The sequence below is a fragment of the Myotis daubentonii genome, chromosome 12, assembly GCF_963259705.1.
Source record: "Myotis daubentonii chromosome 12, mMyoDau2.1, whole genome shotgun sequence".
NCBI classification, from domain to species: Eukaryota; Metazoa; Chordata; class Mammalia; order Chiroptera; family Vespertilionidae; genus Myotis; species Myotis daubentonii.
The window spans coordinates 12,696,378-12,840,556 of record NC_081851.1 but is presented as its reverse complement, the minus strand read 5'-3'; the positions used below and the strand labels follow the sequence as shown (position 1 = coordinate 12,840,556).

At 46.3% G+C, this 144,179-nt stretch overlaps 1 protein-coding gene across 1 annotated transcript; it reads right to left on the bottom strand.

Annotated features, from left to right (window-relative positions):
• Window positions 1-41,333: 41,333 nt before the first annotated feature.
• On the bottom strand, window positions 41,334-90,123 carry LOC132213896 (protein Daple-like). The gene is given in 23 exon segments (XM_059660777.1): window positions 41,334-41,510; window positions 41,676-41,680; window positions 43,733-43,933; window positions 55,568-55,806; window positions 57,508-57,597; window positions 62,333-62,478; window positions 64,108-64,455; window positions 65,794-65,890; window positions 68,110-68,253; window positions 71,127-71,368; window positions 71,851-72,075; window positions 72,127-72,312; window positions 73,867-74,004; window positions 78,647-78,792; window positions 81,107-81,227; window positions 81,869-82,009; window positions 85,354-85,407; window positions 87,091-87,194; window positions 87,197-87,233; window positions 87,547-87,628; window positions 88,328-88,446; window positions 88,883-89,023; window positions 90,040-90,123. Coding segments are annotated over 23 exon segments (3,267 nt in total).
• Between the last annotated feature and the right edge of the window lie 54,056 nt (window positions 90,124-144,179).

Genomic DNA, 144,179 nt, shown 5'->3' with positions numbered 1-144,179 from the left:
TGTTGATTTTTTAAATCATGCCTCCTTGTAATTAGGGGGGTGGGAGTGATCAAGGAGGGGTTGATGGGGGAAAAGGAGACATATGTAATACTTTAAACCAGTGTTAAACTCAACCTTCCTAATGCTGTGACCCTTTAATATAGTTCCTTATGTTATGTTGACCCCCAATTTCACTGTTACAAATTAAACATAATTAAAGCAGAGTGACTAATCACAAAAACAATATGTAATTATATATGTGTTTTCCCATGGTATTAGGCGACCCCTGTGAAAGGATCATTCGACCACTAAAGGGCTCACGACCTACAGGTTGAGAACTGCTGCTTTAAACAATAAGAAAAATTCATTTAAAGCAATTCAAGGGAGCAAATGGAGTGAGCAGCTGAAACTAATAAAACCCACCCCGAATTGGCGAAATTTCTCAGCTGGTGAGACCATTTGCAGCCGGGAAGGGCAGAACTCCCCTGGAAAGGTAAAAAAAAAAAAACACACAGGGATTTGGGCAGGAAAGATTGCCAGACCTCTGAGCCCAGAGGGTCAAAGGGAGATAGCGTGGCAGACAGCCACGTCCCTTGGGACAGGCAAAGCCCCTGACTGGGGAAAGGAGATCCGCGGGATTCCTGGCACAGCCAGGGGATTTGAGAGATGGGTTCTGTGTTCACGGAGGACTGAGCCTAAAGGGGGCAGCCTGAAGAGCTGACCAGACCATGCCGTGCCGGTAAGAAAAGAGCTTACAGAAACCAAGCCTTCCCCGTTTCCGCAGCCAGCATTTGTTTGTTTGTTTTCACTGAATCCTGTTCATAAGATATTTCGGGTACAGACACTCACCTGTGCTGAGGAGAGGGAGAGGGTGCGGAGGAGTGGAATCTGGGGAGAGACTGAGGAGAGAAGGGGAGCTGGGAGAGGTGGCAGCGAATTGAGTGCTGAGATACCCCTTAGCCCAAGACTGGGGCAGCCATTCTCTCTGAAGAGTGAGACTCCTCCCCCCAGCCCCCGGACAAGGAGCACAGCCACACACAGATTCCACCCTGAATGAGATTAAGGATTAAAATAATCTGATCAGTCCCTGGGACTTAACAGTGTCTGGCCTATAGAGGGATTTTCAATCCCAGCAAGAACACAGAGCAGATAACTATTAAGGAACCAGCTCTGGATAGTTGACCTATCCAAATCAGTTTTAAATGCGATAGAGAAGCCTTATAACCTCAGAGGCCAACCCGAGAACACTGTCACCCAGAGGATGAGCCACAAACTGAGTCTTTGCTAAACACAAAATAAGGCAGTCTGGGAAACAAATACGGCCTGCTTTAAAATAAGGACTGTGGTTTACAACACAGAGGAACAGTGTATCGCAGGGAAACTCAACACATTCCTGAATAACTGGCAGGACTAAAGGCGAGCCAGACTGAAGAACAGAAGAACCGAAGGACCTTCACTACTGCAAATTTTTTTTTTCTCTTTTCACCTTTTAACTAAGAAACCATTTTTTTTCTTTTTTTCCTTTTTTTTTTCTTCTTTTTCCATCACCTGATTTTACGCTTTTAATTACTACCTTCTTATTTTTAACCAGTATTATTACTGCTACTATTTTACCATTTTTTAAAGTGCCATTTTATTTTTTCTTTATTTTATTTTGGGATTAGTGTCCTCCATTCTATTTTCAGTGGTATATTATCAGTTGTTTCTAGTTTGCATCCATCTCTAGGGAGCTGTTGCTGGAATTTGTTGGGATTAGTGGCGGTTCTATAGGAGTATTCTCCTCATATAAAAAGTCTCTTCCCCTCTTCCACTTCATTCTCTCTTTTCGCTCTTTTTTTTTCTTTTCTATTCTCGCTTTTATTTCCCCCCCTCCTTTTTCCCAATTTCATTTTTGCACTCTTTTGGTCCCTACTTTTCTTTTCTTTTTTCTCTTTTATCTTTTTCTCTTCCTTCTTCCTTATCCCCTAATTCTCTTAATTCAGGTGGTCACCTTTATTTGGGGTTATTAATATCGTGAATATATTTGTGTTTAGTGCCTGGTACGTGGTGCCTTGTGTTGTATTTTGTGCCTTTAAATCAACGCAGCAGATCCGAGGAACAACAGCCTCCTGAGCACCACACCCTCTGCTGAGGAACAGCAGCTGTACGTGAAGCCTCCCCCACCATCCAGAAGAGCCACCACAGCTGTAAACAGCACCCACCAGAGGAGCTGCTGCCAACTGAGGAGCAGCTGCTACCGCAACCGCCCGAAGAGCAACCACAGACCAAGGAGTCACTGCCACCCAGGGAGCAGCCACTGAACGACACAACGTTTAGATATGTCAGTGAGATCAAACATGGGTAGACAAAGAAACCCCCAAAGGAAAGAGAAGGACTCTCCTGAAAAGCAGCTAAGTAATACAGAGGCATGCAACATGACAGAAAAAGAATTCAGAATAAGGGTCCTTGAGTGCATAAACTGGATGGCAGAAAAAAATCAACAACTTCTACAAGAAGCAAGAAGAAACAGATGAAAAAGTCAACTAACTATGCAAGAAGCAAGAAGAAACAGATGAAAAAATCAATAACATATGGAAGAAGCTAGAAGAAACAGATGAAAAAATCAACACCTTAAGTAAGACCCAAGAAGAAATGAAGAGTGATATCGCTGCAATAAAAAACACCATTGAAAGTATCAACAGTAGACTAGGAGAAGCGGAGGACCGACTTAGTGAATTAGAAGACAAGGAAGCAAAGCACACCCAAACTGTACTGCAATTGGAGAAAAAAATTAAAAGACAGGAGGTGAGCCTAAGGGAGCTTTGGGACAACATGAAACGATACGACGTACGATTAATAGGAGTACCAGAACAACAGAAAGATGAACAGGGATTAGAAAACCTATTCGAAGAAATAATATCAGAAAACTTCCCTGAGGTGGGGAAGAAAAAAGTCACACAAGCCCAGAGAGTCCCAAACAAGGTGAACCCAAAGAGACCCACACCAAGACACATCATAATTACCATGGGAAATGTTCAGGACAAAGAGAGAATCTTACAGGCTCCAAGAGAGAGAGAGAAAGTCACATACAAGGGATCTCCCATTAGATTGTCAAATGATTTCTCAACAGAAACACATCAGGCCAAAATGAATGGACAGACATTTACAAAGTGATGCAAAGCAAAGGACTGAATCCAAGAATACTCTATCCAGCAAGGCTATCATTCAAACTTGAAGGGGAAATAAGAAGCTTCACAGACAAAAAAAGGCTAAGGGAGTTTCTCACCACCAAGCCAGCAATGCAAGGAATGCTAAAGGGACTGGTATAAAAAGAAGAACTAAAAAGCTCAGAAAGAAAACAGCCACACAAAAAAAGAAATGGCTACAAACAAGTACCTTTCAATAATAACTTTAAATGTAAACCGACTAAATGCTCCAACCAAAAGACATCAAGTGGCTGAATGGATAAAAAAACATGACCCATACATCTGCTATCTACAAGAAACCCACCTCTTTAGAAGGGACTCACACAGACTGAAAGTGAAAGGATGGAAAAATATCTTTCAGGCAAATGGAAAGGAAACGAAAGCTGGGGTAGCAATACTTATATCGGAAAAAATAGACCTCAAAGTGAAGGCCATAACAAGAGATAAGGAAGGCCACTTCATAATACTAAAGGGATCAATACAACAAGAAGATATTACCCTGCTAAACATATATGCACCCAATGCAGGAGCACCCAAATTCATAAAAAATCTCCTGGAAGATATCAAAGGAGAGATCAACAACAATACAATCATAGTAGGGGACTTTAATACACCACTGACAGCACTGGATAAGTCCTCTAGACAAACAATCAGCAAAGAAACAGCAATCCTAAATGACTCACTAGATCAGATGGACTTAATAGACATCTTCAGAACACTTCACCCCAAAGCCTGGGAATATACATTCTACTCATGTGCTCATAAGACATATTCTAAAATAGACCATATATTGGGTCACAAGCAAAGTCTCCCCAAATTCAAGAAGATTGAAATCATAAAAAGCATATTTGCAGACCACGAAGGCATAATATTAGAAATAAACTACAATGAAAACAACCCAAAATACTCAAACACCTGGAAGCTGAATAGCATGCTATTCAATATTGATTGGGTTACCAATGAGATCAAAGAAGAAATTAAAAACATCCTGGAAACTAATAGAAATGAAAACACAACAATCCAAAACCTATGGGACACAATGAAAGCAGTCCTGAGAGGGAACTTTATAGCTCTACAGGCCTACCTCAAAAAACAAGAAAAAATGGTAGTAAATCATCTAACTCTACACCTCAAAGAATTAGAAAGAGAGCAACAAAAAAACCCCAGAGTGAGCAGAAGGAAGGAGATAATAAAGATTAGAGGAGAACCAAGATGGCAGCATAGGTTAACGCCGGAGTTTGCTGCTTTGAACAACTACTTCAAAAGTGAAACCAAAAAACGGAAGGGACATCACCCAGAACCACAGGAACGCTGGCTGAGTGGAAGTCCTACAACTAGGAGGAAAGAGAAACGCATACGGACACTCAGAGGAGGCGCAGTGCTGAAGTCAAATTCTGAGGTGCGGAGTGCGCGGAGCAGGCTGGCGGCAGAGGGCGCGGTTGTTGTTTTCAATCGGGAGGGAGTCGCGCACTCTGAGCACCAGATCCAGGCGAGTCTTTAGGGACCCAGACTCAAACGGGAGAAGCGGGACTGTCTGGCTTCGGTCAGAGCCAGTGCAGCTTTCTCTCCCAGCTTTGCAGCGGGTGCTGGGACTCAGAGAGGCAGAGCCCCTGGGGACAGGACTGAGAGCCGCCATAACTGCTCTCTCCGGCCCACCCTGTTGATCCTGTGCGACCCGCCCTGCCCAAGCCCTGCACACAGGCATTTGCCGGATAGCCTCAGGCAAAGGCTAGATTAGCACCTCCCTAGAGGACAGAAGTTCTCTCACTGCTGACACAACTGATTCTCATAGCCACTTGGCCTGGAGGTCAAACCCTCCCTGGAATTAGCTACAACAATCAAGATTTATCTATAAGACTGCAAACAAAGACCACTAGGGGGTGCACCAAGGAAGCATAACAAAATGCGGAGACAAAGAAACAGGACAAAATTGTCAATGGAAGAAATAGAGTTCAGAACCACACTTTTAAGGTCTCTCAACAACTGTTTAGAAGCTGCCGATAAACTTAATGAGATCTACACGAAAACTAATAAGACCCTCGATCGTATATTGGGGAACCAACTAGAAATTAAGCATACACGGACTGAAATAACGAATATTATACAGACGCCCGACAGCAGACCAGAGGAGCGCAAGAATCAAGTCAATGATTTGAAATGCGAGGAAGCAAAAAACATCCAACCGGAAAAGCAAAATGAAAAAAGAATCCAAAAATGCGAGGATAGTGTAAGGAGCCTCTGGGACAGCTTCAAGCGTACCAACATCAGAATTATAGGGGTGCCAGAAGATGAGAGAGAGCAAGATATTGAAAACCTATTTGAAGAAATAATGACAGAAAACTTCCCCCACCTGCTGAAAGAAATGGACTTACAGGTCCAAGAAGCTCGGAGAACCCCAAACAAAAGGAATCCAAAGAGAACCACACCAAGACACATCATAATTAAAATGCCAAGAGCAAAAGATAAAGAGAGAATCTTAAAAACAGCAAGAGAAAGAAACTCAGTTACCTACAAGGGAATACCCATACAACTGTCAGCTGATTTCTCAACAGAAATTTTGCAAGCCAGAAGGGAGTGGCAAGAAATATTCAAAGTGATGAATACCAAGAACCTACAACCAAGATTACTTTATCCAGCAAAGCTATCATTCAGAATTGAAGGTCAGATAAAGAGCTTCACAGATAAGGAAAAGCTAAAGGAGTTCATCACCACCAAACCAGGATTATATGAAATGCTGAAAGATATCCTTTAAGAAGAGGAAGAGGAAGAAAAAGGTAAAGATACAAATTATGAACAACAAATATGCATCTATCAACAAGTGAATCTAAGAATCAAGTGAATAAATAATCTGATGAACAGAATAAACTGGTGATTATAATAGAATCAGGGACATAGAAAGGGAAGGGACTGACTATTCTTGGGGGGGAAAGGGGTGTGGGAGATGTGGGAAGAGACTGGACAAAAATCGTGCACCTATGGATGAGGACAGTGGGTGGGGAGTGAGGGCGGAGGGTGGGGCGGGAACTGGGAGGAGGGGAGTTATGGGGGGGGGAAAAAAGGAACAAATGTAATAATCTGAACAATAAAGATTTAATTTAAAAAAAAAAGATTAGAGCATAAATATATGACATAGAGACCAAAAAAACAATACAGAAAATCAATGAAACCAAGAGCTGGTTCTTTGAAAGGATCAACAAGATTGACAAACCTCTAGCCAGACTCACCAAGAAGCAAAGAGAGAGGACCCAAATAAACAAAATCAGAAATGATAGAGGCGAAAGAACAACAGACCCCACAGAAATACAAACGATTGTTAAAAATACTATGGACAGCTCTACTCCAACAAACTAGACAACCTGGAGGAAATGGACTAATTCCCAGAAAAATACAACATTCCAAAACTCAATCAGGAGAATCTAAAAATCTCAATAGGCCAATAACTATGGAAGAAATTGAAGTAGTCATCAAAAAGCTTCCATCAAACAAAAGCCCAGGACCAGACGGCTTCACAGGGGAGTTTTACCAAACATTCAAGGAAGAACTAAAACCTATCCTCCTCAGACTACTACAAAAAAATCAAGAGGAAGGAACACTTCCAAGCTCATTCTATGAAGCCAGCATCACCCTAATACCAAAACCAGGTAAAGACAACACGATGAAAGAGAATTACAGGCCAATATCCCTCATGAACATAGATGCCAAAATCTTAGCGCATCGGACCCAGCAGTACATCAGAGAGATCATACACCAGGACCAAGTAGGATTTATCCCAGGAAAGCAAGGATGGTACAATATCCTCAAATCAATAAACACATAAACAAATTGAAAGAAAAAAAACCACATGGTCATATCAATTGATGCAGAAAAAGCATTTAACAAAATTCAACACCCATTTTTGATAAAAACTCTCAGTAAGGCGGGAGTAGAAGGATCATACCTCAACATAATAAAAGCCATATATGACAGGCCCACAGCCAACAGCATACTCAATGGACTGTTCTCAAAAACTAACACCATTTCCCCTAAGAACAGGAACAAGACAGGGATGCCCCCTCTCTCCACTCCTGTTCAACATAGTACTGGAAGTGTTAGCCATTGTAATTAGGCAAGAAGGAATAAAAGGCATCCAAATTGGAAAAGAGGAAGTAAAACTGTCCTTATTTGCAGATGACATGATATTATACATACAAAACCCTAGAGACTCCATCAAAAAGCTACTAGACTTAATACATGAATTTGGCAATGTAGCAGGATACAAAATTAACCCCAAGAAATCTGAGGCATTTCTATACACCAATAGTGAACTTTCAGAAAGAGAGATTATAAAAACAATCCCGTTTACAATCGCTCCAAAAAAATTAAGCTACCTAGGAATAAACTTAACTAAAGAGGTAAAAGACCTCTACTCACAAAACTACAGGACGTTGAAAAAAGATATAGAGGAAGCCATAAACAGATGGAAGAACATACCGTGTTCATGGATTTGTAGAATCAACATCATTAAAATGTCCATACTACCCAAAGCAATCTATAAATTCAACGCACTTCCCATTAAAATACCAACGGCATACTTCATAGATCCAGAATGAACTCTCCAAAATTTCACCTGGAACAAAGAAAGACCCTGAATAGCTGCAGCAATCCTGAAAAAGAACAAAGTAGGTGGGATCTCAATACCAGACATCAAGATGTATTACAAAGCCACTGTTCTCAAAACTGCTTGGTACTGGCAAAAGAATAGGCATATAGATCAATGGAATAGAATAGAGAGCCCAGAAATTGGCCCGTACCAATATGCTCAATTAATATTTGACAAAGGAGGCAAGAACATACAATGGAGCCAAGATAGTCTCTTCAATAAATGGTGTTGGGAAAATTGGACAGATATATGTAAGAAAATGAAACTAGACCAACAACTTACACCATACACAAAAATAAACTCAAAATGGATAAAGGACTTAAATGTACGACAGAAAACCATAAAAATTCTAGAAGAATCCAAAGGCAACAAAATCTCAGACATATGCCGAAGCAATTTCTTCACTGATACAGCTCCTAGGGCACTGGAAACTAAAGAGAAAATGAACAAATGGGACTACATCAAAATAAAGAGCTTCTGCACAGCAAAAGAAACCATCAACAAAACAATGAGAAAACCCACTGTGTGGGAAAACATATCTGCCAATGTCATATCTGATAAGGGCCTAATCTCCAAAATTTGTAGGGAACTCATACAACTTAACAGAAGAAAGATAAACAATCCAATCAAATAATGGGCAAAGCACCTAAATAGACACCTTTCAAAAGAGGACATTCAGAAAGCCAACAGACATATGAAAACATGCTCAAGGTCACTAATCATCTGAAAGATGCAAATCAAAACAACAATGAGGTACCATCTCACACCTGTCAGACTGGCTATCATCAACAAATCAACAAAAGACAAGTGCTGGAGACAATGTGGAGAAAAAGGAACACTTGTGCACTGCTGGTGGGAATGCAGACTGGTGCAGCCACTATGGAAGACAGTATGGAGTTTCCTCAAAAAACTGAAAATGGAACTCCCATTTGACCCTGTGATCCCACTTCTAGGAATATATCCCAAGAAACCAGAAACACCAATCACAAAGGATATATGCACCGCTCTGTTCATAGCAGCACAATTCACCATAGCTAGGATCTGGAAACAGCCTAAGTGCCCATCAGTAGATGAATGGATTAGAAAACTGTGGTACATCTACACAATGGAATACTATGCTGCTCTAAAAAGGAAGGAACTCTTACCATTTGCAAGGCATGGATGGAACTGGAGAGCATTATGCTAAGTGAAATAAGCCAGTCAATGAAGGAAAAATACCACATGATCTCACTCATTCATGGATAATAGAGACCATTATAAACTTTTGAAAAATAATAGGTACAGAGGCAGAGCATCCTCAAACAGATTGTCAAACTGCAGCGGGAAGGCCGGGGGAGGGTTGGGGGGCAGGAGGGAGGGGGGTAAGAGATCAACCAAAGGACTTGTATGCATGCATATAAGCATAACCAATGGACATAAGACACTGGGGGATAGGGGAGGCTAGGGGACTGTCTAGGGCGGGGGGCAAAAAATGGACACATATGTAATACCCTTTGTATTATTTAAGCAATAAAAAAAAAGAATCAGATATTATGAATGAGAGAGGAACCTTTAAGATCCTCCAGTCCAGAGTCCTCATTTTAACCTGTTATCTTCCCTGAGTCCATGTATAGTGCCCTTTTATTAAAAATACTGCTAAATACTACAAAATAAAAATCATGTCCTACACTGTGGGCTCCTTGAAGTCAAGGGCAGTATATAAAAAAAATAAAAAAATAAAGCAATTCAAGTTCCATTTTCACATTAAGTTGATCTAAGAATATGAAAAAAAAAATCCCAATGCTGGCCCAGCAGGTGTGGATCAGTGGTTGAGCATCAATCCATGAACCAAGAGGTCATGGTTCAATTCCTGACCAGGGCACATGCCCAGGTTTCTGGTTTTATTCCCAGGAGGGAGTTTGCAGGAGGCAGCCAACTGATGATTCTCTCTCATCAAGGATATTTCTATCTCTCTCCCTCCCCCTTCCTGTCCCTAAAATCAATTAAAACATTTTAAAAATTAAGTAATCACAATGCTGGAAAATGAAAGGAATATCAAAACACCTAAATGACTTTAGTGATCTTCTAAATCCTCTGTTGTCATTTCCAGTCTACAAAGCACTTTCTCCACGATATTTGAGGCTCTTTGTTGTCATTTCCACAGTCTCCACAGCACCTTCTCCAGAAAGAGACGTGGGACTCTTCCTTTAATGAATAATATAAAAATGCTTAGACAAAACCACAATTATTCATTTTGTTTTGAACAAGAAAAAAAGAGGTATACATTTGGAATCAAAAAGTTCAATAAAATTCCAAAAAGAAACTTATTGTAGGCTTTTTCCCACTTACCCTGTGATATGATAAATGCCTAAAATTAGAACAAAATGCTTATCTAAGAATTGCATCTAAATAATAGCCTATTAACAAATAATATCTAAATAAGAATTGTGGTGAGCTAGAAGGGGACAATAAAAAAGGGGGGACATCTATAATACTTTCGAAAGGAAAGATTTTAAAAAAATAATAATTATGACATATAGCTATATACTATCTTCTCACCAGCTCAACCCATGCACCATGGGAACTAAAAAAGGTAAAATAAAATTAAACAAATGAATGATAAATATTATAAGAAAAGATAAACTATGTGTGTAAATAAATTTTAAGAAAAGAGTAGACAAAAATTTAAAAATCTACTAGATAGAAGCCTTGCCACAAAAGTGACATCAAACCGTGGCTCAACCAGTATTGACCTTATGTCCTTTATAAAACTAGAGATTACCAGAAGAGCTATTCAGAACCTACAGGTTTGAATGATGTTATCATTTTTAGACAGTCAGAAAAAAATCTTTAGAAAAACTAAACTTTCCCTTTCATCTTGCAAAACAAAAACTCGGAAATGCCATTCAACTTTCACTAGCATGCCTAACAATCACTTGAAATTATTTAATGGTATTTTATGGGTTTTTTAATTGTGGTTAAATATACATAATGTAAAATTTACCATTTTAACCATTTTGTGGTCTACAAATTCAGTACCATTAAATACATTCATTCATAAAGTTGTGTAACCTCAATGCTATGCATTTTCAGAATTTTTCCATTATCCCAAACAGAAACTGCCAATTCAACAACTCCCCCTTTCTCCCTCCCTCAGCTTCTATTATATTTTCTGTCCTTATGAATTTACCTATTCAAAGCAAAGTACCCCATGAAGGTGGAATTATACAGTATTTATGTTATGTTGGGTATAACATCCTCAAGGTTCATCCATGTTGTAGCACATCTCAGAATTTCCTTCATTTTAAAGGCTAAATATTTCATTGTAGGCATATACCACATATTGTATATCCAGTCATCTCTCCATACACACTGGGGTTGTTTCCAATTTCAACTATTGTGAATAATGCTGCTATGAACACTGGTGTTCGACTGAGTCCTTGCTTTCAAATCTTTTCATTTCAACATTTTTTTATTAAGCTATTACATATGTCCTTATCCCCCCCATTGCCCCCCACCCAACTCCCGTTCATGACCTCACTCCCCTGGGTCTGCGTCCATTGGTTATGCTTATATGCATGTATACAAGTCCTTTGGTTGACCTCTATCCCTTACCCACACCCTCCCCTATGTTCCCTCTGAGGGTTGAGCATCTGATCAATGCTTCTGTCTTTTGTGTATATATACTCAAAAGGGAAATTGTTGGATCATATGGTAATTCTAGGTTTAACTCCCCCCCCTCGCTAATTTATCTTGAAATTTATTGTTGAAATTATTATAGATGTCCCTTTCTATCCCCCATTGATCCCCTCCACCCTGCCTAGGTTTAATATTTTGAGAAACAGCAAATGGTTTCCCGTAGTGGCATTTTTTTTACTTTTCCACCAGTAATCACAGGGTTCCAGTTTCAACATCCTCACTTATTTTTTTCATTGTTTAATATATCAGTCCTCTCAGTAGGTATGACATGGTATCTCACTGTGGTTTTGATTTGCATTTGCCTAATGATTAAACATGCTGAGCACTGTTTCATGTGCTCATTGGCCATTTAGAGAAATGTCCGTTCAAGCCCTCTGTCCAGTTTTAAATTGAATTGTCTGACCTGTGGTTGTTGAATTTAGGAAAAACCGGCATTAGAGCTGCACTCCCACCTGAAATGTCCCAAATCTACGCTGTACCTATTATTGACTCAGCTTCCTTTTATGAAATCCCATCCTCCCAGTCTCTAAAAGCAGATAGTATTTTATTTTTATTTTTTAAATCTATATTGTTGAAAGTATTACATAGGTCCTCCTTTCCCCGCATTAATCTCTTCCGGGCCACTCCCATCCCCACCCCAATAGTATTTTCATACTCTCCCTTACTCCTGATGTCTCAGGACTTGCACATTCCCTCAGCTCTGTCTCTCATCTCTGTCTTCTCTCTTCAGAGCCAATCTTTTTCCCCTGAACTATCATAGAACAGTATCCTTGACAACATTCTCTCTACTCTCCAGCCAATCCTACACACTGCCACCAAAGTCATATCTTCTCAAAATACAGAACTGAAGATGTACTTTCCATTTTAACATCCTTGACAGGCTCCTTCTGTATACAGTTTAAATTTCAAGTTCCCAGGTACAAACAAGGCCCTTCAGTTTGGATCCACTCAGCACCTGCAAGCATCTCTCCACACCCAAACCCTGTGTACATCCATTCTGAACTTAGAAAACATCATGTTTTTCCATAAATCATTTGGCTGATTCGCTCTGCCTAGAATGCCCTTCTTTTCCCAACTTCCAGTTCAAACAGAAACTTCTTTGAGAAATCTTTCCTTCAGAGCCAGTCCCCTGACTCTCACCACACTGTGGACACAAAGGTATTATATGGCATTTTAATTTATCTGCATACAGCATTGTAGTTATCTGTTTATTTGTTCAACTAAATCTGAGTCACATACACCTGGTATTGATTCCTAACCAAAATATAAAATATCTTCCCCCATATAGTAAGAAGACTAAAGAACAATATGTTTTCCAGACCAAAAGACTGAAATTAAAAATCTTATCATTCTATTTACAAACAATCTTAAGATAATGGAGACAAAAGAGACAATTCATCTAATTGCACATCCATGGAATCTAGTAAACATGCAATCATCCTTTGGAGAATTTAAGATGGAAACATAGAAGCAAAGAATTAGTTTGAACCCGGCCAGCAAGGCTCTGTGGTTAGGCATCGACCAATGAACCAGGAGGTCACAGTTTGATTCCAGGTCAGGGCATATGTTTGAGTTGCAGCCTCGATCCTCAGGAGGCAGCCAATCAATGATTCTCTCTCATCATTGATGTTTCTATCTCTCTCTCCCTCTCCCTTCCTCTCTGAAATATAAAAATACATATTTAAAAAAAAACAAACACTTGTTGGATATTGTCATGTCACTTTCACAACTACACTAACCATATGGTTACATGGGGTGGGGGTGGGGGGTGGAAATATCATCAAAATGGTCACTGGCGTCCTAGCTGGTTTGGCTCAGTGGATAGAGCGTTAGCCTCTAGACTGAAGGGTTCCAGGTTCGATTCAAGTCCAGGGCACATGCCTGGGTTGCGGGCTCAATCCCCAGTAGGGGGCGTGCAGGAGGCAGCCAATCAATGATTCTCTCTCATCATTGATGTTTCTATCTTTCTATCCCTCTCCCTTCCTCTCTGAAATCAATACAAATATATTTTTAAAAAAATGGACAATGGCTTCAATACTCCTGGACAGAAATGCTTTTACACATGCCCTCAAGTTTAGGAATAATTCAGTTTATCGTTCCCAGTATATTGTCAGAAGGGTACAATGTTCATCAGGAAACAGTTAATGGGGGAACACACAAAAAAGCAATATCCAGGTACCAAGATTGCAGTGCTTACCACTAAGGAATTTAACATTAGTCAAAAAGTCTTGAAATCTCTTGTCAATAGCCCAACAATTAATTCAACTGCTATAAATATATTCTCCCCCGCCCCAAAACTTTTTATTCTGAAAATATTCAGTAAGAAAAGTTGAAATAATACAGTGAACACCTGTTTCATCTAAATCTAACAGTTGTTAAGGCCTAGCCGGTTTGGCTCAGTGGATAGAGCATCGGCCTGTGGACTGGTCCTGGGTTTGATTCCAGTCAAGGGCACATACCCAGGTTGGGGGCTCAATCCCCAGTAGTGGGCATGCAGGAGGCAGCCGATCAATGATTCTCTTCTTACCATTGATGTTACTGATGTTCCTCTCTCTCTCTCTCTCTCTCTCTCCCTCTCCCTTCCTCACTAAAATCAATAAAAAATGTTTTAAAAATAAACAAATAAATCTAACAGTGGTTACCATTCTGCCAAATCTGCTTATGTGCATGTGAGGGATTTGAGTGGGGGCTGCTGACTACCTGAAAATCCCCCACATCATGACTTCCTCATGCATTTCCCCATAATAAATAGTCTCTCCTATACACCACAAAACCATCATCTTGCCTAAGAAAAAATTTTTCTAACATCACCTAATATTCAGTCCATTTGCGACTTTTTCAAATTTTCCCCAAAATGTTTTTTTAAGACAATTTTCTAGAACCAGGACTCAATCAAACTTCATTCAAAATGGTGCAAAAAATATTGCATTTGGTGATGTCCTTTAGTCTCTTTTAACCTAGAATAGGCCCCACCTTTTTTCCCCCTCCATGACTTTTTTTTTTTTTTGCTTTTAACTACTGTTCTTTTTTTTCTTTTTTTATTAATTAAATCATTATGTTCAGATTATTACATTTGTTCCTCTTTTTCCCCCCCATAACTCCCCTCCACCCAGTTCCCACCCCACCCTCCTCCCTCACTCCCCATCCACTGTCCTCATCCATACGTGCACGATTTTTGTCCAGTCTCTTCCTGCATTCCCCTCACCCCTTTGCCCCCCAAGAATAGCCAGTCCACTCCCTTTCTATGCCCCCTGATTCTATTACAATCACCAGTTCATACTGTTCATCAGATTGTTTACTTGATTTTCAGATTCACTTGTTGATAGATGTGTATTTGGTGTTCATAATTTGTATCTTTACCTTTTTCTTCTTCTTCCTCTTCTTAAAGGATACCTTTCAGCATTTCATATAATATTGGTTTGGTGGTGAACTCCTTTAGCTTTTTCTTATCTGTGAAGCTCTTTATCTGACCTTCAATTCTGAATGACAGCTTTGCTGCATAAAGTAATGATGGTTGTAGGTTCTTGGCATTCATCACTTTGAATATTTCTTGCCACTCCCTTCTGGCCTGCAAAGTTTCTGTTGAGAAATCAGCTGACAGTCGTATGGGTACTCCCTTGTAGGTAACTGACTTTCTTTCTATTGATGTTTTCAAGATTCTCTCTTTGTCTTTTGCTCTTGGCATTTTAATTATGATGTGTCTTGGTGTGGTCCTCTTTGGATTCCTTTTGTTTGGGATTCTCTGCGCTTCCTGGACTGGTAAGTCTATTTCTTTCACCAGGTAGAGGAAGTTTTCTGTCATTATTTATTCAAATAGGTTTTCAATATCTTGCTCTCTCTCTTCTTCTGGCACCCCTATAATTCAGATGTTGGTATGCTTGAAGCTGTTCTAGAAGCTCCTTACACTATCTTCGTATTTTTGGAATCTTTTTTCATTTTGCTTTCCTGGTTGGGTGTTTATTGCTTCTTCGTATTTCAAATTGTTGACTTGATTCTTGCAATCCTCTAGTATGCTGTTGGGAGTCTGTATACTATTCTTTATTTCACTCAGTGTATGCTTAATTTCTAGTTGGCCCTTTATCAAAACCTCGAGGGTCTCATTATATTTCTTGTAGATCTCATTAAGTTTATTGGCAGTTTCTGGAAAATTCTTGAAAAACCTTAAAAGTGTGGTTTTGAACTCTATATCCAGTAGTTTGCTTTCCTCCATTTCTGTCATTTGTGTCCTTTTTCTTTGTCTCTGCATTTTTTATGCTTCCCTGTGTTGATAAAGTGGTTTTCTGTGCTGAGTGTCCACTAGGGCCCACTGGTTCAGCCTTCTCAATTACCTGAGGAGGACACTCTTGCTGCACCCCCTTGTGTTCTTTGTGCACAGTCTTGTAGTTAAGCCTTGATTGTTGTAGTTATCACTGGGAGGAATTGACCTCGAGGCCAATTGGCTGTGAGAATCAGCTGTGTCTGCAGTGGGAGAACTTCTGTGCTGGACACACCCCTCTGGGGCAAGACTTGCTTCAATGGGGCTTTGATGCTCACTGAGTCTGCCCCCTGAGTGTGTCCTTTATGGTTCCATGGAGCTGCAAACTAGATGATCCCACTCTGACCTCTGGGTTTCCTGGCTCCTGGATCTCGAGGGAGGTACTAATCTAGCCTTTGCCTGAGGCTATCCAGCAAAAGCCTCCCTGCAGGACTTGAGCAGGGTGGGTCCCACAGGATCAACAGGGCGGAGCTAGCAGTTATGGCTACTCTCAGTCCAGCCCTCAGAGGCTCTGCTTCTCAATGTCCCGGTAATCACTGCAAGCCCCTCAGAGAGAAAGCTACCCTCTGGTTCTGACCTATGCCAGACAGTCCTACTTCTCCTGTATGAGTCTGGGTCCCTAGAGACTCGCCTGGAACTTGAGCTCAGAACCTGAGACTCCCTCCTGATTGAAAATGACAACCGCGCCCTCAGCTGCTAGTCCGCTCTGCATGCACCTCCGCACCATAGTATTTTACTGCCATACTGCGTATCCTCTGAGTCTCGGTATGCTTTTCTCTTTCCTTCTCCCTTCTAGTTGTAGAATTTCCATTCAGCCAACCTTCCTGTGGTTCTGGACGATGTCCGTTCCGTCTTTTAGTTGTATTTTTGAAGTGGTTGCTCGAGGCAGCAAACTCCAGTATTTACCTATGCCGCCATCTTGGTTTCTCTCTATGACTAACTCTTTAAGAAGACCAGAATGTAGACTATCCCATATTCTGGATTTGTCTAATTGTGTCTCATAGTGTTTTTCTCTTTAAGTCTTTATTATAGAAAATTTCAAATATATACAAAGTAAACAGAGTAACACAATAAATCTCCAACAGCCAGCTTCAATAATTCTCAATTTCTGGTGGTTCTTGTTTCATCTATACCTCCACCCATTCCTCATCTCATTTTACAAACTGACCCTCTAGCCCCCATACTTCCTATAACTGGAAGTTAGGTCTACATTCATGTCAAATATTTTGGGGAAGAAAACTGAGTAGATGACATCATGTCTCCATGCCTCATTATAGCTGTAGGTATAAAAGAGTCCTCTGTCCCCTATCAGTGATGGTAAACCCACCAGGTTGTGGAGGTGGAGAACAACATGCAGCTTCAAAGTAGAGATGCATTTGTTTCTTCACTTTGGGTGACACCTTGGTGCCATGCTAACACCTTTCATGCAATGGCATTACTATCCCATTTACAATCCTTGTCTGAATCAGAGGTTACACTGGAGTAAGAGTTTACACAGAATAGCGATTTTCAAATTCTACCATTCCTTCTATAATTATTATCTGGTATTCTTTAAATAAGGGTTTTCCTTTATTAACTGGAGATGAACTGCAAGGCTTCCTAAAAAGGCAGGGCAAATGCTTAATTCTGTCCCTTTAATTACTAATTTTTATTTGTTTCTATTCTTTTTTTATAATCAGTTACAAATATATGTAGTTTACATATAAATATACATATAAATTTATATATAAATTTATTAAATATAAATACATATATAAATGTATTTTCATTGACCTCAGAATGGAAGAGATAGATAGAAACATCAATGATGAGAAACGCTGATTGGCTGCCTCCTGCATGCCCCCTACTGGGGATCAAGCCAGCAACCCAACCATGTGCAATTACAGCAAATTAGATTTTTTTTTTTCCTTTCCCTTACTCTCTGAGTATTTTTACTATGAACCTGATTTTTATTTATTCAACACTTTGCAACCAAATATAATCATGTGCTAATATATTTTTATACCCTTAAATTTAAGTCTTATAAAATTTTTTGGCAATAACTAATTGAATTACTCAAGTGTTTAAACATTACCATGAAATTGACAAAGAACAGTGCAAAAAAAATGATGATACAGAAAATAAATGAAATGTTTATTTCCCTACCATTATCTTCAATACATGTTAAAACATATATCTAGCTACTGGGATCATTATATATTTTTTATTATTTCTGTTACATTTTAGGATAAAAGCTTTGTTTTTTTAAAAAAATTACTCAATAATCAATCAAATACTAAAATTCAAATCAACTCACCTGTTGAACAGGACTATCAACTGTAAAGGCCTTGTAAAGAGCCAATGTATCTCACTTAATGTAATTTATTACTAGTGCAAAGATCTGAGTCTCGGTTCATTTTATTAGTTGCTTTTCTGTTTTATAAATACGTCCTGTAAAATTTGTTTTTGTTAATCTTTTTAAAAGTGATATATGTACTTGATACTAAACGAAAAGGAATCACAGAATTGCACAAAGAAAGAAGTGAAAGACCCTTCTCCCCTTGCCCAAGACAGAATAGTCCCTGTTAACTGTTTGGGGGTATTGAGGTTTTCTGGTGTTTCAGAGAGCTTCCTACATGCCTTAAATGAGAAAATATCATTTCTGGTTCTGAGCATCATTTGTGCAGTGAGAACCACATGGCAGCCTAGAAAGCCCATGGACATTTCTCCCCAGTGAGTCATCTGCTGAATGAATGCAATAGAAGGTGAACTTCTCTTATCTGTCAACTGATAGGCAATTAATTTCTAAGGCGAGAATGTAAAGTGTATTTCTGAAATGGCATGGTTATGTTAGAAAATATGGGGTCAGATTCAAATCTTTATTTAATGTTCTTTGAAGATGTACATAAAAATTACTCTCATTATTGACTCAGCAAAGTCATAATTCCTGAATCATCTCATTCAATGCATTTCAGGGTTCAAATCTAAGAAATCCCCTCTGATGAAAACAGAAAAATGACATTTAGGAGGTGTTTTTCAAAGATGAAAGCTGTGCTTTCTTCAGATAAAATCAAGGTTGTCATCTAGGTCCTGGACATCATGCCCAGGGACTGTTAATACAGGGATGAAGGGACTGGAGTGACACCTGGTGGTTTCCAACCCCTGAGTCAGCACTGCGTGGCAGCAATGAAGATGAAGGTGTCGGTGCTCTTTTGATAAGATTAGTTGTCTGTGGTTTATTTCACTTTATTTTCTCTTCCCTCACATTTTCATTGCTTTAGTATTTACTTCCCTGCCACACTAGTTCCCGTGTGTCCCTGCACCCTAAGAACCTTCATTAACTCCCTCTTATGGCATCAAAAGACCTTAAAGCAGGACAGAGGTTCAGTGAGAGGGCACCAGAGGTACCCGCACCCTGTGTGCTGTGTGTGCACACATGTCTGGAGTACAACTCCTGAAAGGCCCTGTGATCCTCTAAGCTTCCTCCTGCTGGTATTTTGGCACAACACTTCATAGTCCTGCTGTGGTGTGTCTGTGTATGTGAAGTGTTTGGAGTAGAGTTTTCTAATGTTTTCTCAGACATAGAGGTGAACTGTTTGGAAGGACAAGTAGCTGGTGCAGTATGTCATAGCATTCATCTAAGGCAGCGGTTTTCAACCTGTGGGTCGCGACCCCTTTGAGAGTCGAACGACCCTTTCACAGGGGTCACCTAAATACATCCTGCATATCAGATATTTACGTTATGATTCATAACAGTAGCAAAATTACAGTTATGAAGTAGCAACGAAGATAATTTTATGGTTGGGGATCACCACAACATGAGGAACTGTATTAAAGGGTTGCGGCATTAGGATAAGTATTTCATTTAATAAAATGAAATTAAGCATCTGTGAGGTACAAGGCACTCTTCCTAGGTATTGAGGGAACTTACATGGTGTTAGGGAAGAAACCTATGCACACATAATGAAACACCTGTGTTTATGCAGCTCTAACCATGTGCATTATCTCATGGAATCCTTAGAGCACACTACGGGGTGGGTACTGTTAGAACTGTCTCAATGGCAGAATGTAGCAGTTATGGGCCTCCTGTGCTGTGGAAGCACAGAGGAGGGAGAACTAGACCTTGAAGGATGGTGGGGTTTTATTGGCAGGAAAGAGGTATGTGGTTGTCCCAGGAGAGGGAGGAGAATGAGCAAAGGGAAATTCACAGGGCTCACATACCAATGTGAGTATGAAGTCTTTAATTTTAGCTCTGTTCACAAGGAACTGTGGCCAGTATAAAGATCTTATATGTGCAAATGACATCCATCACACCTCTGGGCGCGTAGGTGTAGTACTTGTTTTACTTAGCCTCTCTAAGGAAAGGGTAAGTGAACGTAAAGTTATTTCCCTTTAACACAAAGTTAAAGTTTTACATTTCAAATCATTAGTTCAGATGAGTCCAGTCCATCTGCTTTTTGTTTCCTGTAAGAGACCTTTACTGTGCTACAAGTCACGAAGCAGTTACAAGTGAATGGAGCTGAACACTCCCTCCCCTCACCCCCCATTTTAATTTTTATTGATGACTTTAATTTTTTCATTATTTCAGGTTACTGGCACCTTGCCATGCTTGCTTGATGGTGATTGTTTCATCAGGTCAAATCCTTCATCTCCAGATCTTGGGATATTATTTGACCTTAGAATGTCTGATATTCCCAATGTATGTCAGTTGAAAGTTAAAGCTTTCTAATGTATTAGTTAAAAGAGAAGGTTTCAAAAAAAACCTTGTATCTACCAGTAAAATAATTGATGTTTTTAGTGTAGTAGAATTGTAATCCTTGAGGAATGGGGATGGCAGTGGTTTCACTTTTACATATAGTGCTGCCTATTCTGTAGCATTTAAAATCAAATTATAGGAGATGCTCAAGGTCACTAATCACAGGGAAAATGCAAATAAGAACCACAAAATGTTACCTCCCACTGCCAGAAAGACCGTTATCAAAAAGACAAGAAGGGACAAGTGGTGTGAGGAAGTGGGGAAAAGGGAACCCTTGGGCACTGTTGGTAGGATTATAAATTGGAGCTCCCTCTGAACAGTGGCGCCCCTTGTGGAAAAGGTGTGGAAGTGGATCTTTCAGTCTCCAGAAGGGGTATAGCTCCCACAGGGCACCTCCCTTCCTGGCCTTAGAGATCAAGCAAACAGGAGGCATCCGAGAAGATGGCCCTGTTCTAACACAAATAGGAAATTCACGTGTTAAAAATGTTTTGCTCCATGCTGAAGTTTTGGTCACTTTATCTGAGTGCTTTTTTTCTTGCCAGCACACCTGAGACTCTCCTGAAGGAAATGAGCAAGTTTGAGGAGCCTGTCTTTGCTCCTTCTCATTGAGCACTCGGCTAAACTCATAACCAGGTTAATCCAGAGACTGTCTATCCCTTGTCCAAGGGTGTAGACGTGCAGTTGTGTTGTATCGGGCAGATTGCCCTCCAGAAATACGGAGCACTGTCCAGTATGTTCCCTGGCCAGGCCCTGCCGTGGGCAGTGGGCATGGAGAGTCAGACAGGGGTGGTCTGTGCCTCCTGCAGCTCTGAGCCTGACAGCGTTGGACCTTCCCCTCACTCCTTAGGCCTCCCCACTGCTGTTGCCGGGGCTGTGCCAGGCCCTCTTCTTGGGACAGAAAGGAGTTCGGGGTCTGGCATGCAGGCGGTTGGACCTAAGGTCAGATATGCTTTTTAAAAAAATTCTTTAGGGTAATTATTTATTTTTAAAATATTTTTCAATGTATTTTTATTGATTTTAGAGAGAGGAAGGGAGAGATAGAAACATCGAGGAGAGAGAAACATCCATTGCCTGCACGCCTCCGGCTGGGGATGGAGCCCGAAACAGAAACATCATCCTGCACACCCACTATTGGGGATCAAGCCCGCAACCCAGGCATGTGCCCTGACTGGGAATGGAAAGGTGACCTCCTGGTTCATGGGTTGACCCTCAAACCCTGAGCTACACTGGCCAGGCCAGATATGCTTTTTAAACTCCCCTCCCCCCAACCCCCCCTTTTTTTTTTGTAATCTGGCAACAATGATGAATTTGCCAGGGAAGGCACTGGTGCTGAAAAGACTTTGTTGTGTTATAGCAAAATACCTTGTTTTTTAATTAAAATGAAAATATTTGGTTGTGTTTTACTTAAAGTTGTGACATTTGTTAACATTTTAAGCACATGGCAGTGTTTTCCCTCAGATGATGATCAGGAGGAGGCAGCCAGCAGCTTCTGGTAACACTGAGGTCTTTGAACAGAGGATCAAGAGACTTGTGAAGCTGGTGCGGCTCCTGCCTGTCTGGGAGCTCAGGTCACTCAGCATGTGGGCCATCTCTGCTCCCAGCTTCCCTGCTTGTCACCTTTTGTTGGTTATTTTTTCCTCATTAACTCGTCTGCCAAAGATCGCTAAGAAAATGGAATGGTAATAAAGTTCAGATTAGCTTACTCTTCTACTTACTACTTCGCACAAAGGATAGATTTGGTCAGAAATAGTGTGGAGAACTTCTAAGCGGGCTTACCGATCCATGAGCCTATCTTCAGAGAACTTTTTTTTCTTTTTTAATCCTCACCTGAGGATATTTTTCACATTGATTTTTAGAAAGAGTGGAATGGAGGGAAGGAAGGCAGGGGAGACAGAGACAGAAACACTGATGTGAGAGAGACACATTGATTGGTTGCCTCCCATATATACCCCTTCCAGGGCTCTGATTGAACCTCCAACCCAGGTATGTGCCCTTGACCAGGAATCAGACCCATGACCTTGGGTGCGTAGGCTGACACTGAGCACATGGGCGAGGGCAGATTATATATATATATATATATATATATATATATATATATATATATATATATATATATATATATATATATATATATATATATATATATAAATTGATTTCAGACAGAAAGGGAGAGGGAAAGAGATATAAAAACTTCAATGATGAGAATCATTGATTAGCTGCCTTCTGCACGTCCCCTACTGGGGATCAAGCCCGCAATCCAGGCATATGCCCTTGACCAGAATCGAATCTGAGACCCTTCAGTCTGCAGGCCAATGCTCTATCCACTGAGCCAAACCAGCTAAGGCCAGGTAACTTTTTAATTTTAAGTTTGTTGACTTCTGACAAACATATACAGTCATGTAACTGTCCACACAGTCAGATAAAGAATGTGTCCAAGCAGCACCTCTGCCTCTTAGTCATCAATGCCTCAGCCCAGCCTCAGCCCCAGGCAATCACTCCTGTTTTCTTTCCCAATACTTTTGCCTTTTCCAGAATGTCTTATACATCAGATCATACAGTATGTGGCCTTGTGAGTCAAGCTTTCACTCAGCCTAATGCTTCCAAGGTTCATCCATGCCGATGCACGTATTAGAAGTTTGTTCTTTTTCATTCTAAACAGTACAGGCACACCTTGGGGATACTGTGAGCTCGGTCTTTATGTCTAGAAAACAATATATATACCTTAATTTAAAGTAGGCACCTGGCTGGTGTGGCTCAGTTGGGTGGGTGTCATCCCATGCACCAAAAGATTGCTGGTTCAATTCCCATTCAGGGCACATTGCCTGGGTTTCAGGCGTGATCCTCATCGGCAGGAGGCATACAGGAGGCAGCCAATCGATGTTCTGTTCTCACACCAATGTTTCTCTTTCTCTCTCCCTTTCCCTTCCTCTCTCTCTAAAAATCAATAAAAATATTAATTTAAAAATGCTTACCATTATATGAGCCTGTTGGAAAAGTGGCCAATATAATTTTTCAGTGCAGGGTTGCCACAAATCTTCAATTTTTGTAAAAAAATCAGTATCTGCGATGCACAATAAAGCGAGGTGGGCTTGTGTTCCATTGGCTGGATGCACCATAGAGTGTTTATCCATACATTAGTTGATGGACATCTGGGTTGTTTCTAAGTTTGGGCAATTATGGATAAAACTGTGCTGAGTAGTTGCGTACGAGTTTTTTTTTAAGTTGGACATATGTTTGTATTTCTCATGGGTATAGACACCTGGGAGTGGGATTGCTGGGGCATCTGGTGTTTGTTTTTACGAAGCTACCAAACTGTTTTCCAAAATGACTGCACCATTTTACACGGTCACCAGTCGTGTATGAGCGTTCCAGTTATTCTTGACAACACTTGGGATTCTCCAGGGTTTGGGTTTTTGAGTGGCATTTTCTGCAGGGAGCCTTTACACTAGGAGAATCTAGGTTTATCCATTTCTAACTCAGGAACCTCTTGGACAAGTGAAAGCACTGCCTCCCTTGGGGTCTCAATGTCTATATCTTTAAAACGGGCACAGCAGAAATATAACCCCATCAGATATAATGAGCTTTAATGAGAAAATACATATACGACACTTAGCTACTATTTATAGTGCATGGCACACATTAACACACTGAAAGTGTGAGCTCTAAGTATTGACTGCTGTTGTAATTATATCCTATATAATAAAGAGCTATTACACTAATTGGAACAAACAGCAGAACAACCGTCCGGACAAACTTCCAGATAAAGCCAGGGCAGAAATGGCCAGCCGAGGCTATGAGGGGCTGCGAGGGCCAAGCCCCTTGCACAAATTTCATGCATCGGGTCTCTAGTGTGTAAAAAAATGCAAATGTAATGACAGGTAGCTGGTGCAGTATGTCATAGCATTCATCTAAGGCAGCGGTTTTCAACCTGTGGGTCGCGACCCCTTTGAGAGTCGAACGACCCTTTCACAGGGGTCACCTAAATACATCCTGCATATCAGGTATTTACGTTATGATTCATAATAGTAGCAAAATTACAGTTATGAAGTAGCAATAAAGATAATTTTATGGTTGGGGATCACCACAACATGAGGAACTGTATTAAAGGGTCGCGGCATTAGGAAGGTTGAGAACCACTGATCTAAGTGAAGATGTGTGAGGTAGCTTGTAAGACAAGGGGCATTTGAAATGGGATTTGAAGGATTGGAGATGCGCCCTGTGAAGACGTCAGGAAAGGGCCTTTCTACAGAGGTGCACGGTGGACGGGTACAGGGGGCACACAGCACGGGACATGACTGGGACACACCCTGACTGTCCAGCAGGACATGCTCACTGTGGCGGATTGTCCAGAAGTAGGGTGCCCTGGCTGGTGTGGCTCAGTTGGTTGAACGTGATCCTGTGGACCAAAATGTCACCAGTTTGATTTCGGTCAGGGCGCATGCCCGGGTTGCAGACTCCATCCCCAGTAGGGGGAGGGCTTGCACATCCATCAATGTTTCTCTCTCTCTATCTCTCTCTTCCTCTCCCCTCCTCTCTCTCTAAAATCAATAAAAACATATATATTTTTAAAGTTACAATTTAAAAAAGAAGAAGCAGAGTAATAATGAATGAGAACTTGTCCTACCTCTCTGAGTGGTTGTTTTTGTCATTCTAGAGTCTAGACCATGCTCTGAGTGGAACTTGACCTTGTTCTTAATATCCAATACTGAAATGTGTCTTGTAATTATAGTATTAACAGTTAAATCTTTCAATCAGTGCAGGTGTTACAGAAGAGTGGAGAAAAACCAAGCAATGCTTAGAGAGATGGAGTTACATTTATTATTGCACGCAGGCCCAGAGAAAAATGACTCTAGAATTCTGGGCGAAGTCACTCAGAAAGTTTCCTGTATTTGTATCTTTTTACCCTCTTTGTCTCCCAAAAATGGGCTTTTCTGGTCCCCTTTGTGAGTCTTAAAAAGCCCCTATGTGATGGGTCTTTGAGACCTCAACCAAAGTCTTGGCCTGGTGCCAGCACTGATAACTTTGTCTGGGGAAGATGGATACTTCATTCCCCACTGGTTTTCTATACAGGAGTCAAATCATTGACTCTTTTGGGTCATTGTTGGGGAGGGAGTTATATTGACACCTGAGGACTATAAGCTTAATAGAATTAATTCTCTGCCAAAAAAGTCAGTGGGCTTGCTTATAAGGGCCTGGAATGAGGGCCAGGAATAATCTCTAGAGAGTCCGAAGAGTCCTGGACTCTCTATTTTCCATGGCTGTCTTAAGCTGGGTGTGATGAAGACACTTCAGGATCCCGTCGACCTTGATTGCCGTGGGGGTGGTCCTCTTCATGTAGGAGTCAGTCCTTGGGTGGCAGATTTCTTTATCTAAACAGAGTCACCAGGTTGGAAGGGATGGACCAGATCAGAATTTGGTACAGGCAGAGCGTCTTGGGCGTGCTTCTGGACTGCTTTCTGGATGGACTGTAATGCCTGCAAGAACTCGAGAAAAGATTGATTATGGATTTCGGCTTTTCTAGATTGGGCAGGTCAGCGTCTGAAAGAGTCACTAGAATCTGTAGAGGCCCCAGTGGTTTTAGGGCAGCCTCCCAGGCCGCTTTGTCTGTGGCCCAGTTCCCTCTTGCTTCTGTGGAGTCTCCTTACCTTGTAAATAGCATTATGTACATGAGCCATTGCAGATGAGTACCTGCTATCATTATAAATTGTTACTGATTTTTCTTTTGCCCACTGGAGAACCTGAAACTGGGTGACTCGAGCGTTTGACATCTAGCGCTCCAGTGTGTTCTGGAGTAAAGCCTTGACTGCATGTGGGCCATTAGTTTCTGCCTATGGTTAACTTATTTGCTTTTTTGATAAGCATAGCTGTGGCTGCTACTGCCCAGAGGCAAGTAGGTCACCCAAATGTAAAGGGGTCAAGTCTTTTGGACAAATAGGTTACTGGCCTTTTCTAGGGGCTGACACTTTGGTTGTGTACCACTTTGGCTATGGCCCTTGTCTTACATACCCATAATGAAGTATAACACTGGCACTGCAGCCACTTCTGACAGCTAAATCTTTTGCTACTAAACAAGACACATGGTAGAGCTATACAAACATCTTAGGGAGGCGACCTTCTATTTTTGACCTTCTCACACAAAGCAAAACTGTCCTTGTCTCTCTGGAGTCATGTCCATGAAGATGCAGGCATTATTGAAGTCTATTATACAGTTTTCTGGAGGCTACTGTCAGGGATGTGTATGGTGGCCAGTTCCTTTTTTTTCTAGCCACAAACACAGTCTGTCCAATTTCCCTAAAATGTATTCTGAGTTGTTTTGCTATACACAGGCAGCTTAACCACTATACAACTGGGCTTGGACCTCTGTCTAGCAAACTGTAGTTTATAAGTTCAATATGCAAACTCCGGTTCTCCTAACCCAATGGGGTCTCAGCCAGTCCTTCAGTCAGACTCCTCCTCTTTTGGAGAATCTCAAAGTCCTGAAGGCTCCCCAGTCCAGGGAGAGTGTCTTTCCTTTGCCCTTTGACTTTAAGCTGCCAGTCCAAAACAGCCAGAGTTGCAGTTAGAAACAGCTTTGCATATTGCAAAACACTCCTGTGGCAGTAACTTGGGTATTAGGCCCCTTGTCTTCCTACCAGTCCCCTTTGTGGCATAGCAGCGAACAGGCCTCTCCCAAGGGAGTGCACTGTAAGGGGATATCAGCCCCTCTTCTTCCAGCAGCAACAGGTACTGAACCCTTTCAGTACATTTGCAAACAGGGAGCTTTCACTAGCTCTATCTGCTGCTTTCACAGATCCTGAGCTCACTGCTCTATTCTTGGGGCTGCAGGAAGGCTAGTAACAGTCACTGGCTTCTGGTTTAACTGCTGTAGCCAGCAATCCAAAGGCCTAAGTCTTGTATTGGTTGTTGCAAAACACTCATTACTCACTAGGCAGCAGTGGGGCAGCTCTAGTATCAGGTAAATGTCTGCTGTCCTCCACTTTTCTGCAGGCAGCTCACGAATCCAGCCCCTACCCCCGCTTCTTTCACCTGGCTTTCTGGGGCTGAGTCTGCCTAGAAACCAGTTCTAAATCACCAGGGCAGCTGTGGACTTCAGCTCCATTTCTCCTCCACTTGGCTCTTGGGAATTTTGTGTGTGTGTGTGTGTGTGTGTGTGTGTGTGTGTGTGTTTAATGTATTAGAATTCTTTATTCTTAGAAATGTCAATCCTTTAATGATTACCAAAAGTGAATTGTCAGCATTTTTATTTATTTATATTTTTATTTTTTTAAATCTTTAACTTCTTTATTAGTTAAGGAATTACAAATGTGTCATCATCCTAGTCAGCATTTTTAGATTAATATTTATGAACTTATAGTATATTGTATCGGTCTAATTTAGTATTCGAAGGGTTAAAAAGAATAAACTGGGGCAGAGAAAGATTAATTGTACTTGCAGAAAACTTGTGACCTTGAATCTAGTGAAGTTCTGATAAGACACCTAGTAGGCTACGGACCAGACCCCTACACCAGCAGAGTGGTCTGCAGCCAGTAAAAATCAACAAAAACCTACCTTTCCCTGCTTCATAATTAACAGCCGACACCCCCCTTGTCCCCCATGCCAGGGCCGTTGCTTGTCTCCCTCTCCTATTGTGAGTCAGAGGAAGACAATTCCTACAGAGGGGGGAAATAGAAACAGTGGGAGTTGTGGAGAAAACCACAGACTACCACTGTAGTAGTCCTCCCTCCTGGAGGCTGGGGTCCACCCTGTGGAGAAAAATGACTTTTAGTCAGCCTGGAATGATCGCAGATGAGAATAAGGGTGTGTAGGGAGATCTTGAAACTGAAAGCCTGGAGGGCCTCCTGAAAGAAAAGATCTTTAGTCCAGTTACAGATGTTGTCAGAATCAGGATGAAGGAGGAAGGGAAATACCAGGTTATGTCCTCTATGAGGAGCCTAATAAGTAACTGAAAACAGCAAGTCAAACAAAAACACAACCACGAAGACAACAGACTGCACAAGACACACAAATAAGGTTAATGGTGTCCATAGACAGTTAATAATAACTTCAGACTTAGTTCCGCCTCAGGTGGCTCATGTTGGACTATGATGTCACAGGCAGGGGCAGGGCCCTTAAATCTCTCTGCCCTGCGGAGCAGTAAGCCCTGCCCCTGGAAGTCTCTGTCCACCAAAAGAGATAAGAAAAGCCATAAATAACAAGTTTTTGTTTTTTGAAGTTTACTACTTTGTTGCAAATAGTTAACTTGAAAACAATTCTCTCTTGCTTTTCTTACAAGCAATCTCAAAACCAAGCAATCTTGGAACCTAGCTGGCCTTTGTTTAAGCCTTTAAATTTACCCCAGAATTTCAAAAATTCCTATTTAATACAGCAAATTCACAACTCAGGGAAGAGCAACCACTAGACAGAAATTTTTATTAGCTAAGTGGGCTGATTCCCTCTGTGATAGAGAGCAAACGTCTCTGAGAAAAATAACTCAGCAGCACTGCTTAAGACTTTTGCAGATTATCATGGGTTCAGCCTTTAATAAATCAAACGTTTAGCCAGACGAATCAACAGAAATGTAGAATAAATCAAAGTAGCTTTCTCTTTTACACAGGCTTTCACACTTATATTTATACACCAGACAATCCAAGTTTTTTACTTTACCAGATATTTACTCAGAGTTTAAATAGTCCATCTGATTCCTGATTAATTGCCTAAGGAAGCTGTAGGCAATTAATGGCTTCCGGGGAGGTGATCAAGCTCCCCCTTCCACTCACTTGGAGTGGGCCTGACTGATAGGGGCCCCTACCTTACCAATTCTGTTGACAAGTCCAGAGGTGTCTGTCCACTCTCTCCAGATGCTGGCCAGGTCCTGGGCTGAGGTGCGGGAGTGCTCAGAGTCCCCAGGTTTAATTCTGCTAAGATCAGCAGTGTGCATGCCTCTCAGAGGCCTGTTCGACACCCCTGGGTCCCCAACCTAGTCCAATCAGCGGAGGCCAAAAGGCCAAGCATGGGTTGGTTTTCTTGGTCAGGGAACCAATAATGTTACAGAAGACCGGAGAAGAACCAAGCAATGCTTAGAGAGATGGAGTTACATTTATTATTACGTGCGTGCCCTGAATTCTAGAGACATTTTTCTCTGGGCCCACGCATAATAAAAAATGTAACTCCATCTCTCTCAGCATTGCTTAGTTCTTCTCCGGTCTTCTGTAACAGGTATCTCCTAGGTGAAGGCCACCAGGAGAAGAGGAGAGAGAAGGAGGGCATGTGAAAGGTGAGTCAGGGTTAAGACCCAGGCCACCAGACTGTGTCACGCAGAATCAGTCTGAAGGATAGCTCAGCATCCTAGGAGACACCTCCACCTACCAACTCCCTGGCCCATGAAGACATCTGGATGCTCAACTGGCCAGAGACACAGCCTGCTGTTTCACATGCCAGTTAGGAGTCATATACCCTGGGAGTTTGTCCAGGAAGACCTGCGGTCAATAATACAATAGGTACCGTGTATCACCTGCTTCCCATGTGCCAGGCACCATGCTAGAAACTATAGGTGCAATTGCAAAAGAACAAAACAAAAACAACACCCCCCCCACTCATTAAATTATCAAAGCAAACTTGCAAGGTTGTATTAAGGTAACCTTCAACAGTGAGGCCACAGTCCAGCAGGTCTCACATCTAGAGAGTGGCAGGTGGGGGTTGAACCCACAGCTGCCCGGCTCTGCAGCCGTCTTTCACACCACCCGGCCCCTCTCTGCACAGTTCTACATCTTTGACACCCATCTTCATGAGTGCACCCTCCCTGGCCACCCAGAGGAGGTGGCCAGGGAGGGTGCAGATGTTGTCAGAATCAGGATGAAGGAGGAAGGGAAAGACCAGGTTATGTCCTCTATGAGGAGCCTAATAAGTAACTGAAAACAGCAAGTCAAACAAAAAACACAACCACGAAGACAACAGACTGCAGAAGACACACAAACAAGACACCCTCACCCAGCACCAAGACTCAGGGAGCGGAGGCAGGGGCACGGTTGTGAATTCCACTTCTTCAGGCCTGCTCAGGGGTGTCAGGTTAGTGGGGTGAGCACACTGGGAAGTGGGAGCGAGGTGGCTCTCAGGAGGGAGTATCAGCTTCCACAACCAGCTCCTACAGCGAGGCTGCTTTGGTCTCACTGAGGCTGAAAAGGACCAGGTGACCTCTGGGCACTTGGTGGTGATGCAGATTCTCAGGGAGCCCCAACCCCGGCCCCTGAGCCAGAAACCCAGGGTCCGTCCTGTGTCCAGGCAGCCCAGGTGAGCATGAGGCAGGCCTCAGTCTGAGAAGCACGCATCAGACCATGGACTTTAGGGCAGGGCTTTGGTTTCTCTCCAGCCCCGGCGCACAGTGCTCTGTAGACAGAAACAGAAATGATGGGAGGCAGAGACCATGTACATATTGCCTTCAGGACTGCCCACCTGACTAGGCACCTGGTTTACTTTGTTTTTTGGGGGGAGCAGGAATCATGCGTGCTGCCTAACACAGAGTACACGCTCAGTACATATCTACTGAACAAATAGTCTGTATTCCGTGTCACCAGGATCCACTAATGCAGGCCAGAGAATTCGCTATGTGGCCGGAGAGAGTTCCACTGTGTATGCTTAAGGGGAGGGAGACAATTACTAAAATCCTCCAATGGTCTCAATGGTCAGGCAGTGACCTTCATCTGTGCATGGAGGCAACAGCTCAGTAACAGGTGCACGTGCAGGTTCAGGAAAGCTACATGGTGACTCGAGGGTTTCCTAAATCCGCTGATGTCCAGGGGTCAGAGCTACAGAGCAGCGCTCAGCAAACTGGTGCTGCAGGCCGACTCCAGCTCGCCACCCTTCTTTTGTTTGTGTTAATCCTGACCCAAGGATATTTCTTTCATTGATTTTTATAGACAGTGGAAGGGGTTAAGGGAGGGGCAGAGAGAGAGAAACATCAATGTGAGAGAGACACAATGACTGGCTGCCTCCTGCACATGCCCTGACCAAGACTGGTGGATCAAGCTTGCAACTGAGGTACATGCCCTTGACTGGAATCGAACTTGAGACCCTACAGTCCACAGGCTGATGCTCTAACCACTGATCCAAGCCGGCTAGGACTTGCCACTTGTTTTTGTATGGCCTGTGAGCTAAGCAGTCTTTACATTTTTTAATGATTAAAACAAAATATTTTTAAAGAACAGACTTTTGTAAAAACGCTATAGAATTCAAAGGACAGTGTCCATAACAAAAGTGTCATTGGAGCACAGCCTTCCCTTTTATTGACAGATGGTCTAGGACCGCCTCCTGCCCAGCGGCAGCGTAGAGTAACTGCACAGAGACTGCATGGCTCAGGCCCTCCATGCTGGCCTTTCTGCCCGCTCCCTGCACAGATGGAGAGAACAGCCTCCCAGGTCTGGGTGGGCTGCCAGCACAGTCACTTTCTGGCTAGTGGTTATGTTCCCCATCCAAGCCAGCTCTGCAGCCAGGTGGCGCCAGCCCCACCCCATCCCTCTCTGTGACTTTGCTGTCCAGGTCTCCCCTCTGGTCCAGGTCCATCTGAGGGGAGAGAGGAAAGAGCACTCCCAGGCCTCACACAGCATAGGGGGAGCGCAGTCATGCTCCTCCAGGAACTCCTCCAGGGTGACCATCCTCTGCTCTGGGGGACCCAGGGCTACCCCAAGGCCTGGGGCTGGGCCCCACCCCTCTACTGGATGCCTCCTGGTGGAGAGGCCCATCCTGGGTGGCGGGTACGCCTGGAGGCTGAGGGTAGTGTGGCCTGGGGTGCTGGCATCGCGGGGCGGGGCAAAGTGCTGTGTCCCTGCTGGGCATCAGGTCCTCACTGCTCTTGGGTTCGTGGTGGAGCCAGCCGGGTTGGAGGAACCTGGTGTCAGGGCGAGGGGACACAGAGGAACACACGTCAGTCTCTCACTCTCACTCACCTACCTCCAGTGGGCTCTGTGCTGCCTCCGACTCACGGAACACAGGGAGCCCCGCTGGGGAACCCAGAGCACACTTCTCCCAGGCTGGCACTGGGATGTCAAGGACATGTTGGGATTCTCTAGAAGTTCACAGGGGGGTTTAAAAACAAAATAACGTGGGAGGGAAGCACAGAGCTCCTGCTAAAGCTGAAATTAGCAACAGCTGTGAGGCACCACTCTCCTTAGCCCTTGGGACAGCGTAGACAGACCATCTTCTGCACCATTAACAAACTTAAACGCTGTAAAGGAATCACACTCACCCGTGTCCTCTGACCACGATGGACCGGAACTCCCAGCCCTGTCCCCATCTGGAAGCTGCAGGAACCCACACTTGGAGGATGGGTGGCTCGCCCAGGTGCCCAGAGCTGGTCAGTGAGGAGAAGGGATCTGGATCCAAATCCGTGAAAACTCTCAGGTCTGAGCCTGAAACTGCATGATTTGCCCTATGGAGGCAAACCCATCATGCTGTGAAGAACTTGCGAATTGTCTTCTTTAAATCACACAAATAACATAAAGCCCAGAGCCCAGATCCAAGTGCACTGGAAAGTGCCCAGAAGGAAAGCCGACTTACCCTTCAGGCCAAGAGGTGAGCTGTCACTGGACGCATCACTAGGGCTCTCCAAGATGCCTGGTCGATACCCTGAGAGGAAAGGACAATTCTTTTATTTATTTATTTATTTATTTATTTATTTATTTATTTATTTATTGCTTACAGTATTACAAAGGGTATTACATATGTGTCCCTTTTTTTCCCCCCCGCCCTTGACAATCCCCTGGCCTACCCTACCCCTCAGTGTCTTATGTCCATTGGTTATGCTTATATGCATGCATACAAGACCTTTGGTTGATCTCTTACCCCCCTCCCTCCTGCCCCCCAACCCTCCCCGGCCTTCCCGCTGCAGTTTGACAATCTGTTTGAGGCTGCTCTGCCTCTGTATCTATTATTGTTCAAAAGTTTATAATTTTCTCTATTATCCATGACTGAGTGAGATCATGTGGTATTTTTCCTTCACTGACTGGCTTATTTCACTTAGCATAATGCTCTCCAGTTCCATCCATGCCGTTGCAAATGGTAAGAGTTCCTTCTTTTTTATAGCAGCATAGTATTCTATCCTGTAGATGTACCACAGTTTTCTAATCCATTCATCTACTGATGGGCACTTAGGCTGTTTCCAGATCCTAGCTATGGTGAATTGTGCTGCTATGAACATATGGGTGCATATATCCTTTCTGATTGGTGTTTCTGGTTTCTTGGGATATATTCCTAGAAGTGGGATCACAGGGACAAATGGGAGTTCCATTTTTAGTTTTTTGAGGAAACTCCATAGTGTCTTCCATAGTGGCTGCACCAGTCTGCATTCCCACCAGCAGTGCACGAGTGTTCCTTTTTACCACATCCTCTCCAGCACTTGTCCTTTGTTGATTTGTTGATGATAGCCAATCTGACAGGTGTGAGATGGTACCTCATTGTTGTTTTGATTTGCATCTCTCGGATGATTAGTGACTTTGAGCATGTTTTCATATGTCTCTTGGCTTTCTGAATGTCCTCTTTTGAAAGGTGTCTATTTAGGTGCTTTGCCCATTTTTTGATTGGATTGTTTATCTTCCTTTTGTTAAGATGTATGAGTTCCCTATAAATTTTGCAGATTAGGCCCTTATCAGATATGACATTGGCAAATATGTTTTCCCACGCAGTGTGTTTTCTCATTGTTTTGTTGATGGTTTCTTTTGCTGTGCAGAAGCTCTTTATTTTGATGTAGTCCCATTTGTTCATTTTCTCCTTAGTTTCCAGGGCCCTATTAGCTGTATCAGTGAAGAAATTGCTTCGGCATATGTCTGAGATTTTGTTGCCTTTGGATTCTTTGAGAATTTTTATGGTTTCCTGTCGTACATTTAAGTCCTTTATCCATTTTGAGTTTATTTTTGTGTATGGTGTAAGTTGGTGGTCTAGTTTCATTTTCTTGCATATATCTGTCCAATTTTCCCAGCACCATTTATTGAAGAGACTATCTTGGCTCCATTGTATGTTCTTGCCTCCTTTGTCAAATATTAATTGAGCATATTGGTTCGGGCCGATTTCTGGGCTCTCTATTCTATTCCATTGATCTATATGCCTGTTCTTGTGCCAGTACCAGGCAGTTTTGAGAACAGTGGCTTTGTAATACATCTTGATATCTGGTATTGAGATCCCACCTACTTTGTTCTTTTTCAGGATTGCTGCAGCTATTCAGGGTCTTTTTTTATTCCAGATGAATTTTCGGAGAGTTCGTTCTAGATCTGTGAAGTATGTCGTTGGTATTTTAATGGGAAGTGCGTTGAATTTATAGATTGCTTTGGGTAGTATGGACATTTTAATGATGTTGATTCTACAAATCCATGAACACGGTATGTACTTGCACCTGTTTATGTCTTCCTCTATATCTTTTTTTCAACGTCCTGTAGTTTTCTGAGTAGAAATCCTTTACCTCTTTAGTTAAGTTTATTCCTAGGTAGCTTAATTTTTTTGGTGCGATGGTGAATGGGATTGTTTTTATAATCTCTCTTTCTGAACGTTCACTATTGGTGTATAGAAATGCCTCAGATTTCTTGGGGTTAATTTTGTATCGTGCTACATTGCCAAATTCATGTATTAAGTCTAGTAGCTTTTTGATGGAGTCTCTAGGGTTTTGTATGTATAATATCATGTCGTCTGCAAATAACGACAGTTTTACTTCCTCTTTTCCAATTTGGATGCCTTTTATTTCTTCTTCTTGCCTAATTGTGATGGCTAATAGTTCCAGTACTATGTTGAACAGGAGTGGAGAGAGGGGGCATCCCTGTCTTGTTCCTGTTCTTAGGGGAAATGCTGTTAGTTTTTGTCCATTGAGTATGATGTTGGCTGTGGGTTTGTCATATATGGCTTTTATTATGTTGAGGTATGATCCTTCAATTCCCACGTTGCTGAGAGTTTTTATCAAAAATTGGTGTTGGATTTTGTCAAATGCTTTTTCTGCATCAATTGATATGACCATGTGGTTTTTTTCTTTCAATTTGTTTATGTGATGTATCACGTTTATTGATTTGCGGATATTGTACCATCCTTGCATCCCTGGGGTAAATCCTACTTGGTCATGGTGTATGATCTTTCTGATGTACTGCTGGATCCGATTTGCTAAGATTTTGTTGAGGATTTTGGCATCTATGTTCATGAGGGATATTGGCCTGTAATTCTCTTTCATTGTGTTGTCTTTACCTGGTTTTGGTATTAGGGTGATGCTGGCTTCATAGAATGAGCTTGGAAGTGTTCCTTCCTCTTGAATTTTTTGTAGTAGTCTGAGGAGGATAGGTTTTAGTTCTTCCTTGAATGTTTGGTAAAACTCCCCTGTGAAGCTGTCTGGTCCTCTGCTTTTGTTTGCTGGAAGCTTTTTTATGACTGCTTCAATTTCTTCCATAGTTATTGGCCTATTGAGATTTTTAGATTCTTCCTGATTGAGTTTTGGAATGTTGTATTTTTCTAGGAATTTGTCCATTTTCTCCAGGTTGTCTAGTTTGTTGGAGTAGAGCTGTCATAGTATTTTTTAACAATCATTTGTATTTCTGTGGGGTCTGTTGTTATTTCGCCTCTATCATTTCTGATTTTGTTTATTTGGGTCCTCTCTCTTTGCTTCTTGGTGAGTCTGGCTAGAGGTTTGTCAATTTTGTTTATCCTTTCAAAGAACCAGCTCTTGGTTTCATTGATTTTCTGTATTGTTTTTTTTTGGTCTCTATGTCATTTATTTCTGCTATAATCTTTATTATCTCCTTCCTTCTGCTCACTCTGGGGTTTTCTTGTTGCTGTCTTTCTAATTCTTTGAGTTGTAGAGTTAGATGATTTACTACCATTTTTTCTTGTTTTTTGAGATAGGCCTGTAGAGCTATAAACTTCCATCTCAGGACTGCTTTAATTGTGTCCCATAGGTTTTGGATTGTTGTGTTTTCATTGTCATTAATTTCCAGGATATTTTTGATTTCTTCTTTGATCTCATTGGTAACCCAATCAATATTTAATAGCATGCTAATCAGCTTCCAAGTGAGTATTTGGGGTTGTTTTTATTGTAGTTTATTTCTAATATTATGCCATCGTGGTCTGAGAAGATGCTTTTTATGATTTTAATCTTCTTGAATTTGGGGAGACTTTGCTTGTGACCCAATATGTGGTCTATTTTTGAATATGTCCCATGAGCATCAGAGTGGAATGTATGTTCTGTGGCTTTGGGGTGAAGTGTTCTGAAGATGTCTATTAAGTCCATCTGATCTAGTGAGTCATTTAGGATTGCTGATTGTTTGTCTATAGGACTTATCCAGTGCTGTCAGTGGTGTATTTAAGTCCCCTACTATAATTGTATTGTTGTCGATCTCTCCTTTGATATCTTCCAGGAGTTTTTTTTATGAATTTGGGTGCTCCTGCATTGGGTGCATATATGTTTACCAGAGTCATATCTTCTTGTTGTATTGATCCCTTTAGTATGATGAAGTGGCCTTCCTTATCTCTTGTTATGGCCTTCACTTTGAGGTCTATTTTGTCTGATATAAGTATTGCTACCCCAACTTTCTTTTCCTTTCCATTTGCCTGAAAGACATTTTTTCAACACTTACTTTCAGTCCGTGTGAGTCCCTTCTAATGAGGTGTGTCTCTTGTAGACAGCAGATGTATCGGTCATGTTTTTGTATCCATTCTTCCACTCGATGTCTTTTGGTAGCAGCATTTAGTCCGTTTACGTTTAAAGTTATTATTGAAAGGTACTTGTTTGTAGCCATTTCTTTTTTAGTGTGGCTGTTTTCTTTCTGAGCTTTTTATTTCTTTTTTTACACCAGTCCCTTTAGCATTTCTTGCATTGCTGGCTTGGTGGTGATAAACTCCCTTAGGCTTTTTTTGTCGGTGAAACTTCTTATTTCCCCTTCAATTTTGACTGATAGCCTTGCTGGATAGAGTATTCTTGGATTCAGCCCTTTGCTTTGCATCACTTTGTAAATTTCAGTCCATTCTTTTCTGGCCTGCTGTGTTTCTGTTGAGAAGTCATTTGATAATCTAATGGGAGAGCCCTTGTATGTAACTTTCCGTCTCTCTCTTGCAGCTTATAAGATTCTCTCTTTGTCCTGAACATTTGCCATGGTAATTATGATGTGTCTTGCTGTGGGTCTTTTCGGGTTCACCTTGTTTGGGACTCTCTGGGTTTGTGTGACTTTTTTCTTCCCCACCTCAGGGAAGTTTTCTGATATTATTTCTTCGAGTAGGTTTTCTAATCCTTGTTCCTCTTTCTGTTGTTCTGGCACCCCTATTATTCGTATGTTGTTTCGTTTTATGTTGTCCCAAAGCTCCCTTAGGCTGTCCTCCTGTTTTTTAATTTTTTTCTCCAATTGCAGTACAGTTTGGGTGTGTTTTGCTTCCTTGTCTTCTAATTCACTAATTCGGTCCTCCGCTTCTCCTAGTCTACTGTTGATACTTTCAATGGTGTTTTTTATTGCAGCTATATCGCTCTTCATTTCTTCTTGGGTCTTACTTAAGTTGTTGATTTTTTCATCTGTTTCTTGTAGCTTCTTGCATATGTTATTGATTTTTTCCTCCGTCCAGTTTATGAACTCTAGGACCCTTATTCTGAATTCTTTTTTCGGTCATGTTGCATGCCTCTGTATCACTTAGCTGCTTTTCTGGCGAGACCTCTTTTTCTTTCCTTTGGGGGTTTCTTTGTCTACCCATGTTTGATCTCACTGACATATCTAGAAGTTGAGTCGTTCAGTGGCTGCTCCCTGGGTAGCAGTGACTCCTTGGTCTGTGGTTGCTCCTCGGGCGGTTGCAGTAGCAGCTGCTCTACAGTTGGCAGCAGCTCCTCTGGTGGGTGCTGTTCACAGCTGTGGTAGTTCTTCTGGCTGGTGGGGGGAGGTTTCAGGTACAGCTGCTGTTCCTCAGACAGAGGGTGTGGTGCTCAGGAGGCTGCTGTTGTTTGGATCTGCTGCATTGATTTAAAGGCACAAAATACAACACAACAAGGCACCACACACCAGGCACCACTCTGTGTTGTTGCTGGGATTGAAAATCCCTCTATAGGCCAGACCCTGTTAACTCCCAGGGACTGATCAGATTATTTTAATCCTTGATCTCGTTCAGGGTGGAATCTGGGTGTGGCTGTGCTCCTTGCCTGGGTGCTAGGTAGGGGAGTCCCACCCTCTGGAAAGAATGGCTGCCCTGATCCTGGGCCCAGGGGTGTCTCAGGACTCAATCTGCTGCCACCTCTCCCGGCCCCCCCCTCTCTCCTCAGTCTCTCCCCAGATTGCACTCGTCTGCACCTTCTCCCTCTCTTCAGCACAGGTGAGTGTCTGTATCCGGAATGTCTTATGAACAGGATTCAGTGAAAATAAACAAGTAAACGCCAGCCGCGGAAACTGGGAAGGCTGACTTTCTACAAGCTCTTCTATTACTGGCACTGCATGCTCTGGTCAGCTCTTTAGGCTGCTCCCCTGTAGGCTCAGTCCTCCGCGATCACAGAACCCAGCTCTCAAATCCCCCGGCAGCGCCAGAAATCCTGCGGATCTCCTTTCCCCAGTCAGGGGCTGTGCCTGTCCCAAGGGACGTTGCTATCTGCCACGCGGTCTCCCTCTAACCCTCTGGGCTCAGAGGTCTGGCAAACTTTCCTGCCCAGATCCCTGTTTTTTTACCTTTCCAGGGGAGCTCTGCCCTTCCCGGCTACAAACCGTCTCACCAGCTGAGTAGTTTCGCCAATTTGGCGTGGGTGTTATTAGTTTCAGCTGCTCACTCCATTTGCTCAGGGAGACGACCTGGGACGCGTCAGCCTATATCGCTGCCATCTTGTTGAATCTCTCGGAAAGGACAATTCTTAACCAAAAGGGCCGATGACCCAGTCTAGCCCACACTAAGCCCTCCAGTCTGACAACAAGGACATAACAGAGCAATTCTGTCACAGCTCAGGGGAGCACCCCCAGGAGCACAGCTCGGATTCTGGAGACGCCCCAGGAGGGGTCCTGCCTCCCCTGAGTGCCTGGCCCCGTGCACAGTGGGCATGAGCTGTACGGGATGACAGCCTGTGTTTCTGTGTCTGTGAGGTCTGGGGCTGGGCTCAAACAATTTTGTTAACAAAGGAAATTTCACGCAGAACTCCAGTACAGGCCAAACAGGGCGGCTCTGGGAAAGCGAAGGGTTGGAGGGGTGTGGAGCCCACCCTTACTACACATGGAGCTTTCTAGAACACATGGAAACACCCTGCCTAGACCAGGACAGTGGCACCTGGTGAGGGCGGGAGGCAGCACAGGGCAGAGTGTGTGCGCCACGTGTGCACAATGTAGCCTGTGCCTGCTCCAGGGCCCGCTTGCCCTCGGTGGTCCGAGGGGCGGGTGCTGGGGTCTCAGGAGGAAAGAACGTGCTGGCTTTCCATGGCTATTTGCTGTCCTTCAGCTCCTTCTCTTTTTCGTTTCAAATTGACATCTGCCCCGAAGGGAAAAGAATCAGACCTCCCCTGTGACAAGTGTGGGGCAGCTGCCCTCCTGTAAGCGGTGTGTGCCCACCTGAGCATGCCTAGGGCAGCCCTCCCTGCCTCCCTAGGATCACAGGGGGAGCACCTGCTGCAGGGAGGGCGGCACCTCCCGGTCAGGGCAGGTGGTCCCTTCCAGGCCTGCAGACCTCCCCTCCTGGTCCACGCCTCCAGCACACGCAGTCCCACGGCGCAGCACCCCCCCCCCCCGGTATCATCAGACTGGTCCTACTGCACAGTCACAGCTGGGGACAGGGACTGTGTGCTCGTCGTCCCTGCACACAACTGGTGTTGAGCTGAACTGCACTGAGAGCCAGGGACACACTAGGAGCGGCTCTGCTTCCTGCCCCACCAAGCAGTCTGCTCTGGACTCACTGGGGCACAGGGTGCCTAGTTCCCCAGCCCTGGCATGCTCCCCAAATAGCAGGCACCAGAAAAAGCCTCTTAGCAGCGGGGTTTGGGGGTGAGTCAACAAGTACTTGGTTTCCGTGAAGAGCACAGAAGCAGAATGAGCCCCCTCTTTCAGAAGGAAAAACTTGAACAAAAAAACCCACCTTCCTCTTTGAAAAGGATGTGTCATTGAAAGGCAACTGTGATACAGATCAGCGGCTCCAAAAGCCTCCATCCATTCCAGCCCTGCTCTGCCCACCCCTTTGCCTCTGTCTCTTGATGAGAGAAGCTCGAGGAATCAGAACACTTAGGAAGACAATCCCTTTCCTCAGCGGATTCAGCATAAATCTGGCCCCTCGGTGACACTTCCAAGAACAGTGGCCGACTCCTCCTGTCGTGTTACCCTCCACCCAGTGTGAAGAGGGCGGGCTCCGCAGTGTCACACTGCCCCCCACAGAGCCTGTCTCTGCCCATAAGTTGCAGGAGCCCATGCCAGCACCATGGAGATTTCTAGGCAATGGGAGGGTGGGAGATAGTGCTCCTCCTGCACTTATTGTTGATACTTCAGAAGCCGAAGCCAATGTAAACGCTCTCAGTTTTTGTTTTAATTAAAAATTTAGCTCCCCACCCTCCTAGGATTTTGTTCTTCGGAAATTATAAAGACCCGAAGCGACTGTTAATGGTTGAGAAGGCTGGTCTCATTCCCTGATTCCCTTCTGCCTCCATGAGATGGCAAGAGTTTCCACCAGTTTCTAAGATGAAATTTACCACTGGGAGCTGCTCTGGCAACTCCAATCCATGTGAGGAAGGTGAGACCTTCCTGCAATCAGTGCTCTCTGCCTGGGCCACTAGGCCTTCCTTCAGGAAAGGGCAGTCCAAGCCTCCAGAGGAGTGACTCCCCATCACGGAGGGATGGAAGCAGGAGCTGCATGCTTAGGCCCCTCGGGGAGACAGGGAAGGGGTGTTGAGGAACTGCGGGTCCCCATTCCTGCTTCAGCATAACACCTCCACTTTCACCTCCTTTGTGTGTGGGACTTGCACACAGGCCTTAGCTTGAAGGAAAAGCACTGCTGATGGAAACAGGTCTGAGAACACAGGCTGAAGGGCACCATGCAAAGCCCACTCCCCGTGCTGCCTGTGGTGGGGAACTGGAGCTCCAGGGACCGCTCACAGGGGCTGTCATCTGAATTCTAGCCCGTGGAGAACATAATGCTGGTGAGTCAGCGGACCTGGAACATCCACGGGGAACCTGGGCCTTTTGCCAGACGGCCACCTCTGACTCTGGCCCAGCCCTGGAGGTCGTGTCCAGCTCCTGGAGGAGGGAGGGATGGGTGGACCCTGCCCTTAGGGAGTACGTGCCCTGCATGTCCTATATCTCCTCATTTCTCCTGCTGGGACAGCCTCACACTCAGGACTCTCTCTGACTTAACTTTAAATCACTCTTCCGCCTGCGCAATGACTGGGACTCCAAAGGACAGAAGTGTCCTGGCCTAAGGGCCATGCAGCAAAGGCAGCTGATACTTAGTATCCCGGGAGCCCCTCCACGTCCAGGGCCAGCTGCACCAAAAGCAGGGCCCTGAGAGCAATCCCCTCCCAGGGGCCTGGGCTCTCCGGCGGAGCGGGATGGGGTGGGGTGGGGGGGCGGGGGGGCCTGGAAGAAGGTAAAGGAAAGAACCACCACCTGAGGGAGGAGGCGGGTTACCTAGAGAATGAGCCTGCACCAGCAGCTCCTCACCAGCAACGTCGGGAATCCATGGGCCACCAGTCACTGCTCTTCCCTGAGAAGGACTAGGATGCCCTGTGCCTCAGGCCTGCCAGCTGCTCTCTGACAGCAGCCCTGGGTCCCCTCCAAAGGGACACCAGGGTCTCCATTTTGCAGACAGTTCTAGATCCCCCTGAGCGTGAGCACTGGGCTGCCAGGAATCGCCGTGGGCAGTGCTGGGCGTGCAGTATGGGGGGCCCTGGGGCAGGCTCCGCAGGCATCTGAACAGGCCTGGGCTCTGGCTCAGGGGGGATCCAGGCTGAGGCAGCCAGAGGGTTCGCCTGGAGGGCCAGGCCTAGAGCCACACAGCCTTCTGGCAGGCCCAGGGGAGGGGGTGCTCCCGGCTCCTGCTGGAGCCCAGGCAGGGCTTCCGCTCTGCAGAGCCTGGGAGACTGGGCCGACTGCTGAGTGGCCACAAGGAACACAGAGCGAGCCCGTCCCAGCTGCACAGGGCACAGCACCCCGACACCCAACAGTCACTGGCTGCCGTTTCAGTGTCTGTCCAGGAGCACAGAGGGACTGCCTCCTGCCCTGTGCTCACTCACCTCACCTTCTCCCAGGGGTGCTCCTGATTTGTAAACCAGGGGCCAGGTCCTGAAGCTGAGCCAGGCAGCATTGAGAGCTGCGGCCCTGTCTGTCTTTGCTGGGCTTGTCAAATTACAGTTATGCTTGTCATAGCTCCCAGGGTCCAGTGGGACGTAAGATGATGAAAAATCATAACCCCTTCTCTTCTTGTCAGTTTCTAACACCTCCGGGGCGGTCATTTCCAGCTCTTCTGCTGTCCTCAGATGCTGTCATCTCTAGGTCATAAGCAGAATGTCTTTTTAAGTTTTAAGCTGTATTTCTCCCATCTGTTGCACATTTTAAATTTCCCAGTGCTCATCCTCAGATGCTCCTTTTCATAGCATCCTGCCCTGGTTGCACCGTGCAAAGTGGTTTACTCTGCTGTCATGATGAGCATTTTAAAGCTTTTGTCTCTGTGCCCAATGCCTGCTGACCCTGTTGCTCTCACATTGGTTTGTCTCTGGTGTTGCAGACGCTCCTCAGGTGTCCGGGAACCCTGACCTCTCATGGGCTCCCCCTGGAACATATGACCCGACTACCCTGCTGGGAGTGTCTCCCGCTAATCAGATGCCTTGAAGAGGACCATAATTTCCCATGTAAGGTGCGAGCACGCAAGGCTACTGGCATCTGGGAGGCATCCAACCTGTCAATCCTCCCTGAATCCCCTTGTTTTTCAGTCTAGGACACCTGCCCTCCTCGCCATGGACCGGCCTCCAGGGCAGGGACCCTGTCAAGTCTCCTCCCGGAGAATAAACCTCCAATGTTGCCTGAAGTTAGCCCAAACTCTGTTTCACCTCCGTTCAGGAGCCGCTTGTTGCTACCAATTTCTGAGCAGTGGTGTGGGTCCCAGGGCTCAGGCCCAGCCGTCCAGATGGCGGAGTTACCCTCCCAAAGTCGCATAGCTGGAGGCGGAGCTGAGTTCTGAACCTGTGTCTGTGGGATGCCAAACCTGTCCACAGCGTCACCCACAAGCTGACCACCTCTCAGTCTGGGAGGCGCCTCCTGCCCCTGTGAGCCGGGGTCTTTGGGAAGGACCTCGGGCCGAGATGCTCATCCCTCTTGGTTCTGGAGCGACCCGTGACTCACCGTGGGTGCGGCCTGGGTGCCGGGAGGTGGAGGTGGAGGTGGAGGTGGAAGGAGCTGTAGTGATGGCTGAGGATGAACAGGCCTCGGAGCCCAGCTCTGATGGCCGGGGCTTGGTGGCTGGGTCAGCGGAGGCATCTACTCGAGTGCGGTCAAGGCTGCCTCTGTGTGGGGCCACTCCCTTTGGTATTGGGTCCCCAGGGCCTGGGGCAGAGAAGGACAGTGAGAAATGAGGCTGCAAAATCCCATGCCAAGTTGGGGCGATCACCTGAGGCCTAAAAGCAGAGGCAGAAGGGCCAGGGAGCCCAGGGACAAAAGCGGGGCTGTGTGCCTCATGGTCTGTGGTCTAAGGGGGGGCCCTGGCGGCAGCCTGAGTTGGACGCCCCAGGATGCCGGCCCTGGCTCTAACCATGGCTCACAGTGTGAATCCCCAGCAGCCGGGAGGAAATAAAGGGTGAGCTCAGGAAGCTCAAAAAAATGTTGGTAAAAGTCCAACACATTAACTACTGGCCCCCCTGCCGTGTCCCTCAATCCCTGATCACTAGTGAGTAGACCTGGCCTGTGGCTGCTCAGGACCACTCCCGACCTGGGGCCAGGCCCTCAAGGTCCGGGATGTCCACCCTGCCAACGGGCTTCCCTTCTGATTTGAGAAAGAAGTTCACTGCCACCCTAATAATCATCTGTTTAAGAAGTTTTCATCTCTCATGGTGACTGATTGCAAGAATGAGTTTTACCTTGTATGTTTTGCAATCTCTGAGTTTTCTACAGTGAACATATACTTTTGTCCAAGTTAAATAAAACCCCAATGAAAACAGCAACATTGGGAGCAAAAACAAACCTAAAAGACCTTGGACTACCTCGTAGTAGGAAAGGGGATGGCTCTCCAAATACAAATGAAAAACGAATGTGGTTGGAGTTCCTCAGAGCATCAGGACAAGGCTGTTTTGCACAGTGTCCTGCTCCAGGCAGCCAGAGGGCTATGGTCCCGGAGCCACGCCCACTGTGGGGATTCTGGGCTCTCCACTCCCCGAGGACCTGCTGCCCTTGCCCTTCAGCCACCCAGTGTCTGGACTCACGGGGAAGTTTTAAGCACCCAAGCCTTGCAATTGAAACCAAGGGGAGATTTGGATTCTGAAAGATAACCTTGATGAGAAGCAAGATTCAAGTCTGGTGGGATGAATCTGAAAGGCGTCCACTGCGTGAAGTCAGAGTGAGCAGTAGCCGGGAGGCGGATGCGCCAGACAGCAGCCAGGGCAGAGAGCGCGCGTTTCCAACAGCATGCTGGGCAGGCAGGCAGGGGACCAGCACACGGCAGCCCAGGAATCAGAGGGATGCATGTGACAAAGTCAGTGCCACATCAACTGACAGGAGCAGTGTGAGAATCACCCGTTTACTTTTACGGTGACCTTGTGTTTATATGATAGTGGTTTTCCATTTACGGTACGGATAACAATCTTTTAAAATAAAGTGGAAACTGCAAGTCGATTCAAGGGGAAGTATGTAAGTACCACTCAGGTGAAATAGACTTTGCAAAATCATGGAGACGGTATGAGGATGGCTGAAGACAGAAAACAATGCAGTAGCTAAAGGCTTCTGTGGACCAGCGCTCCCAGCTGATGGTGACTTTGAGCTGATGTCCTGTTTGTCCACTGCTGCCCTCACAGTAGCATCCAAGACGTCAGAGGACCTCAGCACAGTCCTAAAACGTCGCTTTGGGCTGAACCCCGGCTGAGCAACATCGATCCGATTATTTGAGATGCTGAGTGGAGCAGTAAATTCTTCAAAACACAGAACACATCTAAAAATGGACTGCTCTGCAAAAGCCAAGATTCTGTGCTCTGACTCAGAAGGTGGAGACAAGGGCAGCAGATTTAAAATTAGCGGCCCAAAAATGAGTCTGAAAAATCTCACTTGACAGGAGGTGCGCAGTTTCGGAAGCATAGCGACCGCTGATGAGCTCTGCGCTGCACAGGGGCATGGTCTACAAGCCTGCAGGTGCGAGAGAGGGGGCGGCACTGGGCCCTGGGCCTCACTTAGCACAGACACCCTGGCCCAGGGACCTGGGCGTGGATGCCCCAAACCTCCCCTAACACTGCGCGGCGCTGGAGTCAGGTCCAGAGGCTGGGACCACTGGTCTCCTTTAAAGTCAGAATCCAGGTTGGCTACTTTAAGCTTGGCTTGGAATTTGGGTCAGGAGGAGGGGTCCACTATGGGTCATCTGGCCTTTAGCTACTGTTTTTCTGTTTGTTTTTTGAATTTCAGACATGAAGCCAGGTACATTGTGAAGACACTGATGGATTTGAAATCCCCACTGTCTGAGAAATGGAGGGGCTAGTGAGAAGCAGGTTTGATGTCAGAGGAGGTCCAGAACCTCAGGCGTTTACAGAAAGCCGGCCCGGCTGATGAAGACTTGGCCTTGTCCTCACTTCCGCTTCTGCAAAAGCGACTCTTTATGTGCCGAGGTGCTAAATTGTGATCCCCCGATAACCCAAGAGAGGAAGGAAAAACAAAACAAAACAGCAAATAAATGAAATGAATAACAAATGACTGCGTTAGCTAAATGTTCTTGGGAAATCAGAGTCCTGTCCTGCCCAGGAGAGTTGGAAACAATACCACAGCACAATCAGAATCAGGACTCGATGAACCATTACGCTCTGACCCCACTTAATTAATTTAGTGGCATCCTTGTGCCCAGACTTTACTTAGCACATGAGGAGGATTCTATATTGCTCTAGGAGCCAATGCCTTAGACTATTTTTCAATTTCAACGTGTTAAATTATTAAATAAGAATGTTTATTGGTTAGGACCCAGTTTTTCTTAGTCCTCCACCCTAGTGACAAGATCCCTGGCAACTTGGCTCTCACACAACTAACTCCTGCTCCTGTTCGAACACCTTGGGACACTTCCTGGTGTGCTTCTGGCTGCTGCAATGGGACAGGCCACCTGAACTGCTCACTAATAGTCCTTGTGCATCTCAAACAGCCTCTTGTGGAAGGATGAGTTTGAAATTCATCTTTTTCAGACCAAAATACTGTCAACATCAAGAATTATTCCCATTTCGATCCCTACGCATCTTCTACTGCAAACCTACACTTCATGACCTTTAAATTATGGAGTCTCATCAGAGCAGACAATTGGCCTAACTTCCTGAACATGTCATGTACATGAGCTTAACTGACTTATCTGATTTCTGACTTAGGATTCAAGTTCATAGCAGGTCCACCGTTATTTCTCTCTCCACAGCACCACCTGGTGGCCACAGCTCACACCACAGGAGAAGGAACCCACTACCAGTGATGGTGAACCTTTTGGGCTCTGCCTGTCAGCATTTTGAAAAACCCTAACTTAACTCTGGTTCCCTGTCACATATAGAAATTTTTTTGATATTTGCAACCATAGTAAAACAAAGACTTATATTTTTGATATTTATTTTATATATTTAAATGCCATTTAACACAGAAAAATCAACCAAAAAAATGAGTTCGCGTGTCATGGTTTCGCCATCACTGCACTATGCAATGCTGGTGCCCCAGGCTTGGTCAGCACCTTCAGGGACCAAAGCAGCCTCAACTGCAGGCAGTGCTCACAGTGTTTAAGAGTTCAGGCTCTGTAATCTGTCAGGCACAGGTTCAGATCCCAGCACCACCCCTTATTCTCTGGGCAAGTGCTTAACCTTGTCAAGCCTCACTTTCCCAGCCCTGGAAAGGGGATAGGAATCGCACCTGCCTCACATCGCAGTTGGAACTAAAGGAGAGATGTAAAGTGTGAAACTAGCTAAAGGGTGCTGAGCCCAGAAAGAGCCCCCATTACATGGCTGCCGTTACTAATATCTACCACTGACCTGCTCATTCATGGATCCAAACAGTTGTTTCTTTATCTTTTTTTTTTTAATTATTTTATTGCTTAAAGCCATGGTCGGCAAACCGAGGAATTCGAGCCACACGCAGCTCCCTGACCTTCCCCTCCAGCCCCCGAGTGTGCCTCCTCCACAAAACACCACGTGCGGGCATGCACATACAGTGCGATTGAGACTTTGTGGCCCATGCACAGAAGTCGGTTATTTTGTGAAAGAGCCGGTATTTTGTGGAAGAGCCACACCCAAGGGGCCAAAGAGCAACATGTGGCTTGTGAGCTGCGGCCCGCGGATTCGCAGTTTGCTGACCACTGGCTTAAAGTATTACAAAGAGTACTACATGTTTCCTTTTTTCCCCATTGACCTTCCCCTGGCCTACCCTACCCCCCAATATCTTGAGTCCATTGTTTATGCTTATATGCATGCATACAAGTCCTTCCGTTGATCCCTTACCTCCCCCACCAACCCTCCCCAGCCTTCCCGCTGTATTTTGACAGTCTGTTCCATGCTGCTCTGCCTCTGTATCTATTTTTGTTCACCAGTTTATAATGCTCTTTATTATCCATAAATGAGTGAGATCATGTGGTATTTTTCTTTCATTGACTGGCTTATTTCACTTACCATAATGCTCTCCAGGTCCTTCCACACTGTTGCAAATGGTAAGAACTCCTCTTTTTTTTTTTTTTTTTTTTTTTTTTTTTTTTTTTTTTTTTTAGAGCAGCATAGTATTCCATTGTGCAGATGTACCACAGTTTTCTAATCCATTTATCTGCTGATGGGAATTTAGGCTGTTTCTAAATCTTAGCTATGGTAAATTGTGCTGCTATGAACATAGGGGTACATGTATCCTTTCTGGTTGGTGGTTTTGGTTTCTTGGGATATATTCCTAGAAGTGGGATCACTGGGTCAAATGGGAGTTCCCTTTTTAACGTTTTGAGGAAACTCCATACTGTTATCCACAGTGGCTGCACCAGTCTGCATTCCCACCAGCAGTGCACGAGTGTTCCTTTTTCTCCACATCCTCGCCAGCATTTGTCCTTTGTTGAACTGTTGATGATAGCCATTCTGACAGGTGTGAGATGATACCTCATTGTCGTTTGAATTTGCATCTCTCTGATGATTAGTGACTTGGAGCATGTTTTCATATGTCTCTTGGTTTCTGAATGTCCCCTTCTGAAAAGTGTCTATTCAGGTACTTTGTCCACTTTTTATTGGATTGTTTATCTTCCTTTTGTTAAGCTGTATGAGTTCCCTGTAGATGTTGGAGATTAAACCATTATCGGTGATAACATTGGCAAATATTTTATCCCATGCAGTGGGCTTTCTTGTTGTTCTATTGATAGTTTTGTGTGTGTGTGTGTGTGTGTGTGTGTGTGTGTGTGTGTGTGTGTGTGTTTGCTATGCAGAAGCCTTTTATTTTGATGTAGTCCCATTTGTTTATTTTCTCTTTAGTTTCTATTGCCCTAGGTGCTGTATCGGTAAAGATACTGCTACCACCAATATCTGCTATTTTGCTGCCTATTGCTTCTTCTAAGATTTTTATGGTTTCCTATCTTAAAGTCCTTTATCCATTTTGAGTTTACTTTTGTGTATGGTGGAAGTTGGTGGTCTATTTTCATTTTTTTGCAAGTATCTGTCCAGTTTTCCCAACACCATTTATTGAAGGGATTCTCTTGTCTCCATTGTATGCTCTTGCCTCCTTTGTCAAACATTAATTGAGCATGCTGGCTTGTGTTGATTTCTGGGTTCTCTGTTCTGTTCCACTGGTCTTTATGTTTGTTCTGGTGCCAGTACCAGGCAGTTTTGAGAACAGTGGATTTGTAGTATAGCTTGCTATCTGGTATTGTGATCCCTCCTACATTGTTCTCTCTCAAGATCGCTGCAGCTATTTGGGGTCTTTTTTTATTCCAGATGAATTTTTGGAGAGTTTGTTCTAGATCTCTGAAGTGTGACATTGGTATTTTAATGGCGATTGCATTGAATTTATAGATTGCTTTGGGTAGTAGGGGCATTTTAATGATGTTGATTCTACCAATCCATGAACATGGTATATTCTTCCATTTGTTCATATCTTCCTCTATCTCTTTTTTTCAATGTTGTGTTGTTTTCTGTACAGGTCTTTTATGTCCTCAGTTAAGTTTATTCCTAAGTATCTTAATTGTTTTGTTTTTTTTGGTGAAATGGTAAATGGGATTGTTTTTTTTTTTTTTTTTTCGCTTCTCTTTCTGTGAGTTCATTATTAGTGTATAAAAAGGCCATAGATTTCTGGGTGTTAACTTTATATCCTGCTACTTTATCAACTTCACTTATTAGGTCCAGTAGTTTTTTAATGGAGTCTTTGGGGTTTTTTTATATATAGTAACGTCATCTGCTAATAAGGACAGTTTTACTTCTTCTTTTCCAATTGGATGCCTTTTATTTCATTTTCTTGTCTGATCACTATGGCTAGCACTTCCAGTACTATTTCAAACAGGAGTGGTGAGAGTGGGCATACCTGTCCTCTTCCCATTTATAGGGGAAATGAGTTTAGTTTTTGCCCATTGAGTTTGATGTTGGCTGCAGGTTTGTCATTTAAGGCTTTTATTATGTTGAGGTATGGTCCCTTTATTCCCACTTGGCTGAGAGCTTTTATCAAGAAAGGGTGTTGGATTTTGGCAAATGCTTTTTCTGCATTGATTGATATGATTATGTGATTTTTGTCTCTCAGTTTGTTTATGTTATGTATCACATTTATTTATTTGTGGATATTGTACCATCCTTGCATCCTCGGAATAAATCCAACTTCGTCATGGTGTATGTTCTTTATAATGTAATGCTCAATTCGATTTGCTAGAATTTTGTTGAGGATTTTTGCATCTATGTTCATCAAGGATATTGGCCTGTAGTTCTCTTTTTTGTGGTGTCTTTATCAGGTTTTGGAATTAGGGTAATGCTTGCTTCATAGGAAGAGCTTGGAAGTGTGCCTTCCTCTTGAATTTTTTGAAATAGTCTGTGGAAGACAGGTTGAAGTTCTTTGAATGCTTGGTAGAACACCCCTGTAAAGCCATCTTGACCAGGGCTTTTGTTTGCTGGAAGATTTTTGCTCACTGCTTCAATTTCTTCGGGAGTCATTGGCCTATTCAGGTTTTTTTATTCTTCTTGATTGAGTTTTGGGAGCTTGTATTTTTCAAAGAATATGTCTATTTCATCTAGGTAGTCCACTTTATTGGAATAGAGTTGTTCAAAGTACTTTTTCATAATCATTTGTATTTCTGTGGGATTGGTTACTTCATTTCTTTCATTTCTAATTTTATTTGGGCTCTCTCTCTTATCTTCTTGGTGAGCCTGGCTAGAGGTTCATCAATCTTGTTTATCCTTTCAAAGAACTAGCTTTTGGTTTTGTTGAACTTTATTATTGTTTTTTTGGTCTCTATGTCACTTATCTCCATGCTGATCTTTATTATTAGCTTCTTTCTGCTTACACTGGGATTTTCTTATTGCTCTCCATCTAATTCTTTGAGTTGTAGGGTTATATAATTTATTACCATTTTTTCTTGTTTTTTTGAGATAGGCCTGCAAAGCTATGAACGTCCCCCTCAAGACTGCTTTCACTGTGTCCTATAGATTTTGGATGTTGTGTTTTCATTGTCATTTGTTGCCATGATGCTTTTTTACTTCTTCTTTGATCTCTTTGGTATCCCAATCATTACTAAAAAGCATTCTATTTAGCCTCCAGGTTTTGATTTTTTAATTGTTTTTATTGAGTTGATTTCTACTTTTTTGCCATTGTGATCTGAGAAGATGCTTGATATGAATTCTATCTTCTTGAATTTGAAAAAAAAAACTTTACCTGTGCCCCAATATGTGGTCTATCTTTGAAAATGACCCATGTGCACTTGAGAAGAATGTATATTCTGTGGCTTTGGAGTGTAATGTTCTGAAGATGTCAATTCCATCTGATCTAATGAGTCATTTAGGATTGCTGTTTCTCTGCTGACTTTTTGTTTAGGGGATTTGTCCAGTGGTGTTAGTGGGGTACTAAAGTCCCCTACTGTGGGAAACTGTTTATTGCCTTCACTATCTGATAAGCATAGACAGAGCACTCCCCGAAACCGCCCCCCCCCCCAAGGCTGGGTGCCTTTGAAGCCCTAGCAAAGCCCGGAGCTAGGCGCCACCTCTGTTTGTCCAGACAGTGGTAGCTGAAACTACTCCCCCATTTATTATTATGTAAATCCTTGCTGATGGGCTAGTCTGCTTGTTACTGGGGGGTCGCCTGCCTAAGGGCTACTCCAGATCAATAAAAGATTGGAGCAGCCTGAGCATGGGTGGAAGTCCCTCTCCTTGAGTTGGACTTGCCCGCCTGGACCTCCGATATTGCAAAATTATCTCGTGTCTTTACTCACATTTGTTGTGCGGCTCCTCTTTCAGGTACCGAACCCTACTCCACGCGGGTCATGGAAGGAAACACACTCAACACCCTCCTATGACTGTATTGCTGTCAATCTCTCCCTTGATATCCTCCAGAAGTTTTGTTATGTATTTGGGTGCTCCTCTATTGAGAGCCTCTATGATTACGAGAGTTATATCTTCTTGTTGAATTGCTCCCTTTAGTATTATGAAGTGGCCTTCCTTATCTCTTGTTATGGCCTTCACTTTGAGATCTAATTTGTCTGATATAAGTATTGCTACCCCAGCTTTTTTTTTTTTTTTCATTCGTCTGAAAAAAACTTTTCCAACCTTTCACCATCAGTCTGTGTGAGTTCTTTGTTCTAAGATGAGTTTCCTGTAGACAGGAGATATATGGGTCATGTTTTCTTATCCACTCAGCTACCCTATGTCTTTTGATTGGGGCATTTGATCCATTTACATTTAAAGGTACTTGTTTGTCACCATTTTTATTCTTTATGCCTGTGTTCCTTCTTCCCTTCCTATTTCTTCTTTTTATAGCACACCCTTTAGCATTTCTTGCATTGTTGGTTTGGGGGTAATAAACTCCCTTAGTCCTTTTTTGTCTGTAAAGATCCTGATTTCACCCTCAATTTTAATTGATAGCCTTGCTGGATACAGTATTCTTGGATTCAGACCCTTTCTTTGCATGACTTTGTATATTTCATTCCATTCCCTTCTGGCCGATGTGTTTCTGTTGGGAAATTAGTCAATAGTCTGATGGCAGATCCTTTGTAGGTAACTTTCTGTCTCTCTCTGGCAGCCTTTCAGATTCTTACTTTGTAGTTGGTGTTGCCAATTTAATTATAATGTGTCTTGTTATCAATCTTTTGGGGTTCATCTTGTTTGGGACTGTGTGAGCTTTTTCTTCCCGATATCAGGGAAGTTTTCTGTCATTATTTCTTCAAACAGATTTTCTATTCCTTGTTCAGTTTCCTCTTCTTCTGGCACCCCTATTACACGGATGTTGTTTCTTTTTGTGTTGTCCCAAAGTTCCCTTAGGCTCTCGTCCTATTTTTTAAGTTTCTTGTATAGATGCTGCTCTGCTTGGGCATTTTACCTATCTTGTCTTCTAGCTCACTGATGTGGTCCTCCACTTCTTCTAGTGTACTGTTGATGCTTTCTATTGAGTTCTTTATTGCAGCAATGCCATTTTTTCATTTCTTCTTGCTTCTTTTCATTTCTTCTTGGTTCCTACACATATTGTTGAATGTGTCTTCCATCCTTTTCAGTGACCTTATGACCACTTCTCTGAATTCTTTCTCTTTCATACTGCTTGCCTTCATTTCATTTCCTTCCTTTTCTGGTTAGTCCTCCTTTCTTTTGTATGCGGGCTGTTTCTTTGTCTCCCCATGATCTCTCCTCTCAGTGCTTCTGGTTATGTAGCTCTCTGTCTCCTGCACTGCCTTTCTTTAGGCAATGCCAGCTGTGTTTACTTTGCCAGTTCCAGGTGAGTGCTCTTTGATTCAGCTGTTCCTTCTGCTCTGTGACAAGGCACAGGGCTTGTCCGTGAGTTCGCACATTTGTCTCCCTCAGAGAAAACCTGCCAGGTGCCCGTGGTCGGGGAGGTTGGAGTTCTGGCATTCCTAGATTCGCAGCTGAGATAACTGGTCCCTGGAAGTCTTGGTTTTAAAGTCCCAGGAAGCATCTGAGATCTCCCCAGTTGAAGGTAAGACTGGGGTTCTTATCACAGTCCGTCTCTAATCACAGCCATCTCCCCTACAAGATGGCTTGGTCTCTACAGCAGAGCTGGCCACTCCAGAAGAGATTTCAGCTGCTGTAGAGTCTGCCCAATCATGGGCGGCCAGTCCGCCAGTCCCAACAGTCCCTTGGAGTATAGCTGTCCCTCACTCACAAATACTGATACTCCATGCACTCTCCTTTCGTTCTCTCACTCTCACACTATCTAGAAGCCTGCAGTCCTGTCAACAGCCATCTTACTTCTCCTATTTTTTTTGTTTTGTTAATCCTCACCTGAGGATATTTTTTTTCAGAGAGTGGAAGGGAGGCACAGAGTCAGAGAGAAAAACATCTTTGTGAGAGAGACACATTGATTGGGTGCCACCCACACACCTTGAACGGGCCAGGCATTGAGCTTGAAACCCAGGTACTTGCCCTTGAACAGACTCGAACCCTGGACTCTGTGATATGAGAGATGATGCTCTAACCACTGAGAAAAACCAGCCTGGGCAGTCAAGCATCTTTTCTCTGAAAGGGTTGCTAAGTCAATTCGGCTGATTATCGTTAATTAACTCAACTTAGACAATAACACAAGGGGAGGTGTGAGTGTGAAAAAAATTATGTATCCTGTATGAAAACCAGAGGCAACAGATACCTCTAGATAAATGTTAATAAGTTTGTTATCATTTCCCTGCATGTGAGGATTTTACCTAATTCACCTCCTGTAAAGACTTGGAATGCAAGCATTAGTCCCCAAACACTAGTATGGATGCATGTACACATTGTGTTTTTTGAGTTTCGAGGGACACACCAGGTCCCGAAGTGGTGAATGTCACCCAGAAAGGCGTGTGCACAGGTCACACTCAAGAGGCGGCTTGTCATGGACCCTGGTGCTGTCACAGCTGCCCCTGAAAGGGCATGAATCTCAGGCCTGGGTTGGTCTTCAGGAAGTCCTGGTGTCCTTCATAAAATTTAAATGCTCAGGGTGCACGTTTGGCAGGTTTATAGGTAAGTCATGTAGAACATGATATTTAAAAGTAAATTGAAAACTAAGCCATGTTTAAGGCAAGTAAGATGCACTTTCCCCCTCTCCCAAACCTTAACATCTCTGAAATCAGGATGCAGCTTCGAGCCTGTCTCACAGTCACTGTCGACCAGGTGGCAACTGTGACAAAATCGTCACTGCTACAATCCATATATCTTCTTCTTATGTGAGCACCCTTGTCTGACAGCCTCTTAGATTCGATGAAATACATACAGCACATGCAAGTAGGAATCCACTTCAAAAGCTCTGGAAATTCCACATGACAACCCTGAATGATGAGGTACAGTGCACACCGTGGTGGCAGGACTCAAGGCCAGATCAAGTCAGAGAAGAAAACTGGACCCGCTTGTCACAGTGACAGGAAGATCAGAGCCACAGGAGGCCTCGCTGAAGACCTTGCAGCTGTCCATCAGGTGTTAAATGCACCGGGGATCTCCCTACAGAAGTGGCTTGGAGGAAACATCCGCTGTGGAGCTATCTCTGCAGGAACTGTGTGGAGATCAGTTCTGGATATTCCAGTCCCTACCAGTGTCCATGATTTGTGAGGCTCCTCATGCTGAAGGACCTGAATTGTTCTGGGAGAACATGCAGCCACACTGACGGGGGTTTATATTTCCTACTTGGGTGTTCACATACCAAAGGAGACAGATGTGGTGTGTGTAGCATGCCCCCTTCAGGCTCCTACATACACACACACACACACACACACGCGAGCGCGCGTGCACACGCATGTACACACCTAGCACGCAGTCTCCTTGGTTCTCCCATCCCTGAGGGAGACCTGAGATCCTCCCCCCAACACTTCCCGCCTGCAGCCAGGTAAGCCCTTCCTACCTTTTCCCCTGGGCCCCCTGCAGGTGTCTTGCTCTTCTGTCACCTTTGAGCAGCATGGGGTGGCCTCGAGGGGTTCCAGCTGTGATTGAAGAGGCTGAGAAGTACTGGGCGAGGCCTGGTCTGAGGACCCCAGCGGCCAGGGAGGCCTCTGTGGGGTTGACTTTGGTCGTTCTCTGGATCCCCCTTTCTTTAGTTTGATGAGTTTGACTAAGACTTTGGCTCCAATCCAGTGCTTTTTCCTGTAAGAAGTAGGTTTTTAGGACACAACCAAGCCTCACTGCCCCTCCAGCAGGTGTCTGGGTGCCCTACTCAAGCTGGGATTTCCATCACCAGCCTGAGAAGGTGGCGCTTAATTTGGTTCAGAATGAGGGTGCTCGTTTCCATCACCATGCTCATCCCCCCTGGGGCTCAGGAGGTGGCACACAATGTGCAGTTAATCTGCACAGACCCAGGGGTGGTTGGAGGCCTTCAAATGGCAGGAACCCACACTAGCCCCTCGGGAAAACAGAACTTCACACCTAGCTCTCAGCTCTTGATTACTGTGCCAAGGGCAGGAAGTGGTGCCGTGCTGACCTAATCATGCTGGTTGGCAAAATTCCACCAAAACACCATTTTCAGAAAGAGTCAGGGACCTCCTCATTTTCTGCTAGGTGTAATAATACAAGAAATTGGATGGCATACTCTGCCCATTCTCGTCATTGAGGAATCTGGGTGAGGGGAAGAGGGCAGGAGAGTGGGCCGTTTGAATTAAAAACAGTGAGCCCTGGGTGGTGTTGCCTGGTGGTTGAGCGTCGGCCTGAGCACTGATGAGTGGTGGGTTTGATCCCCCAACAAGGGCACATACCTGGGTTGCAGGTTTGATCCCAGGCCCCGGTCAAGGTGTATGAAGATGGACACCAATTGATGTGTCTCTCTCACATAGATGTCTCTCTCTCTCTCCTTCTCTCTCTCTCTCCCTCCCTCCCTCTCCCTCCCTCCCTCCTACCCTGCCTCCCTCTCTCATTTCCCCTTTCCCTTCCTCCCACCCCTACTCTCTCTAAATCTCAATGGGAAAAATATCCTCGGGTGAGGATTGGAAAAATAACTAAATAAATGAAAATAGTGAATGTAAAAGGTAATTCATTGCAGCTAACAGGAAATGAAGCATTCTAATGTAACAAGGACCACAGCTGGGTTCTGGTCCTGGCTCTGCCATGAAACAGCACTGTGCTTACACAAGCCACTCAATTTCCTCATCGGCGCCTCAATTTCCCTGTCGACAGAAGGGTCAGGCGGAGGTTCTGAAATTTTGTGATTTCTACAGAGAGGCCATGCGGGACTCATGGTGATTTGACCTCAAGCCTGGGCTGGGACAGGACAATGGGAAGGCCCTGCTCCTGGGCTCAGGCCCGGGCCCAGGGGGAGCCCTGCTGGACGGAGGCCGGCAGTCCTGGGGGTCAAATTGGCCCACCACCGGGCTGCTGCTCTCTGGGGAAGGGAATGTGTTTGTGAACCTGCCCTGGGGGGGTCCAGTGAACCCAGAGGAATGGAGGGCAAAACAAAAGGTTCCTGTGCTTGAAGACAGGGGTGCTGGTCCAGGCATCTGCCCCAAGCTTCCTTTCCAAAACAGAAGCATGATTTTCTAGGTCCGGCAATCTTGAGACAAAAGCTGATACGCCTGCTTTAGTGGCTCTAAAAGCACAGACTCTGCCCTTAAACAGGCTCCTGGCCAGCAGCATTCACCATCCCTCATAGGATAACCCTGAGAACTGAGGGCGGGACTGAAAGAAACTCTAAATTCTTTCCATGCTGGGATGGACCTGCACACAGGGACCTGCCATACAGCGGAAGGTACGGGCCCAACAAACTGGCCGCTGCTCTAGGTGCTACAGCTTCCCCCACTCGTGAAAAAGCAAGCTTTCTGTCCTGGGTGTAAGCTACTGACGCTTCAATCAACTCACTTCTTTGGCGCTGGATCATGGAACTTGTGCTGAGCCATGCTTTTTTCTTCCAGTTTTTCATTTTGTCTCTGTAAGCCATTGAATTTGTCTCTAACAGAGGAGAGAGAAAAACAGTCTGTTTTTTAAAATAAAACACATAAATTGACGCATCACCCTGCCTGGGACCTGGCCCAGAGGAGCCAGTGTGTTTCTGGGACTCAGACATCACGGTGCTCATGACCACCATGACCCCTGAGTTGGGAATACGGGATGGAAGCATGTGACATGGGTCCAGGAGCCTAACACGTCGAGGAGACAGCTGAACACCTAGGGTCAGGCTGGACATCACCTCAGGAGAGAGCCCCCGAACCATCTGACACTCAAGCTGGGAAACCCCGAGGGTTCGGGCCACGTCAGCTCAGGACGTTGGGCACTCGGGTCAGACCCAGGGCTAGGCTAGCTCCTGCGGGTGCAGCCCAACGATACCTTTAGTGGTGGGGAGGGGTCTGCCCTCGGTGACTTAGACGGGCATGGGCATCAGATTAAAAAGGTCAGTTTAGCAAAGTCAGACCTCCGACCAGGGCCCACTCCAATGTTGGGCTTCTGCTAACACTTCTAGTGAAACAAACTCAAAGCCTTTTGGGAGCCAAACAGATAAGATCAGGAGCAAAGCGGCCTGGGAGGACCTGAGGGAGGAGTGGGGGCTACGGCGAGGCTGAGCCCTTGGTGCCACCTGGGACCTAACGCGGGGCCTGCAAACGAAGCGCCGCTCTCCATGTGGCGGAGCTTCTGACAGCTTTTCCCAAAGGATCCAGAAGCCCCGGCTCTGAAGCACAATCTCTTAATTCCTAAACGTGGGAAGTCAGTTCACATTTTTAAAAACACAGAAAGGACCAGAGAGACACCTCTTAAACCTTGGGCTGCCAGAGGGCACCCCTGCTCCTGGGAGAGGGAGCCTGGCCTTCCTGAAGCAGAGGGCATGGCATGCTTTCCTGTTGTCTGTCTAGGACAGTGATGGCGAACCTATGACACGCGTGTCAGAGGTGACACGCGAACTCATTTTTTTGCTTGATTTTTCTTTGTTAAATGGCATTCAAATATATGAAATAAATATCAACAATATAAGTCTTTGTTTTACTATGGTTGTAAATATCAAAAAATTTCTACATGTGGGAGAACCAAGATGGCGGCATAGGTTAATGCTGGAGTTTGCTGCTTTGAACAACTACTTCAAAAGTGAAACTAAAAGACGGAACCGACATCACCCAGAACCACAGGAACGCTGGCTGAGTGGAAGTCCTATAACTAGGAGGAAAGAGAAACGCATACGGACACTCAGAGGAGGCGCAGTGCTGAAGTCAAATTCTGAGGTGCGGAGTGCGTGGAGCCCGCTGGTGGTGGAGGGCGCGGTTGGCGTTTTCAATCGGGAGGGAGTCGCAGACTCTGAGCTCCAGATACAGGCGAGTCTTTAGGGACCCAGACTCAAACGGGAGAAGCGGGACTGTCTGGCTTCGGTCAGAGCGAGTGCAGCTTTCTCTCCCAGCTTTGCAGCGGGTGCTGGGACTCAGAGAGGCAGAGCCCCTGGGGACAGGACTGAGAGCTGCCATAATTGCTCTCTCTGGCCCACCCTGTTGATCCTGTGCGACCCGCCCTGCCCAAGCCCTGCACAGAGGCATTTGCCCGATAGCCTCAGGCAAAGGCTAGATTAGCACCTCCCTAGAGGACAGAAGTTCTCTCACTGTTGACACAGCTGATTCTCATAGCCACTTGGCCTGGAGGTCAAACTCTCCCTGGTATTAGCTACAACAATCAAGGTTTAACTATAAGACTGTGAACAAAGTCCACTAGGGGGTGCACCAAGGAAGCATAACAAAATGCGGAGACAAAGAAACAGGACAAAATTGTCAATGGAAGATATAGAGTTCAGAACCACACTTTTAAGGTCTCTCAAGAACTGTTTAGAAGCCGCCGATAAACTTAATGAGATCTACAAGAAAACTAATGAGACCCTCGATGTTATATTGGGGAACCAACTAGAAATTAAGCATACACGGACTGAAATAACGAATATTATACAGACTCCCGACAGCAGACCAGAGGAGCGCAAGAATCAAGTCAATGATTTGAAATGAGAGGAAGCAAAAAACACCCAACCGGAAAAGAAAAATGAAAAAAGAATCCAAAAATGCAAGGATAGTGTAAGGAGCCTCTGGGACAGCTTCAAGCGTACCAACATCAGAATTATAGGGGTGCCAGAAGATGAGAGAGAGCAAGATATTGAAAACCTATTTGAAGAAATAATGACAGAAAACTTCCCCTACCTGGTGAAAGAAATAGACTTACAGGTCCAAGAAGCGCAGAGAACCCCAAACAAAAGGAATCCAAAGAGGACCACACCAAGACACATCATAATTAAAATGCCAAGAGCAAAAGATAAAGAGAGAATCTTAAAAACAGCAAGAGAAAGAAACTCAGTTACCTACACGGGAATACCCATACGACTGTCAGCTGATTTCTCAACAGAAACTTTGCAGGCCAGAAGGGACTGGCAAGAAATATTCAAAGTGATGAATACCAAGAACCTACAACCAAGATTACTTTATCCAGCAAAGCTATCATTCAGAACGGAAGGTCAGATAAAGAGCTTCACAGATAAGGAAAAGCTAAAGGAGTTCATCACCACCAAACCAGGATTATATGAAATGCTGAAAGGTATCCTTTAAGAAGAGGAAGAGGAAGAAAAAGGTAAAGATACAAATTATGAACAACAAATATGCATCTTTCAACAAGTGAATCTAAGAATCAAGTGAATAAATAATCTGATGAACAGAATGACCTGGTGATTATAATAGAATCAGGGACATAGAAAGGGAATGGACTGACTATTCTTGGGGGGGAAAGTGGTGTGGGAGATGCGGGAAGAGACTGGACAAAAATCGTGCACCTATGGATGAGGACAGTGGGTGGGGAGTGAGGGCGGAGGGTGGGGCGGGAACTGGGAGGAGGGGAGTTATGGGGGGGGGAAAGAGGAACAAATATAATAATCTGAACAATAAAGATTTAATTTAAAAAAATTTCTACATGTGACACAGCACCAGAGTAAAGTTAGGGTTTTTCAAAATGCTGACACGCCGAGCTCTAAAGGTACGCCATCACTGGTCCAGGAGCCATGCACACAGTGCTCGCTATACAGCGACCCCCACTGGGCCGCCGGCTCCTGTCCAGTTCCTGCCTCTCCTCACCCATGTGGCCTTGACATCTCAGACCCCAGCTTTCCCTGCTTGAAAATGAGTCCTCGGCATCCAGGCAGCTGCTCGGGCTCCTTCAGTCAAGAAGGTGCCCAGGCCCCCTAATCCAAGGGCTTTCCCGTGAGTTCACCGCAAAGTGAGCACCCGCGAGAAGTGATCGCTTGCAAACCACTGGGTCCCTGGCCACGAACCTGCTCTGCTCCCAGCGCCCTCATTTCGGACTCTGTTCTTCTAGTCTGTGTTATTCTGTTCCCACAGCCGTCCCCTAGCCCCACAAACTCATGGTTCAGCTATCCCAGGGCTGGGGAAGACTCCGCTTGGAGCAGGCTCAGGAAGCCTGCCCACTCTCTGACCTCCTACAGACACTTTCTAATGCAAAACCGTCATCAGATCATCCCCCAGGGTACCAGGTCCCTACTCTTCTAGTTTGCACCTGCCCAAGCTCTGCTGGTAATTTTTAGCAGCTGCGTTATAGAGAGCCCACTTCAGGGTACAAACTCTCACTTCTACCCCAAAAGTACAGTGAGGTTTTCCATGTCAACCATCCTTGGTAGGTGTTGAGCCCCCTGTAGATGAGCAGACAAATCCGGGAGAACAGTGAGCAGAATCGTCACCCTGGGGAGCTGGGACAGTGCCCCAGTGGTCACTGTGGCCATGTCCCTCTGTCCCACACTGGCCAGCCATTCCCGATCACAAGGAAGGACAGTCCCAGCAGCACAGCACCGAGGGGTGAAGACCACCCTGGACCCACAAGATGCATCTCAGATGACTTGACTTCCAAACCACAAGGTTTCCAGCACCAAGGCTCTTCCTCCTGCCCTCATTTCTGGCAGCTTCCTAGGCCCTGTACACCAGCATCCCTTAATCACCCACTTCCCAGTGAATCCGACTCATTAGCCAGGCATGGAAGCCTTCCACAGCTGAGCACTGCCTCCCCCAGCCTTCCTTCTTGCCCCACCTTCTTACCCCTATCCCCCCCCCACACACACACTGGCCAGCCTTCTTCCCATCCATGTCAGCAGCAGAACCCCAACTCCTACCACTATGCTTCCTTCTACCTCCATGGTGCTCCTCAACGTCTGTGTGCACATAGCTCTGCTCACATCCCATCACTCCTACTGGTTCATGGAGACCAGGTAACTGGTTCTGTGCACTTTGCAGGGCCAGGCCTGTTGGCAAACACAATGTCCGCAGAGGGAGGACAGCCACTGCACACCAACAACCCACTCTGCAGCCCATTAAGGGAAAAACCGACGCAGAAAGGACTCAGCCTGCGATCTGAAGTCCTTCCCTAGGAGCCTCTCTTCATCACTGTTGTATTTTTCAAAGTGAACTTGATCCCAAAAGAAGATTAAGAAGCGTCTGGCAGGGGGCAGTGTCTCTGAAAAGCCAACAAAGCCAACCGCCCCTGTTTGCAGAAATCTAGAACCATTCCCGGGAAAACGAGAGAAGGATGTGCTGGTAGGATGGTCCGTCCCCTTGCCTGGGACACCAATGCACCCAGGGGTTCTCTGCTGTCCAGAATGGTGCGGTCTAGTCGTGGAGCTAGAAGCCACGGCCCCTCTGTTGACGGGCGTCCGTCAGCCCACACCCCTCACACGTACAGCTGCTGCTCCTCCTGGTGCTGGTCCTTGTCCTCCACGTCCTCCTGGAGAAGCCTCTGGTTCTGCTCTTTCAGCCTTTGGATTTGGCTCTGCAGGTCATGTTTTTCTCCCTCCAAGTTGCCCTTGAGGCGGGAGACCAGCTAAAACACAGATGGACAATGTCTCAAACACCACACGCTCCCGTGATTCCACTGCTGGGAGTCGACATCCAAAAGGAGAAAAAGGCCACGTGCACAAAGATGGTCATTTTGGTATGATCTACGTCAGCTGGCATGACCAATACGGCCAATGCCATGGGGATGGCCAAGCCTTCTGCCGCTGCACTGTCCAATCAGGCAGCCACTGGCCACGTGTGGCTGCTGAGCACTGAAAACGCAGCCAGTCTGAGCTGAGCCATAAGTGCAAAATATATAATAGGTTCTGAGGACTTAATAACAATTAAAAATAATGTAAAGTATCTCATTAATAAGCTGCCCGGTGTGTGTGTTTCTCAGTAGATTGAGTGTCCCATTCACTAAGAAATCACCAGTGTAATTTCTGAGTTGTGGTGAGCCGGCACGGCCATGGCATACTCAGCCCCAGGCTGCCTTATGTGCCAGGCCAGCTCAGCCTGGTTCAGTGACCCTGAGAGGGGTCAGTGAAGGATTAAGAAAAGACAGCAAGAGAATGAAAGCTGGGTCTCAGTGGGATGCTGCTCCTCTGACATAGAGACAGCGCCAGCGCCCACAAGCCGTGTCTTTATTTTATAGCAGATGCCACGAGGCAAAGGAAGGGCGTGATCAAGATGTTGACAACATTCTCGTGGGTTTCAGTCCTACTCAACTACATGCACATGAACTCTATCACTCAGGCATGTGGGGCCACGTGTTCGGACCACAGGTTCAAGCTTACCACTGTAGCTGTTGGCTATAATTGTGCTGGGAAGGCTCTGCCCTCCAAGCTGGGCCTTGCACGTCGCAATGAGAGGACTGTGCCCTTTCATCAGTCCAAGGCTTGAACCTGTCCAAACACTGTAGCTGCGCCCCACACTGATCAAGGCACATGCCTGGGTTACTGGCTCCACTCCCCAGTAGAGGGCATGCAGGAGGCAGCTGATGGATGTTTCTCTCAAAAAATCAATAAAAAATCATATTATTTTAAAAAATCTCATTAATAAGCTTTTGGGGTTACATGTGATATTTTAGATATAAGGGTTAAATAAAACAGACCCCTACATTAATCCCACCTGATTCCTCCTACTTTTTGAATATGGCTACTAGGAAGTTGTCTGTACACAAACAGGCGTGAAGCTGGACCTGAATTTTGGGCTGAGGCTGGCCAGCTCCTGCTCTAGAATATCATCGTGGTTGGTGTAGCAGGAAAGTCCCAAGCTTTGGCTTCAGACAAACGGGGTTCCAACCCGCTACTTCAGAGGGACAAGGATGGGAACCCCAGCTCACAAGATCATTGTGAGAATTAAATGAGATGACACAGAGAGCAGAGTGCTCAGTCGAGAGGATGGAGATGAAACGGTACTTGGATGCTTCCATGCACCTCCCCGACAAAAAGCAAATATCAGGTGAAAGGTGTTCTGTAGCACACCCCTTCCAGTCATGGTGTTCATCCCAGTCAACTGCCTCTGGCTTCCTCTCTGCCTCTGAGTGACATCCACACACACCCTTTGAGCAGAGATGCCAATGAGGACCCATTCCCACCTGGCTGAGCCCAAGGCGTCAGCCCAGGGAACAGGCCCACCCAGGGTCCTGAGGCCCTCCAGCCCCAGGCCTCACCTGGCAGCGGTTGTCCAGCTCGGTCAGCGAGATGTCCGTGCTCTGAAGCTCCTCCCTCAGCCAGTTGCACTGGTTCTGCCAGCAGTTCACCTGCAGCTGCGTGTCGTTCAGGGAGGTTCGCAGCTTCTTGTTGTCTGTGAGCAGCTCGTCCTGCTCCCCCTTCAGCTCCTCATACCGGCCCTGCCAGCTGTTCACTTCCTGCTGCGTGTCATTCAGGGACAGTTGCAGCTCCTTGTTGTCTGTGAGCAGCTCCTTGTATTCTGTGAGCAGCTCATTGGCGTAGGCCTGCAGCTCCTTGTTGAGAGCGTACAGCTCCTCTAGCTCCGCCTTCAGCCCCTCACACTGGGCCTGCCAGTGGTTCACCTCCAGCTCCCTTTCATGAAGGGAGGTTTTCAGCTCACTGGCATGGGTCTGCAGCTCCTTGGTGAGTGTGTGCATCTCCTCTTGCTCCCCCTTCAGCCCATCGTACCTGGCCTGCCAGTGGTTTACCTCCAGCTCCCTTTCATGAAGGGAGGTTTGCAGCTCACTGGCGTGGGTCTGCAGCTCCTTGGTGAGTGTGTGCATCTCCTCTTGCTCCCCCTTGAGCCTCTCGTACTGGGCCTGCCAGTGGTTCACCTCCAGCTCCCTTTCATGAAGGGAGGTTTGCAGCTCACTGGCGTGGGTCTGCAGCTCCTTGGTGAGTGTGTGCATCTCCTCTTGCTCCCCCTTCAGCCCATTGTACCGGGCCTGCCAGTGGTTTACCTCCAGCTGCCTTTCATGAAGGGAGGTTTGCAGCTCCTTGTTGTCTGTGAGCAGCTCTTCCTGCTCCTTCCTCAGGCAGTTGCACTGGGCCTGCCAGCAGTTCACCTGCAGCTGGGTGTTGTTCAGGGAGGTCTGCAGCTTCTTAGTGTGGGTCTGCAGCTCCTTGGTGAGTGTGTGCATCTCCTCTTGCTCCCCCTTCAGCCCATCGTACCGGGCCTGCCAGTGGTTCACCTCCAGCTCCCTTTCATGAAGGGAGGTTTGCAGCTCACTGGCGTGGGTCTGCAGCTCCTTGGTGAGTGTGTGCATCTCCTCTTGCTCCCCCTTGAGCCTCTCGTACTGGGCCTGCCAGTGGTTCACCTCCAGCTCCCTTTCATGAAGGGAGGTTTGCAGCTCACTGGCGTGGGTCTGCAGCTCCTTGGTGAGTGTGTGCATCTCCTCTTGCTCCCCCTTCAGCCCATTGTACCGGGCCTGCCAGTGGTTTACCTCCAGCTGCCTTTCATGAAGGGAGCTTTGCAGCTCCTTGTTGTCTGTGAGCAGCTCTTCCTGCTCCTTCCTCAGGCAGTTGCACTGGGCCTGCCAGCAGTTCACCTGCAGCTGGGTGTTGTTCAGGGAGGTCTGCAGCTTCTTAGTGTGGGTCTGCAGCTCCTTGGTGAGTGTGTGCATCTCCTCTTGCTCCCCCTTCAGCCCATCGTACCGGGCCTGCCAGTGGTTCACCTCCAGCTCCCTTTCATGAAGGGAGGTTTGCAGCTCACTGGCGTGGGTCTGCAGCTCCTTGGTGAGTGTGTGCATCTCCTCTTGCTCCCCCTTCAGCCCATCATACCGGGCCTGCCAGTGGTTTACCTCCAGCTGCCTTTCATGAAGGGAGGTTTGCAGCTCCTTGTTGTCTGTGAGCAGCTCTTCCTGCTCCTTCCTCAGGCAGTTGCACTGGGCCTGCCAGCAGTTCACCTGCAGCTGGGTGTTGTTCAGGGAGGTCTGCAGCTTCTTAGTGTGGGTCTGCAGCTCCTCCTGCTCCCCTTTCAGCTGCTGGTGCAGGGAATTGGCCCTAGGGGTAGAGAGACACAAGGCCAAGGGCTGAGGCACACTCCCAGGCACTGTCCCAGTTGTGCAACCTTAATCAAAACTGCAACCTCTCTGGGCCTCAGTTTTTTTCATGTGTTAATGAAGGGTTGAACAAAATCAGCGGTTTTCAAACTCTGTTCATTGGGGTTCGAGGAGGCTACCCCAGGTACCCCACTGCCAGCTGGGGTAGAACAACAGGCAGGCTCGGACACCACGGCAACAGAGCATCCCTGTTAAAGTCCTTTCTATCTGAGGCTTTGGCACATCTGCCTACTTGGAAAAAGGGTTCTTTGATTCAAACATTTAAACACTGAATCAGAACATTACTGCTCTAAGACTCTATGTCTATATCCAGCTCTTCTCCCCAATTCCAAGCCCCTTTCTAATTTCAACTACTGAGATAAATAAAATAGAAGATTCTGGAGTGTTACCTATATCCACTTAAATCATCATCATCATCATCATCATCATCATCATCATTACCTGGGATTCCTTGGGGTAGATTATACCAAAAAAGATCATATGACCAGAGGCTCATGGACTCAATGTGAACACAGGTATGCGAAGTTTGGCCCACACAGCTTTTTAATTTTTTTTAACATTTATTTATTTTATTCTATTTTATTTCATTTTAAAGTGTGTATGATTTTATTAATTGATGTCTCTCCAATAAAGACAACTAAAAAAAATAAAATAACATAAAAAAGAAACAGAACAAGATAAAAAGATTCACCATTGTGGTCCTGTGAATACTCGCGGGTTAGGTTTAAGGGTCCCTGGCCTCAAATATGTCTCCAGGTCCTCCCATTCCTCTGTCCTGCCCAAAAAAGCAGATTTAATAAAAAACACAAACAAAACAAAAAAATAATTACTGTATCAGCATTCCAAACTTTTAAGGTACCCATCAACATTCAGATATCTTTTAAGGTACCCATCAACATTCAGATATCTTCTTCTCAGGGAAAAAAAAAACAACAAAAAAACAAACAAAAACAAAAACAAAAAAACAACAACCAACATACAGAAGGAAGACCTGGCAGCCCCGCCTGCCTCCCAGCTGACAGCCTCTATAGCTGGGCTGTATTCTCCACCAGGGCCTGGTCTATTGCTGACTCTCCTTCCCCACCTGCTGGACCTGCCCGGCCACTGCAGGCAGCTGAGTTTACTCAGGGCTGTAGGAAGGAAGGGTTCATATGGTCACGCCTCTGGGTTGAGGCAAGACTTGGATTCGAATCCTGCCTGTGTCACTAACTAGGAGCATTGACCTTGAACAAGTTGTTTAATCTCCCTGAGCCTGTTTCCTCCTCTGTTGCTGTGGAATTTTTAAAGGATAACAATAGCTCAGTCAATTCTTGTGATTCACAGTATAATGTTCTGCCCAACCACGTGAACCCTGAATTAGTGAGTACTGAAACTATTCCCACCGGTTCCTGGGAGTCTCTGGTCACGTTTTGTCAGCTCATCAAGACATAAAGACGCCTCGTGTAATACACTCAGAGCCAACAGCACCATACCTGGGCCCGGATGACCCTTGTGTGCCACTCGAATATTCCCCGTGAGGCCCAGCGCAGCCTTGCACTTGGGAACACTAGACAGCACTTCAGCACTCCATTTGGGGGCCATTTCAAACAGCGAAATCGCCTCCAAAGCACACAAAATAGAACACCATGGCACTCAGTGGCCCATGAAGAGGACGCTGGTAGGTGAGAGCTGAAACAAGTCTGGGGTCAAAGGCCTTGTTCAACCTCAGCTGCAAATGTGCACATCAGGCAACTCCAGTATCTCCCACTCTGGGCACGTCCATGACAGGCCACGGGCACTGATTTGGGGGTCACCAGTGCATTTCAGCCAGGATGTGAATTCACAAATGGGAATGCGTGAATGCTGAGGACCACGCCCCCTCCCTCATGGGATCGCTGGTGTGAGAGGATGCAGGTACTCCTGCCCGACAGTCATCAGCATCATAACTGTGGGAGGGGAAACTGTCCAAACCGAGACAATGCCCCATCCCAGCTGCGGAGTCCTTCCTTCCAGCCACCAGCTGGAGGCCCCTTTACCTTGTTCCCACCAGGGGCTTCCAGGGCAGGGTTGGTAAAAATGCACCATCACCAGGGGTCTCGCTTGAGCTCAGCTCAGCGGGTGCTGAGTGAGTGGGTCTGAATGGCATCCCGGCAGAGGCACTGCAGGGGGACTGGTGGTTACCTGTCCAGCTCTCGCTGCAGCCTCTGGTTCTCCTCGGCGGCCATGGTGCTCGTCCTCTGCTCCTGCTGCAGAGCCTCCCGCTCGGTGGTCAAGAGCGTCCCCAGCTGCTCCAGCGCCGCCTTATGTTGGAGCTGGTCCTTGTATCTGTTGAAGGGAAACACACCCGCTAGGAATGGAAACCCAGGGAGACCTCAAAGCCTGGGTGAGCGGCTTCTCTCTGCAGAGCTGAGGGAGAGGGGGATCCGCATGGTACAGGGCTGGACAGAGAGAGGGGACAGTCACTGGGCCACCTCCGGGGGTCTCCTCCAGCCCAGGAGGCAAGTCCTCCCTCCTCCCACCCGACGTGTCTCCATGGTCCCTTCCAGTCCCTGTCAAAGCAGCCTCCCTCCTTCATCCCACTGGGAACAAAACCACTGTTTTATGAACTCCACGCCCTTCTCAAAGAAACCACTGCAAACACAGCAGAATTCCACCGCCCATAACAGCTGATCCCCCTCAATGGGCCCTGGGTGAGCCCTCCGCCCCAGCTCAGGAACATGACTCTTCTTGCTCTGATCCAGGCAGCTTGGGGGCCAGAGTCTTGCCTGGTGGGGCCCAAGCAGCCATCATGGGCAACTGCACACCCTCATGGCTCCTCAAGGCACCCCCAGTCCAGCCCTTGCCCTTGCTCTCCCACAGCCTCCCCCTCAGCTCGGGCTTTTATTTCCTTCCTGTCTCAGTCTGCAGAGGGTCCCACACAGCCTCTCCGGAGAGCAGCAGAGCACAAGAGGGAGCCCCTGACCAGCCCCAGGCTGTTCCTCCTCCTGCAGGAACCTTCCCTGTTCAGGAGACTCAGGGGCCTCCCCAGGTCCAAGGTGGAGACTGAGTCATCACCTTTCAATCTTCCCCAGGCAGGCAAAACCCTTTCCAGACCCCCTTCCTGAGGTGTCCACACCCAGAGACAGGCTGACAGAGTCCACCCAAGTTCCAGGGTTTCAGCCCCTGCCTGCAGCCCTCCATCCAAGCCCACCCCATATCAGCTGTACTTGTACCATCTGCCTGGAGCCAAGACTTGTGCGGACTCAGACACACACACACCTGCTTGGTCGGCTGTTGGAAGACAAACATTCCTTCCTGTGGCCTTTAGCCACAAGTGGAGGCTGCCCAGACATGGGAAATGGAAGGTGGGGGTGATGGCTCTGCTGGGCTTTCAGGGCGGCGATCTTTCTCATCCAGGTTTGACAAACAGGGCTATGGACCATTAGGGTCCCCACCTCCTGCTTCCCTGTTGTGTCTTGGAAAAGCACAGGATCAAGCATATCGCAACCATCAGTAACCACCCTCCTGCAGGGCAGAAACTGCGAGTGCTTCTCCCCACTGAATCCCGGGTACCAGGCTTGACACCCAGTGCATGTGCACCAGGGGAAGGAAGGAGCGAGTGTCTCAGTCAAGTGTCAGGTGAAATGAATACAGAGCCCCCGGCCTGTGTTCCAGGCACCTCCACCTCTAACCTGCAGCCCTGCTGCAGTCACACCAAGGGCCTCCAGCTATCTGTCCAACCAGCAAAAACCACTGAATCACACAGTAGGTCCACCAAGCAAGGAGTCATAGGCAGAGCAATGAACTCCTCCCTCAGACCAGTCAAATGCCACCTGTACAAACCTTCCCATGTTAACAGCCATAAGAATATATCCACACGGTTATCATTGAGGGTAGGGCCCGCAGCACCTGGTGAGGGGTGGGCACCACAGGAGGCTCCCATCAGTAGTCAGCTGGGTGCATTCAAACCATGTTAGACAGCACCAGGCGCCCAGTGGGTGCTCACTAAGCATCTCGTGAACACAGGATGGGTGCGGAGGAGGCAGAGATGGAGATGCCAAGAGGCAGAAGATGCTCATTCTGGCTGGAAGAAACGAGAGTCTGATAGGAGCAGACATCTCGGCACCCCCGAAGGATGGGCATCTGGGTGGAGAAAGGGGTGGAAGGCTCTGGGGAGAGTCCACAGGAAGCACTGGGTGAGTGTGTAAATGTATGTCATCTCCCCCAAGTTCATGCAGCAGCAGGCGCCCTCTGCAGGCTCTGCAGGCTCAGTGCCCTCCTGGTCCCTGTGATGCCAAATCCCTGCACCTCAGCTGCTCCCAGGGAGCCCCAGCCTTTGCCTAGCATCTTGCTGAGGCAGAGGCCTGGGAAGAACTCAGCAGGGACAACTCACAAGCACAGGAAGTGGACAGCTCCCTCCTGGGCTGCTCCAAGTGTGGGAGAGCCTCTCTTTAGCGCATCTCTCCCTCTCTCGCCCACCACATTGGAGTCCTCTGTACATCTCACTTCCACCAGGCTCTGGGTCCCGGTGCACCTGCTGGGGTCACTGCAATCAGGGATCTGCCTGGCAGGAGCTCAGACGAAGTTGGCTGACAACATGCACACAAAGCCCTGATTTTGAAAAAGTGCAAAGTTAAGATTTATGCATTTAAGGTACATCAATTTTACCTTAAAAAGGTATATGGAGAGTCAGAGGTAAAGATGACATGAGAATGGCAGAGTATTGCTAATGCTGCTGCAGGTGAGGGGAACACGGGGTTTTCACTATACTAGTCTGTACACGTCCATATATTCAAAACTTTCCAAAATTAAAAGTAAAAAAAGAAAATCAGAAGTGCAGACTTTGAGACTTGGACAGGGAAAAGGCCTGGGGAGCTAGATAAGGCACGCCCCTGAAAATTGGCAGCTGTGGTGACTTCTCCTCCTGGTCCTTGGTTTGGAGAGGAAAGGAAGAGGGGGTAGGAATCCCCCAGGAGCTGGGACCCCAATGCTGACACCTGGTTTCCCTGAGCCGGGATTAGTGGGCACACCCTTCTCCCCTGGGGGACCCTCCTGCCCCTCAGTCTCCAGCCACACCAACTCCACATCGCTGAGGGTGAAGGTGGATTTACTTCTCTTCACTGTGAAGCAGCGGTACCAGAGGAAACATGAGCGGCCAGAGTGAAGGGGGGACAGGAGCCCGGGGAGCCTGTCCCTCACCCCCAGCCTCAGGCACCCACCTGTCACTGAGAGCCTTGCTCTCCAGCTTCAGGGTCTGACTCAGCAGTGTCTTCTGGCGGCAGTACTTGTCCAGAAGGGCCTCGTGCTCCCTAGTCAGGTGCTCGTGGAGCGCGCCCAGGCACGCGTGTTCCTGCTGCAGGGCCTTGTGGGCTGCCGCCAGCTGCTGGTGCTGGAGCTGCGTGTTCTGCTCTGTGAGCGCAGTGAGCGAGGCGCTCTGGGAGCTCAGAGTGGAATTTTCCACCTGCCGGGAGGGAGAAGGGGATGATGCCTCACCAGGTGCAGGCCCAGGGGGACCACAGACTCCGGATCCCCACATCCCCACACGGAGTGAGCAGGTCAAGTGTCGACACCAAAATAGCAGGACCCTCAGGAGAGGCAGCACCCAGCCGTGCTGAGGACAGTTCTCCCTGCACTCAAGGAGCTGCTCTGGGAAGGCCCACGGCAGAAACGGACTGCCCCATGGGCCTAAGCTTATTCCTGGGCCCCTCTCTGCACATGTGACCTTTCTTGGCAATTTGTGCCCTTTCTCTGGATAAGCTCCTTGGGTACCCTCTCTGATCACTTTGAAAAGTGCATGGAAAATCAGTGAGGACATAGAGAACCTGAACAGCACTACCAACCCATTTCTCCGATATTTACACAACACCCATCCAACCGAATTCAAGCCACCAGAAAGTTGACCGGGGAGGAATCCGTCCTAACTCATTCTGAGGCAAGAATTACCCTGGTGTCCAGCTGCTTGTCCTGCTCCAGGCCCTCGGGCTGCAGGGTGTCCAGAGACGTCTGCAGCCTCTGGTTCTCCAGCAACAGGTCCGGGCTCTCCCGCTCGAGGGCGTGGACCCTCTCGGGGGCTGTCGTCAGGGCGCTGACCTCCATGGCCAGCTTCTCGATCTCCTCCTGCAGGCGATGCAGCTCCTGCTCCAGCTTCTGTGTCCGCACCACGTGCTCCTTCACCCGCACCTTCCTGTGCTCCAGCTCCTGTGCCTGCGCCGCCTGCGCCTTCACCTGCTCCAGGTCCCGGCACAGCTGCCGCCGCTCCCACTCCATCATGGTCACTTTCCTTTTGGTGTCCGTCACCGTCTGGAGGAGCACTTTTTTCTCAGTCTTCTGGCCCTTCATGCGGGCCTTGCTGCTGGTCTGTGAACTATCCCGCAGTGAACGCACCAGTTGTTTAAGATCCTTGAACTGCAGGAAAACACAATGGAAATGACACAGGCGTGATTTCGGTCCAAATTGGAGACCTAAAGTGTAGGCCTGAAATGCCCATTTCATCATGGACCCAAAGAACGTCCTAACGTTTCCCAAAGGCCTGATGTGGACAGAAGGTGAAGGCACGGAGATCCCCACCCAGACAGTTCCAGTCTAAACACTTTCAGAGAAGCCAAATGACTTAGAAACAAAAACCACATCTTCTTTTAAACAATGAAAGTGATTTCCTTGGTGCTTTTTACCCTGGTTCACAGTGGCTCGAGAGCTGACCGCCCACCTCTGTGGCCGCCCCTCACGCCACTCTCCCCTGCAGACATTGCACATGATCTTCCCTCTGCTGTGAATGCTCACCTGCCTCCACCCGCGGCCTCCAGCATCACTGGCTCCTTCTCATCCTCCAGGGCTCAGTGTGATTGACAGCTCCTCAGGGAAGCCCTGCACCATGATTCTAAATGTCCTCCACCTAATAAGACTCTCCCTGGACCCACGTATATTCCCTCAATAGCACACGTCTCAAGTCACCTGTCGTTCCACCTCCTAGACTGGAAGCCATATTGGGGGAGGGTAGATGCATGCCTCTTAAGTCTACACAGCACCTCCCCAAGCCCCTTTTCTGCAATACTAGAGAGGCTGAAGAACTCAAGTACCTGATACCCAGCCTCCCTTGCAGCTAGGGTTAGTCATGTGTCAGGTGTGGCCAATGAGATGTCCACAGAGGATCCCGGGAGGCCTTCCCTCTGTCTCTTCACACTCCACATTCTTCCTGCCCACTTCTTGGTGAGGTACAACAGCCACTGCCAAGACTGGCAGAGCAGGAAGAGAAAAGCCTGGTTTCTGGGTGGCGTCCCTGAGCCGCTGCCCCAGCACTGGGCTGCCTACCCTAGGACTTCCTGTGGGGTGAGGCAGGTCAACCCTGGAGGTTATCCAAGGCTCTGAGTGTGAAGCTGGACATTTGAAGGGGGATCTTTGTCCTACGGGCTGTCCCATGAGCTGCAGGACATTTAGGAATTTAGCAGCATTCTGGCCTCTCCCACCACAGCCTGGAGCACAGCCAGGAGCACCTCCCCTCTCCTCCCCCAAGTCATGACAATCATGAACAAGATGGCCAGTGATCTCCAGCCAGTGTGGGTCAATGCTTGAGCATCAACCTATGAACCAGGAGGTCACGGTTCGATTACCGGTCAGGGCACATGTTCAGGTTGCTGGTTCAATCCCAGTAGCTGGCATGCAGGAGGCAGCCGATTAATGATTCTCTCTCATCATTGATGTTTTTATCCCTCTCTCCTTCTCCCTTCCCCTCTGAAATAAATAAAAAATAGATTGAAAAAACAAAAAGATTGCCAGTGTCCCTGGGAAGCAATATCTGTCCCCGCGCCCCTGCTGTGGCTGGAATTGCTGGTGTGAGCTGCAGCTGAGGGAAGAGACTGGTAACCCGGGAATCACTGCTGGACTCCCAGGACAGCCTATGGTCCTGGACTCTCCCTCTTGCAGGCAGGGGCGCCAGGGGAGGCATGGCGCTGGAGGGCCTACCTCCTGGGCTTCCTCAGCCTTCAGGGTCTCGATGTCACGGAGCAGCTGTTCTCTCTCCTCCACCAGCTCCTCACAGAGAGTCGCCAGATCCCGGCTGGTCTGCTTTTCTCTTTCCATCTGGACTTGCCAGTCTTCAATCTGCGGAGCCAAAGACCCAGCCCATGCAAAAGTCCGTTTCAGGGAGTGAACTGTGTTTTAAAGCAAACCCGAAACCTGTCAGCCCCACGGAACACTTTATCAGGCCTTTTCTTAAGGGAAACCTTCTTGCCCACTTCCTGGGGAGGTACATCAGCCACTGCCAAGGCTGCAGAGCAGGAAGGGAGAAGCCTGGCTCCTGGGTGGCGTCCCTGAGCCGCTGCCCAGGTCAGGCCTAGTTGTGCAGTGAGCTCTCCATACCCTGGACCATCACCTCTCAGCCCATGGTATACACTTCCAGCTCATGGTAGAGTAAAAGGCCATGGACACCCATCGGTCAGCTTCCCTCCCAGCTTTCCACTGCTCACTCTCAATGCTTCCGTCTTAGGCCGTGTCCACTACTGTCCTGAGGGTCAGGCCACATTCCTGGGGCCAGCAGCCACCACTGGGTGTCCTATAGGGACTTCACCCAGTTGGTGACATTCCTATTCATCCAGATGCTCTGAGGGGTCCTCTGCTATCTCTCTCCCTCCTCTCCCCTCCAAGTAAATTGACCACCAAGGCCTGTCCTCATTCCCCATGTGGCTCCCCCTTGACACCACACTGCTGCCCAGGCCAGACCAGCTCCGTCCTGCCTGGACGACTGCCCAATCAGCGGCCTGACACGGAGCTCTTCTGTGGGAACCACCAGTGCCCACTCCCTGAACATGAAGTGCCTGGACCCGCACGTCTCACACTCTGTGCCTGACACCTGAACACCGTGATGGATGCAGATTCAGACTCAGGGTGGGCCCTGAGGTGCGACTCTCAGGCGAGGCCCGTGCTGCTGTCCCTTCCCACTGACAACAAACTCATGACCACAGGGGACGGGAAGAGGGTCATTCCCTGCTAACGATGTGACTGTGAGCAGGTGTCCTTAACTGACAGTGCCAGCAAGCAGCAGGCATGGGTACCAGCTTCTGTCAGGGTGACATGCTCAGCTCACACCTGGCAGGGGGCAGGTACAACAAGAGCTGACCCCTCCTGAGAGCGCCAGGCCCCTCCCACCCTCAGAGCTTCTGACATGGTCATTCTGGGCTGGGGCCCAAGAGCCTGCATTTGACTTTTGACCCTGATGCTGGTTTGGGATGATGGCTCTAAAGCTAAAACAGAGGAGCCCCACGATCCAGATCAGGTGGCTCTCAGAGCTTTTAGACATCTGAGACCTCAGGCCACTGACTAGAACCTCTGGGGGCAGGACCTTCAGACACCCTGCAACCCAGTGAGCAGCAGGACCGAGAGCCGGCTCCATTCACCAGGCTGGGGGTGGCCTGGTACAGGCAGGTTGACAAACTCCTGGAAGGATCGCTGCTCTGATGCCAGCTCTGCCTACTTTTCCTGGGCCGAGGCCGCCCTGCCTTTATCTCAGAGGTCTGGGCACTGTCTCCAGACTCCTAGGAAGTATCAGGCAGGGAGCTTCTTCCCCATGAGGGGGAGGGCCAGGCACAGTGGGGCTCATATCCGTGCCCTCACAGCACCCTGTGGGCACACCCAGCCCCCTGCCCCAACATGGGGACCCGAGGACGGGGCAGCCCCACCCAGCCAGGGTCAACAGCAAAAGGCGCTGCAAGGAGCTATGTGTCTGAGTCTTTCTCACAAGTGAGAACACCTTTCTTCTCCTTCCTGATCGCTGCCTCACTTCCTAGCACCAGGTCTGGGCTCAGCAGGAAGCAGGCATCTGCCCTGATGGCAGCGCCTGCTCTGGAGCTGGCCCTGAGGGGGAAGGCCCTGCACAGCTGTCAATCCCCCTCATTCAGAGAAGGACACCAGCCCAGGGAGTCCAGTGATCTGCCCAGAGCCCCACAGTGAGGATGCGGCAGAGCCGAACGCACCGCAGTGGGCCGACCCCAGGCCTGCTCTCTCAGACGGGGCCTGGGGTGTGTGCCCCCCAACCTCCTGCCTTGTTCACCCCCCTCCCTGTCTTACTGTTAATCCTTCTCCCCGCTGCCCCCCATCTGTCCCAGTGAAAGGAATGTTATGTCCAACCTTTGCATATCTGGCATGGCTGCTTCTTGTCTGAAGCTGTGATTGCCCCATGCCCCCCCAGCACCCCCCACCCGCTGGACATCCCCATCTTTCTCTGCTTCTGTTTGCCGTGGAACTGGAACTCTCACTCCTGTCCTTCCCTGAAGGCCCTCCCTTCCCCTAGGGCAGCGGTTCTCAACCTGTGGGTCGCGCACAATGAAAATACATCCTGCATATCAGATATTTACATTACGATTCATAACAGTAGAGGAACTACAGTTATGAAGTAGCAATGAACATGATTTTATGGTTGGGGGTCACCACAACATGAGGAGCTGTATTAAAGGGTCGCGGCATTAGGAAGTTTGAGAACCACTCTGAGAGCTCACTGGGCTGAGATGGTTTCCTGTCTTCCTCAAAGCACCAGGCTTGGGCCGCGGGCTCCTGTGTGGAGGCTCCAGGTCCCCAGAGCACGCGGGTGCCAGGGGCCTGCCATCAGCCTCTGTGCTGCGCTTGTGTTCCCACGATAGGCCCCAAAGGGCTGCCCTCTTCCTAAGAGGAATGCAGTCTGAGGATGTCAGTGCCAAGTGAGGGTGGGGGGCGCACCCTCTCTAAGGTCCACAGAAAGGTCATGAGTTACAGGGAAGGACGTGAACTTCGGGAACTAAGGTTTACACAGACCGAAGGGAGCCTACATCCTGGGCGACACTGGGTGGTGGGAGAGCCGAGCTGGCACCGGGGGCCTGGGACTCCAAGCCGCCTGTCCTGGCTGACCCTGGTCCCTTCTTCTCAGACACCTCCCAGAGGGCCACGTTGTCTGGACGTGTCCAAGATGGGCCTGTCCTGGCTCCAGGGAGGTCAATGTCAGGCCACGTCCCCTGTGGTTTTTAGCTGATGGCCCAGATGCACCATCGATCCAACATTAGGGAGGACCCATGATGCAGCCAGGCCCCAGCGGGCTGAGCAGGACAGGGAGGAGAGCAGAAGGGCCGCCTTCGCAGGGCTCCTGGCAGCAAACAAGGGACAGTGCTAGTCTGGGAACTGTGGCCCCTCCCTCCCACCAGGGGCTCAGAGCCAAGACAGGTCTCTGAGGGCTGTGGCAGGACTGCCCTGGGGTCCTACAGGGAACTGATCAGGAGAGGAAGTGGGGATGGGACCCGAGAGACAGGGCTAAGGAGTCATGTGGGGAGGCGGCAGCCACCACCTGTCCTGTGTGTGCGGAGGAGGGACCGGAGTGGACGCCGAGGGCAGGAGAAGCATCAGAGATCATTTCTCAGCCCTGCCGGGAGCTGGGCCAGAGGCTACAGCGCAGGCCTCTGCAGCTCACCCCTGAGGACCCGCCCCGTTGGAGGTTCTCATCTTTCTAAAGGTCAAGCCTTTCTATGTCGGCAGAGGTTGAGCTGCCATTTACAGAGGCATTCACTGTGCCCGCCCACATGAATCTAAAACCCAGGCTGTCTGGTGGCTTTCCCTGAGCTGCGCTGCACAGAGTGACGCGGTATGAGGAGGGCCTTCCTCCGGGCCCCCAGGGAGAGGACACGCTGCTTGGCCGCTGCTCTGCTGCTAGGCGCACGGAGCCTCAAAGGACGAGAAGCCTGAGTCACGGAACCTCGGACGCCCCACGAGAGGCCTGGAGAAACCACTGCACAGGAGGAGGGGCGGTCCCAGCCTCACCCAGAGATGAAGTTCCAGCAGAGCTGTGACCAGCGGCACCCAGGTCTCCGGTCTGCAGCCCACGTCCCTGCCATTGCCCGGGCAGCCTCAGCAAATGACGCTGGCAGGACCACTGGGCCGGTCGGGACAGACACCCAGACACCTGAAAGCACCAGTCCTGACACGTGGTCAGCAAGCAAGAGTGACCTTGCGCCTTCCTCACCCGGAATCCGGGCACCCGTCAAGGTGTGCTCAGAGCCCGTGACGCAGCTGTGTCACCCGTGTTGGCTACATGGACTGAGGCCCTCTGACCCAGAATGACCTGCACAGGGAGGCTGTCACTAGCCTCTCAGGGCCCTTCTTGCCATGTGAATGGGGTCCTGGTAACTGTAGGATGAACCTGGCTGGTAAGCCTGTCTGTCCTCCCAGATGTCTGTTCTACTGTGCTACTGGGAAGACCTGGTTTGTCCAGAAAGGCAATGCAGTCCAGCCATCTCCTCTTCCTCATCCTCTCGACCGAAAGGAGAGAGTGGGCACTGCGCTCCTGTCACCAGCAGCCAAGCCCTGAAACGGCCCATCCATGGTCTCCACACTGGAGCAATTCTTCCATCGCTGCTTCTCTCCCGGGCCCGCCTGATGGTTTCTAACAGGGCGCTGCTCTCCTTCCATGAGGCACTCACTACGGGCTGGACCCTCTGCCTGCACTAACTCACACCATCCTCACCACACCTACTGGTGGGTGCATCGCTAACCCCATTTCACAGATGAGGGCAATGAGGCACACAGAGGTCCATCGTGTGCGGTCTCACTGCTGCAGGGACTCCTCATGCTGCCTCGTGACGCCTCTCCAGGAGGCCTCCTGTCCCCCTACCATAACAGTGGCTGCACTGGACTTTGCCTGTCCCCCAACTGTGCATGCTCACCGACACCTGGGTGCTCCCCCTGGCCACTTTCATGCCTGTATGTTCTGGGCACCACCCACGGGTACCTGCTTTCTGAGCTGCTGGTTCTCCTTCTCCAGCTCCCGGCGCTGGAGGCTGCTCTCCTGCAGGGCCAGGGAGGCGTCGCGCAGCCCCTGGATGGTGTCCTGGAGGCTCTGCTTCTCTTTGTCCAGCTTCAGGAAGCAGCTGGAGGCTGAAGAGCAAAGTGGAGTCAGAGCCCATATTCCAGGAGCCTCAGCTTCTGCTCTCTGCCCCTGGCCCTGAGATGGCCATCACCCTGAGCCCTAGGCTTGAGGGTCTGGGATGGTCAGCTGGGTGCCCTTCCTTTTTCCAAGGGTGCTGTTGCTGTCTGCATCTGAGAGTTCCTCGGGCGGTTATGGCCCCTCTGCTTTCTCAGCTGGGTTTGTTAGGGGAGCAAGCAGAGCTTAAGAAGAAAGCAGGTGATGGTAGAGAGGAGCCAATGCAAACGTTCAAGACAGTGGAATTGCTGGCACCACTTTCTGCCACGTTTTAACCTGACCGTGAAGCCAAGGATTTCAGAGACTAACGGAGATGGCAAAGAGAGTGAGCTCTCTGTGCCAGACTCAGAGTGGTGGGAATCCAGGTGGCTCAGCCGAGGGTGTAGCGGGGACACGATCATTGACCGCATGTCTGTGGGTGGAAGAGGCTATGGGGCGCATATGCCCAGTACTCGCCATCTCTGGGTAAGGTCCTTCAGTCAGAGATTTCATTTTGTACTTTCACAGTTGCATTGAAAGAGAATGAGACAGTGTATCCAAATTGCTTTTAAAATTCTAAGTGAGATGAAAACATAAGGTAGAAAAAGGCAATGTCCTCCTTTGCTTTTAAACAGCTTCAATGCGGAACAGAAAGGGAGCACAGACCTGAGAAGAATGGGAGTTCGCGGCCCCTCCCTGCCGCCAGCAGGCGTGTGACTTTGGGAAAGTCCCGGGGCTTGTTCAGGAGGAAAACATGACTGTCTGAGGGGTCAGGGTTGTTCCCTCGCCTGTCCCTCCAGGCCACACACTCAGCTCTGGGAGCCTTATCACACTGTACTGCTAGTAGGGCTGCTCACGAGCACCCCAAGAAGCAGAGCAATGGGTATCTTTGGATAAGACATGGGCGAGGAGAACAGTGATCCTTTGTTAGGGCCCCGTGGGCCAGGCACAGCCTAATGCTTCACTGCCTCCTCTCACAAGATACCCATAGCAATCCTGTGAGGCAGCTTCATTACCCCCATTTTTCAGATAAGAAAACTGAGGTGCAGAAGAGGTCACCTGGCTAACACGTATAGGAGCCAGGACTTTAAACCAGGCCTTTCTGACTCAAGAAGCCACCACCCCAACCACACAAAGTACGTCCACGCTTTGTTCGTGAGCTGCCAGCTGAGCAGTAGGAGTTGGGAACACGAAGAAGAAGTCAGTCAGTGAAAGGCCTCACAAGCTGCACTGAGCATCTGGATCAGGGAGGCTTTCCAACCCCATCAGCCACCTTGGTCTCTAACAAGCACATCTGGTCTGAGCCAGGCCCTGCCAGCTGGCACCACTTCTGTGTCCCACCAGGGGGCAGTGTGTTCCCCAGGAACCTGAACTCCCAGAGCCTGGGTACCCAGGACTGGGGAGACACCAAACCAAGGAAAGAACTAACTTCTCACACAGACTCGCAGTTCAGTGAACTGATTTTAGGTTTGGAGCGGATGGGACGCCTTGAAGAGAAGGAATACCCAGCTGCTTTCAACAGCCTTTCCATGACGCTGAGGAATGTTGCTCAGAATTGAAAAAGCAGCCCCTCCCCAAACAGCCTAAGGCCCTCCTGGCTCTGCAGAGCTCTAAGCAAACCCTAACCTGCACTCTCAGGTGCACGTGTGCTATTATTGGACACAGGAACTGGCTTGTTGTTTGCCGGGTGCTGAGGCTCCTGCTGCACCGCCGGCCACCACACCCACGTTTCCTGGCCACCCCCTCACCTCCTCTGGGGGCTGGGAGGGGGCCAACACCAGAGGGAGTGGAAGAGGCCTGGGTCCCCTGAACAGCAGCCACTGAGCAGCCCCAGCCCAGGAAGACGGAGAGCAGACCATACCCATCTGTCCGATGATGAAATCAACGGAGGAAACCATGCCCCGGGTACAACTATCATGGAGGCGAGTGACCACTGGGGACGCCTCCTGCATCCCGAGCTTCCACTCCTCCCCCGGACAGATCGAAGACCCCCCTGGGCATCAGCGTGCTGTCACCTGGAAGCTTCTGGCACTGGCTGAATGGAAGCTGAGAAAACTGGCAGCACTTCCTTCGCATTTCGCGGCCTGACTCAAGGTGGCCAGGCCCTTCATGTTCTGGGGGAGAATTGCAATGACACAGTTCCAAATGGCCCTTCAATAAAACCCTATTTACTTGGGTAGAGGAAGGGCTGACACATGAGTTTCAGAGCCAAGGGCTCAGCTCCCTGGGTAAGAGAGAATCCACAGCCAGGCTGGCTCTCAGCCACCAGGGGCTGCTGCTTACCCTCTGACAGCTGCTCCAGCTCCCAGTGCAGGTGGGCGGACTCCTCCACACTCTGCCCTTGTGCAGTCTTGAGGGCCATGATCTCTTCCCGCAGCTCCTCAAGGCATTTCTGGTCTGTGTCCCGGGCCTAGTGCAGGAAGTGGGGGTGGGGGGTGAGGATGTGGACTGGGGCACGCTCTGGAAAAGCCCTGGCCCCCGTGCATCTGTCCTCATTCCCTCAGGATGAAGGGCCTCCATGCCCCTGCTCAATTCCAAAAACACAGCTGCACAGAAACGACTCCAGTACATGGCCCAGCTGTGAGACTTACAGCCACTAAAAGGTATGCTGACCCAGTGACCTAGGGGATGAAGACACCCGAGGTCTCTGAGGGGTGTCTGAACAAAGTGACATACAGCGCAGGGCTTTAGAGCAAGTGCTATGGTGACGGCTGCTCTGTGGCCCCTTAGCAGGCCTAATGCCTTGGAAAGGCCGTAGGGACTCACATCACAGCTCAACCCACATCATAAACGCCAGGGAGACCCTTTTTTGCAACAGAGGCCCAACCCCTCCATCCTCACAGGAAAGCAACACAGCATCAGGCCTCTCTGTGTTGGAGGCTTCAGTGGTGCCCACTCAAGCCACTGAGCTTAGCAAGCGACTCTCCGCCCTCAGAGCATCACTGTGTTGGCAGCAGCACCGATCCAGTAGCTGAACATCAGAGAAGGGCACAACATGAACCTAAAACTGCCCCCATCTCTGCTACACGTGGTGACCACAGCTTGTCCTACCAATTGTAGGTGGTGCAGCCTCGATTTCAGCTGCACATTCTCCTCCTCCCGCTCGAATAGCTTATCAATCCAATACCAAATCCAATGGTCCTGGAGATGGCCCTCGGTGTCCATGGAAAAATATTCGTCTCCAGTCGGCACCTGGTCAGCAAGAACACACATGAGCGCCATCAGATTAAGGCCCCTGATCATGACAACAGCTCTTCCAGTCACTGGGCCCAAACCAACAACCTAGGGATGACCCTGCTGCCACGGGAAGCTCTGTCTCCACTTTTGAGCCCCTGCCCTTCTCCATTAGGCCAGGCCAGATGGAAAAATCCCCGCAGGAAGACACTGTTTAAATTCGGGAAGGGAACACTGTGAGAGTGTCTGACATGTACAGCCTCCATGGTTGGACGCGTGCACCTGCTGACAGGTGTGGGATGTGGCTGAGCCACTTTCTTAAACAAGGAAGGGGTGGGGCTGAGAGTCTGTCCTGGCTTTGAGGGCCGAGTCTAGGCCTCTCTCAGTCACTCCACTGATCTGGGTCATGGAACAAAATTCAGAGGAGCTTTTGTTCAATAGCAGGTCCTATCTGAACATGTCACACACCTACTCTTAGAGAAACAACAGCTCTGGGCTGTTTCCCGGCAATGAGGGTCTGTAAGACACAACAAGCAAACCAGTACTATGGCCTCTGTGTGCCAGGCACATGCTGGGGGTGGAACACAATGGTGGGGCCCCTACAGGCAACCTCATGGGCGGCGTCCACTGCACTCACTCCTGTCCCAGTGCCCAGCACACACAGTTCAGCTCATCCCCCTCATCTCTGGTCCCGCCCCACCCCCACAAGCCTTCCCAGCGCCACTCAGTCTCAGGGGGACTGAGTCTCCCCGGAATGCCCTCAGAGTCTGCAAGCACGCATCCACGGGGACATGCCCATTTCTCTTGGCGGGCTGTTTTCCAAGGCTTGCCCCACTCACGGGTTCTAACACCTGGGAGCAGGCCAGTAGCTCCTGTTTATCCATCACGTGTTCATTTCCCCGCACGGGCCAGAACCCCGGATTCTCGGTAGAGGGGAAACCGTGCACCTACCGCCAGTGGACACGGTTCTGGTCAAAGCCTGGCAGCTGGAAGGGTTTGGTCAGTGACTCTGGCTTAACCTCGCAGCCCCCTTCCTGCCTGTTCCTGGCCCTGCACTAGGTGCTCTCTGTCTCTGCCACATTCACTCTTCACAACAGCCCCCAGAGGGAGGCAGGGACAGTCCCTTCCTACACACGAAGAGGCTGACTTGGGTCAATTAAGGAATGAACCCCAAGTCACAAAGCCAGCCAGGGGTGAAGCTGGGCTTGTATTCAGGCAGGAGAGGTCCAGTCCTGTTTCTTCACTGCCCTCAGCAGCCTTGCACCTTATCCTTAAGGAGTCCGCGTGGGTAAGGAGCCCCAACCACTATCAGAGCTGTGAGCCAGAGCTCATGGAGGGGCTTCTACAGGAAGGAGGTCCATCTCTCCCCCCTTGGCCACTGCCCCCAGAATTCTCATCTTGTGTCTACCCACCAGTACTTACCAGTCTCACCATATTCTCAGGCCCTGAAGGATCCCATAGCACAGCCTCTCAGTCATCCTTACAACCAACTCCTACTCAGCCTTCAAAACCCAGCCGGAATTGCCCACTCTGAGGACTTCAACTCCACTCTATCCCACCCACTGAGTCAGATGCTGGGCACCCAGAGTGCCCACTATGAGGCAACACTGAACTGGCCTGTGAGCCCACCCCCCGCAAGGCTATTCCTGCAGGGCAGGACTATGCCACTCCTCTTCGCATGGGGCCCCCAGAAGTGTTCAAAGACACTTGTCAGCTGAATCATACCATGAGGGGGAGTCAGAGGTGCCATGTGAGTTGGGCCCTGAAGGACCTGGGGAAAGGCAGGATGGACAAGTGTCCAGAAGCAGAGTACAGCATGGAACGAAATGATTTACAGCTATTCTTCCAATGGGCCTCAGTTTTCTGGGGGTGTCAGCCTTCCCCATGTATCAGGCAGCAGAAACATCTAAACCTGCTTTGCACACCCCACCACCGCAGAAGTGAGAGACCAGACCCCGAGAAGCTGTGCCCAAGTCCTAAAGTGGCAAAGGCTGGGCCTGGAGGAGGCAGAGAGTGTGAGACCACCTGCCCCGGGGCCCGATCTTAAACCCAGCTCCTACCTGCCTTGCCACCACCCGCCCTGCCCCTCCCTGCACGATCGGATCCAGGGGCCCCATCTGTGGACAGAACGTCACGTTATAAGCTCACTAGAAACGTGTTCCTATCGACGCCACCCGGTGCCAGGGCACGAGGGGCTCACAGGTGCCTCGACCACCTCTTCTGTGATGGATGGGGACAAGGCTTGCTCCACACCCAGCAAGTGGAGTGAGAGCTGGGACTCCCCTGCGGAGCCTCCGCCGCCTCTGGGAGCAAGCCCTGCCCAGGAAGCTCAGTGCACATCCCTCTCTGAGGGGCAGAGACAGGCCCAGCTGGCCCTCAGCTGCTCAGGACCCTCAAGGCACCCGCACGTCTGCGCTCTGGAAGCGGGAATTTCAGCCAAGGACAAAGCATGGGACCAGCGGGACCTTCCAGGCACTCTCTCTCTGCCTCTGTCCTCCACCCCGGGCCCTGGCAGCAGAGGTGGGATGAGCGTTTGCAGACGGAAGTCAAGGATCCCCTGGTGCACCCCCACTTCCCAGCTGTGCCTAGGGGCGCCCAGGCCTGTCTCCTCAGGTTGTGGCACTGACACCCTCCCCTTTTATGTTTCTCAGTGGCGACACTGGACGGCCACCCGGGCCGTTTGTGGCTCCCCCTACACCCATAGGAGGGCCCCGAGTGGTGGGTGTCCGCGTGACAGTCGTGTTTGGCTCTCTGCTCTGCTGCCCATCACACCCGACACTGTCACCGTCCGAAGGAGACAACACCTCTGATTCCTCCGTCCTTCTCCCCAGGTTGCAAGTCTTTTCATGCTGAGATGTGTTTTTACTTGGCCTGTGAGGTCACTACCAAGTGACTTGTGTGTGCCAGGCCCAGGCATGCAGTCAGACAGGCTCTGCCCCTGCCCTCAGGGGCTCGAGCTGCACACAGGAAACCTGGCCCAGCAGGGCTGAAGGGAGGCTGCGCACAGCCAGCAGGGCTGTTGGCACCCCTTTTGTGTAAGCATGTGGGTGCAAGCTCTGTCCTCTCTGCTCCCTGGACCCTGGCACATGGGCCTTGGAGAACAGTGTGACTCATCCTCTATGTGGCCTGGTCTCCATGGACCTCTCTATTTCTCTTGTAATTCATTTACTAATGGAAAGTGTAAGACATTACTAGTTTCACAGCAAAATGATTAATTGACTAGAGGCCCGGTGCATGAAATTCCTGCTGGGTTGGTCCCTAGGCCTGGCCGGAGATTGAAGGGTGAGCGCCTGGTGTGGAAGGGCAGGTCACAGCTGACCTCTGGGCCCCTGGCCTCTATGCACCCCCCTCCCCCCCCATACCTGAGTCATGGTGCCCAAGTCTCCATACGGAGATGTGGTGAGCAAGGCCAGACACTGTGGGCCGGAGAGCAGTGTAGGCCTCTGGTCCACCCAGTGGTGTCCCCCGGAAGCACGGCGGGCAGCACGCTCTCTCCTGGCCGGCCTTGCAGACCAGCTCCTGCTCGAACCCACCAGGAGCCCCACAAGCCCCTGTGGTCCCGGCTGCTGTGGCCTGGCTCACCTTAAAGAGGTTGTGCGGGTGCAGGGTGGGCTCCTCCTGGGCACCCAGCACCTGAGCTCAGGGGCTTCCCTGGCGGGCGAGCCCTGGCGTCCTGGGGGAGGGTTGCAGGGGGAGTGAGAACGAGCTCGCATTCTTACAGCACTTCCATCCCTGTCACCCCCGCTCCTGGTTAGCCAGCAAGAGGTCACAGCGCATTGCCAATGCCAGCAATGTTCCACGCCGTCCCCTGGTGGTCAGCACATGTCATAGCAAGCAGTCGGACTCCTGGCCTCCCTGTGGAACTCCCATCCAAGGGGACAATTTGCATATTAGGCTCTTATTAAATAGGATATTAAAAATGTTGCTGCTGTTATCCAGAGGCACGCACCTTGAGAACACGGAACAGGGGTTCCCACAGGAAACCCTGCAAAAGCCCAGAAGCTCCCCAGTGCCAGGAGCGAGTCTCGCTTTGTGTTAGATCCCCTGCTCCTGGCGCAGGGCTTGGCGCCACACAGGCCTTCAGTCACTGCGTCTGCATGACTGAGCGAGGCTGCTTGGACAGGCCCGGAAAAGACACGGAGACAGAGGCTGAGCCCTGAAACCCACCCCCATCCACGGGGCAGAGTGTTGGCTGAGATGTGGGCCTGCCTTAGGTTCCCCGTGTGCAGGAGGCTGCGGAGGCGGCAGCCTGGGGAAGCTTGCACATGACCTTCCGCAACCCTCCTACCTGTGAGTGAGGGTGCCCGTGCCCCACACCTGTCTGTGTTGCAGATTGATGCCCTTCATCACCAGTAGGGCCAGGGGACCATTTCCAGGACAAAGCCGAGAGCTGGCCTCCCACCCCCACCCGTCCTGGGCCGGGCTGCTTGGGCACAGCACCCAGGGTGCCTTCTCCCCAGGGGGCAGAGCAGTGAGCCACCAACATTCCTGCGGGAACAACCATTCCCTGAGTAGGTGGGAGGAGCAAACAAGACTGGAAGAGAGGGTCCTGAACCCACTGCTCACATGAGGCAGCTGGGTGCATGGTCAGAGCATCAGTAACCCTGCCTGGGTCTTGGTCTCCATACCCCCTCAGCCCTGACACCCTCCCCTGAACAGGCCCATAACCTCGGGATCTGAGTAGGCTACACCACGGAGAGCTTCATATGGGACTTGCCCAAATACCAGGTTTTTTACCTCTTTCATTGTATAAACCTCACGGACTAGTACAGTTATCTCTGTTTTATAGATGAGGAAACAGTCCTGGTAAGATTTAGCCATAGAGATTACAAGGAGTCTTAAAGAAAAAGATCAGTGAATAGAAAGTCATCACTATAGCATGAAGGAGGAGAAGGACAAGTCCTAGAAGAATCAGGGCCTTTCAGCCACAATCCGAATCCTATTCCTTCCACTACCAGAGGGAGCCCAGGGGACTGGCAGACAGTCTGGGGTGCAGGGAGAGGGCCAACTGGGGAGGCATCACGGCCCCTCTCCCCTCTACGAGGAAACAAGTGCCCGCGGGCTGCCTGACCCTGCTGGGGTCACTTCCATATGGCTGCATAGAAGTCTATGTCTTTCTCCTTCTGCCTGAGGCCCATCGCCTCCATCTACAGCCTCTCCACATGCCTCACCTTCTCCCTCAGGGAGTCCACCTCAGGGAGGGGGCAGGAGCAGCCTGGGCGCTGGCTGCCAACTCCATGTTCGGGGAGGTGGGCAAAGGCAGGGGACCTGGCTCAGGGCACCCTCAGGGCTGGGGAAAGGCCCAAGTCCCTGCAGCCCCAGGAGAAGCCAGGGGCGGCCAAGCTGGTCCATGTGTAGGCCCCTGTGTGGGGGCCCCACATGCTGTCACTGCAGCATGTCACCCCCCAGAAGCTCCCAGGACAACTGGCTCTCAGGCAGCACTGCTTTGAGCGGGAGGCAGAGGTGTCCCAGGTCACGTTCCTGGACCTGGGGCCCCGGTGACTGGGGCGTCCCAGCCCCCCACCCCCGGCCCACACGATAGGCCTCCTGCTCACATTGCGCCGGGCCTCCTGCAGCACCAGCACCAGCTGGTACAACTGATGCCTGGCGTCCGCCAGCTGCTTCGTCTTCTCCTCCCTGCGGGCGATGAGAACACGTGGTGAGGGCTCCTCAGAAGCACCCGGAAAGCCCACCACCTGGGAGACCACAGCGGGGAAGGAGGGGGTCCTGGCTTCTAGGCGTGAGGAGGGCGTCTGCACGTGGGGCTGCAATAACGCTCTGGAGTCCAAGGTGAGCTTTAAGTTGTCACTGAAGCTCTCAGACTACACCACACACCTGAGCTTTACTCTGGGGGTGCGGACAGGGAAGGAGCCCCCAGAGCCACTGCTCCCTCCACAGTCAGGCAGGCAGGGAGGCCCCCTGGCAGGGAGGTGAAGGGGGCAGCTTCCCAGGAAGTGGGCATGGTGCCATCACCAGGTGCAGGAAAGGGGGAGCAGGCCCACCGGACGGGATGGGAGAGACACATCCTCCCTCCAGCCAAGAGCACCCACACTGGGCCCGAGGCTGAGCGGCAGGCTGCTGCTCTGAGTCTGCCAGGTCTGGACTGGCCGGAACCCTACAGACCCAGCAGAACCCTGCTGTGCAGGCCCCGGGAGGGGAGGGAGCGGGATAGCCCAGGGCCCAACAGGGACCCAGCTCACAGCAGAGCCCCGTCACCCCAGGGCACTGTGAGAGCTGCCCCGTTTGCTGCACCGCATGGCAGTGAACCACATGTGCCAGCAACGGGGGGTGACACAGGGCACAATAGCGGAAAGACCGGGTCACTGGGGGACTCACAGCTCCTGCCTGACTCCGCGTAGCGTGGCCTTGGTGTCCGCCAGCTCCACGGCCAGGGGCTGCGTGTCCTCGCTGGGGCGGCTGCTGGTGTTCCACTCCTGGGTCATGGTCACGACCAGCTACAGGAGGGCAGACAGAGGGGTCTCACCAGCGTGCTCCTGTGCCCGGCACAGTGCCTGCACTAGAACGTGGTGAAGAATGACGAAAAGACAGAAGAAAGTAAAAGAGAAGATGGCAGCCGCGACTGCAAAGCCAGGAGGGAGGCAGGAGAAGGTGGGGAGTTTTTAAGAAGCGAGGATATGTTTAGTGAGACAGAAGGGCCGAGGGCATGGATCAGGCTCCCCAAGCTCAACCTCTGTCCTCACACAGGTGTCTCAGGGGACTGGGCCCTGCAGGGAAAGTGCCCACGCCCTGCCCCCTCAGAAATGGGCCAGGAGGACAGACAGTGTGCAGGCTTGAGAGTAAGTCAGGATGAGGAGCGCAGCCATAACTAGGGCCCCGGACCCAGGCCCCTCCCCACCGTCCCCCAGGCTGTTGAGCCACCAGCAAACACACCTCCCTGTAACTGTCTTGCTCAATTAAGAGCCTCCTGAGGCGACAGGTCATGTTGCTGGAGAGAAACTCCAGCTCCTCCAGGGCCATGTCTGGGACCTCCAACCTCTGCAAGTTAAACAGGGTCTCCTGGTGGCGGGTCACCTGAGGGCACACAAGGGTAAGGTGCTGTGGAGGCCGGGCAGGGAGCAGCGCTGGGGTCCCCGAGAGCACCCACCTCCCAAGGCCACGCCCCCTGGGACCTAGGCCCACTCTCCCACAGCTGACCCACCTCACTGACATTATTAACCCTCAGCCACCAAGTTCCTGTGGGGGCGGGCAGGCTCCTCAGCAAGTGCAGCCACAGTCTGCAGCCCAGCTCTTTCCTCACACACCACTGCTGCTGTCACACTAGCTCAAGGAGGACACTGACTTCCCACCAGACAGCACTCCTCCCAGCGTGGGAGCTCCCTCAACTGTCCCAGGGATTTCAGTCGCACACCATCCATGTGTCACACAAAGAGGGTAAGCCTGGGAGGGGAGGGTCAGGAGGGATGGCATCTTATTCTGCAAATAAAATCTAACCCGAAGATGGCAAAATATCAGAGCGCTTATGTCAGAAGGTTGGGTCCATGACAATCTTATATTTTGAGGAAACCATTCATAACCTGAAATACTTCTCAGGAGAGCCTGTATCTCATCCCCACAGGCCACACAGGACCACCTGGTTCCCCTTTCTGCCGGGTGTGAGCGCAGGCCCATGGCCTCATCCTCACTGGGCAGCCTCTCCTCCACCTGCCGACATCACCTCCTTCAACCCAGGGACATGCCCTTGACGGGGAATCAAACCTGTGACCCTTTGGTCGGCAGCCCAACACTCTAACCACTGAGCGAAAACATCTAGAGCCTGGACCCGCAGCCTAGCCCCCTGGCAGGAGCAGTGAACTCATCTCAGTCCAGGGCTGGAAGCGCCAGGGGGTCCTGCACCTAGTGCATGGGCTCCAGAGTAGGAAACCCCTCAGGTTCCCAGGCCAGGACCCCCGCCCCCAGTTTGGAAACCTGTGAAGAGCCCTGAGTCCCAGGACTGCTAGGGTCCAGGAGGGTGGGGTCTGTGGAGACCCCAGGGGGGCGGGAGAGGAGCCAGGGCACCCGCAATGGGACAGGGAGGCAGGTGCACTCACCCCCGCCACCAGCGTGCTCTGCAGAAAGAGCTCCATGAGCTCTCGTACAGTAACGTCCATCCTGAGGCTGTGTCCACCGTCCATCGCTATGCACACAGGCTCTGGGCCCACCGTCTCTGTGCCCACCAGCTCTGCGCCAAGCAGTGCCAACGGCTACTCACCCCACATTCCAAATGGCTCATCACCCCACATTCTAAACTGCTGTTTGCACCACATTCGAAAAAGGCTCTTTGCCCCAAGTTCTAAACGGCTCTTGAGCCTGTATTCCTAACTGCTCTGGGACCCATATTCCAAAGGGCTCTAGCAGGGAACACAGCTGGGTCAGAGGCTGTGGCAGCTCCCGGCCAATGCTAAGTGCTTTGGAATACACAAAAATTATGACACACTCCCTATGAAATTTAAAATCATTCTGGGCACATAAAATATGAGGAAATATAAAAGGTCTATGTCTATATCCTATGTACTTATAAATGTAAATTAACCACTTCAACATAAATTTGCCAATCTCCATTTTTAATTATTTTTTCCATCAGCCAAATTGCAGAAATTTGATCAGTTCCTTTGAAGTAGCCATTCGTTTTATTAAGTCTGACCTAGTAGCTCAGCTTGGGAGTTCTCTTTCCCATCACAGTGAACGGAGACCCTCCAGTTAGTAGTTCATACATTACAACACCTAAACCCACCAGTCAGCTGCCTACAAAACGATTTGATAGAATATTAACTAGTAAGTAATTTAGAGGAAAGAAAAATGAACAAAATAAAGCTGCATATTTGGGAAATATTTTAACAAAAAGAGCCTGCGCATAGCTTTCTGTACAAGGAGCATTAAACTAGCACATGCAAGAAAGACATTTAGAGAACAGATATGCAGGTATGTCAGAACAAATTTAAACATCTAGGTTGTCAATCAATGAACTAGAAGTGTTTTAATTATTTTCTAAACTAGTAATCGTTTTATTTTGGTTAACTAAAAAATTTATTTTGATTTAAAATAAATTTAATTTTTTAAGTAAATGAAATCTTTGGACTTATGATAGAGGGGGGACAAAGTACCAGTTAGCATTTTTAGTAACTATCCAGCTCCAATAAATATTACAAATTCCCTAAAGTCAAAGAACAAAAATGAAAAAAAAAGCCCACCTGCAGGTGTTATTTTTTCATACTCACCTAAATCAATTCCTCTTATAAAACCTACCAAAAGTCTAACAGCCTTCATTTGTGGGAAGCATGATGAGATTTAAAATAATGCAAAACAAAATGTGACCGAAATAGGAAACAAATTTATAAATGTAGTTACCTGAACTGAGAACACAGCAAATTACATATAACTTAGAGATTCTTGATGAATTTCTTTAATAATTATGCAAATCAGGATTTGAATAATGGTTGATTATATGAGCTTATGCCAATGAGATATTAACTGGATACTAAAATTTTAAACTCTCTGCTTCCAAATTTCAGGGCCAAGGTTTCAGAGAAATGCAGCACAATTTATGGGACTAGAACTGTTTTAAAGAAAACACATAACGGTGACATAGAAAACAGGGTCAGGCAGACTGAAACCACAAGAGTGAGTGCAAGCCAGGCACAGTGATGAGCACGTTGCACACATTATAGCTCATTCAATCAACTCAAAGGCCTCCAGGTGTTCCATCAACTCCCACTGACTTAGCTGAACTTTGGACCTCAGGTATGCAGAAATTCTAGGAGTAATATAAGGTTTTCTATCCTGAAAACCGGTTCCATGCCCTGGCTGCTATGGCTCAGTTGGCTGGAGCATCATTCCATACACTGAAAGGTTGTGGGTTTGATTCCAGTCAGGCCATATACCTAGGTTGTGGGTTCAATCCCCAGTCAGGGTGTATATGGGAGGCAACCGATCAATGTTGCTCTCTTACCTAAATGATTCTCTCTCTCTCTCTCTCTCTCCACCTCTGTCTCTCTATCTCTTCCCCCTCCCCTCTAAAATCAATAAGCATATCCTCGGGTTAGGATGAAAAGAAAATGGTTCTATTAAATCTTAGAAAACTTAGAAAGTAATTTCCAAATTTTAATAGTTATAAATTCCTATCAAAATTCCCAGTAGTTTCAGAGAATACCTTGACTCGAACTAAACCAACAATTCAATTATTTTATTTATACAAGCAGTTTTACTGCCATCTGAGTCAGACCCTCAGAACGTTCTGCCGTTGGATTGGAAATCAATAGATACAGCTCTACAATCAGATTCATAGTTGTGGAAATTTGAATAATAGTCTTTAAACACATGATGAGTCATTAGCAAACATCTCTACACTTAAGATATGTGGACTGTACATGTGGGATTTTGCAAGAGAATGAGGAAGAGGGGAGGTGAGAAACAAAAAAGTCAGAATCCCTTACTTGGAGAAAGTTATTAATAAAGCAAAAGTGTTAACAACTGGACAGCCCTAACTGGTTTGGCTCAGTGGATGGAAGTCGGCCTGCGGACTAAAGCATCCCTCTCTGGTTAGATTCCAGTCAAGGGCATATATCTTGGTCGTAGGCCCGATCCCCAGTAGGGGACGTGCAGGAGGCGGCTGGTTGATGTTTTTCTCTCATCGATGTTTCTAACTCTCTGTCCCTTTCCCTTCCTCTTTGTAATATCCATAAAATATATACTTTTTTAAAAAGATAAAGAACTGGACAGGTGTGTACCCTTTCATTCATGATATAAAAATATGTGACCTAGATTTTATAACATAATTACTTAGAAAGCCTCTTCCCAGCCTTCATTTTGCAAATACAAAGAAAGTGGGAAGGAAAAAATTGAGCTCTTTAGAGCAGCAGTTGCCAACCTTTTGGACCTCACGGACCACCAGTGGTCTGTGGGCCACTGGTTGGTGACTGTTGCTTTAGAGGGCTTAGGAAAACAGAGACTATCTTGGATTTTCTTTCTCCAAGGAGTGTTACAATGATTATTTCTGTGGGAGAGATAATCAACAAAGTCTCCAGTATGTCTACAAAGTTAAAAGCACAATTGGAAATGAAAAATAGGAAAGATTCCTTTTTCAATGCCCTCTTACAAAGCAAATATCAACCTAAGGTGACACAGCCAACTATATGTCCCGTGTATTTTTCTAACAAAAATCAATAATGCCAAAAAGCGCTGTCCAAAATCATCAAGCGCGACTCAGACAGGAGCAGTGGACAGTCTGCGCATTCAGTGACTCCTCTGCACTGTGCTGTGGCTCAGCTGAGTCCTAAAAGAGCAGGCCCCATGCAACAGAAAATGAATGATTTTGGTTTTATATAGAGTTACCAGTGGTGCTTTGCTCAAGATACAGATTCTTTTCATGGAGATAACGTAAAAATTATTATATGAAGAATTAGTTGCTTTTGAAGTTTCCTTTAACAAAGTGTTACTCTATAAAACAAAAGATGATCCTCAGCAGTAAACCTTGAAAAAAGGGAAATCCAGAATGTCCTAACCTTTCTATCATCTTTTCCCTCACAACCCTAGAGACCATAATGTGTTCATGTATACAAAGCAAAGGAGAGAAAAGGTAAAGACAAGGCAACACCCGAAAGAGGACTCTGTTGAAAACTCTACCTAAGTTATTAAATAGGATTCTTATTTTACAGTTTATAGCGATATATAAAGATGTGTCAAAAACAGAACATAACTTGTCATGTCCTGAATCTCCGCCTCTGACAGTACCTGGTGCCATGTGTTCAGTAGTGCCACAGAACAAACACAACAAATCGAAAAGGTATGACAGGCAACAGTTTCTGGTGGGAGATAGGAAATTTTGTAGGTCATATTTTATGAACTACTAGAGGCCTGAGCCAGGCCTGCACCCTCTAACAGTCTGGGGCTCCCTGTGGGCAGCTGGACATCCTTAGCTTTGCTGCAAAGGCGGGCTCCTGCCACTGCCACTGCCTCTGCACTCGCCAGCTGTGAGCCAGGCTTCTGGCTGAGCTGCTCCACCTGTGGGAGCCCACTGACCACCAGAGGGCAGCTCCTGTGTTGAGCATTTGCCCCCTGGTGGTTAGTGCGTGTCACAGCATCCTAGCTTGGTCTTTCTGTCATTAGGTCAATTTGCATATTAGCCTTTTATTAGATAGGATGATATAAAAAGACTAGGATAACATAGCTAATTCTATTGTGATTGCTATTTATTGTAGCACCTAAAAAGAAATAAATGAAACACAGACCATATTTTATTTTTATTTATATATGTATATATCATAATTAAGTATTTTTAATATATTTATTAGCATCTACCTATGACACCAGGAGGTCTCAGTTTGATTACAGTCAGGGCACATCTAAATATCCTTTTTTTTTTTTTAGGAAAATCTTTATTGCTGAGAGCACTACAGATGCCCCCCTTTGCCTTCCAGGGCCCCCATCCACCCAGATCCCACCCCACTCCAGACCTTCACCACCCTATTCTCTGTGTCCTTAGGTAATGCATATATGCATATAAGACTTTTCCTTAATATCTTCCCATACCCCTCTCACTCCTTTCCTCTGAGATTTGTCAGTCTGTTCTGTTTCCATGCCTCTGATTCTATTTTATTCATCAGTTTATTTTGTTCATTAGATTTCTTGTTCATTTATTTTGATTTTTAAATTCAATTTCTTATAGATATGTATTTATTGCCATTTTGTTGTTCATATTTTTTTCTTTTTTTCTTCTGCCTCTTCTTCTTCTTCTTTAAGAATACCCTTCAACATTTCATGTAATACTGGCTTGGTGGGGATGAAGACCTTTAGCTTTTTCTTGTCTGTGAAGCTCTTTATCTGATGTTCAATTCTAAATGATAGCTTTGCTGGGTAGAGTAACCTTGGTTATAGGTTCTTGCTATTCATCACTTTCGTAATTTCTTGCCACTCCCTTCTGGCCTGCAAAGTTTCTGTTGAGAAATCAGCTGACAGTCATATGAGTACTCCCTTGTAGGTAACTAATTGCTTTTCTCTTGCTGCTTTTAAAATCCTCTCTTTTTCTTTAATGGTTGGCATTTTAATTACGATGTGGACCTCTTTGGATTCATCCTGTTTGGGACTTACTGTGTTTCCTGAACTTGTAAGACTATTTCTTTCACCATGTGGGGGACGTTTTCTGTCATTATATATTCAAATAGGTTTTCAAGATATTGCTCTCTCTTTCTTCTCCTTCTAGAACCCCCATAATGGGAATGTTGGTACACTGGAAGTTGTCCCAGAGGCTCCTTACATTATCTTCATACCTTTTTATTCTTTTCCCTTTTGTTCTTCTTATTAGGTGCCCTTTGCTTCCTCATGCTCCAAATCATTTATTTGATTCTCAGAATCCTCTATTCTACTGTTGAATTCCTGTAAATTATTCTTTATTTCAGTTAGTATATGCTTAATTTCTCACTAGTCCTATTTTTATGTCTTTGGCATTCTCACCGAGATCCTTGAAAGTCTTAATAAGTCCCTTGAATCTCTCATTAATTCCCTTAAAGCTCTCATTAAGTCCCTTGAAACTCTCATTAAGATCTTTGAGTGACCTTAGAACTATTTTTTTGAACACTGTCTCCAGGAGTTTGCTTACTTCCATTTTTTTCATTTGTGACATGTTTCATTGTCTCTGTACTTTGGCAGCTTCCCTGTATCTGTGTTTGTTTCTATGTATTAGGTAGAACTACTATGTCTCCTGGAATTGGTAGAGATAACTTGTATATTAGGTTTCCTGTAGGGCCTAGTGGCTCAGACTCCCCAGTCACATGAGAGGGCATTCTAGGTGTGCTCCTGTGTGGGCTGTGTGCACAGTCTTGTTGTAGTTGAGAATTGACTGCTATTGCTATCACTGGGAGGAATTGATTTCCAGGCTGATGGGCTGTGAGGACCAGCTGCATCCCAAATGGAAGAGCTTCTGTGCAGGAGACACCCATATGGAACAGTACTTGTTTCAGTGGGGCTTTGGTGCTCACTGAGCCAGCTCCTTGAGTGTGTTGCTTGTGGGTGTGCAGAGCTGTAATCTGTTATGATATGAAGCTGTCCTCCAGATTCATTAGCTTTGGGGCCTCCAGGAGGTGCAAAGTCAGCCACTGCCTGGGGCCACCTAGCAGCAGCTACAGAGAGATCTGCAGATGGCTGCTATTTGTTTTGGGCTACGAAGTGTCCAGGCAAGACCCAGCTGTAAAGCAAAACAGGCTGGTGCTAGTGCAGTGTCTTCGGCCTTTTATTGATAGGTTCGATGCCAGCTGCTGCTTGTTTGAGATTCTAGCAAAGTCTGAAGCCTGAGCCAGGATAGGCCACTCATATGGAAAATTGGCTACAACCAGCTTGGGTAGGGCTGCAAATTGGATGTGGTGAGGTCTCAGGGAATAACCAGGGTGGAGAAAACAGTGAGAGCCACGCTGATGGAAACTCAGATATGGCTGCCAGTCAGCTTTGTGACTGGGGAGGTCCCAGTACAGGAACAATGAACCTTGCAAGCACACACTTGACAATCATGCTGGCAAGTTACTCTCAGGGATCCTTCTTTTCAACAAAATTAGATGTTTATGTTTAAAGAGTCAGTACTTGAAAAATTAATGCATAAGTCGGGCCAGTGTCGCTCAGTGGTTGAACATTCCACTATAAACCAGGAGGTCACAGTTCAATTACAGTCAGGGCACATGCCCAGGGTTTCTGGCTCAATTGCCAATAGGGGGCATGTAGGAGGTAACCCATCAGGTATTCTTTCTCATCATTGATGTTTCTATCTCCCTCTCCCTTTCTCTCTGAAGTCAACAAAAATATATTAAAATTAACACATAGATATACATATGATAGGGTGTACACTTCGACAGGGCATAATCTTTGCAAACCAGTCTGAGTGTACAGTATTGATGCACAACAGCATGGACTGGTGAATGAAGCACAGAGCGATCTGCCACAGCTCTCAAATCTCCCCTGTAAGTACACCCCCTCGTCTCCTACAAGGTGGTGTGCTTTGGCCAGCAGCCATCTGGTCCCCTGGCAAAATAGCACTGTTAGAAGTGTTCAAACGCATCTCTGTCTGTAACGCTGCACAACAATGCATATCTAACAGCACTCATTCTGAAATGCAGGCTGAGACTGGAGGAGGAAGAGGTAGAAGTAGGATGACTTGGATGGATGTCAACGGTCCAGTCAGGAAGTGAGACCTAGACCTGGAGGAACACAGCTGTGCCGGACAACTAGCAGGTGTGACCAGCCACTCAGACACTTGATGGGAAAGGTTTGAACATTGGGGAACAAAAGCCGGAAAAAGAAAATGGGGGGAGAGCAGATTAGTGAGGGCTAAAGTGTGGGTGCAGGTGAGCTCAACAGGATATACATGTGTCACTGACAAAATGCAAACACTAAACACCAATGGGCAGGATGGTACGATGACTTCACAGAGGCCAGCTCCTATAGACTTGGAATATTCTTTAGTTAATAAATAAATGTAACCTATAAACTCCCCATTTGAGCCCCTTCACTAAAGATAAACCTGAAGTGCCACTATATTATGTTCAAATATAACTTAAAAAAGAGAAATTAGAATTCTTTAGATATCAAGAAAAAAATTATTCATAAAAGCCACTCAGGTTGGATGTTTTGAACACACGAATGGGATTATTTTATTATATCAAATTTTCTCAAATTTTAAATTCATTTGATGTCTTCAAAATAAAATATAACTTAATATAGCATTTAAAAATAGCAATGCCGTTTATGTTACTTAAGTTATTTAAGCACAGACATTCATTCGATGGGATTTTAACACAAATCAGCAGAGACCTGGTTTTATTTTTAAGTGACTCAAGGGCCACTCAGTGACTGGCGCCAAGGGCTTCGTGCCCCTCTCTTCCCGGGAGGCCCTTCCTGGCCCCACAGAACTGGAGTTCCATGGGCGCAGCGTCGGGAGAGCTCCTCGCTGGGCACAGGCTTCAGGGGCTGCCCTGGGCTGAGGCGCCGCAATGGCTTCCCTGGAACCGTCATTGCTGGTGCCCTTCACGCCATGAGTGAAGGTGAAGTGAGGAGTGGCCATAACTTCCCGTGTTCCCATCAGTGAACTGACCTGCTAGGTGGTCAGGCCCATGGCTGTCCCCGCATCTCCCTGCAATCCTGTCCTGGTCAGAACCGTGTGGCTGTGGGGGGTCCCAGTCTGACACGGGGGGGGGGGGGGGGCTGGGAAACTGGATCCACACGGGCTCGAGGAAGGCCAGGGCTCCATCACACCCTGCAGGGAGCAGTGGGCCTGGCAAGGTGAGGAGGGAGGGAACCCCGACCTTAGAAGGCGCCTCCCTACGCAGCTGGTGCCCCCGCCGGGAGGGCCAAGCCTGGCCTGCCCTGCTCTGCCCAGCCCTGGCCACCTTCTGGGGGAGGGAACGCACCTCCTGCAATGGGCGCTGCTCCGCCACAGGGCTGGCCCCGAAGGCACCAGCACGGACTCCTCACCGCGGGCTTAGCAGCTCCAGGGCTCCAGGACCCGGACCGCCGCCTTCTGTGCTCCAGCCCATGCCTGCCTCGCGCTTCCTGAGGCCATGAGCACTGGAAAGCCACCATCTTCCAGAGACAGGGACTCCACCTTCCTGCAGGGGCGGGACTTCCTGGGGAAAGCTGGGAGCAGGAAGGGGCGGGACTTCCTGGGGAGAGCAGGCAGCAGGGAGGGGCGGAGCTTCCTGGGGAGAGCAGGGATCAGGGAGGGCCGGCGTTGCGCCCCCTGCTGGCCGGAGGACCGCAGCCCCGGAAACGCGGCCACAGTGTGTCCACTCTCAGAAGCCTGGTCCCCTGATGGCAGTGAATGCAGAGCTAGGCTCTCACTTCAAGTCAGGCGGGTCTGGCTTCTCCTCTGGTAACGGGCACTTAGGGAATGTCTATTTCACATCTTAATAAGGTATGACTTGCAAAATTCTGCCTTGTTAATTCTGTGTTAGCACTCAAAAGCTGAATTCCAAATGTGTTTCCTTCTTTTCTGCTCTCAGAGTCCTAACCACACACATTCCTCTTGCCCAGGTAAGAAAACCACCCCCTTCCTTGCCATGAGATGGGTGCCTGTGGATGGTGAGGGTCGGTCACATACACAGCAATGAAAAGATAAAGGCACTTGGGCATCAAAAATACCACCCCCCATTCTGGTAATGTCTCCAGGAAAAGGGTTACATTTCACTTTCTCTCTGTACTTTCTCACGCTGCCTAGCACACAGTAGGGGCACTTGGGGGTGACCAACTTGTCCCACAGCCGGGCACTTTGGTCTTTGGCCAGAACAACTATTGGATTTCAGAAGGCTAGAGAAATGCCTGACTGTGGTACAAAGGTGAAAGAAAGATCTGCTCTTTAATAAAATCTTGTATTCATAGTTTCAAACTGTAAGTCATTGCTCCGTGTGAGAAACACCAGGACAGAGGACTGAGGGAAGGTTTATCTTCTAATAATGTGCAATGAAGGACATCTGTGCCATGGTGCTGGGCTCAAAGTGGTGGCGGGCACGCGATGGGGATGTGCCTCAGGATACAAGGGGTTGTGTCCTCGACCTCTGTCAGCGCCACACCACAGTGACTTGCTCAGATGTCCCCACCACTTGGCTGGGGCCCTCAGAGTTGGGGGCTGTGTCACTGGCACCTGCCTCATAACATAACTTCCGTCCTGGCAGTCCTCTGGGAGTGACACCCTTTTCTGTGTCCTTCACAACCAGAGCCAAACTCCTGCCTGGCTCACATAGCTCTGAGGGATCCCGCCCTCTCTGACCTCCTCTCACTCTGCCTGCCCTTGCTCAGGGGACTCCAGACACGCTGACCTTCTGATCCCTTGTGCACCTCAAACAGATGCTCCTTACAGCCAGTCCCCCCTGAGCAGTGGGCCATGCTCCTCTCAGCTCTTGGCCAACTCCTGGTTACATCTCAACCTTTGGGTCCCAGTTTATGCGTGTTCTTCTCAGAGTGACTTTCCTGGTCACACGGTCCAAGCAGCTTCATAGGCACCCTAGGATTTTCTCACAGGATCCCCTGTTTTTATTCTGTGGCCTCATCACAATCTGTTCATATGCTTTACCAGTTTAATACCTGTTCTACCTTGTAGACCTTGAAGGGGGTGTCTGGCTCCGTTTTGTTCGCTGCTGTGCCCTATAATGTAGCATATGTCAGGCATCATTGAATATGGATGGACGGGATGCAGAGCCCATGGGGTGAATTAGTGAATGAATAAACTGATGATTTAAGAATTATGGTATTTTCCACAAGAAAAAAAGTATAACTGTGTGGTAATGGATATTAACTAGACTTATTGTGGTGATCGTTTGCAATATATGCAATATAAAATCATTAAGTTGTATACCCAAAACTAATATAATGCCATATGTCAATTATATCTCAATTTTTTTAAAATGGAAAGAAGTATGATGGTGTTGATAATATTATTTAAGTTATTGATAGTACAGGATCAGAATGTTTTATGTTCAATTACAATATTTTTTACATTATAAAAATAATGTACAATCACTGCAAAAAGTAAAACTTAACAAGAAGATATACAAACAGTTAATTTTCCCTGTCCTCTCTATAATCCCTCTCCTTCATATTCACCAATGTTAATAGTTTTTATGTGTGGGTATTATTCCAGATTTTTACATAAATATATATGTGTTTCTTCTTTCATACATGTGTGTGCATGTATAGATTCTACCAGACTTTTCTAGAGAGGGAATTTACACCCCCTTCAGCAATGTGCGACTGAGTCCATTCTCCTCCATCTCAACTAAGAATGGACATCGTAATTTCTAACAATGTTTTCCAATCTCTGCTTCCTTGTGGATGAGGCTTCAGGGAAGTCACCCTCCTTCTGCAGTCCTGAGGCCTGAGAATGGAGAGCGGACCCCCCCCTTCTGATGGGTTGCACAGTGACCTTGGCTAGAACACGTGGGGAGCAGGTGGTGGAGGGGAGTGGGAGGAGGAAGTAAATGGGCCAAGGAAAGTGAACATGGACATAGAGGCTGTGTTAAGGAGACTGCCTTTGGCAGTGAGGATACACAACTTGCCGGACGGAGGTCTGGGTCAAGGGCGAGTTAGTGTATGCTGACCTACTTAAAGAAAATGTGTCTTAATGACCAAATACCTCCGTGTGTCTTTAAAAAGTGAGGGCAGTTCCTCACCTACCACACATCCTTGTCATACCCGCCAATTTTCAATGAGTCCTCCCTGTCATCTAATAGACCATCCAAATAGATCCAGAGACACAGGAGCATGGAACAGACTGTGGAATGTCAGAAGGGGTGGGAGTGGATGGGTGGGTGGGAAGGGATTAGCCAAAAACTTATATTCATATATGCATAACCCATGGACACAGACAATAGGGTGGTGGAGGCCTGGGGTGGGGGGCAGGGGTGGGCTATAAGGGGTCAATGTGGAAAAAAAGGGATATATGTAATACTTTCAACAATAAGTTTTTAAAAAATAATAGTCAGCCCACCTTTATATTTTGAGACCTTTGTCTTAATTGAGAGAGTAGGTTTTAAGGAGCCACACCCACAGCAGGGAAAGCATTGGAAATTCTGGGAGAGGGACTGACGGTGGACAGATTAGCCTGGGGAGAAAGGAGGTGGTGCTTATCACACACAGAGGCAGGGTTTGAGCTGTGACACAGCAGGCAAATGCATGCTCTTAGGGGGTGGTTGCAGGGGAGGAGAGATGGGAATACAGTGCTGATGTAGCTTCTCTGTGTTGGTACTCACATCCTAAATAATAAAAGCCTAAAATGCAAATCGACCTAACAGCAGAATGACCAGTGGAATGACCAGTCGCTATGACACGCACTGACTACCAGGGAGCAGGCACTCAACACAGGAGCTGCCCTCAGCCCTCAGGCCTAAGGCCAGCCAAGGTGGGTGCCAGTGGGGGCCCCCAATTGCCCTACTGGTCACCCCGCAGATCGGCCCTGATTGCCTTGGGACCCTACCCATGAATGAATTTCATGTACTAGGCCTCTAGTATAAAATAAAAAAAAAAAACCCTGTCTTTAAAGACCATCTTGGTATGTTGAATATATTGCATAACCCTGTTACAGGTGTCTGGTCTTCTGCACCACTCCAGGAAGAAATTTTTGGGCATTAGTGGCATGGTTTTAAAATGAGTGAGAAAGTAGAACCTAGTTGAGAGAGAGAGAGAGAGAGAGAGAGAGAGAGAGAGAGAGAGATATGTTATGAGCCATCTGAGTCCCTTGACCCTTGTAGGGATAGAATTAAAGTATGCATTACTTTAGCAGTAGGTGACTAGCATAATATGGAAGTAAAAGAAAAAGTCCAGTGATGTTAATTCAATTTATTTGGATTTTCCTTCCCCCAACCCCCAAAAAAGCTGTGGAGTGGACTCAGAATCAAAGTGAAAGTAATCTCAGAGATCATAAAATTCAAATCCTAGAAGTGTTTTGAGGTCTCCAAGGTTATTGTTTGGCCCATGGAGTTGAGTTGTTAGGTTTCTTGCAGAATATTTTCTATGACTTTTAATAGTAGATTTTTGAACCAATGCTGACAGCTATTTCTTTAATGTATCTATGGCAGAGAGAAAAATTCAAGTCCTCAAAAGTGTTCATTACATCTGACTGATGTAGGCAGAAGTTCTTGTGCTTTATAGTAGAGTCCCAGCTGCAGTCATGGTAAGTGTATACTCCATAGATTCTGTGTAAATAAAGGTAGGGCTGCTCCTCTCTCTCTCTCTCTCTCTCTCTCTCTCTCTCTCTCTCTCTCTCTCTCTCTCTCTCTCTCTCCCCTTCCCTCCCTCCCTCCTTCTCTCTCAATCTTTCTTGCTGCTTAATTAGCTGTATTTCAATACCATAATTTGCTTGCATGCAATAAAATTGACATGTTTAAGCATGCAATTAAATGGATTTATGGATTTTAGTAAATGAAGAGAGTTGTGCACCCATCACCACAATCCAGGTTTAAATTCCTCTCATCTTAAGAAGATCCCTCGGATGTGGTTTGCAGTCAGTCTTATTCCGTTCCCAGCCTCGGGCAGCCGCTCCGCAGGCTTCTGGCCTTTGTGGGGTTGCCTTTCCTGGACAGATTACAGAAGCGAAATGCAGTTTTTGTGGCCCGCTTCTCTCACCAGCACAATGTTTGCTGGGCCCCGTGTGTGGCGCCTGTGATGCTGTAGTCATCTCTGTGCCATTGTTCATGGTGCAGATGCACTGCGTGTGGTTTATCCCTCAACAGTTGATGGACATCTGCTCTGTTCCCACTTTTTGACATTGTGAGTTACTGCGCTATGAACACTGGAGCTAAGGTCTGTGTGTGGACATATGTGATTTCTTTTTCCTTGGAGAGATTGTTAGGAGTAGAATGGTTGGGTCAAATGATAAATTCACATTTAACTATTTAAGGAATTGCCAGACTGTTTCCATTCCCACCAGCCACGTCTGAGGGATGCAGTTTCCTTCTCCTTGACAAGTTCCGGTATTGTTGGTCTCTGAATGTAGCCATGCCAGTGGGTGTGAAGGGGTTTTAATTTGCATTTTCTTAATGACTTACGATGTTGAGCATCTTCTCTTGTGCTTATTAGCCACTCATTTATCTTCTTAGTGGAGATGTGTATGCATGTCTTTGCCCATTTATTTACCTCTTTACTTTGAAATAATTATAAATCACAGGAAGTTGCAAAATAGTAGAGGGGTCCTGCACTCTTTTTGCTCCAGAGGTAACATCTTACATAACTTTAGTACATAATTCAGTACATGATCAAAACTAAGGAATTGGCATCATATTCAGGCCTTATTCAGGTTTTATCAGTTTACATGGATGTGTGTGTGTGTGTGTGTGTGTGTGTGTGTGTGTGTGTGTTCCAGGAAGTTCTCTGTGTGTAGGTTTGTGCAGACACCACAGTGAAGGTACAGAACTTCTGTATTACCTTAAAGCTCTCCCTCATGCTTCTCCTTTATAATCACATACACCACCCCCACTTCCACCCCTACCCCTGATGACCACTAACCTGTTCTCCATCTCTATACTTTTGTCACTTATAAATCTATATATCTAAAAGCCTAATATGGTAAGTGTCCGACCATTCAACCATTCGACCAGTTGCTACAATGCGCACTGACCACCAGGGGGCAGACGCTCCAACTGGTAGGTTAGCTTGCTACTGGGGTCTGGCCAATCAGGACTGGGCAAGACAGGCTGGACATGTCCAGGAGCCAACCTCCCATGGTCCCTCCCAGGCCTCTAATATATTTCTTCTAATTGCTTTCCTTTCAATGTGCACGAATTCATGCACTGGGCCACTTCCATATATATAAAAGCCTAATATACTAAGTGTCCGACCATTCAACTGTTCGACCAGCCGCTATGACATGCACTGACCACCAGGGAAGATGCTCTGACTGGTAGGTTAGCTTGCTGCTGGGGTCTGGCCGATTGGGACTGGGCAAGATGAGCAGTACATGCCCTGGAGCCCTCCTGTGGTCCCTCCCTGGCCAGCCAACCTCCAGCGGTCCCTCCCCAGCCAGACAGCCCTGATCAGCCCTGATCAGGACTGGGCAAGATGGCCCTGATTAACCCTGATTGGCTCCAATAGGTCCCAGTTGAGACTGGGCAAGATGGGCTGGACATATCCTGGAGCCCTCCCACATTCCCTCTCCAGCCAGACAATCTCCTGTGGTCCCTCCCCAGGCTGTAAAATATTTCTTCCAATTAACTTCTTATCAATGTGCATGAATCCGTGCACTGAACCTCTAGTGTTATATAAAGCAAAGGCTACAGTATGAAACCTTTTGAGGTGGGATTTTTGCAGTCAGTATAATACCCTTGAGATCATTACAGGTTATTGGATGAGTCAGTACTTTGTGTTTTTGTAATTTAATCTTTAACTGCATTAAGTTTCAAGAGAGTAATCATAAAACCCAGCTCATCTTTGTCTCCATCACCAACATACAGGCAAAGGACGCTGAGCCAATGGAGATAAATGCAGGCACTCTTCTTGATAACTTGAAAATCATTATGTGTCATAATTTTCAGACTTTAAAATAAAACATGTGTCCTTTTTTCAGAAGATAGACACCATGTTGGTCCCAGAAAGCAGTGGCAACCTCGTGCTGTACACGGAGTAGTTCGGGTGAGTCAGAAGCAGCCTTTGGTGCCTTTGTGGGACTGCCTCCTCAGCTATGACTTGGTAATGTTGCTTCAGTTTTATATTTAATATTTGTTACTTATCTGTAGGATTGGGTAGAAGGTGTTCTAAGAGTTGAAAATGACGTCTCCAATGTAGGTTGGCCCTAAGTTGGAGATCTAAGACTCACCGCCTTGGATGGATTGGCACTGGGAACCTGGCACAGATGGTGAACCAGCAATGGGTACAGGTAGATAGTTTTTAAAAAGTTAAGCTGAAGTTTAACAAGGAAGGTAGTTTTGAAATTGACATATGGGCAGCTTTGCTAAATCTCGGAGGTTTTGTAAGGACTCATTATATGAAATGTATACTACGTTGGCTGGGTCTTTTATCAGTTGTAAAATTTACACACACAGTCATGTAAATTTTACAAATTTAAATGATGAGATTTAAATACATACACACAGTTTAAAGAATAATGCATGAGCATTCATATAAGCTCCACCCAGGTGAAGGTATAGGGGCTGCCAGTATAGTTTGTCTCCTGGGGGTCTTTCCTGACTGTACCCTCATCTTCCCACCTCCCTCATATAGACACCATCCTGACTCAGTCCCTTATTTTCATTACTCGTTGTTTAGTGACCCCTACTAAAGAGTGAATTATTTAGTTTTTCTCGTTTTGAATTTTTATATAAATGATACCGTATCATATGATCTTCTCTGACTTGATTTTTTTGCTCAACACTGTGCTATTTTTAGATTTATCTGTGTCAGGTAGCTTTTGTTTGTTATTCTCTGTTGCATTCTATTCCATTGTATGATACCAAAACCTTTACTCTTTAACTAGTCACTAGGTTGTTTGTGTTGTTTCTTCTAGTAAACAATGCTTTTATTTAATACTAGGGGCCTGGTGCACGAAATTCGTGCACCGGAGGGTGGGTGGGGTCCCTTAGCCCAGCCTGCACCCCCTCCCATCTGCAACCCTTTGGGGGATGTCTGACTGCCTTTCACAATCTGGGACTGCTAGCTCCTAACTCCTCGCCTGCCTACCTCTCTGCCTGATCACCCCTAACCACCTCTGCCTGCCTGATCACCCCTAACTGCCTTTGCCTCACCCTGCATCTGGGACCCAAGATTCCCTTCTCAGGCCAGTCACAGGCACCCAGGACCTGGGCTTCCCACCCTCTGGCTGGCCTCAGGAACCCAGGATCTGGGTTGGCTTTGACTGGGCTAGCCGCAGCCGCAGGCACCCGGCACCACGGGGCGGGCAGCTTGTCCCTTTCCCAGGCCACAGGCACAGGCGCTGGCTCCTGGGACCATGGGGAAGGTGCCTTGTCCCTCTCCCTGGCCGCAGGCACAGGTGCAGCTGCTGGCACCTGGGACCATGCAGTGGGCAGCTCGTCCCTCTCCCAGAGTGCAGCCCCAGCTGCTGGTGCCTGGGATCGTGGGGCGGGTGGTTTATCCCTCTCCTGGGCCGCAGCCTGGCTGGTCCCCATTCCTCTCTCATGAGCTCATTTATGCCTGGCTGGTCCCCATTCTTCTCTCCCCAGTGTTGAGTGTCTGAGCAGTTCCAGCGTGAGGGCGCAAGGGCCTGAGGGTGTGAGGGTGTGATGTTTATTTGCATATTAGCTCTTTCTTATATAGGAGTATTTAGTTATTTTTAAAGAGGATATGTTTATTGATTTTTAGACAGAAAGGGAGGGAAAGAGAAACACAGATGTGAGAGAGAAACATTGATTGGTTGCTTCCCATACACACCCTGACCAGGGATCAAACCTGAAATCTAGGTATGTGCCCTGACTAGGAATTGAACCACAAACGGTGTATGGGATGACACTCCAACCAACTGAGCCACCTGGCGAGGGCCAGTAAACAACATTTAAAAATTCTATTTATGTCCCCTAACCTCTGGAATATATGCATATCACCTTGGCCGTGTAGTGCCAAATAGTTTTCCAAAGTGTAGGTTGTACCAGTTTACAACATCTCCCCTTCCTCTTGGCTTTTCACAGTGAGAGTTCTGAATGCTTCCTTACCATTCATAATTGCTTTCCCTCACGCTGGTGCCTCATTTACAGCCTGGTGAGCATGGAGTCTGGGCGCCCATGGGCTTTGCTGACAGGGCTGAGGGGGGGCCCAGGCTTCTCCATGGTGTTTGTCTGGAGTAGGTTGGTTATTGTCTCAAAGGTTTCTCTCTTGTTAGGCTGTCCCTTTCCTGGTTCTTTGCTATTCAGGGACAGCAGTATTTCTTGGGCCTATTTTTTGTCTGTTTCCCATCATGAGGTTGTGCCTCAACTTCTGTGCAACCTGGAGGCCAATCCAAGACCTGAATGGTGTTCCAGAGGAGTGTTTAGTTCTCAGGTCTTTTGCTGTGCCCCTGCTGGTCCATTTCTCACGTGGGTTGCTGAGGCCTGCCCAGGATTTCATTTGCATGCTTAGAAACTCCATTTCTCTGTTTCCTCCCCTCACTCCTAGTTGGGACAGTGGAGTTACTACCTTGCTACTGCAGGGTGGGGGTGGGATGTAGTGCTGTAGGGAAGGGGAGAGGAACACTGCCTTATTGCAGAACAAGGATGGAAACCAGTGCTCCTGCCCCTGCGCAGCTGCTGCACACCAAGGCAGGAGGCTGCCTCCTGGCACTGCAAGCAGGGCTTTCTGTCCACATCTGTGAAGCTGCAGTGCCTGAGGAGGAGGGGGGTTGGGGCCACAAGGTTGTTTGTGTTGTTTCTTCTAGTAAACAATGCTTTTACTTAATACTAGAGGCCTGGTGCAGCTGCGGGGTGAGGCAGAGACAGTTAGGGGTGATCAGGCCGGCAGAGGTGGTTAGGGGAAATCAGGCAACCTTGTTGCTCAGTGGCCCCCCTCAGTGGCCCTCCTCCCCCTGCAAAGTTTCTGCAGAGCAGGCCTGGCCTGGTCTCTATTGGGGAGGGGAGGCCTACTTGGTTCTCACAGTGCAAAGGGCTCCATACCAGAGCTCTCCAGGAGGAAGGAGACCACTGAGTGCATGGCTATTTTGCAGTGTTGCCTGGAGTGGGACCAGCATGGTGACAATGCTTCTGTCCTGCTTGTTCACTATTTTCCTGACACTTTGGCTAGAAGGAGCAAGGTCTTGGTCTGCGTCTGTGGGCAGTTCTGGATTGTAAGCTGATCAAGAGCCCAAGGACAGGTTATGTAAGGAAATTAAAATACCAGAACTCAGGGAAGTCATCAGAGCTCACTCGTAGTTTCCAGCTTCCACACCTCTCTGTCTTCTGTTGCACTGCAAGTTTCATGCAGTTTGTTGTAGCTGTTGCAATAATTAGTAGGAGGAGTAGTATGGAATGTGCTTAATCAGTGGTGAGCTGGGGGGTCTCTGGTAGCTTTTGAAAAGTGTTACACACTAGTGCTCCAGGGTCCATAGAAAAAAGAATAGCCACCTTACAAGAGAAACCACGTTAGTTAGCAGAGTTGGAGGAGGGACGTGGCGCTCTCCACAGCAAAGACAGACTGTGTCTCCTCTTTTCATTTCCACTCAGGAGCATATCCACTTACTCATTTCATTCAACAGCATCTTTATTGTTCTCACCACGATGCTGGGCACTAGGGATATTCCACCAGGAAGGACACATGGAGCCCAGGTTCTCAAGATGCTGGGCATGTAGAAGTGATGTCAGTGACTTTAGAAGATAGAACACAGGTGAAGAGCTTTCCGCAGGGCCTGGCCCAGAGCAGGCCTCCTGGAAGCTCCTGCTGTCACTATGATTTTGTTAAGCTGGCAGTACAGGCTTATTGCAAGATCACTGAGCAACGTCCTGGTCATTAGATTTGGCTTATAGTTTGCCTTTTGGGAGAATGCACTACTGAGGCCATGGCAATCACTCAGGTGGCTTGGCATTTGTATTTAAATCTGCCAATAGTTAGCATTCTGACATTAGACCGCTTTCCTGTGAGCCTGGTCAGGGTGGGCTGGTGTCACATCTAGATCTGAGGAACCCCAGAACTGAGGGATTGGGCTTCTGAGGCTGCTGGACCAAGGCCCAGTGTAAACGCAACAGGGTAGACGCCTCTCTGCAGAGACCTGACTGCAGAAGCATCCAGCCTTCCCAGTGCTGCTCGTTCCTTCTTGTTAAAAGCTCTCTTCAGACACCTGCAGCCCTGCCTGGAAGACTTAGTTCAGTCTTGGCTACCTCCCCATCACCCCCAACCTTAGGTTTCCTGGATTTGTAAGTCTATTTCTTTCAGCAGGTAGGGGAAGTTTTCTGTCATTATTTCTTCAAATAGGTTTTCAATATCTTGCTCTCTCTCTTCTTCTGGTACCCCTATAATTCGGATGTTGGTATGCTTGAAGCTGCCACAGAGGCTCCTTACACTATCTTCATATTTTTGGGTTCTTTTTTCATTTTGCTTTTCCGGTTGGGTGTTCTTTGCTTCTTCGTATTCAAATCTTTGACTTGATTCTTGTGATCCTCTAGTCTGGTGTTGGGACTCTGTATAATATCCTTTATTTCAGTCAGTGTATGCTTAATTTCTAGTTGGTCCTTTTTCATAACCTAGAGGGTCTCGAGTTCCGACTGATGCCAGACAGTCCAATTTCTCCCGTATGAGTCTGGGTCCCCAGAGACTCACCCGGAACTGGAGCTCAGAGCTTGAGACTCCCTACCAATTGAAAAAGACAACCGTGTCCTCAGCCGTCAGCCCTCTCCGCGTGCGCCTCCTTATCTCTGTACTTTACTTCCACACCGAAGCTCCTCTGGGTCTCGGTATGCTTTTCTCTTTCCTTTTAGTTGTAGAATTTCCACTCGGCCAGCCTTCCTGTGGTTCTGGATGATGTCCATTCCGTCTTTTAGTTGTATTTTTGAAGTTGTTGTGGGAGGTAGTGTTTACCTATGCCACCATCTTGGTTTCTCCTCTCTTTGTTTGTTTAGTATCCCCATTTATATTGTTCTTTAGATTCAACAGATAAGTGGAATCATATGATATTTGTCTTTCTTTGGCTGACTTATTTTGCTTATCATAGTATACTCTAGGTCCCTCCGTGCTGTTGTAAATGGTAAAATTTCATTGTTTGTTATGGCTCTTTATTATTCATGTTTTTTATCTTTTACTTCTTCTTCTTCTTAAAGAAGACCCTTTAATATTTCTTAAAGTACTGGTTTGGTGGTGATGAACTCTTTTAGTCTTTTCTTGTCTCAGAAGCTTTTTATCTGTCTTTTGATTCTAAATAATAGCTTTATTGGTTAAAGTAATCTTGGTTGTAGGTACTTGCTTTTCATTACTTTGAATATTTCTTGCCAATCCCTTCTGGCCTACAAAGTTTCTGCTGAGAAATCAGCTGACAGTCTTATGGGGGCTCCCTTGTAGGTAACCAATTGCTTTTCTCTTGCTGCTTTTAAGATTCTCTCTTTGTCTTTAACCTTTAGAGTTTTCATCATGTTGTGTTTTGGTGTGGGCCTCTTGGGGTTCATCTTGTTTGGGACATTCTGCACTTCCTGGACTTGTATATCTATTTACTTCATCAGGTTAGGAAAGTTTTCTGTCATTGTTTTTTTTAAATAAGTTTTCTAATTCTTGTTCTCTCTCTCTCCTGGAACCCCCAGATGCTGATATGCTTGAAATTGTCCCAGAGGCTCCTGACACTATCCTCATTTTTGTGGATTATTTTTTATTTTTGTTATTCTGATTAAGGTATTTTTTTTTTGCTTCCTTATATTCCAAATTGCTGATTTGATTCTTTGCTTCAGCTACTCTACAGTTGATTGCCTCTAGTTTATTCTTCATTTCAATTAGTGTATCCTTCATTTCTGATTGGTTCTTTATTATGGTCCCTGTGTGTGTTTTTATGCTCTTGAAATTTTCACTAAGTTCTTTAAGCATTACTGTGGCCATTGTTTTTAGCTCTATATCTGGTACTTTGCTTGTCTCCGTTTCACTTAGCCTTTTTTTTTCTGGTGATTTCTCCTGTTCTTTCATTTGGGACCTGTTTCTTTGTCTCCTCATTTTGGCTGCTTCTCTGTGTTTGTTTCTATGATTGGGTAGAGCTGCTACATCTTCCAGACTTGATAGAGTGGCCTCTGTAGTAGGTGTCATGTAGGACCCAGTGGTACAGCCTCCTCAGTCACCTGAGCTAGGTGCTGCAGGTATGCCCCTTGTGTGGGCAGTGTGTACTGACCTGTTGTAATTAAGCCTTGATTGATGTTGGCACATCACTGAGCGCGATTGATCCCCCAGGCCCATTGCTGCAAGGATCAGCTGCAAGAAAGAGCTGCTGTGTAGGCCCTACCCTACAGAGCAGGACTTACTTCAGTGGAGCTTTGGTTCCCACTGAGTCTGCCCCTTGAGTGTGTTGCTGGTGAAGGTGGTAGACTTGTAATCCAGCATGTTCTGAAGTTTTCCATTGAGTGCCCTGGCTCAGGGGCCTCCCTGGATATGCAAGGTCAGCCACCACCTGTGCTCTGCCTGAGACCACCTGTCACTAGCTACAGAGCAATCTGCAGATGACTGGGCTTGGAGGTGTTCAGGGGAAGCCAAGCTGCAAACCAAGGCTAGATGCAACTAGTACTGGGTACACCAGAAAAAGGTACAAGGTACACAAAGGCCAGATACTGCTTGTTTGAGAGACTTTAGGCAAGTCAGAAGTATTTGGCAAGAGAGGTCATTTGTATGAAAACACCACTGGAAATGGCTTTGGGGCAGATGCTTCAACCCGTAGGTTAGCTTGCTGCTGGGGTCCAGCTGATCGGGACTGAGCGAGATGGGCTGGACATGCCCTGGAGCCCTCCTCCGGTCCCTCTCTGGCCCAGTTGTGCACCACTAGAGTCCCTCAGCCTGGCCTACAACCTCTCAAAATCCAGGACCCCTCAGGGGATGTCAGAGAGCTGGTTTCAGCCCGATCCTGCAGGCCACCCCACTTGGGAGGGCACCAGATGCAGGGGTCATGGCTGGTGAGTGCTGCTGTGGCAGCAGGAGCCTCTCCCAGTTGGGACTGATTGGGCACTAGCCTGCAGCAGGCACAGTAGGGCCAGGATGAGTCTGAGCAGCAGGTAGGAGCTGCAGGCAGCATTGGAGTTGGGGTTTCAGCCTGATTCCTGAAGGCCACCCAGAGGGACCCTACCCATGCACAAATTCATGCACTGGGCCTCTAGTATCATATTCTGTGACATTACAATCACTGGTCTGTTTTGAATTTTGACCAGATCTTTCAGCCATGCCTACTTTTTGCAGCATCATGCATTGGTCATTTGGAAAATATTGGTTCACTGAGTTACACAGATCTTCCAAACACTAATTCATTTCATTTTACAGTATCAAAAAGTCCTATTTGTTAGTACCACCACTGATCTCATCAGAAAAATCTGTAAGTACTGGGAAGCTATTCAAGTTTTCCAAACTTCTAATTTTCACTTTAAAGCTTGAATGTTATGATTGGTGGCAAATACTTTGACTTTTTTTTCTTGAAATGACAGGCTCACTTTGTTTGTTTTTTAGAAAATGTCTGCCAGATGCCCAACTTTGAATAACCATAGCTTGTCTGTCAGTAAAAATGGTGTTCTGTGAGAAAAAGCTGCTCCTTGAGTTTGTGAGTCAATTGCATGAATGCTTTTCCCAGTGACCTCTAGTGTAGCTGGATTCTATTGCTGTGATTGGCACTAAGACACCAGCAGTTTTAACCCATTGCTTTTGCAACATAAAGGCAAATATCAATACACTGAAAATTTACATGCAATTTAGTATTATTATGAGAATAATACTCTTAGACCTGCTAAAAGGGGTCGTGGATCACACACAGTTGAGAACAACTGACGTGCCACGCCCCGAATAGAACAGAGGTCCAGCACACTGGAATTTGACTCCACAGTTCCCTCTTGTTTCTCTCGAGAGAGCCCTCTCACATGACTATTGTATGCGAGCAGTCTTCAACGTACCAATCTTGAGACGAGAATTTGGTTGGAGGTTAGTAAACCTTCTTTGAGAAATGCTGACATAGGAAGGAGAAGGAAACCAAAGTCACTACACAACAATAAACACACATTTGACTCTTCACTGGGTAGAGAACTGTGCGCTTCGGAAGAGCATAGAGCACAGGCCCTGTTCTTGAGGCATCTGCCATTGACTGGCAGCCTGAAGCAGACACAAGGCATGCAGTCATCCACGGCAGCACTTCCTGCCAAATGAGTGCAGATAAAACATGCAGCAGCTCCTTGGGGAAAGGAGAGCTCACTCATGCCTGGGATATCCAGTTTGCTCAACAAGTTTATCGAGGGACTAATGGGTGCTGAACACTGTTCTGGGTACAAGGGATACAGGGATAAGATAATGTCTTTGACTTCATGGAATGTCTTTTCCAGGACAGGAGACAGGCAATGAATAAGTATATCCAATAACAACAGGCATGCATGCGGTGAAGAGAACTAAAGCTGGGCAAGGAGACCATAGTGATGGGGGAACAGGAAGGTGCCATTTCAGACAGGGTAGTTATTGAAGCCCTGGGTGACTCCGGAGGCAGGAGCTCAATAAAGAGAGGGTGTCAATATCATAGGAAACGTGCTCCTCAGAGAAAACGGGGTGTGAAAACGCTCTGATAGCACATCATGCCTGGTATTTTGGAGGAACTGCAAAGACTTGTGGCTGAGAGCAAGGAGGGCAAGGGTTTGATTGAATTCCAGACAGGCTGGGAAACCAGCAGGTTTTGAAAGGTTTCACCACCTATCACACAGCAGGAGCTATAAATTGATAGGGTAAAAGACAATCGGCAAATATTGTCACATGTTTTGGAAAAAACATACCCCTCCCTCTGACAATTTCCCAACTGTGTGGTTTTGTAGGATTGACCAGCTTGGTGCCTCCCTCACCCATGGCTGCAGCGGTGGAACAAAGTGATATACCCCAGATAATCCCCTTGTGGGTAACCATACCGCACAGAGACTGTTTTATGGTAAATTGCATTGACCGACCACACCTAGAATGAATATGTGTAAGATTCTTTGGGAGAAACAGGATTTGGATATTTTGCATTGGAAGTCTTATTTTATTAACATTGTTTACTGTTGTTTCATTTAGTTTTATATTTTACTACTGAGTAGAAATGGAGACTCTAGGATAAAATGAGCTCAGTTATTTAAAATGAAGTTACATTTTCTATATGTTTGAGAAGTACATTTTTACCTCCCTATGACAAATTTGGAAATGTGAACCAGAATATGTGAGAAAATGTAAGAGAAAAATGTTCTCATTTTTCATTGCAGAGAGTCTGATAGTGTATAAAGACACTACATAAATTTGGTGTGTGCCCAGAAACAGACATCTTAATATATTTAAAATCACAAAGGTAATTATAGAACTAAAAGCCATTATAGACCTACAGCTCACATTCACACAAATAAAACAAACACACAGTTCCTATAGTAAAACTTTCCTTGCATAATGGTGACCTTGACCTTTGGAGACTTTAACTTAATATTTAATTTTTGCTGCCTTTAGTAAAAGAACTGCCCAACATACCACATTGTGGCCAGTGGGAGGTGTAAATCACTCCCATACAGTAGGGTTGGTTTCTTCTCTTCCCTCCTTGCATGTGATTGGTTCCTTCTCTTCTCCCCTGCATGTGATGGCTTCCTTCTCTGCTCCCCCTCCATGTGATTGGTTCCTTCTCTTCTTCCCCTGCCTGTGATTGGTTCATTCCCTTCTCCCCCTCCGATTGCTTCCTTCCTCTATGTGATTTGTTCCTTCTTTTTTCCCCCTCCATGTAATTATTTTTTTTTCTCTCTTTTCCGTTCATTGTGGGATTGAAAGGAAAATGGAGAAGGAAAGAGAAAAATGAGTTTTTTGGGTTATAAAGTAAAACATTGCCAGGGCTAAGATAAAATATAAACATGCCATTGTGCTTTGAAGGCTTGAGCCCACAAACATGCTGTATTGTCCAAGGAAAGGCCTGAAAGAAACATTTTAGGTCTGGAGGGTTGAAGAGGAAAACTCTTTGGTGAAGCTACTAGGTCTGGAAAAATTAGCATGTCTGTGGGACAAAGAAGTCAGCCTGACTCCATCTGAGGGATGAACTCTACTGAAAGTTAAGGCTGTGTTTGGGGAGCCAATTAAGGATACACTGGGTCATGTTTTTTTATCCATTCAGCCACTTGATATCTTTTGGTTGGAGCATTTAGTCCGTTTACCTTTAAAGTTATTATTGAAAGGTACTTGTTTGTAGCCATTTCTTTTTGTGTGTGGCTGTTTTCTTTCTGAGCTTTTTATTTCTTCTTTTTACACCAGTCCCTTTAGCATTTCTTGCATTGCTGGCTTGGTGGTGATAAACTCCCTTAGTCTTTTTTTGTCTGTGAAGCTTCTTATTTCCTCTTCAATTTTGAATGATAGCCTTGCTGGATAGAGTATTCTTGGATTCAGTCCTTTGCTTTGCATCACTTTGTAAATTTCCGTCCATTCTTTTCTGGCCTGATGTGTTTCTGTTGAGAAATCATTTGATAATCGAATGGGAGAGCCTTTGTATGTGACTTTCCGTCTCTCTCTTGCCGCCTGTAAGATTTTCTCTTTGTCACATTTATGTTTCTCTTTCTCTCTAAATCAATGAAAGTTATTGCCTAGTTGCCCTCTAAAGATAGTCAGACTCATACTCCCACCATCAATGTATGGAAATGCCTTTTCCAAGTCCTGGTGTATTATCTAACTTTACTGATCTTGAAATATTACCCGATGCCTCTGATAGATAAAAAATGGTATTCATGGAGAACCAAGATGTCAGCATACATAGGTAAACACCAGTACTCGCCACACCCCACAACCACATCAAAATTACAACTAAAATACAAAACAACCATCATTCAGAATTGCCTGAAATCTGGCTGAATGGAAGTCCTTCTTTAGAGAAGTAAAGAAGAAAGCACACTGAGACTGGTAGGATGGGCAGAGGTGCTGAATGGGCTGATCTGACACTCATGTGTGCTGTTTTTTTAATTGAGAGGGATATCTCAGCTGCAGAGGCTGCCATGAGGAGCAAGGGGTCCCAACCTCACACCAGTCCCCCAACCCAGAGTTCCAGACCTGGGAAGAGAAGTCCCTGTAGCTTCAGTCTTTAAAAGCCAGTGGGAATTGTAGCTGAGTGACCCAGGGGCAGCTGTAGACTCAGGTGTTCCTCTTAAAGGGCCTGCACATGAACTTACTCGAACTCCATCCCTCGAGCTCCAGTGCTGGGTGGCTTTGGGGGGCCCAGGGACATACTGGAGGAACTGGATTGTCTGACTTCTGAGCAGGAACTAGGGGGTGGATTTCTCCAAGACAAGGGTCCTCTCAGGGGTCACTGTTTCTGTGCTGGGACCTCCCACATGGCAGAGCTGACTGATAGTCATATCTAAATTTCCATCAGTCTAGCTCACACTGTTTGCTCCACCCTTGTGATTCCCTGAGATCCTACCCCATCCAGTTTGCAGCCCCATCCAAGCTGTTTGCAGCACCTTTTCCATATGAAAGGCCTGTCCTAGCTCAGGCATCAGACTTTGCTAAAATCTTTCAAACAATCATCAGGTAGAGTCAACATGCCCCAAACCTATCAATAAAAGAGCCAAGATCTGGCACTAGCACCAGCCTGCCTTGGTACACAGCTGGGCCTCACCTGGGCACTTGACAAGCCCAATACAAGTAGCAGCCATCTGCAGACCTCTCTGTAGTCCCTACTGGGTAGTCCCAGACAGTGGCTAACTTTGTACCTCCTGGGAGAACCTAGAGCCAGTGCACCTGGTGGACAGCTTCAGACCATACCAGATTACAACTCTACACATCCACAAGTGGCACACCCAAGGGGCAGACTCAGCACCAAAGCCCCACTGAAGCAAGTCTTGTTCCATAGGGATATCTTCTGCACAGCTGCTCTCCCACTGTAATCATGGCTTGTCCTCACAGCCATTTGGTCTGGATGTCAATTCCTGCCAGTGACACCAGCAGCAATCAAGGTTCAACTACAAGAGAGTGTACACAGGCTGCACAGGGGTATACCTGGAGTTCCCAGACTAGGGAGACTGAACCACTGGGCCTACAGAACACCTATTACACAAGACCACTCTACCAATTCCAGGAGTCATAGCTGTTCTAGCTAATACATGGAAATAAACACAAGGAAGCAACCAAATGCAGAGACAAAGAAACATCTCACATGAAAGAAATGGAAGCAAGAAAACTACTGGATGCAGAATTCAAAACAATGGTTCTAAGGTTACTCAAGGATCTTAATGAGAGCTTCAAGGGACTTAGTGAGACTTTCAAGGATCTTAGTGAGAATGTCAAAGACATGAAAAAGGACCAGTCAGAAATTAAGCATACACTAACCGAAATAAAGAATAACTTATAAGGATGCAATAGTAGAGTAGATGATTCTGATAATCAAATCAACAGCCTGTAATATGAGGAAGCAAAGAACACCCAATCAGAAGAGCAAAAAGCCAAAAGAACTAAAAAAATGAAGATAGTGTAAGGAGCCTCTGGGACAACTTCAAGCGTACCAACATTCGCATTATGGGAATGCTGGAGGAGATGAGAGAGAGGAAGATATTGAAAACCTATTTGAATAAATAATGACAGAAAATTTCCACTACCTGGTGAAAGAAATAGTCTTACAAGTCCAGGAAGCACAGACAGTCCCAAACAAGAGGAACCTAAAGAGGCTCATAGCAAGACACATCATAATTAGAAGACTGAGGGTTAAAGACAAAGAGAGAATCTTAGAAGCAGCAAGAGAAAATTAATTAATTACCTACAAGGGAGCACCCATACGACTGTCAGCTGATTTCTCAACAGAAACTTTGCAGGCCAGAAGAGATTGCAAGAAATATTCAAAGTGATGAAAAGCAAGGACCTACCACCAAGATTATTCTACCAGCAAAGCTATCATTTAGAATTGAAGGGAAGATAAAGAGCTTCACAGACAAGAAAAAGCTAAAGGAGTTCATCACTACTGAACATGAAATGTTGAAGGGTATTCAAGAAGAAGAAGAAATGTGAACATGAAAATGGCAATAAGTACATATCTATCAACAATTGAATCTATGAAACAAAATAAATGAGCAATAAATCTAATGAACAGAATATACTGGTGAATACAATAGAATCAGAGGCATAGAAATATGGAACAGGCTGATGAATCTCAGAGGGAAGCAGGGAGAGTGGTTGGGCACAAATTAGCTAAAGATCTTACATGCACATATACATTACTTATGGACACAGACAATACGGTGTTAAAGGCCTGGGGTGGGATGAGAACCAAGTATATGGGGATAATAGGGAGGAGGGAAATGGGGGGAATCTATAATAGCCTAAACAATAAATATTTTTAAAAAAGAAAAATATTCATGATTTCAACTTATATTTCCTCCATTTCTTTTATGTGGTGGAACTCCTGGATTTCTTTTTCAATAAATTGCTTATTAGTGTCCTTTGCATATTTTCTAAGATTTTTTTCTGTTGGTCAATAGAACAATTAGATAAATTTGGTGTGTCCATTGAACAATTAGATGCATGTTGTATTTACTGCAAGTATTTCTCTAGTTGTGGTTTCTAACTTTCACTTTTGGTTTTTTTTATTTATTTTTATTTATTTTTATTTTTTATTGCTTAAAGTATTACAAAGGGTATTACATATGTGTCCATTTCCCCCCCCCCCCCGCCCTAGACAGTCCCCTAGCCTCCCCTATCCACCAGTGTCCTATGTCCATTGGTTATGCTTATATGCATGCATACAAGTCCTTTCGTTGATCTCTTACCCCCTACCTCCTGCCCCTCAACCCTCCCCGGCCTTCCCACTGCAGTTTGACAATCTGTTTGAGGCAGCTCTGCCTCTGTATCTATTATTGTTCAAAAGTTTATAATGGTCTCTATTATCCAAGAATGAGTGAGATCATGTGGTATTTTTCCTTCATTGACTGGCTTATTTCACTTAGCATAATGCTCTCCAGTTCCATCCATGCTGTTGCAAATGGTAAGAGTTCCTTCCTTTTTAGAGCAGCATAGTATTCCATCGTGTAGATGTACCACAGTTTTCTAATCCATTCATCTACTGATGGGCACTTAGGCTGTTTCCAGATCTTAGCTATGGTGAATTGTGCTGCTATGAACATAGGGGTGCATATATCCTTTCTGATTGGTGTTTCTGGTTTCTTGGGGTATATTCCTAGAAGTGGGATCACAGGGATAAATGGGAGTGCCATTTTCAGTTTTTTGAGGAAACTCCATACTGTCTTCCATAGTGGCTGCACCAGTCTGCATTCCCACCAGCAGTGCACAAGTGTTCCTTTTTCTCCACATCCTCTCCAGCACTTGTCTTTGTTGATTTGTTGATGATAGCCAGTCTGACAGGTGTGATATGGTACCTCACTGTTGTTTTGATTTGCATTTCTCAGATGATTAGTGACTTTGAGCATCAACACTAATAAAAGAGAAAAATGGTAATTGGCGTACGAGCTACCCTTTTCATTGGCTAATCAGGGCTATATGCAAATTAACTGCCAACTAAGATTGGCAGTTAACTGACAACTAAGATTGGCAGTTAACTGACAACAAGATGGCGGTTAATTTGCATACGTAGGCACAATGCAGGGAGGCGAAAGGGAAAGCAGTAAGAAGCCCCCTGCCACGGACAGTGATCAGAAACCCAGGGGGGAGCTAAGAGCTGGGGGGCAGGGCAAAGGCGGCCCGGCCCCGCCGCCTTTGCCCTGCCCCGCCGCCTTTGCCCTGCCCCTTAGCCATGATCGGAGAATCAGGTGCCTTTTCCGCCCTGGCCAGTGATAGCAGGAAGTAGGGGTGGAGCCAGCAATGGGAGCTGGGCACAGTCGAAGCTGGCAGTCCCAGGAGCTAGGGGTCCCTTGCCTGGGCCTAAAGCGAAGACCACGATCGTGGGGCCGCTGCAACTGCGGGTCCCCGCTGCCCAGGCCGGACGCCTAGGCCAGAGGCGTCAGGCCTGGGCAAGGGGCCGATCCTGCGATTGGTGGGTGATGAGGGTCAACGCCTGAGGGCTCCCAGTATGTGAGAGGGGGCAGGCTGGGCTGAGGGACACTCCCCCCCACACACACACCCGGTGCACGAATGAAAACACCCTAATGTTTTCATATGTCTCTTGGCTTTCTGAATGTCCTCTTTTGAAAGGTGTCTATTTAGGTCCTTTGCCCATTTTTTGATTGGATTGTTTTTCTTCCTTTTGTTAAGTTGTATGAGTTCCCTATAAATTTTGGAGATTAGGCCCTTATCAGATATGACATTGGCAGATATGTTTTCCCACACAGTGGGTGTTCTCGTTGTTTTGTTGATGGGTTCTTGTGCTGTGCAGAAGCTTTTAATTTTGATGTAGTCCCATTTGTTCATTTTCTCTTTCGTTTCAAGTGCCCTAGGAGCTGTATCAGTGAAGAAATTGCTTCGGCATATGTCTGAGATTTTGTTGCCTTTGGATTCTTCTAGAATTTTTATGGTTTCCTGTCGTACATTTAAGTCCTTTATCCATTTTGAGTTTATTTTTGTGTATCATGTAAGTTGGTGGTCTAGTTTTATTTTCTTGCATATATCTGTCCAATTTTCCCAACACCATTTATTGAAGAGTCTATCTTGGCTCCATTGTATGTTCTTGCCTCCTTTGTCAAATATTAGTTGAGCATATTGGTTCGGGCCCATTTCTGGGCTCTCTATTCTATTCCATTGATCTATATGCCTATTCTTGTGCCATTACCAGGCAGTTTTGAGAACAGTGGCTTTGTAATACAACTTGATATCTGGTATTGAGATCCCACCTACTTTGTTCTTTTTCAGGATTGCTGCAGCTATTCAGGGTCTTTTTTTATTCCAGATGAATTTTTGGAGAGTTCGTTCTAGATCTATGAAGTATGCCGTTGGTATTTTAATGGGAAGTGCATTGAATTTATAGATTGATTTGGGTAGTATGGACATTTTGATGATGTTGATTCTACCAATCCATGAACACGGTATGTTCTTCCATCTGTTTATGTCTTCCTCTATATCTTTTTTCAACATCCTGTAGTTTTCTGAGTACAGGTGTTTTACCTCTTTAGTTAAGTTTATTCCTAGGTAGCTTAATTTTTTTGGTGCGACGGTGAATGGAATTGTTTTTATAATCTCTCTTTCTGAAAGTTCACTATTGGTGTATAGAAATGCCTCAGATTTCTTGGGGTTAACTTTGTATCCTGCTACATTGCCAAATTCATGTATTAAGTCTAGTATCTTTTTGAAGGAGTCTCTAGGGTTTTGTATGTATAATATCATGTCGTCTGCAAATAAGGACAGTTTTACTTCCTCGTTTGCAATTTGGATGCCTTTTATTTCTTCTTCTTGCCTAATTGCAATGGCTAACACTTCCAGTACTATGTTGAACAGGAGTGGTGAGAGGGGGTATCCCTGTCTTGTTCCTGTTCTTAGGGGAAATGGTGTTAGTTTTTGTCCATTGAGTATGATGCTGGCTGTGGGCCTGTCATATATGGCTTTTATTATGTTGAGGTATGATCCTTCTACTCCCGCCTTACTGAGAGTTGTTATCAAAACTGGGTGTTGAATTTTGTCAAATGCTTTTTCTGCATCAATTGATATGACCATGTGTTTTTTTTTCTTTCCATTTGTTTATGTGATGTATCACGTTTATTGATTTGCGGATATTGTACCATCCTTACATCACTGGGATAAATCCTACTTGGTCATGGTGTATGATCTTTCTGATGTACTGCTGGATCCGATTTGCTAAGATTTTGTTGAGGATTTTGGCATCTATGTTCATGAGGGATATTGGCCTGTAATTCTCTTTCATTGTGTTGTCTTTACCTGGTTTTGGTATTAGGGTGATGCTGGCTTCATAGAATGAGCTTGGAAGTGCTCCTTCCTCTTGAATTTTTTCTAGTAGTCTGAGGATAGGTTTTAGTTCTTCCTTGAATGTTTGGTAGAACTCCCCTGTGAAGCCATCTGGTCCTGGGCTTTTGTTTGATGGAAGCTTTTTGATGACTGCTTCAATTTCTTCCATAGTTATTGGCCTGTTGAGGTTTTTAGATTATTCCTGATTGAGATTTGGAATGTTGTATTTTTCTAGGAATTTGTCCATTTCCTCCAGGTTGTCTAGTTTGTTGGAGTAGAGCTGTCCATTGTATTTTCTAACAATCGTTCGTATTTCTGTGGGGTCTGTTATTATTTCGCCTCTATCGTTTCTGATTTTGTTTATTTGGGTCCTCATTCTGTCTGCTTCTTGGTGAGTCTGGCTAGAGGTTTGTCAATCTTGTTTATCCTTTCAAAGAACCAGCTCTTGGTTTCATTGATTTTCTGTATTGTTTTTTTGGTCTCTATGTCATTTATTTCTACTCTAATCTTTATTATCTCCTTCCTTTTGCTCACTCTGGGGTTTTCTTGTTGATCTCTTTCTAATTCTTTGAGTTGTAGAGTTAGATGATTTATTACCATTTTTTCTTGTTTTTTTGAGATAGGCCTGTAGAGCTATAAATGTCACTCTCAGGACTGCCTTCATTGTGTCCCACAGGTTTTGATCTCATTGGTAACCCAATCAATATTTAATAGCATGCTATTCAGCTTCTAGGTGTTTGAGTATTTTGGGTTGTTTTTATTGTAGTTTATTTCTAATATTATGCCATCGTGGTCTGCAAAGATGCTTTTTATGATTTCAATCTTCTTGAATTTGGGGATACTTTGCTTGTGTTCCAATATATGGTCTATTTTTGAATATGTCTTATGAGCATTTGAGTAGAATGTATATTCCCTGGCTTTGGGGTGAATTGTTCTGAAGATGTCTATTAAGTGAATCTGATCTAGTGAGTCATTTAGGATTGCTGTATCTTTGCTGATTGTTTGTCTAGAGGACTTATCCAGTGATGTCAGTGGTGTATTTAAGTCCCCTACTATGATTGTATTGTTGTCGATCTCTCCTTTGATATCTTCCAGGAGTTTTTTTTTATGAATTTGGGTGCTCCTGCATTGGGTGCATATATGTTTACCAGAGTTATTTCTTCTTGTTGTATTGATCCCTTTAGTATTATGAAGTGGCCTTATCTCTTGTTATGGCCTTCACTTTGAGGTCTATTTTGTCCGATGTAAGTATTGCTACCCCAGCTTTCTTTTTCCTTTCTATTTGCCTGAAAGTTATTTTTCCATCCCTTCACTTTCAGTCTCTGTGAGTCCCTTCTAATGAGGTGGGTTTCTTGTAGACAGCAGATGTATGGGTCATGTTTTTCATCCATTCAGCCACTCGATGTTTTTTGGTTGGAGCATTTAGCCCATTTACGTTTAAAGTTATGATTGAAAGGTACTTGTTTGTAGCCATTTCTTTTTTTTGTGTGTGTGGCTGTTTTCTTTCTGAACTTTTTATTTCTTCTTTTTACACCAGTCCCTTTTAGCATTTCTTGCATTGCTGGGTTGGTGGTGATAAACTTCCTTAGTCTTTTTTGTCTGTGAAGCTTCTTATTTCCCCTTCAATTTTGAATGATAGCCTTGCCGGATAGAGTATTCTTGGATTCAGTCCTTTGCTTTGCATCACTTTGTAAATGTCCGTCCATTCTTTTCTGGCCTGATGTGTTTCTGTTGAGAAGTCATTTGATAATCTAATGGGAGATCCCTTGTATGTAACTTTCCGTCTCTCTCTTGCAGCCTATAAGATTCTCTCTTTGTCCTGAACATTTGCCATGGTAATTATGATGTGTCTTGGTGTGGGTCTTTTCGGGTTCACCTTGTTTGGGAATCTCTGGGCTTGTGTTCCTTTTTTCTTTCCCACCTCAGGGAAGTTTTCTGATATTTCTTCTAGTAAGTTTTCTATTCCTTGTTCCTCTTTCTGTTGTTCCGGCACCCCTATTATTCATATGTTGTTTCGTTTCATGTTGTCCCAAAGCTCCCTTAGGCTCTCCTCTTGTCTTTTAATTTTTTTCTGCAATTGCAGTACATTTTGAGTGTTTTAATTCCTTGTCCTCTAATTCACTAATTCGGTCTTCCGATTCTCCTAGTCTACTGTTGATACTTTCAATGGTGTTTTTTATTGCAGCTATATCACTCTTCATTTCTTCTTGGGTCTTACTTAAGTTGTTGATTTTTTCATCTGTTTCTTCTAGCTTCTTCCATATGTTATTGATTTTTTCATCTGTTTCTTCTTGCTTCTTGCAAAGGTAGTTGACTTTTTCATCTGTTTCTTCTAGCTTCTTTCAGAGGTTGTTGATTTTTTCCTCCATCCGGTTTATGCACTCTAGGACCCTTATTCTGAATTCTTTTTCTGTCAAGTTGCATGCCTCTGTATTACTTAGCTGCTTTTCTGGAGAGTCCTCTTCCTCTTTCATTTGGGGGTTTCTTTGTCTACCCATGATTGATCTCACTAAAATATCTAGACATTGAGTCATTCAGTGGCTGCTCCCTGTGGGGCAGTGGCTCCTTGGGCTGTGGTTGCTCCATGGGCGGTTGTGGTAGTAGCTGCTCCTCAGTTGGGAGCAGTTCCTCTGGTGGGTGTTGTTCACAGCTGTGGTGGCTCTTCTGGCTGGTGGGGGAGGCTTCACATACGGCTGCTGTTCCTCAGAGGGTGTGGTGCTCAGGAAGCTGCTGTTACTTGGATCTGCTGCATTGAGTTAAAGGCACAAAATAAACAAAACAAGGCACCACATACCAGGTACTAAACACAAATATATTCACGATATTACTAACCCCAAATAAAGGTGACCACCCAAATTAAGAGAATTAGGGGACAAGGAAGAAAGGAGAGAAAAAGATAAAAGAGAAAAAAAGAGAAGAAAAGAAAAGTAGGGAAGAAAGAAAAACAAAAGTAGTGCAAAAATGAAATTGGGAAAAAGGAGTGGGAAAGAAAAGAGGGGAAAAAAAGAGTAAAAAGAGAGAATGAAGTAGAAGAGGGGAAGAGGCTATGTATATGAGGAGAAAACTCCTATAGAACTGCCACTAATCTCAACAAACTCCAGCAACAGCTTCCTGGAGATGAATGCAAACTAGAAACAACCAATAATATCCAGAGAGGCAAGGGAAAACAGAAGCACAAACATAACCAGGGTGGGGGGTAGAGAGAGGGTAAAAACCAAAAGAAAAAAAGAAAAAGAAAAAGAAAAACAGCCTCACAACCAGTCCTAAACACACACACACACAGAGACACACACACAAAAAAAATAACAACAACAAAAAAAACCAATATACTCAACAATAAAGCAAACAGCAACAAAACAACAGAAAGATAAAAGAAGAAAAAAATTTGGATAGTGAACAAAAATAAGGGATATATGTATAAGGATTTAGAGCAGTGGTTTGGAAATAGGATCTATAAGTAGGGTGAAAATTTGACAGGAGGTAAACAGAAGGAATAGAGAAAATCTAAAGCAGGAATAGGGTAAGAGAAACAGGACAAGAAAAGGAGAAAAGTGAGGGAAAGGGTTTTAGCATACAGGTAAAATTGAGGTAGGGAAAATTGATGCTAAAGGAATGATGAAAACAGAATAGAGAACTCTAATCCCAAAATAAAATAAAGAGAAAGTAAAATGGCACTTTAAAAAATGGTAAAATGGTACCAGTAATAATACCGGTTAAAAAATAAAAATGTAGTAATTAAAAGGGTAAAATCAGGCGATGGAAAAAAAAGAAAAATAAATGGTTTCTTAGTTACAAGGTGAAAAAAGAAAAAAGAAAAAAAAATTGCAGTAGTGAAGGTCCTTTGGTTCTTCTACTCGTCAGTCTGGCTTGCCTTAGTCCTGTCAGGAATTCAGGAGACTCTTGAATTTCCCTGCGATACACTGTTCCTCCCTGTTGTAAACCACAGTCCTGATTTTAAAGCAGGCCCTATTTGTTTCCCAGATTAGCTTAATTTGTATTTAGCTAAGAGTTAGTTTGTGGCTCAGCATCTGGGTGGCAGTGTTTTTGGGTTGGCCTCTGAGGCTATAGGGCCTCTAGATCCAGTACCTTGGGTTTATAATCTCTATTGCACTAAAAACTTGTGTGGGGAAGTCGACTGCCCAGAGCTGGTTCCTTAATAGTTACACGCATTGTGCTGTTGCTGGGATTGAAAATCTGGATGTTTAATTTTAGAATAGTTCCAGATTTACAGAAAAATTATGAAGATAATAACCATGTACACCATACCCAATTACCCTTATTACTAATACCTTACTTATGGTTGAGGCAAATGTAACATGAAGTAAATCATCAGTGAAAGAGAGTGAAACCTCACTTCCCTAGTAACTCCAATATCCAACAATGCTGTTCTAGACCAAGTTGTTGAAGGAAAAACTGGACCCGATGTGGCATAAAACTTCAGATCTTGAGCTGACCATCCTTTCAATAGTGTACAAATATTCAATAGTCTGTCATGAAAAAAGGGAATCAAATTCATTATTATACACAGCCAGCACTAACACAACACCCTGTTCCTCATGACTACGACCAACACCATCCATCCCACCTCCCCAATCCAAACCTATATTAAATATCAGTGTTTTATTTCTTTGCAGGTATGAGAAAGTGTTGGGAAAAAGATCCCATTCCAGACTTCTCCTTGTCCTTATTCTAAGTGTCTGGCTCAGTATGGAATGGCTTGTCTGGTGCCCCAATTAAAGAAATCTACATTACTCCCTTCTCACATGACTTCTGCCCCCTTAGATCCGTGCCCATTGGTGAAACAGTCAAACCTGAGTTCTCTAGTATCTCGAATATCAAACATTGCTGTTCTAGACGATGATGTTAAAGGAAAACTTTACCAGTTGTGGCATAAAACGTCACATCTTGAGCTGACCAAACTTTCATTAGTTTAACAATATTCAATAGTCTACCACGTAAAAAGGAAATCAAATTCATTATTATACACTTCCAGCACTAGCACAACACCCCGTCCCTCATGACTGCGACCAACACCATCCATCCCCCTGCACCAATACAAACATAAATTCACTTTTGGACTTGCAGTTTCTTTTTCCATCCTTGTGTTTGGAGTCTTATTCCTTATCTCTACTAGAATACAATATAGTCTTATTAAGATTCACTATCTTGAAACAACAGACACTACTCAAAGGGTTCTGGACTTCTATATACACTCTAGGTTAATGGAGAGCCACTCACTTCAGCTCTGTTTGCCCAAAATCTGTGGTTGCCATGGTGTGGCTTGACATCACAAAGCCTCAGCTTGACCATCCAGGAGGGGCGGGGGTGGCAGAGGATGCAGAAATCTCAGACAAACTGGTTATAGAACAGAGACCTTCCTCTTCACTCCTAAAACTTTTTCCAAAACTGACCTCTCTCTCTCTCAATTCCTCTAGTTCCATTACAGTCCAGCATATGGCAGGGAGGTGGTGTTTCCTATAAGACAATTCCCATACTCCCCCGTCATTTCAGTGGTCGATTCCACTATGTTCAGTTGCTACCATTTCCTAGGATTTTGAGTGTTGATTTAATGGATTTTTTATTTTAGAATAGTTCCAGATTTACAGAAAAAATTGTGAGGATAATAATCATGTACACCATACCGAATTTCCTTTATTACTAATATCTTACTTATGTATGGGGCAAATGTAACATGAAGTGAATCATCAGTGAAACAGAGTGAAACCTCACTTCTCTGATATCTCAAATATCCAGCAATGATGTTCTAGAAAAAGTTGTTAAAGGAAAAACTGGACCTGATGTGGCATCAAACTTCCGATCTTGAGCTGACCAACCTTTCAATAGTTTAACAATATTCAAAAGTCTACCATGTAAACAGGAAATTAAATTCATTATTATACACTGCCAGCACTAAAACAACACCCTGTTCCTCATGACTGCGACCACCCTGTTCCTCATGTCTTCGACCAGAATCCACACCACCTCCCCAATCCAAACTTAAATTTAACATCAGCTTCTTTTTTCCTTGCCAGTATTAGAAAGTTTTGAGAAAAAAAATCCCCATTCAGACTTCTCCTTGTCCTTATTCAAAGTGTTGGCTCAGTATACAATGGCTTGTCTGGTGCCCCAACTAAAGAAATCTACACTATTCCCTTCTCACATGCCTGCCCCCTCCTTACATCCCTCCCCATTAGTGAAACAGCGTGAAACCTCACTTCTCTACTATCTCAAATATCCAACAATGCTGTTCTAGACCATGATGTTAAAGGAAAACATATACCAGTTGTGGGATAAAACTTCACATCTTGAGCTGACCATCCTTTCAATAGTTTAACAATATTCAATAGCCTGCCATGTAAAAAGGAAATCAAACAATTTATTACACACTGCCAGCATTAACACAACACTCTGTTCCTCATGGCTGCGACCACCGCCATCCACCCCCCTTACCCCCCTATACAAACATAAATTCACTTTCAAACTTGCAGTTTCTTCATCCATCCTTGTGTGTAGAGTCTTTTTCCTTATCTCTACTAGTCTTCAATATCATTTTACTAATTTTAGCTAATTTAAGGCAAGAGACAGTACTTAAAGGATCCTGGCCTCTATATATTCTCTTTAGGTTAAGGAGGAGCCAATCACTTCAGCTATGTTTGCCCAAAATCTGTGGTTGCCATGGTGTGGCTTGACATCACAAAGCCTCAGCTTGACCACCCAAGAGGGGCGGGGGTGGCAGAGGATGCAGAAATCTCAGACAAACTGGTTATAGAACAGAGAACTTCCTCTTCACTCCAAAAATTATTTCCTAAACTGACCTCTCTCTCTCTCAATTCCTCTAGTTCCATTATAGTCCAGCATATGGCAGGGAGGTGGTGTTACCTCTAAGAGAATTCCCATACTCCCCCGTCATTTCAGTGGTCCATTCCACTCTGTTCAGTTGCTACCATTTAATAGGGTTTTGAGTGTTGTATTAATGGATGTTTTATTTTAGAATAGTTCCAGATTTACAGAAAAATTGTGAGGATAGTAACCATGTACACCATACCCAATTTCCCTTATTACTAATATCTTACTTATGTAAGGGGCAAATGTAACATGAAGTGAATCATCAAAGAAACGGAGTGAAACCTCACTTCTCTAGCATCTCAAATATACGGCAATGCTGTTCTAAGCCAAGTTGTTAAAGGAAAAACTGGAGCTGATGTGGCATAAAACTTCAGATATTGAGCTGACCATCCTTTCAATAGTTTAACTATATTCAGTAGTCTACCATGTAAATGGGAAATCAAAGTCATATTTATACAATGCCAGCACTAACACAACACCCTGTTCCTCATGACTGCGACTACCATCCATACCACCCCCCCTCCCCAATCCTAACTTAAATTGAACATCACCTTCTTTTTTCCTTGCCAGTATTGGAAAGTTTTGAGAAAAAAAATCCCCAGTCAGACTTCTCCTTGTCCTTATTCAAAGTGTTGGCTCAGTATACAATGGCTTGTCTGGTGCCCCAACTAAAGAAATCTACACTATTCCCTTCTCACATGCCTGCGCCCTCCTTACATCCCTCCCCATTAGTGAAACAGCGTCAAACCTCACTTCTCTAGTATCTCAAATATCCAACAATGCTGTTCTAGACCATGATGTTAAAGGAAATACTATACCAATTCTGTGATAAAATTTCACATCTTGAGCTGACCATTCTTTCAATAATTTAACAATATTCAATAGCCTGCCATGTAAAAAGGAATTCAAACAATTTATTATACACTGCCGGCATTAAAACAACAAACTGTTCCTCATGGCTGCGACCACCACCATCCATCCCCCCCTCCCCCCTCAATAAAAACATAAATTCACTTTTGTACTTGTAGTTTCTTCATCCATCCTTGTGTGTAGAGTCTTTTTCCTTATCTCTACTAGTCTTCAATATCATCTTACTAATTTTAGCAAATTTAAGGCAAGAGACACTACTTAAAGGATCCTGGCCTCTATATATTCTCTTTGGGTTAAGGAGGAGCCAATCACTTCATCTCTGTTTGCCCAAAATCTGTGGTTGCCATGGTGTGGCTTGACATCACAAAGCCTCAGCTTGACCATCCAGGAGGGGCCGGGGTGGCAGAGGATGCAGAAATCTCAGACACACTGGTTACAGAACAGAGACCTTCCTCTTCACTCCTCAAATTTTTTCCTAAACTGACCTTTCTCTCTCTCAATTCCTCTAGATCCATTATAGTCCAGCATATGGCAGGGAGGTGGTGTTTCCTCTAAGACAATTCCCATACTCACCCGTCATTTCAGTGGTCCATTCCACTATGTTCAGTTGCTACCATTTCCTAGGATTTTGAGTGTTGTTTTAATGGATGTTTTGTTTTAGAAATGTTCCAGACTTACAGAAAAACTGTAAAGATAATAACCATGTACACCATACTCAATTTCCCTAATTACTAATATCTTACTTATGTAAGGGGCAAATGTAACATGAAGTGAATCATCAAAGAAACAGAGTGAAACCTCACTTCTCTAGCATCTCAAATATACAGCAATGATGATCTAGACCAAGTTGTTAAAGGAAAAACTGGACCTGATGTGGCATAAAACTTCAGATATTGAGCTGACCATCCTTTCAATAGTTTAACTATATTCAATAGTCTACCATGTAAAGAGGAAATCAAAGTCATATTTATACACTGCCAGCACTAACACAACAACCTGTTCCTCATAACTGCGACCACCCTGTTCCTCATGTCTGCGACCACCATCCATGCCACCCCCCCCCCAATCCAAACTTAAATTTAACATCAGCTTCTTTTTTCCTTGCCAGTATTAGAAAGTTTTGAGAAAAAAAATCCCCAGTCAGACTTCTCTTTGTCCTTATTCAAAGTGTTGGCCCAGTATACAATGGCTTGTCTGGTGCCCCAACTAAAGAAATCTACACTATTTCCTTCTCACATGCCTGCCGCCTCCTTACATCCCTCCCCATCAGTGAAACAGCGTCAAACCTCACTTCTCTAGTATCTCAAATATCCAACAATGCTGTTCTAGACCATAATGTTAAAGGAAAAACTATACCAGTTGTGCGATAAAACTTCACATCTTGAGCTGACCATCCTTTCAATAGTTTAACAATATTCAATAGCCTGCCATGGAAAAAGGAAATCAAACAATTTATTATACACTGCCGGCATTAACACAACATTCTGTTCCTCATGGCTGTGACCACCACCATCCATCCCCCCCTCCCGCCAAATACAAACATAAATTCACTTTTGTACTTGCAGTTTCTTCATCCATCCTTGTGTGTAGAGTCGTTTTCCTTATCTCTACTAGTCTTCAATATCATCTTACTAATTTTAGCTAATTTTAGGCAAGAGACACTACTTAAATGATCCTGGCCTCTATATATTCTCTTTAGGTTAAGGAGGAGCCAATCACTTCAGCTCTGTTTGCCCAAAATCTGTGGTTGCCATGGTGTGGCTTGACATCACAAAGCCTCAGCTTGACCATCCAGGAGGGGCCGGGGTGGCAGAGGATGCAGAAATCTCAGACACACTGGTTATAGAACAGAGACCTTCCTCTTCACTCCTCAAATTTTTTCCTAAACTGACCTCTCTCTCTCTCAATCCCTCTAGTTCCATTATAGTCCAGAATATGGCAGGGAAGTGGTGTTTCCACTAAGACAATTCCCATGCTCCCCCGTCATTTCAGTGGTCCATTCCACTATGTTCAGTTGCTACCATTTCCTAGGATTTTGAGTGTTGTTTTAATGGATGTTTTGTTTTAGAATAGTTCCAGATTTACAGATAAACTGTGAAGATAATAACCATGTACACCATACCCAATTTCCCTTATTACTAATATCTTACTTATGTAAGGGGCAAATGTAACATGAAGTGAATCATCAAAGAAACAGAGTGAAACCTCACTTCTCTAGCATCTCAAATATACAGCAATGATGTTCTAGACCAAGTTGTTAAAGGAAAAACTGGACCTGATGTGGCATAAAACTTCAGATATTGAGCTGACCATCCTTTCAATAGTTTAACTATATTCAATAGTCTACCATGTAAAAAGGAAATCAAAGTCATATTGATACATTGCCAGCACTAACACAACACCCTGTTCCACATGAATGTGACCGCCCTGTTCCTCATGTCTGCGACCACCATCCATACCACCCCCCTAAATCCAAACTTAAATTTAACATCAGCTTCTTTTTCCTTGCCAGTATTAGAAAGTTTTGAGAAAAAAAATCCCCATTCAGACTTCTCCTTGTCCTTATTCAAAGTGTTGGCTCAGTATAGAATGCCTTGTCTAGTGCCCCAACTAAAGAAATCTACACTATTCCCTTCTCACATGCCTGTCCCCTCCTTACATCCCTCCCCATCAGTGAAACAGCGTCAAACCTCACTTCTCTAGTATCTCAAATATCCAACAATGCTGTTCTAGACCATGATGTTAAAGGAAATACTATACCAGTTCTGGGATAAAACTTCACATCTTGAGCTGACCATCCTTTCAATAGTTTAACAATATTCAATAGCCTGCCATGTAAAAAGGAATTCAAACAATTTATTATACACTGCCGGCATTAACACAACACTCTGTTCCTCATGGCTGCGACCACCACCCTCCCCCCCCAATAAAAACATAAATTCACTTTTGTACTTGCAGTTTCTTCATCCATCCTTGTGTGTAGAGTCTTTTTCCTTATCTCTACTAGTCTTCAATATCATCGTACTAATTTTAGCTAATTTAAGGCAAGAGACACTACTTAAAGGATCCTGGCCTCTATATATTCTCTTTAGGTTAAGGAGGAGCCAATCACTTCAGCTCTGTTTGCCCAAAATCTGTGGTTGCCATGGTGTGGCTTGACATCACAAAGCCTCAGCTTGACCGACCCGGAGGGGCCGGGGTGGCAGAGGATGCAGAAATCTCAGACACACTGGTTATAGAACAGAGACCTTCCTCTTCACTCCTAAAATTTTTTCCTAAACTGACCTTTCTCTCTCTCAATTCCTCTAGATCCATTATAGTCCAGCATATGGCAGGGAGGTGGTGTTTCCTCTAAGACAATTCCCATACTCACCCGTCATTTCAGTGGTCCATTCCACTATGTTCAGTTGCTACCATTTCCTAGGATTTTGAGTGTTGTTTTAATGGATGTTTTGTTTTAGAAATGTTCCAGACTTACAGAAAAACTGTAAAGATAATAACCATGTACACCATACTCAATTTCCCTAATTACTAATATCTTACTTATGTAAGGGGCAAATGTAACATGAAGTGAATCATCAAAGAAACAGAGTGAAACCTCACTTCTCTAGCATCTCAAATATACAGCAATGATGATCTAGACCAAGTTGTTAAAGGAAAAACTGGACCTGATGTGGCATAAAACTTCAGATATTGAGCTGACCATCCTTTCAATAGTTTAATTATATTCAATAGTCTACCATGTAAAGAGGAAATCAAAGTCATATTTATACACTGCCAGCACTAACACAACACCCTGTTCCTCATAACTGCGACCACCCTGTTCCTCATGTCTGCGACCACCATCCATGCCACCCCCCCCCAATCCAAACTTAAATTTAACATCAGCTTCTTTTTTCCTTGCCAGTATTAGAAAGTTTTGAGAAAAAAAATCCCCAGTCAGACTTCTCTTTGTCCTTATTCAAAGTGTTGGCCCAGTATACAATGGCTTGTCTGGTGCCCCAACTAAAGAAATCTACACTATTTCCTTCTCACATGCCTGCCGCCTCCTTACATCCCTCCCCATCAGTGAAACAGCGTCAAACCTCACTTCTCTAGTATCTCAAATATCCAACAATGCTGTTCTAGACCATAATGTTAAAGGAAAAACTATACCAGTTGTGCGATAAAACTTCACATCTTGAGCTGACCATCCTTTCAATAGTTTAACAATATTCAATAGCCTGCCATGGAAAAAGGAAATCAAACAATTTATTATACACTGCCGGCATTAACACAACATTCTGTTCCTCATGGCTGTGACCACCACCATCCATCCCCCCCTCCCGCCAAATACAAACATAAATTCACTTTTGTACTTGCAGTTTCTTCATCCATCCTTGTGTGTAGAGTCGTTTTCCTTATCTCTACTAGTCTTCAATATCATCTTACTAATTTTAGCTAATTTTAGGCAAGAGACACTACTTAAATGATCCTGGCCTCTATATATTCTCTTTAGGTTAAGGAGGAGCCAATCACTTCAGCTCTGTTTGCCCAAAATCTGTGGTTGCCATGGTGTGGCTTGACATCACAAAGCCTCAGCTTGACCATCCAGGAGGGGCCGGGGTGGCAGAGGATGCAGAAATCTCAGACACACTGGTTATAGAACAGAGACCTTCCTCTTCACTCCTCAAATTTTTTCCTAAACTGACCTCTCTCTCTCTCAATCCCTCTAGTTCCATTATAGTCCAGAATATGGCAGGGAAGTGGTGTTTCCACTAAGACAATTCCCATGCTCCCCCGTCATTTCAGTGGTCCATTCCACTATGTTCAGTTGCTACCATTTCCTAGGATTTTGAGTGTTGTTTTAATGGATGTTTTGTTTTAGAATAGTTCCAGATTTACAGATAAACTGTGAAGATAATAACCATGTACACCATACCCAATTTCCCTTATTACTAATATCTTACTTATGTAAGGGGCAAATGTAACATGAAGTGAATCATCAAAGAAACAGAGTGAAACCTCACTTCTCTAGCATCTCAAATATACAGCAATGATGTTCTAGACCAAGTTGTTAAAGGAAAAACTGGACCTGATGTGGCATAAAACTTCAGATATTGAGCTGACCATCCTTTCAATAGTTTAACTATATTCAATAGTCTACCATGTAAAAAGGAAATCAAAGTCATATTGATACATTGCCAGCACTAACACAACACCCTGTTCCACATGACTGTGACCGCCCTGTTCCTCATGTCTGCGACCACCATCCATACCACCCCCCTAAATCCAAACTTAAATTTAACATCAGCTTCTTTTTCCTTGCCAGTATTAGAAAGTTTTGAGAAAAAAAATCCCCATTCAGACTTCTCCTTGTCCTTATTCAAAGTGTTGGCTCAGTATAGAATGCCTTGTCTAGTGCCCCAACTAAAGAAATCTACACTATTCCCTTCTCACATGCCTGTCCCCTCCTTACATCCCTCCCCATCAGTGAAACAGCGTCAAACCTCACTTCTCTAGTATCTCAAATATCCAACAATGCTGTTCTAGACCATGATGTTAAAGGAAATACTATACCAGTTCTGGGATAAAACTTCACATCTTGAGCTGACCATCCTTTCAATAGTTTAACAATATTCAATAGCCTGCCATGTAAAAAGGAATTCAAACAATTTATTATACACTGCCGGCATTAACACAACACTCTGTTCCTCATGGCTGCGACCACCACCCTCCCCCCCCCAATAAAAACATAAATTCACTTTTGTACTTGCAGTTTCTTCATCCATCCTTGTGTGTAGAGTCTTTTTCCTTATCTCTACTAGTCTTCAATATCATCGTACTAATTTTAGCTAATTTAAGGCAAGAGAAACTACTTAAAGGATCCTGGCCTCTATATATTCTCTTTAGGTTAAGGAGGAGCCAATCACTTCAGCTCTGTTTGCCCAAAATCTGTGGTTGCCATGGTGTGGCTTGACATCACAAAGCCTCAGCTTGACCGACCCGGAGGGGCCGGGGTGGCAGAGGATGCAGAAATCTCAGACACACTGGTTATAGAACGGAGACCGTCATCTTCACTCCTAAAATTTTTTCCTAAACTGACCTCTCTCTCTCAATTCCTCTAGTTCCATTATACTCAGGCATATGGCAGGGAGGTGGTATTTCCTCTAAGACAATTCCCATACTCCCCCGTCATTTCAGTGGTCTATTCCACTATGTTCAGTTGCTACAATTTCCTAGGATTTTGAGCGTTGTTTTAATGGGTATTTTATTTTTGAATAATTCCAGATTTACAGAGAAATTTTGAAGATAATAACCATGTACACCATACCCAATTTCCATTATTACTAATATATTTCTTGTGTATGGGGCAAATGCAACATGAATTGAATCATCATGAAACAGAGTGAAACCTCACTTCTCTAGCATCACAAATATCTAGCAATGATGTTCTAGACCAAGTTTTAAAGGAAAAACTGGACCTGATGTGGTATAAAACTTCAGATCTTGAGCTGACCATCCTTTCAATAGTTTAACAATATTCAATAGTCTACCATGAAAAAGGAAATCAAATTCATTATTATACACTGCCAGCACTAACACAACACCCTGTTCCTCATGACTGCGACCACCATCCATAACACCCCCGAAATGCAAACCTAAATTAAACATCAGCTTCTTTTTTCCTTGCCTGTTTTAGAAAGTTTTGTGAAAAGAATCCCCATTCAGATTTCTCTTTGTCCTTATTCAAAGTGTTGGCTCAGTATGCAATGGAATGTCTGGTGCTCTAACTAAAGAAATCTACATTACTCCCTTCTCACATGCCTGCCCCCTTCTTAGATCCCTCCACATCAGTGAAACAGCGTCAAACCTCACTTCTCTAGTATCTCAAATATCCAACAATGCTGTTGTAGAACATGATTTTAAAGGAAAAACTATACCAGTTGTGGGATAAAACTTCACATCTTGAGCTGACCATCCTTTCAATAGTTTAACAATATTCAATAGTCTGCCATGTAAAAAGGAAATCAAATAATTTATTATACCCTACCAGCATTAACACAACACTCTGTTCCTCAGGACTTCGACTACCACCATCCTTCCCACCCCCCCAATACAAACGTAAATTCACTTTTGTACTTGCAGTTGCATCATCCATCCTTCTGTGTGGATTCTTATTCCTTATCTCTAATAGTCTTCAATATCATCGTATTCATTTTAGCTATCTTAAGGAAACAGACACTACTGAAAGTGCCCTGGCCTCTATATATTTTCTTTTGGTTAAGGAGGAGCCAATCACTTCAGCTCTGTTTGCCCAAAATCAGTGGTTGCCATGGTGTGGCTTGACATCACAAAACCTCAGCTTGACCATCCAGAAGGGGCGGGGGTGGGAGAGGATGCAGAAATCTCAGACACATTGGTTATAGAACAGAGACCTTCCTCTTCACTCCTAAAATTTTTTCCTAAACTGACCTCTCTCTCTCAATTCCTCTAGTTCCATTATAGTCCAACATATGGCAGGGAGGTGGTGTTTCCTCTAAGACAATTCCCATACTCCCCATCCTTTCAGTGGTGCTTTCCTCTATATTCAGTTACTACCATTTCCTAGGATTTTGAGCGTTGTTTTAATGGGTGTTTTATTTTCGAATAGTTCCAGATTTACAGAGAAATTGTGAAGATAATAACAATGTACACCATACCCGATTTCCCTTATTAATAATCTTATGTATGGGGCAAATGTAAGATAAAGTCAATCATCAATGAAAATGTTAGAGTGAAAACGCACTAACCTAGCATCTCAAATATCCAGCAATGATGTTCTAAACCAAGTTGTTAACAGAAAAACTGGACCTGATGTGGCATAAAATTCAGATCTTGAGCTGACCATCCTTTCAAAAGTTTAACAATATTCAATAGTCTACCATGTAAAAAGGAAATCAAATAATTTAATATACACTGCCTGCATTAACACAACACTCTGTTCCTCATGACTGCAACTGCCACCATCCATCCCATCCCCCCACCCCCAATACAAACATAAATTCACTTTTGTACTTGCAGTTTTTTCTACCATTCTTGTGTGTGGAGTACTTTTCCTTATCTCTACTAATCTTCAATATAATCTTATTAATTTTAGCTATCTTAAGAAAACAGACACTACTGAAAGGGCCCTGGCTTCTATATATCCTCTTTAGTTTCAGGAGGAGCCAATCACTTCAGCTCTGTTTTCCCAAAATCTTGGTTGCCATAGTGTGGCTTGTCATCACAAAGCCTCTGCTTGACCATCCAGGAGTGACAGGGGTGGCAGAGGATGGAGAAATCTCAGACACTCTGGTTACAGAACAGAGGAATTCCTCTTCACTCCTAAAATTTTTTCCTAAACTGACCTCTCTATCTCAATTCCTCTAGTTCCATTATACTCAGGCATATGGCAGGGAGGTGGTATTTCCTCTAAGACAATTCCCGTACTGCCCCGTCATTTCAGTGGTCCATTCCACTATGTTCAGTAGCTACCATTTTCTAGGATTATGAGTGTTGTTTTAATGGATGTTTTATTTTAGAATAGTTCCAGATTTACAGAAAAATTGTGAAGATAATAACCATGTACATCATACCCAATTTCCATTATTACTAATATCTTACTTATTTATGGAGCAAATGTAACATGACGTGAATCATCAGTGAAACAGAGTCAAACCTCACTTCTCTAGTATCTCAAATATCCAACAATGCTGTTCTACACCATGATGTTAAAGGAAAAACTATACCACTTGTGGGATAAAACTTCACATCTTGAGCTGCCCTGCCTTTCAATAGTTTTACAATATTCAACAGTCTACCATATAAAAAGGAAATCAAATTCATTATTATACACTGTCAGCACTAACACAACACCCTGTTCCTCATGACTGCGACCACCATCCATACCACAGCCCCAATCCAAACCTAAATTAAACATCAGCTTCTTCTACTCTTGCCAGTATTAGAAAGTGTTGAGAAAAAAATCCCCATTAAGACTCCTCCTTGTCCTTATTCAAAGTGTTGGCTCAGTATGCAATGGCTTGTCTGGTGCCCCAAATAAAGAAATCTACATTACTCCCTTCTCACATGCCTGGCTCCTCCTTAGATCTATCCCCATCAGTGAAACAGAGTCAAACCTCACCTCTCTAGTATCTCAAATATCCAACAATGCTGTTCTAGACCATGATGTTAAAGGAAAAACTATACCAGTTGTGGAATAAAACCACATCTTGAGCTGGCCATCCTTTCAATAGTTTAACAATATTCTATAGTCTTCCATGTAAAAAGGAAATCAAACAATTTATTATACACTACCAGCATTAACACAACACTCTGTTCCTCCTAACTGCAACCACCACCATCCATCCCACCCCCCAATACAAACATAAATTCACATTTGTATTTCCACTTTCTTCTTCCATCCTTGTGTGTGGAAACTTATTCATTATCTCTATTAGTCTACAATATCATCCTATTAATTTTAGCTATCTTAAGGCAACAGACACTACTCAAAGGGTCCTGGCCTCTATATATTTTCTTTAGGTTAAGGAGGAGCCAGTCACTTCAGCTCCTTTTGCCCAAAATCTGTGGTTGCCATGCTGTGGCTTGACATCACAAAGCCTCAGCTTGACCATCCAGAAGGGGCGGGAGTTGGACAGAATGCAGAAATCTCAGACAATCTGGTTATAGAACAGAGACCTTCCTCTTCACTCCAAAAATTTTTTCCTAAAGTGACCTCTCTCTCTCAATTCCTCTATTTCCTTTATAGTCCAACATATGGCAGGGTGGTGGTGTTTCCCCATAGAGAATTCCCATACCCCCCCCCCATCATTTCTGTGGTCTATTCCACTATGTTCAGTTGCTACCAATTCCTAGGATTTTGCGTGTTATTTTATTGGATATTTTATTTTAGAATAGTTGTAGATTTATAGAAAAATTGTGAAGATAAAAACCACGTACACCATACCCAATTTCCCTTATTACTAATATCTTACTTATGAATAGGGCAAATGTAAGATGAAGTGAATCATCAGTGAAACAGTTGGAGTGAAACCTCACTTCTCTAGCATCTCAAATATCCAGCAATGATGTTCTAGACCAAGTTGTTAAAGGAAAAAATGGACCAGATGTGGCATAAAACTTCAGATCTTGAGCTGACCATCCTTTCAAAAGTTTAACAATATTCAATAGTCTACCATGTAAAAATGATTCAAATTCATTATTATACACTGCCAGCACTAACACAACACCCTGTTCCTCATGACTGCGATCAACCTGTTCCTCATGACTGTGACCACCATCCATAACACCCCCCCAACCCAAACCTAAATTAAACATTAGCTTCCTTTTCCTTGCCAGTATTAGAAAGTGTTGAGAAAAAAATCCCCATTCAGACTTCTCCTTGTCGTTGTTCAAATTGTCTGGCTCAGTATGGAATGGCTTGTCTGGTGCCACAACTAAAGGAATTTACATTACTCCCTACTCACGTACCTGCCCCCTCTTTAGATCCCTCCCCATCAGTGAAACAGAGTCAAACCTCACTTCTCCAGTATGTCAAATATCCAAAAATGCTTTTCTAGACCATGTTGTTAAAGGAAAAACTATACCAGTTGTGGGATAAAATTTCACATCTTGAGCTGACCATCCTTTCAATAGTTTAACAATATTCAATAGTCTGCCATGTAAAAAAGAAATCAAATTCTTTATTATACACTGCCAGCATTAACACAAAACTCTGTAACTCATGACTGCGACCACCAACATCAATCCCAACCCTTTCAATACAAACATAAATTCACTTCGTTCGCCCTTTAGCTGGATTTGGTATTTGGCCAGATACAACCAGTAGACTAGCTCTCAACAATACTGAAAATCACTAGGGATAGCAAGAGCATTGCTTTGGTTGCAACAGGAGTAACTCAAAACAACTCCCTCCACTAAACACTTCCTGAATCATTTCCCTTCCTCCATGAGCCCAGAATTTAACTCACCAGTCAAACTCAGCTTAGGGAGAAGCAATGGTTCCACTGGAACAGGACGGTATGGAAACAAGGTACACAGTCCTGGTTCTACAGGAGGGGCCATAGTTCACTGACACCACCACTGGAACAATCTATAATTAAAATGAAAACCACCATGTCAAAAAATTCTAAGCAGAAAAGGACAAAGGAATGCCACTGGTGAGTATTTCAAAAGGAGGCACGCTGTGCAAGAGGGATCCATTCTGTGCTGTGGCCCAATCATCCAAAGCTCATCGTTCTCATGTGAGCAGCACTCTTGCTCTGAGGGGAGACACATTTCTTTTCTTTCATTTCATATTTGCTTTCAAGGCAAACGAGCTAGCTGGTCAATACACCAAGCCAACACTCCTCAGGTATCCAACAAGAGCAACCTAAATGTCTCAGTGAATTTTAAGTTTTACTAAATTTGAATTAAAAAAAAATTCATTTTAAATTGATATGTGGCTGCCCGGCTGGCGTGGCTCATTGCTTGAGCGTGGACCCCACAACCAAGAGATCCCCGTTTCATTCCCAGTCAGGGCCCGTTCCGGGGTTGCGCGCTAGGGGCTATGGGACCATTGATGCTCTCTCATCATTGACGTTTCTCTCTCCCCTTCCCCAGCCTCCTCACCGCTCCCACCCCCACCCCCCGCTCTCTCTGTTCCCTTTCCCTTCCTCCCTCTGAGATCAGTAAAAACATATATGTTTAACCAGTTCTATGTGGATAATATGGACCCTATGAGACAGGGTACTTCAAAACACTAGGCAACCGTTGTGAAACAGTCATCCCTGAATCTTGGGACACCTTTCCTCCACAAGTCCACACAGAAGAAATATACAGGAACTTCACCATCCCACATGTCCCCACTGCTCTTCCCTTAACCACCTCCTCCTGGGCTGAGGCACCTCCTTCAGGAGCAGTTTGACACTAAACTGCCCCATGTCCCTTGCAATTCGGCCCGTTCTGCCCAAGGGTTCACGAAAGACTCTCATAGTTGATTTCTGAGACACTAAGTTCCTCCCTGATATAAAGCACAATAGCGAGGAGAGGATTTTTTTCCTCTCGTTGATGCTGGGAGCTTACTCTGACGTCACTGAGCAGCTGAATTCAATATTGGATCCACCTACCTGTGGACTTGTTCTTTTGTGAGAAAGACAAGTCCCTACTGTTAGCTTCATCACTATTCTGCTGCTTATAATTCTCAGCTTCCACACTGAATGAGATCCTTAAAAGCCCTGAGGGTGGACTAGGTTCTAGCATTTCATGGTATTGCAAAAAAAAACAACAACAACAAACACGAAAACAAAGACAAAAAACGATGGGAGCAGAGAGCAGGACTGGGGAAAGATGGGAGATGCTGGAAAGAACACCAGCCTTCCACCGACTCCAGAGGAGGACGTCGGGACACAGGGCATGGCACAGCTCTAAACTGGGCTGGCAGAGTGTGATGCCAATGAGGATCTCAAAGTGTGACCACAGAAAAGGGGTGAGGGAGAGACAAGACTGCAAAAGAAGCTAAGGTCGGACCATGGAGGGCCTGGACGGACACGCTAAGGATTTGAGACTCATTTCTAAAGGCCATAGGAGACCACTGTCAGTTTTCAGAAGAGACATGATCATATTGACATTTTCAAAAGATCCTTCCGGGCTGCCGGTAGAGAATGCTTAGGGACCTGGCGATACTAGAGGTTGACAGGTCACAGAGAACACATGGGGTCAGGAGGCCCTGAAGTCAATGTGGCTTAGTACTCTTGCTGCTCACCTTGATGGCTTCACACTAGAATCGTCGCATCAGGAATGTCAAGGTGGAAATCGATCCCACTCATGGGACTTGACAGCTTATGTCTAGAAGTTACAATACGATATGCCGTATCTTTTCTCAGACCAAGACACTCTCAGAACAAAGTGAAGAACATACCAAAACCAAGATTTGCTGAAGCGGTAAGGAAAAGGGTGTGGACTCAGCTTCCAGACAGAATAACAGGTCAGTGGCACAGACAGAGAGGCACACACACACACAGAAAGCCAGAGAGAGGCTGAGAGGAAGGAAGGGACCTCAAGAACGAGAGTACAAGACAAGTGACAGGACCTGACACCCCATCAGCTGGGCTGTCCTCTATGTTGTTCAGAAGCCACTTACTGAGCACTCAGCAGACACACAAGGATGTTCCCACCAGGAGGCTGAACTCATTGGAAGCCACTGTGAAGGCCCCTAAGGCTTGGACCCACATGAGGCACTTGTCTGAGGCTAAGTTTATAACAAGAGACCAAAGTGAGGTTTTAGGCCAGTGCGTGACCCTATCTGAATTTCCTGTCATGTCAAACCCTTAAAGGTACAGACTTGAAAATGAGGCCCACATGAGCAGTGACTTCCCTGAGATCACAGGCTGGGCCCAGGGCTCTTTTGTCTAGTGTTGCATGCTGTGTCCCACTCATTCTTGTCATCTTCCACCTCTAGGTTTGTGTACCAGATTCATGGGACACCAGCCCACAGCTGTTAGGGGCCTTGACCCATCTGCACCTGATGACTTCCTAGGGAAATGGTGTCTAGCATCATCCTCACTGGGCAGCTTGGGAGCCTGGGGGAGGCCCAGAGAGGCACAGAGGCTTCCCCCAGGGCACAGAACACCTAAGAAAAAGGAGGTGTAAACTCGGCTTTCTCCCACAAAACCGGGGGCCTCCTTCTTCCCAGGGAGCCTGGGGGGAGGGCTGTGTTGGATGCTTGTATACAGGTATGGAGATAACATGGGCCAGGAAGGTGAGAGGTCAGCAGCCCAGAGGGGCCTTTGGGTGGCCCTGATTGGAGGAAGGGGCACAGGTCATGGAACCTTGAAGGGGTGACCTCACTTCCCTGGGCACAGATCCCCAACAGAAATGGGAACCGTGGTAACCAGATACCCACATTCTAGAGACAACTGCCTTTCCAGCTCACTTGAGAGGAGATGGTCAGGAGACCAGGATGTCTCTCTGTTGCTTCCCGTTCTTCCAATGCTCTGGGCACAAGAAGGCCCAGGGCAAGAGATGTTTCTGTTGCTGGGGAAACAGGCGCAAGCGCCACCACCAATACCCCTCGCCCTCTGGCACGAGGCACACACAGGTAACTGAGGGCAGGCCCTTTCAGCTCACACTTGGGCGTCAATTAGGGGTCACACCTGGGGAGCCCCACACCTCTTACCCCTCATCCCGGGTGTGTGTGTGTGTGTGTGTGTGTGTCCGGGATGGTGAGGGGAAGGAAGCGGGGAATGAGGGATGCTCATCCTGGGCTCAGGAGCAGGTTGGTAAGTGTCAGGAGTCTCAAGGGTGTTGGAGGGTGTGTCACGTTCACTGCCCAGGTCATGGCTCACAGGAAGGGAAGCTGAGTGCTGGGGTCGGAGCTCTGCTACCCACTTGTTAAATCACAGGGGTGCTCAAGGGGTCATCAACTTCACTCCCTGCCTGGAGGTCTTTGCAGATGCCCCTCTCTGCCTGATCTGGGGAGCAGAATGGGTGGTGGGCATCTTCCCCACTGGTAATGCCCGGGGCCCCTGATGCCTCCTGGCACGGTAGCGGGCTCTGTCTTTGCAGAGCT